The sequence below is a fragment of the Pseudoliparis swirei genome, chromosome 10 (genome assembly GCF_029220125.1).
Source record: "Pseudoliparis swirei isolate HS2019 ecotype Mariana Trench chromosome 10, NWPU_hadal_v1, whole genome shotgun sequence".
Classification (NCBI taxonomy): Eukaryota; Metazoa; Chordata; class Actinopteri; order Perciformes; family Liparidae; genus Pseudoliparis; species Pseudoliparis swirei.
In genome coordinates this window covers 12,499,611-12,643,789 of record NC_079397.1, presented here as the reverse complement: position 1 = coordinate 12,643,789, position 144,179 = coordinate 12,499,611, and the positions used below count along the sequence as shown (strand labels likewise).

Below are 144,179 nucleotides of genomic sequence, written 5' to 3'. Positions count from 1 at the left end.
AGTAAGAGGTGGGTTGACAGAGCAGGATGTGGAGTGAAAGAGGCGTCAAAAGGAACGGAGAGATCGATGGAAGAGAGAACAGACGGGAAAAATAGAAAAAATAAAAACAATGTACATTATGATGTGCAATATAGTTAAGACAGGAAATAGATATCCTTCCTGTGATCACCGTTTTGGTCTTGGACCCAGATTCTCTCCTCCACCGACAAAACTGATGCCTTTAAACGGCATCTCGGAACAGACCTCAGACTACTTACCCCTAAAGGCTTTGGGTGGCGATGGGAGGAGTGAAAGGCCGGTCTGTCAGGGTCCTCTGGAGTCTCTGCGTCTCCCTCGTCACTGGAGAGCCGACCGCCGTCTTCTGCTGCCGCCCCCGCACTGTGGGGAGAAGGCTCCGAGTTGGGGGCAGGTGCTGGTGCTGGAGGCAGAGAACTACGGTAGGTGGAGGTGGAGGTGGTGGAGCCTGGAACCCTGGAGAAGAGAGGCGAGGGGGAAAGAGACAGAAATGGAGGGTGAGATGGTGGGAAATAGAAATGAGGAGAAGGGGGAAAACATTCAATGGGATGGAGAAGCAAAGGGACAGTGTGGAAGAGAGAAGGGACGAAATGGCAAAAGAGAGAGAAGCGGTGGAGGAAAAAAGAAAAGTGATGTGGAAGAAAAATGGGATGGATAGTGAAAGACAAGAAGAATGAAAATGGAACAGTCAAGATTACGGGACAGCGTAGACGAGCAAGGAGAAGGAAGAAAACAAAAGGAAAAGACAGAAAAAAACCCGCATTTTTGCCTCAACACCAATGTCTCCATGTTTGCAGTAACAAAACCCCAAAAGACTTTCTCTTTCAAACAGGCGATCATCTTCTAAATAGAAAGAGGAACTGAGTTTCTGACTTTCATGAGGGCAGACTTGCCATTCTAGCACTGTTGTGTTTAACAGCACCCCCTGGTGGGAAGAACAGACAAGGAGATCCTGTGCATCGGTGCCGGCCCAGAACAATTGGTGATGTGTGGGTATCCAAAATGAACAAGTAAATACAAATAATACATGAGAAATAAATACATTTTTTTAAAAAAGAATAGAGACTTTTGTTCAGGAGAGTGTTTCTTTAAAAGTACAGCTTAAACTTGAAAAGCTTTGCTTTAACCCTCCTGTTATCTTCAAATGTACTAACATATTTTACCCTTGGGGTCAATTTGACCACAGCAATTAAAACCTCCAGAAAATTATTAGAATTAATATTGTTTTCCAAGTTTAAGTGTCAGGTACTTTATGTTGACTACCTAAATAGCCCTTTAAATAAATAAAAAAGTTGATATTTCTAATATGTTTGACACAGTGACATACAGCCTGGGGTCAAATTGACCCCAAAGAAGAATATGTGTTCCCAGTTGTCCCCAAAAAATTAGGAAAAGTCCTGAAATATGAAGCAAAAAAAATGATGTTTTTTTTTTTTAGACGTTAAACATTGAATAGAGTCAAATTGACCCCAAAGGTAATAGGAGGGTTAAATCATAAAAACCCTCAAGTGTGTTTTTTCTTTGCTTCCGTACACACTTGCATAGTGAATTCTGTGTGTGGGGGTTTCTCTGTCCTACCTGGGTCTGTGTGCATTCGCCAGCCTGAGCTTCAGCGTGGACAGAGGGCCTCCATTCGGACAGTGGGGCTTGCTGGGACTCGGGGCCTCTTGTGGCGTGAAACTCGGGCTGCTGCCTTCCTTCCCTCCCAGCGATCCGTCCCCGTCTTTCTCCTTCGCTCCCACGGTGACCTTGGCCCGACCCTTGTGTTCGGCCAGGAGGATGTCGAAGTGCTTCTTTCGTCCGGAGACGGCTCGCCGGTGGGTTAAGGAGTGAGTCTGTGGCGGACAAAAACACAGAAAGGTTATTTCCAGCGAGACTTTGTTGAGGAAAGTATTGACACGTGGATAATTTCAGCAGAGAGGAGCTATTTCCGAAGTGCTGATGGTTGCACTCCCAGGGGGCTTCAATCATGGCTCTCTGCTTTCAGGAACGTTTCCATCACCAGACTAACACGGGTAAGTATTGCCGGTTCACGGTGACCTTGTCAACCCTCCCAACTACCCTGGAGGGGAACCAGCCATCAAACATTTGGTTTTCCAATAGTCCTCTAAAAGATGTCCGTGTGAGGCTGATGGACGACTGGTTTAAAAGCAGGTAGTGTGGCTTTTGGAAGGAAATATGTTTTCTGTACTCAAGTCAAAGAAAGTATGCCGAGAGGCCTCTTAAGAGCGGACAGATGCATCTCATATACTCAGAAATACACCAAACAGTGATTGATTCAGCTCCTGCTCAAGGACAACGTTACATATCAAATGTGAGATCGAGCCGTTACAGTTATGTGATTCATGAATAAGGACGATGAGAACAGAAGCAGGAAGAACAGCTGCACAAAATCATTTTACAATTAATTTGACTATGAATGTTTTCTTTTTCCCCCCCCAAGTTCAGTAAAAAGTGTAGTTTTTTTTGCTTCCTCTTCCAGGTTCAGGATGCTCTCGCTCCTATGAGCACCTCCGATGAGTGCTCCTTGATCTCGAACAAATTCAAAAGCATTATAAGTTACAATATTTCTTAAGGGAACACCTCTGAAACTAAAGACTGTTCATAAATATATGAATAAAACACTCTTGCTGGGCATCTTGTGAATCGTAAATCGTGCTCGTCATTGGGACTGCCGGTATTGATGAAGACAGGAACATGGAAAACCAACAAATATTAAAAACACGATCACCCTCGCGACTTAAACAATATCAAAACGCCAGCCTGATACAGCTGTAATTACTTAATAACCAGTTTGAAGTGATTAGGAACGCTTGACAGAAGTAATTAAAGGGCAGTAAAAAAAAAAAGTGTTTTACAGCCGAGTGATGTTGCAGCCTCATCCAACATCTATAATTACCTCATTAAGGGAACTGTGGGCCCTATGATGCCTCCGCACTGCTACCTCGCATTGACTGAGAAAGGGGCGGGGCAGACGGAGCCCAGCACAAGGCAGCAGGCGGGTCAGAGCAGTAATGACAGGGCACCGTTCGATATCGTTGCTCTAATAAACAAACAGCGCTGCTCTGCTGGTCAGACGGCCTTCGACAGGAAGCAGGAAGAAGGGTCACAAACGTATTATCGTCTCCACAGAAATGACCCACAGTGCATCTGTGTTACCTTGCAGGTGAGAGACCTGGTGCAGGGTCGCTTAGTTTCAGGGTCCTGGACTCCACAGTGCTTGTTAGGATCAAATACCCTCCCTGGAAAACATGTAAACACACACACACACACACACACACACACACACACACACACACACACACACACATTAGACTGGTGCTAAAGAACATCATTCTGTCCTAAGAGTAATGGGATTTAGTCATATCATATTGTTACCATCGCATTGAAAATGCGGAAGGTAATGTTTTGATCGCCGTGTATTTATTTATTTGTATGCGTGTTATTCACATAACACAAAAAGTATTAAACCGAATCGCATGAAATTTGGTGGGATGATTGGTTATTATCCGGGGACCATTTGATTAGATTTTGGGATCAATTGGGTCAAAGGTCAAGGTCATGAAAAGGTAAAAATCTTCTTTTTACCATAGCACAGTCAATTTGTATCCAATTGGCATGCAACTAATGCCAAAATGTTCATAATTCAATGCCCAATCTTGTGATATGCGAAGGTATGCGCTCTACCGAGTGCCCATTCTAGTTCACTTATGTTATAGTTGTTTCACCTGTTCTGTTGCTAACATCAAATAATGCAGAAACAAGGTTGATCATAATGATAAATACTCAGTTTGACCATATTATATGACACAATGCAGCCACTCTGTGGTTTGTAAGGTAGGGCAGAGTGGATTCAGGAAGTAGCTTTGCCAAATGTTTACAAGGGAACGTTTTGGCAATTTCTTTCAAATAAGGGTTTTATAAAATATGGTTAACCAGAACATTGTTTTAGACGTATTGATTAGTATCGTTTGATCGGCCATAATGGACTCAAGTTGGAAGCTGGTTGCCAGGTCCTTACATCTCAGCAATGGCGCTCCTTATGACCAGTAACACGTTTGAAGATGAATAAGAATTATTATTCATAAAAGTTGTTTTTTATACATACATACAAACCTTTTGACTGAACGTCAATGTCATTGCCACTTTGCAGCGACCACTTGCAAATGTTTGGCATCCTGGATCAAAGGGTGAAGGCCTTTCATGCAAAACCTTCGTTAAACGTCTCCGCTGATACGAAGTGCAACAGCATTGCTCAAAACACACGGAGACCGTAGTTGCCGCTCTCAACCTGGCAGGCCAACGACTACCTCCAGGCAGCAGGTTATTTCAAATAGCGTTACGGTCAGAGGGCTGTAATCTTGGCCATAATCCCTGTAATCTTTCTGTGCAGCGTCAGACAGGTAGACCGGCGAACACACAAGTGTACAGCGGCAACCTACGAGCACTCTCGGAAATAAAATAACTCAACAGGGCTCGCTCCGAGTTCACACAACCCTAAAAAGAAGGAAGTTGAGACGGATCGTGTGAGGACGGACTGAAGGAAGATGCTGATGAGAAAAAATGAAGAGAAAGATGGAGAGAGAAACAAGCGGGCGAGGCAAGGAGGCAGAAAATGAGAAGAGGAGAAAATATAGAGAGGCAGGGGGTGTGGGGAAATCTCTCAAGACGACAAGCAGCTTTTTGGCAGCGGGAGCTGGTGATTTAGACGGTGTAAATCAGAGTCGTGGAGCACAGAGAGGCACAGCGCACACGAAGAGAGGAGGGAGTCATGACGACACCCAACACCTTTTAACTTGATTACTGTGCATCTTGTTTACCCCTCTTACTTTGAGATTAACACTTGATCCATTTGTGTGCATGAATGTTTATTTAATTGAAAAGGAGAAGAGAAAAAAAATAAGTTTGGAAGGTAGAATGGGAACGAAAACAGCGGCTGATGAGGGGAGAATAAAAGGAAGAAAGAGAGAGAGAATAGCGAGGCCAAGGAGAAAAAAAGCCTTTCCAAAACACACAGGTTCACAGGAATGTTGGAAGCCTAATAGTTACAGAATTAGTTTTTTAAAGAAATCTTCGAGGCTGACCTGAAAGTCTTTTCTGCGACCTGGAGGGAGTCTTAGTCCCGTTTTGGTTCTTCTTCTCCAATGGCGGCGACGGCGGCAGAGCGCCAGATCGGTGAGAGGGCGAAGGTGACGGGAAGGGTTTACGGTCCAGCGTGGAAGGAGACGGCGTCGACGACAGCCGCCCGTCCCTAACCCTAACCCCGTCCAGAGAGGACGGGGAGGCGGTGGCGCGCGGCGCGCACGGCCCGCCGGCGCCGCGGCCGTTCACGAGCTTCTCGCTGGACCGCTGGGAGGCCGGGGGAGTGAGGGAGGGAGGGAGGAGGGGGGAGGGAGAGGAGATGGTGAGGCGCACGTGTGATGCGGCGTCGGCGCGGCTGAGGCAGGGCATCTTCTCCAGGCTGACGACGGGAAGAGACACGCTGCAGAGGGGAAGAGTGCCGTGAGAACGGTGGGACTCAAAGGCGAGAGGAGCGTTCACGGAACTCCGGCAGCTCCTGAAAGAACGCTGAATGGAAGAACGTCATCATATTCCACAAAAAAAAAGATGCCCACCACGGCATGTTCCGGGCCCCCTTTGGCGGGTAGACCGCGAGAGGTGCCTTACTGAAGCGCGAGTGAGGGTAATCTTTCGGGACCCTGAAGGCCAGCGTGTCCCGAGGGCCGGGAGCCCCAGCGGGGGCCACTGCAGCTGCTTTGGGCTTCATGGGGACCAGGAGGCTCCTGGAGGGAGCAGGGGAGCCGTGGTGCTTCTCTGGAACAGATCAACGGGGTTAGGGTTAGTGTGTACGGTCACATCGAGGCGTCACAGCTGAAGACGCACCCCGACTATCAAGACCACGCTTTACTAGTGGGTGCCTTTTTTGGATCCGGGTACTTTTTTTGGGGGGGGGGATCTGATTTGCATCCAATTATCACCCGTCAAGTTCTGATGGTGCCGTGTCATTTACACCAATGTTTCTTTTTTAGGTGCCAGATGGCCGTGTTGGAACACAGGAGGGACAAATCTGTGCCAGAACCGTTCGACAAGTCAACTTAGTGTACTCTTCTCCAATTAGCAATGTGCCTGACACCGTCTGAAGTGTCCTCGTCTGATTAACTCCACCAGTTTGGTATTATGCGCAGTTCAACAACAAGAGCCAACAATTATAAATACATCTGACCCAGATCTGATCAGAATACACAAGTGACAGGATGCTGAGACAGAAAGAACGGGGAATAGATGAAAAGGCTGTGGGGGGGGGGGGAGGAGGAGCTCACACTTACGGTTTTTGTTATGCATGTCTTTGTGGGAGGAGAGTGGGGAGGGAATGAGGGAGGTGTGGTCCAGGCCTGTTTGTCTCTCTCTGAATGTCTCACAGGGAAACTACGCCCCAGCTACCTGAAAACAGATTGGTGAACATGTCATGAAAAAGCACAGAGGAAGCAGGTGACACACTGTACACACAGTAACACACTGCTTTCAACTGGTGTTATATTTCATATGATACGTACCATTTAGCTCTAACATTAGGTGCATAATTACAAACAACGTTATTCTATCAACCGCTTCAGGAGGTAAATATCCAACATCTGCCAGATGAAGCTGATAGATGGATAGAGACGTTGCATCTAGGAGTTGTTAGCTTTGGGAAGAGACCAGTACCTGTGTTCGGCTGAGTTTTTTGTCTGCTGATAAGATGCAAATCTAAAACTGAAGACAGCAGTGACGTAATAAAATACACAAAAAGAGAGCCGCTGCAGCAGAATATGCACAGCGAAATGACTCACTGGAGCTTTGATAACTGACCATGTGTAACTATGTCAGTTGACAGATAGTAGTGTACGAATACAAAATGGAAGTATTCACAAAAATCTTCTCTCAGGTCTTGCCGTAAAATACTCGACAGAGTAAACGACATATAAGCCAAGGTACTGTATTCGGTCTCAAACACACAGTGAGTGACAGATCAACAGAGTCAGAGACAGAATAGTAGTTGACGGGGTGAAACTCCAGATCTCTGTCAGGCTTCTGTGTAGGTAAACACTGAGGTCAAAGGCCGACAGGGATGGGATGTACTCCCAGCCGGGCCAGAATCTTTGCGAACAGAAAATCGAGCCCAACTGCTGACTGGACAAAGGGCCGTGCTCGTGTGCACTGCACGCCCCCGGGGGGGCCCACGGCCGAAGTGCACGCCTCAAGTGGAACGCCAAGCGTGTAAATCCCAACAAACGTTGCACCAAGCACATTAAACCCCCAGACGTCTCATGCCGCAGGTATGACGGCACAAAAGGTCGAGACGGGAGACTGAAGGAGCCAGGCAATGTCTCGCATTGAATTTTGGAATTGTGCAAATTGCGCCACACAACCGACGGCGAGCCACTGAGGCATTAATTAGATAAGCACTCTCGACGGACGTATTTTTGCCCAAAAACCTGTTGAGTGACTATCATAGCATCACATGTACAGGACACAGAGCAAAGGGACCTCGAACCGCTGGATTTGGTTGATCCAGTGTGATGGGGGGGGGGTGTTAGTGCTCAGCTAAGCTAACCATCTGATCATACTGCACGGACATGAGTCGTGTTAATCTTCTCATCAAACTCTCTGCAAGAAAGCAAATAAATGCCTTTCCTAAAACACCAGTCATGCTATTTGTTTTATGCTTAAGTGCAGAAAGACTTGTGTAAATTCAGAAAGGGTTTCCTTTACTCAATAAGCATCATGAGGTTGTGTGTGTGTGTGTGTGTGTCACAATGTTGTCCAACCGGGTTAATGAGTGTAGTAGTAGTCGACTACCAGCAGCACGGTGGAACAATAAGGGCAGGGCACTGACCCCGTGTGTTTGATCAGAGTGCATGAGTGCACATGAAAGTGTGCTGCAGGTGACGGAGGGAGAGCTGCAGTGCGTTTGCAAAGTGTATCTGTGTGTATTGAAGAGATTAGCCAATGCGTGCATCCATATAACAGGTGTGCGTGTCGGTGTGTGACACCACATTGAGGACATGTATAGCGCCAGCGTACGCGTGTTTCCGTCCATGGTAAAGGCGAGATGTAGTTTCTATGCACAGCGAGCTGCTTGCAATATGTATAAGCATACTTTGCAGAAGCGTATTATCATATGCGAGAGAGTGTGTGCGTGTGTGTGTCTCTGTGGCAGGTGTGTAAATAGGCCAGTGGAAGCACAGGTCCAGGGAGGCAGCTGTATTCAGAGTAGCGCGATCAAAGTCCAGATCCACATTCGCAGGTATGCGGCTACAACAGCAATGATTTGCCACATTTCCCACGACATGTTAGTCAGCTCAACTCAACAGTTCACTGAATGGTTGAGTGAGTTTATTGAACCCCTCCCCCCCGCCAACAATAGATAAAACTAGAATGGGTACTCGGTAGAGCGCATACCTTCGCATTTCACAAGATTGGGCATTGAATTATGAACATTTTGGCATTAGTTGCATGCCAATTGGATAAAAATTGACCGTGCTATGTTAAAAAGAAGATTTTGACCTTTCCATGACCTTGACCTTTGACCCGATCGATCCAAAAATCTAATCAAATGGTCCCCGGATAATAACCAATCATCCCACCAAATTTCATGCGATTCGGTTTAAAACTTTTCTTGTTATGCGAATAACACGCACACAAATAAATAAATAAACTAGAATGGGCACTTGGTAGAGCGCATACCGTCGCATATCACAAGATTGGGCATTGAATTATGAACATTTTGGCATTATTTGCATGCCAATTGGATATAAATTGACCGCGCTATGGTAAAAAGAAGATGTTGACCTTTTTATGACCTTGACCATGACCTTTGACCCGATCGATCCCAAAATCTAATCAAATGGTCCCCGGATAATAACCAATCATCCCACCAAATTTCATGCGATTCGGTTTAATACTTTTGCGAATAACACGCATACAAATAAATAAATGACGATCAAAACATAACCTTCCGCATTTTCAATGCGAAGGTAATAAATAAATAAATAAATACACAGCGATCAAAACATAACCTTCCGCATTTTCAATGCGAAGGTAAAAAGACCGAGTGGTGTTTTGTAACAGAGCTCATCCTGTGAGTAAGGAGCCGGCCGGGAGCCGTGCTGATGTCCAACACGTGGCCGGCTGCCCAGGCAAGGTCACTAAGCCACTCCACCACAAGGGCACCCTCACAACAACACTCTGCTGCCTGCCAGTCGTTATGGCAATGCTGAGAGCCCAGCTGGTTGCCAATTGGCTACGGGCTCATCCTGTGGGTGGAGCCATTGCATGATGAGGAAGCAGAGGTTTTCAGAGATCAGCTGGGTTTGTTTACATTGAGCAACGGGAGAGAGGGAACGAAAGATAATAATAATATAACAACTTTATTTATATCGCACCTTTAAAAACAATGTTTACAAAGTGCTCCACAGAGAGTCAAAGCAAAACAAGTGGCATAGCAAGAAACCAATATTACATTTAAAAGTATATATTAAAATAAAAAATAAAATGGAAAATAATTAATTAATTAAAAATAAAATTAAAATAAAAACAGACAACTAAATTAGGGGAACCAAAGTTCTGCATAAAAAACTAGATCACTTAAAAGCTGTTTTGGGGGTTTTAAGAAGTGATTTAAAAGAAGTTACTGATTCTGCAAGCCTTATCCCCTCCGATAGACATGAGAAACTTCAGAAAAGCATCTATGACGATGCTCAGTGAGTCAGGTTTTCTAGAAATAGAGTCATCGGCACCTAGGTTTATAATAGAAAACAGGATTTTGAGAAAATTAAATCAGACAGTAAGGCAAATAAAGACATTTTGTGAATCATTGAGCTCTTGGATAAATACTATGATTCATTTACTAATTGATGCAATCTTCAAACTAAACTGTCCATCATAGGAGATGACAATGATCTCTGAGCAATGTCTCCCCTGAAATGAGGTGAAACCTTATTTTTGATAGCTGCACTTTGCATTTCTAAACACTGAACACATTTAAGAGCCAAGAAACTACGTCCGATGTAAAGCAGCAGCTGGCATTTAGATTGGCCCGGGCCTTAATGGTTCACACACAGCCGAGCCGCAATAACAGGACCACGACAGCGGAGTGAGCCAGTAAACCAAACTAAGCAGAACGTCTCCAACGACAGACAAACATCAGACTTTAGCCCAACAAACCCAGACACGGGAAGCAGAGCAGCACACACACTTCTTGGGAGTGAAAGGAAATCGAAAGGAAACAGGAAATGCTCTGTAATACCCCAAATCATATCACAATGATCGCAACAACTCAGGGCCTAAATGTACCAGCATGCAAAATACTATTTAAATACACTTAAATATGAGGCAAGTTTAAATAATTATCCCACATTGCTTAAAAGTGTGATGAAATCAAATATTCATGTTGGGGGAAATATTTTTTAGAACATCCCAGCCTGTGCAAAATAAGCTTTAAGTTACAACCACAAGCACTAAAAACAATCTCTTTGCATATTTTCTCTGAAGGCGCTCACAGGCGAGAGAGAGAGAGAGAGAGAGAGAGTACCAACGCTGCCAGTGTGAGGGGTTTCTCCCACTGGGGCCACTTATGCTCAGAATATATACGCTCACCTAACTCTCAGGACATTTAAACAAACTAAATGCAGCACGCGTCTCCAACGTATAAAATAGAATTTGACCTTTATTAAATGGATTAGTTGCACGTATTAAACATCCATCCAGAGCAGTAAGTTGTGACCAACCTCTTCGTCACACAGTGCAACGATTGAGCAGCTAACTGGGCATGTATAACCCAGAGCCACTGACCCCCGAGGCAGCCAACCCCCTCCTCATCTGTGTGTGTGTGTGTGTGTGTGTGTGTATATCCATGCATTTTCTGTACATCTTAAGGCCTCAGTGCTAATTCAACCCACTGGTCAAACATGAAGGCAGATCCCATGATGGATACACACAACTACAAGGCCATCCCAGTGAATCTAATCTTATATTTAGAATCCCCAGCAGGACACTATACTGGTGAGGATATTAAAGGAAGACGAAATGCATAAAACATCAGAAGAAACTCTTGACCGGGCCAGTTCCTAGAGGCAATCTCCTCGGCAGAGGCCAGGAGGAGCGTTCGTCACGTCACGACACGGAGGAGTCATGATGAGTGAATAATGCTTCACATTTAAGAATGAATGAATGATGGACAGTTGGACGGAATTAGAATGAAGATAAGGTTCAAAGTATTTGATGAACTAAGACGAAGATTATTCACTCGTGCTACTTTTCTACCTGTTGGCGTGTGCCTTGGCCTGCTGGTCCACCACAATGCCAGCTTGTTTGAATATTGTGGCCTGAGGACAACTTTGTTTTATGGGGAGCTCTCAGGAGATTCCCACTCATGATGGTGTGCATGTGTGCGTGCGTGTGTGTGCGTATATTTTAAACCCGTTAAGCAACCTTGTGTGCACGTCAGCAAGGAAAGAAAAAAGAAACAGCACCTACCAGAAGACTTTGTGTGTGTCTATGTATGTGTATATATATGTTTTAGACCTGTTAAGGAACCTTGTGTGCAAGTCAGCAAGGAGAAAAACAGCTCCTGCCAGCGGTGAGTGTGAGTGTGTGTGTGTGTGTGTGCGTGTGTCTTGCAATACCACTGACCTCTTTCTGCTGAGAAACAGAATGTGAGATTTGTGAGCATTCAACTCTGCTGGCCTCTTTCCTCTCAGGGAGAAGAGTGTGAGTGTGTGTGTGTGTGTGCGTGTGTGTGCTCATTAAGCGTGACCATATTCCCCCACACACACACTCCTGGTGCACGTGCCGCCAACAGAAGGAAGCAGCAGCTCGCGGGCAGATGCCAGCGTGCTCCGTGGAGCCCCGTCAGAAACAAACAAAAGGTTGACGGACCGGGTGGAGAGCCAATGGGAGCAGGGATCAAGTGCTCCGGCTTAAACAACTAATACTCTTAGAAAGGTGAGGTTTAACAGATGGATGTGTATTTTTTTTGTGTGTATTGTTTTTAATCAACCCATCTGCCCGTCGAATCTTTCTTTTGCTTGAATATTTTTTTCATTCCTCAACATTATCTTAATTATTCTTATATTAGATTATTCTGAATATTAGAAAGTATAACCAAGTGATGTGTATTAGTTTGGACTGGGCCATAAGTTGGAGGTACACTATGTTTCAAATAGCTTTGCAGGGATAAATATCAATTATTGTGTTGATCTGGCTCTGCGTGTGTGTGTGAGTATATATGTGTGTGGTTATACGTGTGTGTGTGTGTCTTACCGTAGTGTGTGAGGATGCCCTGAGGAGTGACCACCTGATTGCAGACATGGCAGACAACAAGACAACAATCCTCCAGAGCTCTGTAGCCAAGCATCTCTAAGAGACATGAAGAGTCCAAATGTCACATTGCAGAAGAAGAAAAAACAGAGTTTAAGGAATAAAGTTTTCCTCAGCATAAACCGTCTGTGGGAAGAAACAGATCTTGTTCATGGCAGCGTTCAACTGTGTATTACCCAACGCTCACTTCATTAACAAATCTCCTTACAGCCTTTTTCGGGCAGCATCTCATGATACATTTCACTATGGATCTGGTGATGATCTAAAATGTTCAAAATCCTCACAACTGTGAACTGTACAGAACAAGAGAAGAGCAAGAAATAAACAACATTCTTTTGGGGTTTTTTTACCTGCCAGGACATTTTCATTGAGTTTTGAAGCTGCTTTTTACGATTATGACAGCTACAGATAATGTGAGTTCCAATCACTGAACAGACATGCATAAAACAGACAAACAGAAATCCTGTCAAAGCAAAAACAAAATAATCTTTTTTTGATCCGAGCTTTAATAACCTAACCTTCCTGTACCCAAACACGCTCCGCTGACTGAAATCGCAGCACTTATCAGCACCGGAACTGCCAAGGTTACTTACGGTCTAAGTCATATCATACAACAATGTAGACAACGAGAGCACGTGTGTGTGCGCTCGTGTGTGTGTATGTGTATGTGTGTGTGTGTGTACATACTGCAAAAAGTCAGTGGGTTTCATGACGCATGCATGGAGTGTTCAAGGACAAACATCGAGGTTGCCGTGATCGCGTAGAGGAATATTTGACTTTAGAGTTATGTGAATACTGAAGACTGCTGCAGGCTTATGAGACGGAATCAGAATGAAGATGTTATGAGCTGCCGAGGAAGCGGATATTATCCTCAGGCCGACCGGTGGAGTCACAGTCGCTGCCCTGACGCAGTGTCGGGCGAGAGGCTTTGCACAAGTTCATCTCGTCGATACAGAAAAGGAGTTTCTCTCACTCTTTTTTTCCGTGCCCATTATTTCTGGACATGCTCCTGGAGTCAAGCCACAAGTCAAACTCTCTAAATCCTGTGTTTACTGACCCGAAAAACTGCTTTCCCTCACAAGCAAATACACTGTGTTTGTGTTTGACTGAAAAGGGGCCTGATCGGAGCGATCGTACACAAATAGAGAATGCTGGCCGCGTGAGGGGAAGCAAATAATAAACACGGTCATGGTTGCGAGGCGATTGGTTGATAACTTTGTAATGTAACTGGATCCTGTACACTTCACTTGTTTTTATGTTGTTTCTATCTTTCATACTTTTTTCCTGTATCCTGTTTGATTTTATTGTAAGGTGACCTTGGGTGACGTGAAAGACGCCTCCAAATAGAATGTATTATTATTAATGTGATCAGTTGAACCCGGAGCCTGGCAACACTGCTCGCTGCTCTCAAACGTGATCGCTTTGTGTCCTTCAAGTGCATTTTGTTGTTCACAAACGACAAGACAGGCCAAGCCAAGTCACAATGTGCAAAAGACTTTAGTGGGAGGAATGAAAGAAAAATGCAAGAATGCAATTTCCTCTGCACCTGCTGAGTCAAATGTAATTTAAGTGCATCGCCTTTTTCTGCCTCTTGAATGCGTGTCTTTCTCAAGCCAACTGTCACACTCCGCCCGACGACGGAAAAGCCTGAAAACGAACTACGGAAAAAAATAATAATAATCAGCCAATGGCGAATAAACACGATTTCACAGAGTAATCGACCAACAGAGGGAACCTCGGGCACAGGAGTCACTTTGGAATGGTTCCGGTTTCAACCGTTCCAGAACACACGGCTTCCACTCAAGTTGTTTTCTGAACAGGCGCACCAGATCATTACTGGACCTACACCAACATGTCTGATAAAGTAAACAAACTCACCAGCTACTGGCTGCGAGCTTTTGTTTCAGGCTACACTATAAACCGTTGTCTCCATTTCTTTTAACCAAACTGCCAATGCCACACAAACGAGCTTGAACAGCATCTTGTTTGAGGGTACTCATCCCGTTTTACTGAAATAAGAGAGCGAGACTTTCAATACACAGAAATAGGTGGAGCATCCGCTTTCTTGGAAGCAAACTGTTTACAATACTGACACGCCTGTAAAAACCACGTCACAAGGAGAAACTGAACAAATGTGCTGGCTTAAAAAAAAAAGTTTAAACCAACTTTACTCAAGTTTTAAGCTTCAAACATCCGTTATCAGAATCAGAATCAGGTTTTATTGGCCAAGTAAGTTTGCACAAACAAGGAATTTGGCTTGGTAAAGTGACTCAGTGTGCTTACACCAAATATACATTACAACACAATACAAAACAAATTAAGAAGTTTAAGAAAGTGACTTAAGAAAGTATATATACAAGGCGGAATGGCTATATACAGTAGCTGTGAAACAGTAGTGCAAGAACAAGTGGAGAGTGCGAGAAGTACAGTGATAAATATATAAATATATGCTACAGTGGATTAGCTGTTTAGTAGTGATCAAGTAGTAGTTATCAAGGTCAGAACATTTTGATCATTCATCAGGTATAAAAGCCAGGCCGAAAAATGAACTCCTGGAAGTAAAAATATGACTAATCGTTATCTCAGGCAATCTTTCAGAAACCGCCAGGGGTCTTGAAAACGCTTTGCGTTATGGATTTTGCAATAAGTACAAGAAATGTGTGCATTAATGGATCATTTTCTGTGCCTGCATTCAAGCGCAAACGGGCCAATTTGACTAATTTCAGCTTGAAATCGCTTAATGCAAACATTAGGAAAATAATGTAAATTTGGAGCCCTCGACTGTGTAACGGACACGCTTTAAAAGCCTCTGTTGAAAGGATTAAAACATCAATGAAAACAACTCATGCTATGCAGGAAGTGTCGTATAATTGCCTGCACAATGTTCTAAATACCCTCCTTATGCACGCTGCAGTTCAGTGCTTTTCGTTTGTCATCGAAAAATAGACATGGATACCAATCATGTCCTGCACCACACACACACACACACACACACCAATTACTGCCAACGCGGCCTCACCATCTACAGATACGTCTACGCTGAAGTGGCGAGTGAGTGAGCATGACTCTACGATGAATCACTCTACTGTCTGCGTGACACACATTTTAAAATAAAGCTTTTGAATTTGCGTTTCGCCGTCTGCCTGTGATGCGTTACGGGTGTTTGTTTGCATATCAGCCTCAGCGGGCCTTTTCAGTGTCATGTTGTGCCAAACGACCAGCAATTCTGGAAACACCGTCCCAGTTTGGCTCAGAGAGAGGAAGATGAGGCGTGTGTGTGTGTGTGTGTGTGTGTGTGTGTGTGTTGGTATTTGACCAGTGAGAGTGAGAAGAGATTACCCACCACTGTGTGTGTCTGTGTGTTTGTACGAGGGCTGCTGCACACTCAAACTTTCAGGGATGACTCAAGTGTGTCAACTTTCGTCTTGCCAAAAAGCAACACAGTTAAGACACTGAATACGACAGACCCAGCCGTACGTACACAAGCACTGCTCTTGATAACATTGCTGATGAAACAATTTGTTTTAGAATACATGTAATACTGAACAACACATGGGAACCCCTGCTCTCCAGATCCTGCATGTTTTTATTTCCACCAGCTCAGCTGAAGCTGCAGAAGCATGCGACACGTATTCCCCTGAACAGTTTCCACGAGCCAGATGTTGAAAGATAAGAACTGCTTAATAGTCAATACCGTCAACATGAATGTCATTGTTAATCGGTTTTGTTGTTATCCGTCACCGATTTGTTTTAAACTCAACTAAATACTATTTAACTTCTTAAATGTAGGGACATTTGTTTACATCACATTCCTCGAGCTCTGGGGGATTGTTACGGGCATTTTATGGACAAAAGGTTATGGAGAAAATAAAGCATTATTTACAGGGTACTTCCTGGAGGACAGCTGTGTTATTATCAGACACACTAATAACGTTTCCCGCTCACATCTCCATCGAAGTAAATATTTTATTAAAGTATATCATGCGCAGTAATGAGGGTTTCTATGAGAAGGGTTAAGAAAAATATATATATATGTGTATACAAAAATATGTTGACATCCTTTACGTTGCAGAGCGCGTAAAACAACAACAACAACAACAACATCGTGCAAGTGACCGCGCTAAAGTACCTGTCAGCGCAACTCCCTCACCTTCTTTGCCGAGGCTCACGGCTTCGTCGCGGCGGTACAGCTCCGTGTCGCTGGTGTCCGAGCACGAGTCTGCGTCAGAAAAAAACACAACATGCGCTCACTTAAAAAAAACTAAAAACACACTCCGGAGCGTTCACAACAAACTTTGGGAGAGGGGAGCGACTGTCCACGCTGGTCCGAGGCTGGCCAGCAGGTCAGCGCTTAGCTTCGCTAGCTCCCTCCAGCCTGTCACGGCTAACTAACTTCCAGCTGGGCAGCCGGGGGAGCGCTGCCGCACGCGCCAGCCGCACGGACTCGGGTTAGATTCGCCTCGCGCGCCCCTTGCGCGGCTCCTCAAAGCAACACATTAAATATTGCATTTGCGTAGTTATCTTCTTTTCTTTGATCTTTCTGTTGACAGTTACTTCGCTGCGCTTTGACAGACGCTTGCTGCTGCTGCCGCTGCATGGTGGAGCGGACTCAACTCAATCACGGACAGTTGGAGCACCCACTTCCCGACAGTTTGTCCGTGGAAAAAAACAACGACGTGCGAACTTACTGTCAACAAAACGTAATTTAGCCGCACTGACGAAGGAAGACCGAGGCTCGCAGAGGAAGGTATCCGGACTTGGTATTTGGCGATTCAGTGTCGCCATTGCTCTTCCTTCTTGTTGCTTTGCGGAGAGACGTTTTTTTCTTCTTCTTTCTTTCTTCTTCTCTTCTGTTTTTTTCTTTTTTCTTCCTGTCTTCTCGTTCGCCTTCGCACGCAGCAGCCGAAAAAACGAAAGAACGAGATATGCCGACGTCGTTGTCGCGGAGCTTCGGCGGGGCTCGGCATTCATCGGAGGGTTACGGGCGAGACGCCGAGAGACAGGCGGGCAGCTGACGTTACGCACGAGGTGAAGAGTTCAGCGGCCTGTGGAGGGAGCAGCCATGACGGCGTACCGCCTGTACGGGGAACATTAGATATGAGCTCTTTCAATTGGGTAATAGAACCGAGGACGTATCAACTACAAATACATGAAATATATTAATACGTTGCAGATTATTGAGGATAATAACACAACTGGGGATGTTTCATTCAGCAATTATTTGCCAGACATTGCAAATAATTGATTTATTTGATCATAACCTCACCTCATCCGGACAATGTTAACCCTTCTGTCGCCTTCGGGTCAATTTGACCCGATTCAATGTTTAATGTCGGTGTTCTTTCGGGAGTCAACAAACAAACATAAAGTACCTCACACTTAAACTTGGAAAACAATATTAATTCTAATAATTTTCTGGAGATTTTAATAGCTGGGGTCATATTGACCTCAAGGGTAAAATATGTTAGTAAATATAAAGGTAACAGGAGGGTTAAACATTGAATCGGGTCATATTGACCCGAAGGCAACACAAGGGTTAAGAGAGTGGTGCTGTCTTTTTAAGAGAGCGTTGTCTCTTTAAGAGAGTGGTGCTGTCTTTTTAAGATAGCGCTGTCTCTTTAAGAGAGTGGTGCTGTCTTTTTAAGAGAGCGTTGTCTCTTTAAGAGAGGGGTGTGTGAAGGGCAAGTGCAGTAAGAAGGCCGAAGACGATACAACCTTGTTTTTACCCGGGAACTTGTTAAATAAAAGTTTAAAAACAGAAAAACGACGTGTTTCTGAACATTCCATTTTAAGGGTGCAACATTAACTAAATAAGTTCATAGACAACATTTCATCACCTCACGTAAGAACGGGTGCCGTGAGAGTTGAGAGGGTCTCGTTGAATACCTGTCTCGAGCTCAAAGCTGCTGCGGTTGCTGCGGCAGTGCTGGTTGACCGCGGTGACGTGGAAGTCGTAACGGGTGCCGCATTCCAGATCTGGGATTTCACAGGGAGAGGAGGTGGTTGTGGAGCTGGAGTTGTGACCTCCGACCTCTAGGGCCATCACGTCGTAGCTGAGGGCTCCGTCTGAGACGTCCCACGTCACCCAGGCGGAGTTTGAGACGCAGTCCAGGCGGCCCGCGGCATTCCTGGGCACACACGGAGCTGTGGAGGGAATTCAGAGTTGGATGTCTTATTTCCTTTCTCCGTTTGAAGACATCCTCCAGGAGCAGAGGGGGTGGTAGGAACTACGCCGTGTCAGACACACGTGGCATTTATCACGTCATCAGCATGGGAAGCATCAGCAACAACATTAGTTTATAAAGACATCCCAATGTGCGCCTTCTTCAAACCATTTACATGTTTATCAATTATTTGGTTTTTTTAATCAGGTTGGAAAATAAATACACATATTAAACATCTTTCTGAGAAAACAGATATAGTTACAGCCTGTAACTCACCCCCAATGTATTTATTTTGTGTATGAATTAACCCTCCTGTTACCTTCACATTTACTAACATATTTTACCCTCGGGGTCAGTTTAACCCCAGCAATTAAAACCTCCAGAAAATTATTAGAATTAATATTGTTTCCCAAGTTTAAGTGTGAGGTACTTTATGTTTGTTTGTTGACTACCTAAATAGCCCTTTAAATATTTAAAAAAGTTGATATTTCTTATATGTTTGACACAGTGAAAAACAGCCTGGGGTCAAATTGACCCCAAAGAACACCGACGTTAAACATTGAATGGGGTCAAATTGACTCTAAAGGTAACAGGAGGGTTAATGAATGCTGATAGTTAGTGTGTGTTTGTAAAACCAAGGAGACATTATAATAACTGGAAGCATCTACCTGTTGTTTACTTTACTCTTACTGTATCCACTGATGTTTCTGTTCATTGGTCAGGCCTATAGGCCTACTGATGACAGGGAAACCTTAACGTGCAAGGGCTCAATGCTACATAGACTATTATGAAAAATGCTGACATTGGGCATTTTGCAAGCTGACATAAGTGTAGGTTATGATATTATCCCTGGCAGGAATGACCATGTGGATGAACCACATACTTTACTGCTTTTATGCTTTACTGTAGGTTGAGGCTGGTGATATACAACATGGACTGTTGTTTTAGTCTAAAAATGTACCAAAGTTATATCTTTAAATATTCTTTCAGCGTCAAAATTAGAATTCGAATAAATGTGAGTACCGTGAGCTCTTTCCAAGGAGTTGCAAAGTCATATGTGTATTGGATTTTGAAAAGGGAAGGTCAGGGCTATAAATAACATGATGGCATTAGTAGATCAGATTATATTGTAAGGTTACAGCTGCAGATTAGTTTTGTGCATGTAATGCGCCTATTAGAATTGGTTTCACAGCAACCGTGTGCAGGTTAGGTCAGAGGTCAGACTCAACTGTAAATAAAACACCACCCTAACATGGCCGGTAGTTCCCCAGCAAAATAATATTTATATATATATATATATATATATATATATATTGCAATTTGTTATATGTGTAAAAGGAAGCACTGTAAATGGGGTCCAGTTATACACTGGTCAAAAGCAGTTCAGAGGAAGTTTCATCTACAGCATGCATTTATATGTGAATTTAATGGGGCGACATCATGAATACAAATATGAATTATCTGTCCATTGAGACAAATGTACTGCACCAGGATGTTTTTCTATTCTCAAAGTGGCTCAGTAGGCCGAGCTCACGGCACTACATTGACCTCCTGTGGCTGAAAATAGAACCTGCATTTCAGGGGCAAACTCAGACGAGATGAAAGCGGAGGACGGCCTCTCCTTTATCCATACCCGCAAACTCATGAGGGGTGAAAAAGGTGGCAAGGGGGTCGATTATTTCTCACATTCGTATTACTTTACGCTGCACAGCAAATTGATTCTCGTTTTAATATGTATGACTTATTTTTAATGGTTTTTATTACTTCCTTTAATAGTACGTATAACTTACATTTAATGGTTTTTATTACTTTATTTTAATATGTATTACTTACTTTGAATGGTTTTTATTACTTCATTTTAATATGTATGACTTATTTTTAATGGTTTTTATTACTTCCTTTAATAGTATGTATGACTTACTTTTAATGGTTTTTATTACTTACTTTTAATGGTTTTTATTACTTAATTTTAATGGTTTTTATTACTTTATTTTAATATGTATGACTTGTTTTTAATGGTTTTTATTACTTCCTTTAATAGTACGTATGACTTACATTTAATGGTTTTTATGACTTAATTTTAATATGTATGACTTTTTTATGTTTTTTTATTACTTCCTTTGGACAGTGTTTGTATGAAGTGTTTGTATGTTGTGACTTTTTAACTGCAGTGATTGAGACAACAACTTCAGTTTCTTCGAGCATTATTGAGTATTTCGGCACAACACACAGAGAACCAAAGTGCACTCAGACAAGATCAACTTGTTAGCTACAGAAGACATGTATCAACAAACAAGTCATTGGAGAAATGCAGCTTTTCGCGTAGAAACCCTGCATCATCCATCAAGAGAACGTTACCACCAGCGAGGACGCTCAGAAGACCCACGCATTGAGAACTGAGACACTGGAGAAAGACCTTTGACGGGCAAAGGCCTCGGTCAGAGCTACGACCGAGATGGTGGCTAACAACAAGATCAAGTTTGATAACACTTTGAATCTCGAGCGGTTGGAGGGGGGAGGGGGGCCTCAAAAAGAAAAATGGCACTGGTAATGGTACTCCTGGTTTACTGGGATGGGGTTCGATACCCTGAAGTGTCGGTAATCGGCTCACTGTTGAGAATGAGAAACTGAGATCTGCCTTGAAGAACACCAACGACCAGGAGACTCAACTTTTATCAACAGAAAACAGAGAAGATCTATTTATTTAATTTATTATTTGTTTTATTTAATTTATTTAATTAATTATATGTATTTTATTTATTATATTCATTTATTTTTACTTAATTAAATTATTTAATTTATTTATTTATCCTAGTTAACTAGAAATTATTATAACCCACAAGCCTCAAAAAGAACAAAGGCACTGGTAATGGTACTCCTGGTTTACTGGGATGGGGTTCGATTCCCTGCAGTGTCCGGCTACTTTTTTGGCATAAACGTGGCATAATATTGTCATTGTCACCATTTCTGAAAATAGTGTTTAACGCTTCCTACATTCACTCATAAGTGAAATCCTCAAAGCAACATAAACAGATTCTGGACCTCTTGGTTATCAAGAAACCGTCAAGGGCATCACAACTCCTCTTCCAAATCGGACGATAGTGAACAAGCTCGTCACTTGAATCCAGCTTTTATGCAACAGATTTAACAAAGCTGTCAGCTGCACGACGTTTACATGTCGTGGTTAAGACACCTGCACAGAGGGAGAAGAAGAAGATGATACACTGTGATCACATGGTGCAACAAGAAGTCATGTCAAACGCACACTTCCGATGATCAGCTGTTGTTGAACGCAATCCTCTCCCTCTCAAATGCGTCAACATCTTCAAAGGCTATCACTCCTTTATTAACCTTCAAGAGCCACACGATTTTTCCCCAACAGTTGAACTCAAACAATGTCTCACTTCTTTCAAGATGTTTACAGCTGCACTGTAAAATGTCCTATTTCAAACATGACATGGGAGGAAATGCAAAGTTGAAGAGACATTTAGTGAAATTGTTTGACTTCCATGTGGAGGCATGACCGCAAAGTGCCAGACAAACACACAGAGATTTATGAAAGAAAAAAACATTTATTTGTATTTAAGAAAACAAAAAGGTACATTGAAATTGTGCATGTCTCTCTTGAAGAAGACAGCTTGGCAGGTTAAATGCATAGGAATCATTGACAAGGCTAGAGTTGGATGATGACTACAAGCGTGCAGAGGCAGAACCAGTACACCACACACACTTTGTCTCGCAGCAGAGTTATATGAACTCATCATCATCATCCCACTTACATTGTTATGACATCAAAAAGGCACAAGATATAAAAGAACATCAGAAATTCCTTCAAATAATCATCTACGTAGAGTGAAAATGAAAAATATAAAAGACAAAAAAGTGGCATTAAAGTTCATTAAGCACAAGACCAGCTCACTGTTTTGTGTCTTATCGATGATTTATAAAAACTAAGCAATAAAAAATGTTTTGACAACAACAAAACTGATTTAACATCATACAGAGATTTGGAATAAGCTGAAACATGAGGAAAACAACGATAGCTTTGGCAGAGCAGTTTCTGTTTGAATAGAAAGTGAAAATGAAAAGGTTTCTTCTATATTCAAAGTAATAACAGATCTTTTTTAACACTATGAAAGGAAACATTTAACCTTCATCTGGTACCGGAGTTGAGACTTTTCAATTTAAAGTCTTCGGACACAGAGGAGTTTAAGGATTACACACTTTGGCTGACTCATGCTGCAACATTTTCCGGAAATAATTAAGTCACCAACTTCCAATCAACTTTTCTTTATGGATTTAAACTCTTATGGTACACCATAACACCACAGTGAGCGCCATACGAGTGCTCTGTGCGTGTGGCGATAAGAGCACCGGATGTGAACTACTCTCCTGCTTTTTGAGTCAGTGGCCGTCGGGTTGATTATACACTACCGTTCAAAAGTTTGGGGTCACTTAGAAATGTCTTTATTTTTCAAAGAAAAGCACTGTTTTTTCAATAAAGATAACATTAATCAAAAATACACACTATACATTGTTAATGTGGTAAATGACTATTCTAGGTGGAAATGTCTGGTTTCTAATGACATATCTCCAGAGGTGTATAGAGGCCCATTTCATCAACGATCACTCCAGTGTTCTAATGGTACATTGTGTTTGCTAATCGCCTTAGAAGACTAATGTCTGATTAGAAAACCCTTGTGCAATTATGTTAGCACAGCTGAAAACAGTTATGCTGGTGATATAAGCTATACAACTGGCCTTCCTTTGAGCTTGAAGTTTGAAGTACAAAATTAATACTTCAAATATTAATCATTATTTCTAACCTTGTCAATGTCTTGACTATATGTTCTATTCAATTTTCAATTCATTTGATAAATAAAAGTGAGTTTTCATGGAAGACACGAAATTGTCTGGATGACCCCAAACTTTTGAACGGTAGTGTATATCCAACCGGTCTCCTTGTCCCTTACTGAAGAAAATCTGTGACGGATAATAACTTTAACGTGGATTCCCCTCATCAGTGTGCATCGTGAAAATAATACTTTTGGGAATGTGTTATCCTAAATGTAGCTTTGTCCAGATATGTAATACTGTCTCGCCGCCACTAGAGGGCGAATGAGCCGACTGTGAGAGAGCCGATGAATGAATATTTGAAAGAGTCATTTTCCAGACTCATTGAATGTCATTTTCTAATGTGGTACTCGTATTATGCTTCATATTGCACCACGGGAAACTGTCTCTTGTGCTCTGCTACCCTGAAGAACTTGATCACATTATCCGCCGTGTGGCAGATATTAAACAAATGAAATCGTGTAACTTACACTCATCAGGGCACGATGAAGCATAATTAAATTCAGTCGTTGTCCAACCGTTACCCAAACATCTTGCCATAAAGTTTGATCCCCGTCTGTGGATGCATCTGCTTAAAAAAACCATCTCGACATAAACATGTTTAATTGCACTATTGCATTGGTGTTGCGATAGTATGTGAAACGGGTAAGAAATAAAAAAAAGTTACAAAGGCTAATCTACACATGGTACTATATAGAACATGCGTTTCCTCCCCCAGCCTCCTACTGCTGCAGAGGAACTCTTTCGGGAAATGAACGCTGCTTTTTGAACTGTTCTCAGTTCAAGTAAATCATGAATGTGCAAGAAATTATGACACGTCGGCTTATAAAAACGCAAATGTGGCTCTGTGTACCTTTACAGCTGCTCGCGTGTTGAAAAGATCCAAATCGAATAGAAATCCATCATTTTTTTAATCTTAAAAAAAAAAAATCCTTCACTTAGTCTCCCTTCGTCACCTTCTCAAAGCTTTCTTGTGTCTGTGTGCGTGTGATTGCGTCTGCACATGTGCTCATACGTGTGCATGTGCTCAAATTGTGTCCGTGTGTGACCGCTCTATGTGTGGTGTGCGTGACAGCGGCTTTGTGTTGCTCTATATTGTGGGTTAGATCGGTGCGGGGACCTGTTGCCTTGCGGAGGAGGGCTGAGAGGAGAATTTCTGGGAGTGCCAGCGGGTCTCCTTATACACGAACCAGGCGTTGCCCGCCCACACAAACATGTTGAGGAAGCCGAACACCTGGAGGAACGCAGACAGAAAACAACCGGCAGATTAATACGACTGGACAGCATATGTAAACAAAAATAACCACACATTTGACTGAGTCAGCGTCGGAAATACACGAGGACAAAGGGCAAAACTGCCCCGAAGAAATATAATTTTGCCCCTGATATCACTAGGAGAGGGGCAACAAATGCCCTCAGAATTTCCTCTAAAAATTTAGATAAATTATTAGCGTTTTGTTTTTGTGTGTCCTATCTGTATTGCCTGTACTAGGTATGTACACACAACAAAAATGAATAAATAACATTTTTAATTATATAAAAACAAAGAAATAAGTTTTAATTGTTCATAGTTGTTTAAAAAATTTAATAACAATGAATGACCACAAAAAAAGAATATAATTGTATATGATCGTCTGATTTATGTTTTCTGTTTGTTTTTTGTAAAAAAAAAATCTTAGAAAACACTTCCGCCTAATAGTCATATTATGTTTTAGGACAATTGCTCATATACTGTAAGCCTAAATAAGTATATTTATTATTTTCGAACAAAGGTTTAATATTATTTCACAAGTTTCAAAAAGTGCACCTAATTTATTTTGAAATGCTCCTGGATTTCAGTCAGTGGGGCAAAAATTGCCCCCTAAGAAATATGTAAATGTCCTACCCTGCTGTGAGTCTACAAGGACTCTGGCTGTTTAATATTTCTGCGCCGCTATTCTTAAGTAATATTATATAAACTGCAGGGATGGGACGCTGCCACAATCAACGACTCTAACTTTCTAGAAATAACCTCTTTATTTCCCAAGAGTTTGGATTTCATGATGGAAATGAATGCAGAGGAAGTGAACGCTGAGATTGGTGCGCTCGCGACCACGATCCGGCCGTCCGTGAAGCCGCTCTGTATTTCTTCTCACCACGGAGATGTTGAGGGTCCTCATGCTGGCGAACTCCGTGACCTCGCAGGTGACGTTGCTCCCTTTGCACAGCGCCAGCGTGTCACCGATGCCTCCCGTGTCCGTGGCGTCCTTCACGTTCTGCAGGCCCTTCGCCCAGGCGGACGAACACACCAGCCACAGGAAGACCAGGACCGCCGTGATCACAAAGTCCTGGAGACGAGGGACACGCCTCTCATTCACAGTCGATTGATGGAGTGATGGAGTGATGGATTGAGTGCGTGTCTGTTCGATCAATACTCACGAAAATGGGTCCAAAGTCAGAGTCCTTGTAGACGTGCATGTAGCCTAAATACACCAGCAGGGCCACCATGCTGTACAGAAAGCAGACGACGGCGATGCCCACGAAGAACTCCGCTGAGGAGGCGGAGTCTCCCACCAAATGCGTCGTCGGCACAGAGTGGTTACAAAGAGTGGCGTTTCCCTCGATGAGCGGGACCTGGTTCAACCTGGCAAGACGGAGGGTTAAATCATGACAGGCATTGTAAAAAGAGCATGTTTTATTCCATCGTTTGATGACACGTTCTCACCTGAACGGGTAGTGAAAGTCGACATCGAGAGTCTCGTTCCTGCCGTCGTCGCAGAAGAGAGATATGATGTTCTTCCCCGAGTATCCACCGCAGCTTCCAAAGGCAAATATGGCCGTGAGCTGTTTGGAGAGACATGAGAGAGATAGAGAGAGAGAGAGAGAGAGAGACAGAGAGAGAGACAGAGAGAGAGAGAGAGACAGAGAGAGAGAGACAGAGATAGAGAGAGAGACAGAGAGACAGAGAGAGAGACAGAGATACAGAGAGAGAGACAGAGACAGAGAGAGAGACAGAGATACAGAGAGAGAGACAGAGAGAGAGAGATAGAGAGACAGAGAGAGAGATTAGGGAGATGGTTGAGACTGATGTTCGGAAAACTCTCCTTTGCTTCGGGGGAACCATCGGAGGATTTGTTGAACGGAAGGGAGGACGTCCTTTCTGATAAACTTACGATGCAAAAAACTGAGAGACATGGGCTAGGGGAAAAGAAACCCATCACGAATCATAATTTGATGGCGCTCCTCCCTGCGGGCGAGCGCTCCTGGGCGGTACAGTTTGGAAGCGCAGTGTAACGTCACCAGAACCACCACACTTGGCTGAAAGCCGGCTCCCTGAAACCTCGTCAGCGGTAAAGAACCCGAGGGAATAACAGATGGCCGGCAGTGTAATCCAACAAACAGCTGAACGTAAAAAAACTCACTCCTCAAACAATTTAAAGTAATTTGCTTCTTTCATTTGCTCTTCTCACATGGAAAATACTTTAAAACAAAGAGCTGATTTTATAGACCTGCCTCTCTCAAATCAAATCAAATGTGACGAATGCTGCCACTCGGCTCTTGAATTCTTTCTCGCCAGGGCAGAAAGCTCCCGATTTAGCGTGTCGGCCGTGTGACGCTAATGCTCTCCTTAAAACCAAACACATACGACATTATTTTAATCCGGCTGGCTGCTCCTCGGCTTAACCCTCAAACTGCAGCAGGCGGATCACATGATTTTCAGGGGCTTGAGCTCCTTGGGACTCTCGCTGATATCCCTTTACTCCGGTGTTGTGGATCTCATTGGTTCTGCTCTAAATGTGTGCTGAACCGTTCTCACACATTCTCTCTGAGCAGCAGACAGCTGTGCCACAATACTACACCAAGTCAAAGATCTAGCGGCACAGATGGGAACCCAACACCTTCAAAAGTGGATTTAGTGAACATGCTTGCAAAAAGCGGCTTATTTTCACATCTCGAAGACACGGAGCAACAATATCATTCATTTAGAGTCGAGTCTCCTTGTATTGAATCTAAGTTTATTCACACACACACACACACTCTGCTTTCATCACTGTTTTGGTCTCCACCGTCTCTTGAGGTAGATATCTGCCTCTTTATCTGATGGTCACGCTTGTAATGATCTCTGATTCACAGCTCAACTTGTGAGGTCCGGACATGCATCGATGTGTTCGTCTATCAGGACATTAATAAACACACTTTTACCTCCACTTAAAAATCCAGTTTCATCAGCACAACTGTATCACACGGATGCACACCCTGGGAAAATCCTCAGGACAGACCCCCTCGACTTTTAGAAAGCCTTGAGCGTCACACCACAACACCCACACACACTGTACTGATCCACACACACACACACACACACACCTCAAGGCCTCTCTCCAGATGTTTCTCCAGATGTCACTGGCGGCCACTTCCTGTTTTTCGGGGCTACACACACACACACACACCACCATAGGCGCCATCTCTCACATTCTTGTTTCACTCTCCCGCCACAGGGTCATGGAGGTGAATGGACCGTATCAACCACTCACACTATGTGATGGAGGACATGGAGGAAGGAGAAAGATTGCTGGACATCTTTGATGAGATGAACATCCCCATAAATCTGAAATATCTCGATCGACATGATCAGCGATGCTCTTACATAAAGGTCGTTGAGGTCTGTCCAAACGAAAACAAACCACTGGCGCGTCACCATTGGGACACTGGGTTTCCTTCAGAAGCCCAAGGAACCGGCTTGTCCCTCTTTTGGCAGAGAAACCTGACATCTTCATCATCATCATTCTTCCACATGTTGAGTGAATGCCTTGTGGCATTCGTTACTCCAACCCCTCCTTCCTGTTTACTACCGCACGGGAGATAACATCGAGGGAGGTACGAGTGTTGAGGCTAAACGACTCTTCTGCAAAGTAAACTTTTTTTATTTTTTAAAGTGGAATATTCAAGAGGATTACAGGGAAAATGGACAGTTGGCAACCTGCTGGAAGCCGTCCAGTTTCATTCACAGCAGTAGTGATAATGAACCGCCTGTCAGAACAAAACAAAAAAGAATATATCATCGCTGCTGTTTTTTAATTTACTGCTGCGTTTAATTTATGTCCAAAACCTGTGGGGCAAAAACACTCACTGCTGCCCGTGTTATTTATTAATGAAAGGTTTGCCGAGCATGCAGAAGCTTTGTGTTAAAACGTTCCCTAAATGACAGATTTGAGTCGTCGCCAACCAGAATTTGTTAGATGTTTCCCAAAAAAAAGGAACTCACAATTGATGTTCTCCATTAATTTTGAAGAACATCAGAATAAAAGTTACACAATTCCTCTCGCAATTCCTTGTTTTGTCAAACCATCTGTCTGAAGTGAAAATATATTAATTTACCATCAATATCAAAGTCACTGCCAGACTGTGTCCAAAGTTTATTGTCAATACATTAGTGTAAATATGATTTGAGAGATGTTTGTAAGTTTACTGTACAAAAGGCTAAAAAAGGGATTAAAAGAAGATGTATTTATGTTGTAGGAGTCCAATTATGGAATAATGTTGAAATTGATGTAAGAATGGTGAACTCCTTTTTGGTTTTCAAGGGAATTATTTATAAAACAATTCTTGAGAGTTATAAATGTGATTAAAAACATATTTATATGGAAGATGTATGTGGTAGTATATATAAATACATATATTTTTATTTTGTTTGTTGTTTTATCTTTATTTTAAATTGTATTTGATTTGATTGACTGAATAAAATACACAAACAATATGAAATCCTCCTGGACCTGCTTAATGACGTGTCCCTGCAGACTATATTGGGTGTTCTGGGATGCTCACAAGACATTCCTCACATTAAAAGGCGGGAAATATGCCCAGACCATTTACCACGCAGACCTTTGTGAGTAACTAAATATGCCGGTTCAGATAAGGCCAACCCAGTGGAACACAGTCACGCAGCAGCCTGGTCCCGGGTCAGATGACTGGGTGTTGCTCCATATGTGTTCAAAAAAAAACTGGAGCAGCTGATCTGCATTAGCCCTGAACTGGATTCCTCTGACCCAGTTATGAAGAGCAGAACTGGTTTCCAGACGTTCACGTAAGGAACTCTATTGCACGTCTCGATTGCATGAGCAGCCAACCGTGTGCACGGTTACTCTGAGGTAAATTATTGCTGAGCGGTGCATTAATCTGTAACCGTGTGGTCTGGAGGCCAGGCCCATGCAACCAGCAACACGAACCCAGTGCACTCATTGGTCCTGACTGAGCTCAACTCCCACTACACACGTTGAATCTTCAAGATCTGGATTGTATTTTGTGAGATATTAATATTAAGCAGAGGCAGACAAAAGTGTCTTGCAACCACAGGCGCATATTAGTGGGTGTTAGTTGCGTTTTAGTTTAGTTTTACATTACTGCAGGCATTTTATTCATCCTCTAAGATTTAAAAACTCAAAGTTCATAAATGCTGAAAAAGTCATGTTCATACGCATCATGTATAAAATACATTTCCATCTGCATTTTTCACAAATTCCCCCTAAAACGGTTTACTTCAGGGTTTTTTTTTCTCGCCGGGAAAAGGATCATCCCAAAAAGGACCTCCCTGCTATCTGGGTATGACACATACACACTCACACACTCTCACACACACTCAGTAGATGCATCTAACTCACCCACTCCACCAGCTTGACGAAGCCCAGCGGCTCTTTCAGCGGCGACGTGTTCAGTCGAAATCCGGTCATCATGCTTTTCGTCTCGGATCCACACTCTTTATCCTGTCGCTCCTAAACTGTGGATGTGGGTCCAACAGGGAGGGAAAAATGGGAGTAGTTTGGCAGAATGACGTAGTCGTACTGCCGACGCTGCAAAAGATGACCAGCCCGAGTTGTTTAAAGTGACTCTTTTACAACCGAATCAAACTTCGTCCACTGAGACGAGACCAGTCTACCCACTGGCACCACAGGGACACGCGTGTTGGGAACGTTCAGCAACACATGTCAATGGAGCGAGCATTCGTGGATGTGGATATTTTTTGCAGTGTAGTTGTAGAAGAAAAAAAAGGAGTGCCTGCCGCTCTCCACTTGGGTGATGCGCACATTACGCAGGCGAAGCGGCACATAACGTGCGTAAAGGGGTGCCAAATTACGCTCTGCTTTTGGCGAGAAAGCGTCGTGTGTATTGAGTTACAGGATACGGATGCTACGGGGGGGGTAAATCAATCTCCCAAACGATCAGTCTATAAAATCCTACAAAGACAACTTCATCACGCGCAGCGAGTACATACGAAATGAATTAGTGTACACAGTCAAACTTAAGTTACCGCCCGAAGACAAAGACATCAAAAGTGTCCTTAAGTTTTCATTGGATACCTCCTCCTTCTCTTCATGTTCCTCCTCCTCCTCGCTGTTGTTTGCCGTTCCTGTGAAACGCCTATTCGGTACCGACTAGGTCATGACTCCCAACATTCTTCAACCAAAGAAGAAAACCTCAGACCAGCGACAACCAACCGGAAGCGTTTCACGAGACGACGTTATGTGAAACACGAGACGGGTTGAACTCGAAGCTCTCCTCACTTGTTAAAGGGGATCTCCACCAACTTAACAGGAGGATGGTTCATCATCAGTAGTGTGACACGTGACCTTCTGCCTCTGATCTAGTGTTATGAGACGGAGACGAGATGTTTTCCCTAAATTATAGCAGCATTTTTATTAGAGGGTAAGGAATATGTGGCCTCTGGTAATGGAGAGAATTCAGGAAGCAACTTCTGGATATACTGATCGAAATGCACTTTTAACTGCAACAGACATAATAACTTTACATTATGACAACCTGCACTATTAATAGGCTTCTAAAGGTTTTCATATATTGTCATTAAACACTGGTTACATTCCCCTTTCCAAGAAACTTCGACTCAAAAGTGTTAAATGTAATTTGTCTTTTACTTTGATGGTTTAGTCCGAGTAGATAGTCGTTTCCAAAGACTGGAATCTGAGAAAAATGTTAATTTATCACAATGGAGGCATTAGTGGATGATGACATATCGAGGTAACCAAACTTTAAAATAATGAGCAAGTGACATTTTTTTTAAATCAACCCAAAGCACAAGTAGGACAAATAAACAACCATTCCAAATTGACAGGGTGGCATCTTTAATCCATGTAATATTGACAATATAGCAAGTTATGCTAGTTAAAATATCAGTTGTGTTGGGAGAGGATTTGGGACAACCAACATATACATAAAACAACAATAACAGGAGAAGAAAAAAAAAATAGTATTCACAAACTGATTTTTATCCATAACAAACGAGACATTCACACACACAGAAGCTGTATGCTGCCAGTTCAGTCAAGCAGGTTTGGATATTCTTCCATTTGTACACTAAACGGTTGTTTTTACAGAAATAAATGAAGACGTTACCATCGCCTGTGGTCGCCCTCCTAACCGGCCTCGCCGCTTCCGTTCAAACTAGTTCTTGTATGTACGAGTGAGAAGGCAGTTTGGCCACATCGGGTGTAAATAAAGAGATTTACTGCAATTTCTGGAATTGTTTTCTCCCGTTATACAAAATAAGAGTTCTCTGAGGTAAGAACCGAGACCGTATCAAAACAGTAAAATCAGAGTTGTACTAAAATGCACCCCGTAATTGGAAATAAAATAACTGTATTGGTTGTGTAGTTTCTCCAGAAGTGGAGAACAAAATGGTATGACGAACGGTGACGGTAAATATAAAGTGGAACGATATAAAGAGTGCGACATTGTTGCGGCACACGATCAGCTGTGTTGTTGACCAGCTCGTCTGGTCGGGCGGGTTGGACCGGGCCAGAGGAGAGAAGCGAGCCGCAAAGCTCCCACGGCCCCTTCACTCCGAGATACTCAACACAGCATCACACCGGAGTGAGACCCCACCGAGATGCTCTGAATGGGAAGCCTCCAAAAAAGGCATCATCAGCAACATCCCCGGGCAAATCGTCATGACTCGAGATCTCCTTTCAAAATAAAAGGCCGGCAAATTAAAGGAAGTGTTCTCTATTCCACCCCATCAACAAGCATATTTGCATAAAGGAATACTACACAATGCTTTAAAACAAAAAGAGGAAAATCTCAGCACACGCACACACAACTACACAGATCCAAGGACACATACAGCAGAACCAACATTGAACATACATTTCAGGAGCCATATAATCTTTCATAAACAGTTAAATCATCTTCATTCCAGTGTTTCTTTAATTATGTATTTTTACATCAACTCTTGGTCTTTCCAGCAAAGACTGGTTTCCAGAGCAGTCGTCATCGTGAAGACCCAATACGATCCACTTTCACAAACGCTGGAGCAATACATGTATGAAAACGTTCTGAAACTCAAAGAAACGTGAAGAACTAAAACCCTTTGAGATAAATCCCTCCACATGGGCAGACTGGACCTTCAGGATGTGAATGCTCTGTGGCCAACATAAAGGCAAGTAGATGATCAGTAATATACCTTCAGAAATGCACCCAGAATATTTTATTTGGCGGGGTAACGGTACAAAATATCCAGGTAGTACTTGGTAGATGTTGGCTGTGTATCATTTGGGCCCAAACATCCGATTAAAAGCCAGAACATTGGGGCAAATTCATTCTTTCATCCTCCACAATTACAGTTTAACCGCTCTGGATCTTCTGTTTCCAAGTGAAAGCAACTTCTTAGCTTCTATAAGTCAGATGTTAGCAGTGCACCGTCATATACTATGATCATCATTTTATCCTTCACATAAGAGCAAGTAGATTCAGAAATGTAGTTTTTGTGTGTGTGTTTTTGTTGTTGAACACAGCTCTGTACATAATACAGGAGGCGTGGCCAGTGGTGTGGGGGTGTGGCTCTCTATCATCCCTCTCACTTCGACTCACCGTGCGTTCACTCCGCATGCGGCCGGCTCATTCACAATCATCTCATTTGCTTCTGTGTCGGCGTGGAAAAGTCTGCCGACGCATCGCCCGTCGGCAGCCAATCACATTCCAACGTTACAATAAGTCCCGCCTGTCAGTGCGACACGGGGCCGCGGCTCATGGGAGTGAACGCGCGGTTTATCTTCATATTCCCAACTCCTATCCCTCTACACGTCTGTCGTTTCTATTTCTTACTGTGTCTTTTGACACACTTTCTTTAGCCCCCCCCCCCTCCCTTCCTCACTCATGGGGCGCTCGCCTTTAAAATCAGTGGTATGAGAGTTTCCAGATTCCCCCCCCCCCTCTGTTGGAGAACCAACAACAGCGATTTGGAATTTGACGCCGATTCATGGATTCTAAGGGATTCTCAGGTTTTTAGGAACACTTTGGGGGATTCTCAAGCTTTGGAAGTGGAAATCTATTAGCGGTGCACGCCACATCCTGTTTTCTGAGGTGTGCGTCGGAGGCTAAAAAGGTGAAGGGTTGAGGGGGAGCGGCTTCGTTTTGGGGTTGGGGGCGGGGGGGGTTTAGTGCTGCTGCAATCAGTGCACTACTTCAATCTCACTCCCTATGAGCTGAGCATTGTCTCTGACTTCGTCGAATGTGTACGTCTTCACAATCTTCCCGTTGTGAAAGACTGTGTGCAGCAGGTCCTGGAGGGGAGGAGTAAAACAAGAGAGGGGGGGGGGGGGGAGAGAAGAAGCAGGTATACAGAATGAAAGGTGACACGTGAGGGAATGAGAGGGAGAGCAAAAGGAGGGGGAAACAGAAGATGTGAAGGTGAGAGGGGAAAAAAACCCCAGTGTTGGCGAGATTTATTTATTTGCGTTAAGACTCGAAAACATTGATGCGCACAAAAGTGTCTGTGTGCAACCGGAGGCATTGAACTCACCACGCCAAACTCCTCCAGGTCGCCCTTGCCCTCCTCCAGGGTGACAAAGTCACCACTCGGCGTCCGGTGCAGAGACAGGCGACCTTTCTTTGACCTCTTGTTGGGGTCGGCCACGGGGTCCTTGAACACATTCAACTGTTCAAGCCGGACAGGAAAGAAAACACGTTAAGTGGAGAGGGAATTTCACATTATAATAATAATAATAATCCATTTCATTCATATAGTGCTTTTTAAGATACTCAAATACACTTTACATGTTACATTAAGACACAGCTACGTGTCATAGGTCTCATTTCAAGGGAAAACAACACTTAACGCCAACAGCCAATGACACGGTACTCCTTGAAGAAAAAAGCAAACGTAAGCTCAATTTGTTTTATCCTTATAATCTTTCTTTTGTTACTCATTCTTACGGTTACACAATAAATGGTCAATGAAACTACAATAACTACACTCTCCCGTCTCAGTACTCACCCCCAGTCCATTGGTGACCACGTAGCTACATTTGAAGGTGCAGTTGAGCAGATCTCTGGTCAGTTTCTGAAGAAGAGCCCCTCCGGACCCGAAAGAAATGTTCTCAATGGACCACTTGTGTTGCTTCATGCCCTCGACTATCTGTGGGAAAGCACGCGCAGCAACATTACGCGAGGGATGCAACTTCCTGCTCTCCAAGCCCGGTGCATCATAACGCGCGTCTCTACCTCTTGCAGCGTGTTGATATCAACTCCGTCTCCTTGTATGACTCGGATGTAAGGAGGGAGAACCTTGAAGCCTTTGGAGTTCTCCACCGGTTGAAACTTCTTACCCAAGATCTCCAAAACCTGACGGAAGGAAAATAAGAGTACAGAGACGGGGGCGTTAGTTTCCCGGCTTGTTTTGAGATTCTAGTCCAGGGGTCAGGAACCTTTTTGACTGGGAGAGCCATAAAAGCCAAATATTTCCAAATATATTCATTGAGAGTCATATAGTATTTTTAACGTATAAAAAATGAAATATGTCATGCTTTTAATGCGACTTCTGGTGCTGCATGATGCTACGGGGGGGGGGGGGGTGCAGCTGCGCCGAGACGGAGAGCCGAGAAGTGTTAACGCGACACGTAGAGACAGAATGACATGCTGCTGTGTAGACGATCAATAACAGACGTTTAGTTTAATAAAAGAACAAAGACGTCTTTAAGAAAAGGACCTTAAATTACTTCTGCTATAGAGAAAATTACAGGGGGGCGGGCGGAGATATATTTTTTTTCAAACTAAAAATTGTCTGGGAGCCATATGCCGTCACCGGAAGAGCCATAGGTTCCCGACCCCTGCTCTAGTCTAAGGGCGAGGCGAGCTGCCCACGGGGCCGCACCTTCAGGACTGTATCAAGAGGGTTCCCCGAGTCTGGCCGGACCAACAGCGGGGCGTTGGCACTGCGCGCCACGATCAGCGACCGAAGGTCTTCTCCCCAGATCTTCTCACAGGCGTTGTAGATGTCGTAGCTGTCGCTGACGATGGATACCGGCACGTTGGGAAACTGCTTGATGATGTGCTCAAAGGCATCTTTTTCATGGTCCTTCCCCCACGCTGTGATCGTGCTGCAGAGAGAACAGCAGATCCAGCCTTATTCTTTGTAATTATTCGTCAAAAACGTTTAAACAAAGATTCACAGACGGCTTCTTCAGCAAGAAGCAATTGTGCAAGAAATTAAAGATAGAAGAAAATGTATCTCTGTTTGGAAGCAAAAATATTAAGAGAAGGAAAAGCACATTAAAAAAAAGGTAAAAATGTCATTATAAAACAAAAACTAAAAGAAACTAAAGACAGTCACTGGGCTCTCTGCAAAGGATAATACCACAGATCAGCCAGAAGAGGGCAGTGCACTCAATGAAGCCAGTGCTGGGCGGTTGTAGCTACCCAAGATACCAGATTTTTTAAAGGAACTATATATTTAAAAAAACTTAACCAGTTAAATCCGGCACTGAAGACAGTTTCTGTAATATGTGTGGAGGTTATGAGGTATCTGGAATTACAACAGAAGGGCCTCAAACTTGTTTGTTGTTATATTTTTTTTAAGTAGCTTCCGTCTTCCATGTAAAACATTTTTTTGGTAAATCTCAGGTGTTAATTTACATTTTTGCAGCCATATTTGTACTTTACTAAGTACTTTACTTCTCTTCACAGGGCATTTCCAACACATTGAGCATTCACACTAAACAATGGAGAACAACGTTTGTAAAGAATCAAAGTGGAATTTCACTGTGACTCCTCCCCCTGGGGCAGCAACCAAGCTGACTTTAGGAGGGGGCCATTACATAACGGTTACCACAGCAACTTCTGCGACCATCACACAATGCACTGGTGCAAGGAAGAATAGTGCACTGAAGCAGCAGTAACTACCCCGGTGGCTAGGAAGAAGCGACTGCGTGCATGGGAGCGAAAGCGCGCGTGTGTGTGTGTGTGTGCGAGTGTGTGTGTGATGGTGTGTGTGATGGTGTGTGTGCAGGATAAATGGATCAGAGCCATAAAACAACACCAGAGACATGTGAGAGGGTAGCAACCAAACAAAACAGTCACCTCCAGCCAAACACAAACCAAGTGAGGATGATGAACCAGATAATGAGTGTGAGGGCGATCAGATTATAATCAGGGAAGCAAATTAACACCAAACTCAGCCAAATGATGAGAACTTTTTCACATTCCATCAACAGCTTTGGCAGATAACCCACAGTTTTTTAAAAAGTGTTTCTAATTCGAAAATAAATGTAGCTCGTGCGTGAAGAGGTTTGCTCCCGGACCTGGCTCTGACTCAGAACGTGGCCTCTCACCAGAGATGTATGGAGCCGAGACGTGCCCACCGTGCCCCTGTGCCTTCTGGGTATATGAGAGTACGCAGCTTGAGCTAAATCATTGGCATTGTTCACAGGAATTTAGCAACCTCCAGAGGCTAGATGTTCTGCATAAAAGAACCTCGCATCACCCATGATAACTTATTTTGTATACACGTTTGGTCATTTAAGTGAGTGTTAAACTATTGCCCTGCACCACAGTGGAAAAGGCAGGAAACACTGAGGACCTCAGAAACACCTGGAATGAAGTGTGTGTGTGTGTGTGTGTGTGTGTGTGTGTGTGTGTGTACCTGTGTTCTGCAGCAGGCACTGAGAAGCCTGGCACAGGGTCTTTGGTGCCGTAGTACTTCTTAATGACTCCGATGCCGGCAACCGTGTCTGTGCCCTTGAAGTTGACCAGATGGGCGGAGGCCCCGATGCCTGCAGTCTGCAAATAGGAGGGGGGGGGGGGGGGTGTAAAAGTAAGCATGTGACTTCACCTTAACACCATCTACTGTATTGGATATATAGGTATACCTCTTGTGAGGAGACGCCCCTGTAGCCAAAGTCATGTAGTTTATATGAGAGTCCCTCCAAGTTCCCGGAGGTCTCCATGAGGTACTTGGCGAGGATCTTCTTCTGCTCCCTGGAGTTGGTTGCCACGGTGATGGGGTACCAGACCTGAACCAGAATGGTCTGATGGAGGGAGGAAAGTGTTTTTTTCTTTTCAGGCTATCACAATATTTTATTTCAACGGTTAATTTCTTCTAATTTCCCACGTGTACCTTGTTTTCAAAGCTTATTAGAACAAGAAAATCAATGATAACATCGAGTCCAAGTCAAACCAGAACATCACTGAACAGACCAAAGAAGTTTCAGTCCAATAATCCTGCTTTCCCAGTATTCAACTGGTATTAAAACCCAAAACCCAACATGTTCATTGCTAAATCAGAAAAGGGAAACATACATTTCTCGATGTCTCATGTCAACTCCGGACCAGAACCACAGATTTTAATATCCAAACAAGTGGCTTATCTGTACTCACCTCCTGGGAAATTTCATGAACACGCACTTTATTCTATCATGAGTGTGCAATATGCGTGTGTGCGTGCGTGTACATATATACAAATAAACCGTATGATAAGGGTAGATTACATGTTACATCACTATCATGCAAAATCAATCCAATACTGTGAACACCGGATCACACGACGACATGAAGCCGATACTCTTACACAATTACATGGAGTGTTTGCGACATTTCATGACTTAGCTGTGACTCTCCAGTTCCGTACACGTGTCAAACCAGAGCGCAAGCACAGCAAACATGTCTGCACACTGGATGTAAAGCCGTCCTTCCTCCTACACTTCCAGTCCCTCACTTGACTTTGCAGTTCTTCTTTTCACCCAATAACCCTGAGCAAGCACACGCAACCTCAGACTAGTCACAATATAAAGCATAATGTGGACTCATGTGACACACACACACACACACACACACACAGAACAAAATGGAGGGAGATAAAGAAGGCAAGGGGGGAGTGTGTGTGTGTGTGTGTGTGTGTGTGTGTGACTGTGCTCTTGGCTGTGTGTGACCTATTCCCCTGTCATTGGTGTCCGTGTCACTATAGTAGAGCGTATGTGTATCAAGTTATAGATCCCAATCTAGTCAACGATCAGGAAACACTGGGCTTGAAAAACCTGCTACAGATTCATACCTCAAGACAAATGTTCCTTTGTACAATATTTCAAAAGCTTATTTTCTTCTCTTTTTTTCATGAATGGATCAAAACCAAAGGCAGCTCGTCGTTTCTGTTTTACGATCTTCCGGGTAATCGCGGCATTGGCCAGAGGTCAAACGCTGTATTTATGACCGGCGCTGACATGATGAAGAAGAGTGAAGAGGAGTGAGGAGAGCAGTTAGCGAGAGGGAGACGGAAAAGAGAGAGCGATTGCTCGCGGTAAACAAATTTAATTCTGCCGAGTCACTGAGGACAGTCTGTTCATGCGGCATTAAGTTCATGTGATCTCCTTCATCTCGGAGAGGGAGGGGAGGGGGGGGGGGCGGCTCACACACTACATTAGCTCATGTCATAAAGGCATAAAGCCGAGCGAGAAACCAGTCCGCCTGCACCAGAGCCCAAAAAAATCCATTTCTCTTCCAGGCTAACCCGTAACGTTTGGCAGTTTTAAACACGCTTTGACACGACAGACAATCACAGGGGATTATGTTCACTGATGTCACCTGATCACTGCACCACCCCCACACGATGAGGAAAGGCGTGGTTTGTCTTATAAGAGGAGAAAATGAAGGCCGCTCTTGTGCCCGTGCAGTTAATATGAAACGTTTGGAAACAAAAATACAAACTGGGACCTGATGCTAAAATATTCTGAAGTGCAAAAGCAGTCAGGCTTTCAACAGTCTCTACATCTTCCGCCAGAGACTGAAAACACACCTTTTCCGACTATATCTGGATTAAAACACAAATTTGCACGTCAGTGGCACTTAAATAGCTCTTATTGTGGTACTTTTGAAGTTCGACTATGTTGAGGAAATGTTACTTCCTGTATTCTTGTTGTTCTTAGTTTATACTCTAGGTTGAAATGCACTTATTCTAAGTCGCTTTGGATAAAAGCGTCTGCTAAATGACATGTAATGTAATGTAACTGCACTGAAGCAGCCACTGTACAAAAAGACAAAGAAAGATGGCTTGAAACTCATCGCCCTTCCTCTCTGACCAGTGTTAAAAAAAATACAATTATTTAGTCGACACCGAACAGGGATTAACTTTTGACCCGACTCTCTCTCTTGTTCTCTTCCGCCAATCCGTACGAATGACTTTTCTACAGTTGAAGTACATCTCTGAGTCGTGATTACGCAATAACCCCCGACAGGGCGGTAACTCTGGGAGATTTAAGGAGATAAGAGGCGTCGTTCGGAGTGCTGCCAAGCCAAACAGTTAATGGCTTTTTATAAAACTGTTTACACTGCATTGTAATAAAAGAGGGCATATATGTTGCCAGTATATTTTGCAATCAGTAATCAACCTAAAGCTAGCCATTAAAACTTTAAAACCGGAAGCCTTATGGGAGGCCATATGGGGGAGACATTTACAATCACTTTCAACTTTACAAAGTTACTCCAGAGATGAAGTACATTTTGAAGCAGCTGAGGCCACAGTATGTTCTCATATTCCTGTGTGGTTCCAGCTAAAAAACACTCACCGCAATTCAACCCAAAGCATTTTTTTAGTTCGACCCCACCCAGGACCCACAATAATTGACCCGCCATCCATTCTGGGCCCAGAGAATAAACAAATCAAACCTACCTCCACCCAGTTGGTGAGCCAGTAGCATTCAGGGTCGGTGCTCTCCACTGTGAACAGAACATTGCCTCGAGGAATGACACTCCCCTCTGGCACCGCCTTGATTTCAATAGGCAGGTGTCCATTGTATTTCTGCAAACACACACACACACACAATATCCCACTCAGAATCAGAGTCACCCTGTGGCAGCTGTTTCTCCTGGGCTTGGACAGACTGCGTGGCCTGAAACATGGAGAGTGACACTGGAGGCGATTGAGTTCCTGGTGAGATTTGACCTTGAAAAAGCAGATTTTACAGACAGAAATCCTGCATTTTCATAACTAGTCTGAGGTAAATAAGTGTCGCCTTTTCATCCTGAATAATGGGCAATGGATGCAAAAAAAAAGTATCTACAAGTAGCCGAGCATAGGTATGGATAAAACTGTCGAGCGTGAACACGTGTATGCTTGGTGTGTGTGCCTTGTGTGTGTGTGTAGTTTATAAAGTGGATGATCAACGTGACACAAGCCATTTGCGAAAAACACGACTTCCAGCTCGAGAGCTCATTCAGCAAAGTGGTAGGAGATGGAGCGGGGAAAACTGATTAAAAAAAAAAGAATAGTTTATTAACACGTCTCCTCGCTTGAGAATACTTCAGTGAAAGGCGCTGTGCTCTCTCCAAGGTGCTGAAACAGCAGCTCTCAATAACCGGAACTAATGTATGCACATTTTCTTGGATATAGAACATGACTGCGATTCATTTTTAGCTGCTGAAACGGTCTATTATCTCATGATAGTTACTAGTTAAGACGCCATCTCCTCCCATTGAAAACCACCGGCACCTGTGAGTATCTAAATACACTCTATGAACATTGTCTCTCTAACCTGAAGGGAGTTTTGTACAACTGCCAAGTATCACCCTGAATATATATATATATATATACATTTCAAAATACCTCCAAAATGTAAGTCCACCCCTTCTCGTTGAAAACGTCATCCTGGAAGTGTTCTCTGTATACCTCCTTCGCCTCCTGGATCTTCTCTGGGGTCACTACCTTTCCTAGAGGGGATAAAGGGAAAAGGAAAGAAGGAGCACACAAAGTCACTACTAGTAAAGTAAAGTGCATAAGCGTCTGTAAAGCCACACATTGCAAGTGTTGTAATGGTTTGTACAGTTCAGATTGTGTGTGATTTAACACAAATGAGATATATACCGTGTTAATATGTGAGATTTAAGCTGTCACCCTTTGATCAGAGCCAGGCTAGCTGTTTCCCTCCGTTTCCAGTCTTTGTGCTAAGCTAAGCTAACTGCCTGCTGGCTCCATCTTTGTTTTCTTTCTTTGTTTATCACTGAAATACTTTCCACTTTGGGAGAATGACTGAAAGACCGTGTCCATGTGAACCAATAAACCTCCTGATAGTGAGGTCTCTTTTTAAACCTCACACGCCGAGTGCCTGCTTTCACGAGGTCTCTTCCTTTATCCAAGACAATTGCGTTCACGTTTCCCGCTGCACCTCTCCCACAACGAAAGTAGAGTCGAGTAGAGAAAGATTTTTTTTTAAAGACTCATGACGCACACTTTTATAAGCTCGGGATCAAGGATGCATCTCTAATAGTCGGGCTAATCATTGAGCGCTGACGGACGCTGGGTGCAGACAGCTGGTCTTTCTCCCTCATACGGAGAAGGAGCAGCTGTGCTTTTGTCTTCTCTCTCCCTCTCTTTTCGCCCTGGCTCCCTCTCTCCCCCGCACCTCTGCGATCGCACCATGAAATCCTCTTAAGAGACGGGAGGGAGGTGCATTCCGTCTTTCTCTCGACTCCCTCTCTTTCCGCCTCTCTCGCTCTCTCCCCCGTGCCCCCCAGGATCACACGGGCGAACTCAAACATTCACCTATACAAACTTGAGTTAATAGGAGCATGGAAGTTGACCGCATTACACTTTGCCTCATCTCGGCCTCTTCTCACTTACTTCTTTTTTCAATCTTCTTAACCTGCTGGCTTTGTGTTATTCTCTGCACACGTCTAATCAATGCGAAGCACATTGTAATCTCCTGTTTTTTTCTTCTTCTTTAAGTCAGTCAAAGGACTGTCGCTTCTGGCCACATTAAAAAAGAAGACGCAGCTGCCCTGCTAAAGCCTCCTTTCATAATTGCAGTGAATCGTGAGCCCGCTCCAAGCATGCAGCGCTGCGGCCGACCCTGCACCACTGTGACCTTGATCTGGAGGGGGGAGGGCAAAAAGATAAAATGCTCCGACGGGGAACAATAACTCGTCACTGGTCAGCTCCCACACAATGTTGGTGAGAGCATCAAGTGTACAGTTCACTTGAATAAATGAAACGCCTGGGTTATGTTACGCATATTTAAATCGGTTACGGTGACTTGGAACATATTCGTAACAGAGGTGGAGGCTTCATAGGATAGAAACCTGCAGTCATCAAGTCCGTTCGTGTTTTAAGCTCCTCCTGGTTTGGAGGCGTCGTGCCGAAGGGAACTTTCGATTCATTGCGCACACAATTCATAACGCGGGTCGCTCGAGTCGGGACTTACCTTTCAGGTACTTGTTGAGGATGTACTGGAGGCCGTAGAAGACGGTCTTGTCATATTTGACTTTTCTGCTTTTGGTGGAATCGGTCCTCCTCTCGCGGCACTCGAAGTACGAGTACACTTTACTCGTGTTGGGGGGGTACTGTTTGTAATGCGTTACCTGCGGAGACGGAGCAAACGCGAGACATGGTGAACATGTAAAAATGATGGAGATGAGTACTGACAGAAGAACATGGGACACACACACACACACACACACGCAGGATAGGCTGCCATGTGAAGATTTAGCAAGACCCTCTTTTAAAATGTCCATGTGTAGAAGTGTTGGCAAGAGGCCAACGCTGCCCTGAAACGACAACAACTAACACCGTACACAACTTTGAGCAGCATCGCAAATGAGCACATTTTATGTCTTACAGGTTGTTGTTATTTTTACCCTTCCTACACACATACGCACGTGCAAGATGAAGTTACTCCCTGGACTAATATGCACGTCAGAGTCAGGTCTTGCGAAATCTCGGCATTGCGAAACCGTAGTTTGGAAGTTTCACAGAGTATTGTGGCGAATACTGGATGGATAATGGAACTGACGAACCCTTTTATTTAAACGCGGAAACGCCTCAAAGATTAAAGTCTAGTTTTGCGTATGCCAGATAAAATGCAAATTGAGTCCACACGTCTGAACACGGGCACAGAATTTGCGGACGAAAATGCAACAAAACATATTCAGGCAAATTAAATTGCAATGCTTGGAAATGGAAAGAGTGCAAATTGACAAGCTCACTTCCCACGGACACTCTTGAGAACTATTCAACAACAACTCAAAGATTACAAAGCTGCCAGTGTGGTGAATATCTTGATTCGAATAAACATTCCAGTTCAACAATAAACCCATTAATAAATCTCGTTAGACCAAATAATACAGTGCTACAATGTCATAATCGGGGTGAACACATAAACGCACGCTCTCCCTTATTCTATATTAATCAGAAAGCAACAATTTCAGTGCGCTTCCACCTTCTAGTGATCTTCTTATCTACGGTAAACGGACTGATCCCTGAAACATGTGATAGCTAAAATCAAATCTGTGGGATCACGACTGCGTCAGACGTGCCCAGGCGTGTTTCTCACACTCACGGACAAAACTGTTTTAGAGGAACTATATCTTTAACCCTTGTGTTGCCTTCGGGTCAATTTGACCCGATTCAATGTTTAACCCTCCTGTTACCTTTATATTTACTAACATATTTTACCCTTGAGGTCAATATGACCCCAGCTATTAAAATCTCCAGAAAATTATTAGAATTAATATTGTTTTCCAAGTTTAAGTGTGAGGTACTTTATGTTTGTTTGTTGACTCCCGAAAGAACACCGACATTAAACATTGAATCGGGTCAAATTGACCCGAAGGCGACAGGAGGGTTAAATATTGAATCGGGTCAAAATGACCCGAAGGCAACACAAGGGTTAAGATAGAAACATGCAACAACAACAACAAAATTATATTTTCTTTGAGCCTGATCTGCTTTCAATATCCAGACACAATGGAGATTTTAATGTTTAATGGCGATACATTTACAACCGCAGGAGTCCAGAGGCGTCAAGGGTTCGACCGTGTTGGTGGAAGCTGCACTCACTGAATATCAGATGGCAGAAGATCGAGCGATTGCCTTCAGGGAATTTCCGCGCCAAAATTTGACCCGGCCAGGTGTAAAGTCTTTTTAAGCTGAAATGACGAAAATGTATCCTTAAAAGGATTTATTCTTCCAAGAAGAGGCTCAGTTGCACAGAGCCACAATGCGCCGAAGATCGAATATCACACGGCGTTATAAAAAAACTTTTACAGAGGTCGGGGCTGATAAGTACTTAGTTACCAGCGTTGTTACAAGACATATAGATACATAAATGTATCCTGCAAGGAGGGCGTGGTTAGCGTCCTCGCACGCTAATCGGTGTGACATTTAAGAACAAGTCCTATATTCATAAAAGTCATTTAAATATTATTTAGGCATTTTGTATGAGGAGAAAAGAAGGTCATCAATTCAATTCAGTTTATTTGTATAGCCCAATTTCAGAGTGCTTTACAATCTGTACATATAGACATCGCCGTCCCAAAACCTCACATCGGATCAGGAAAAACTCCCAACATGTCCTATCTTTTGAATACAACCTAGGTGTAAATAAAATACATAAAGTTTATGTTGGAGCCACAGATATAAACCTGTGTATATGGTCTAGCATTATGCATGAAGGGGTACAAAGCAACCCCTTGCTCTTCAGCTTGGGAAGAAGACATAAATGTCAATGACCTACTCAGTTTCTTTGGCCCTTGTGTCTGACCTTTAGAGGACTCAAAATAGAGTCAAGGACACACACAACTTGACACTCGGCCACGTTTGCGCGTGTACACATTCACTGGTCCACATGCTGAAGTCTACACACAAACAATTTCCCATCGCAAAACACGGAACGGTCTAGTTTGCAAGGCACAGGCACTCGGCAGACCTTGTTGTGTATTATCTAATGCCGTTATTCACATATTCACCAACATATAACGCCATGTAATAATAAAATGGAAACTGAGGGATTATAAATCATACGGATGACGTAGCCAGAGAAATGTCACGTGACATAAATGTGGACTAATGCCAACGAACGTGTGTTGCTGTTTTCTTCCACGGCGATGCAGGAACAACTAGAACGGGCACTCGGTAGAGCGCATACCTTCGCATATCACAAGATTGGGCATTGAATTATGAACATGTTGGCATTAGTTGCATGCCAATTGGATAAAAATTGACCGCGCTATGGTAAAAAGAAGATTTTGACCTTTCCATGACCTTGACCTTTGACCAGATTGATCCCAAAATCTAATCGGATAATAAGCAATCATCCCACCAAATTTCATGCGATTCAAGAAGATTTTTACCTTTTCATGACCGTGACCTTTGACCCGATCGATCCCAAAATCTAATCAAATGGTCCCCGGATAATAACCAATCAACCCACCAAATTTCATGCGATTCGGTTTTAAACTTTTTTTGTTATGCGAATAACACGCATACAAATAAATAAATTAATAAATACACGGCGATCAAAAAATAACCTGCCGCATTTTCAATGCGAAGGTAATGAGACGCTGCACTGTGCGACTCCCCAGTTCCAATATTCACAGCAACAATAAACGTGCGCACGGGTATGCGTGCGTTTCCAAACAATAGGCAAGCTTGGCTTTGTAGCCAAAACACAAAAACGCCTTCTGTCCCTCTCTACAAATGGCATCGCAGTCATGCACAGACAACGTGCTGTATACAATCAGACCCTTTCAGAGGAAACAAGGCGCACCCACGTGGGAAACACAGGTGTTGTCAATTGAGCACATGATGGGAACTCAGGTGCTCAGACAGCTGGCCCGAGATGACTGACTGGTAGAGTACGGTTTAGTTTGACGTCAGCCTGGTATGAACACACAGGCGCTCGGAAACAAACGGAACAGGACATTTGATCAGAACCGCCCGAACCCCCGTTTTGACACTTAATTAATTTGACACGACCAGAAACTAAAGTTTTTTCACCAATGTTCTGCTTTAGATTCGCGTCTCTCCTTAAGTGCTATGAAAGCAATTGATGGATATTTTAAAAAAGCGATGCTGGACCTTCCAAATTCCTTGAAAGGAAAAACATGTTTTGATGAATTATTGTTCTTTAAATTGCTTTTGGTTGTAAGATTGTGACTGACTACTCCAGATGGAGTTAACGGTTAAGTCTCTTCCGAAGCCAACCTCTCAAGACTAATCAGCAACCTTGAAATCATTTCTACAAGTGGAGATAAGCTTTAAATAGATCTGAGAAATCATGAAAATGAAACCAAAACAAGACATTTCCAAGAAATGGAAACAGTATCCCGTTTTGGTTTCGTCCAAGTAAATATCCTGGAATTAAAGTCCAGGTAACACAAATATGTATTACCCTTCTCATCGCAACAATATTCATCGACACTGAATAATTTATTTTATAAATCTAAAAGAGCTACATCTTAGTAAAATAAAGTCAAATGATATCTTAAATGTGCAAGGACATCTAAGGGGAAAGCAATCTCCACTACATGATAAAGCACCAGTCTTAAATGATAGACCTTGGGAAAAGACCTCTGATCAAAACTTCACACATTTTGTGAGCCTGGCTGAGAATCAAAAAGAGTGCATTACAGGTTCATTACAATGTACTTCTTCATTACTCTGAGAGATGTATTAAAGAAAATAAAGCATTCTTCTAAATGTAACCCAGTTTGAGCTTTCGATACAGTAAACAAATACATGTTTGTGTACACTGACCAAGTAATAGTATTACCAGGACATGTAATTAATACAACTATTAGTAGTAATGAGTGTGCTGTTCATGATCACAACAGAAGAGGTGTCAGGCATTTTGGATAGATGCATTTTAAAATGATGTCTGGAAGCACAACCTATTAGCAGGGTTCATACACATTTTGATCGATGGATTTCCATGACTTTAACCCGAATTTCCAACATGAAAAATGTAGAAAATATTGCGTATTGAGAGCGTACGCCGGCTTATATTTTGAGCGTCTTTCTTTAAAAATCATATTAATTATTTCAAACTCGGCGTAAATGAACATGCGATTACAACAGATTTCCATGACTTTTCCAAAACTTTTATTATTTAATTTTTTCCCATGACTTTTCCAGGCCTGGAAGTGACCATTTTAAAATTCCATGACCCTAAGAACCCTGTATTCGTTTTTCTGGACCTTTGAGGACGTGCACAACGATCACACCACTCCTTGTAACAATCATGGTTCATAGATAACAATGTAATTGATCGTTCTGAACCTTCTTTAGTTTTAATATGCGTCTCGTGTTGTGTGTCCTTCAAACTCAACCTCTGCTGGTGTCCCTAACTCCCCTTCAGCGTCCATCAACACCATCGCCGATGGCGATCACATGACTGCTGTGCGTGGCAACTGGCCTGGCAAGGTTCCCCCGGCAACCACTTGCTACGTGCGATTTCTGCAAGTGCATTTGTTCCCGGCTTTCATTGTCGGCGAGCAGGACGTCTCATTGCACTTCGACGCCACCCCGATATGTGCCAGCGATGCTTTGAAAGCAGACTGTTAAAATGTCGCCTCAAAGGCACCAGGCGTCTCAAGTATCACGGCGTTTAACTCCGTTACCCCGGCAAGCTAGCGGTGTCACGGGAGGCTAAATAACCCCGAAGTGACGTGCACGCGGACTCTCTCGACTTTCAGTTTTGATTACCCGAAAGTGAGGCATTGCTAGTCACACGCTGGCTACCATTGCTCCCGGCTGGGCTCTTGAATGATATGCAGGCCAACACTTGCTAGCCAGCCGCTAATATTATTTAATATTAATAATGATATATCTATTTTTTAAATACATATATCAATCCCTTTGCGCTCACTATGAGCTCCGAGGCTAGCTAATACAGCTAACTTCATACCACTACGAGGAGCAAAGCCGATGGCGAACTGCAACAACCAACGATGTTAGAGAGCTAACGCTAAACGTTGAGGGACGTTAGCTTAAAGGGGGAGGGGGCTTTTTTAATGCGGTACCCTCTGCTGAACCGGCCCTCTCCTCCTCTTCCTCCTCTTCCTCCTGGCTATTCGGCCTGCTGTGAGCCGACATAGACCCGCCACAGAGAGCAGTTGGACGGCCTTGGGACTGGTGATGAAACCACCTTGACTTCATACGCTTTCCTCCATCAGCCGCTCCCCCCCCCCGGCCTCCTCCCCCGTCTGAAACCTCCATGAGTGCGGTAACGTTACCTTGTATGAATCGGTCGCGAGCAGTATGTTGAAGTCGCTGTCTCTGTGCTCCATCTTTACCCCCGTTGGTTTTGAGTCGCAGCTGTCAGTGGGTTGCGTGCGTCGCTGCCGAGGACTCCCGCCTGGTAGTGGAGCTGTGCGTTGGGGGAAGGAGGAGAAAGGGAAGGACGACCGGAGGGAAGGGGCGGGCGGGCTGTGACGTCACAAAAGGTCCGGCTTTCCTCGGCTATATTCGGTTTTATTCGGGCAGCCCAGCCAACCCAGTTTAACCAAAGACTGTCTGTAAGTCATGATGACCACTCAACCATGAAAGCGAGACATCCAAGGGTCCACGCGATTATTTTTTATATCATCCAGTCATAAAAAGCACATCATTTGAAACATTATTTCTAACAACTTTCTAATTGTGTGCCACCAGATGGGATTTTGTGGTACAAGTGAGAACATAACATCAGCCAAGTAGCTAATTCAAAGTTAATGCCGTGAGAAAAGTAGAGCGTGAATTTGAGCACTTCTCTTGAGTCATTCTCATGTGCAGTGTTCACACTCAGCAGAAGGGGGCAGTGTTGGTCATCGAATGATGTACAATATGATATAATATAAACCTCTCTGGGATGTAGCTAACTCGAGTCACTTAAGTATATTTCCTGCTCATTTTATTGAGTTTTATAATATCTTTGTGTTTTAATCATTATATTGTCGAGGTGAAAATATACTGAAAGTGACTCCTTTTTTCTAGAGCTGGTCTTACCAATAAAATTCATACTTTTGGCGATAACGAGCTTTGCACCTAAAACCATTCAACTTATCACATACTTTCCAGACTTAGATAGTAATGCTCAAACTGTCAGGCTTCAAGTGAATTACACAGAGCACCAGTGATCCACCCGTCGGGCTGACAGCAACCATTGTGACAGCCGTGTGATGTACGTGCCCAGGCCCAGCCGAGCCCCGCGCTCACTTAGCGGGACGGTGAGAGATTCCATCCCGCTGGACCGACACTTTCCTCGGCCTGTGGCAGCGAATCTCCCGACTGTCTGCTCCCTGTGAAGGGCGGAGCTAACTAAGGGACAACTTCACATTTCCGCATTTCAACCAACAAAAGAAGACTTTTTTTTTTTTTAGACAAGTGGGACACTTGGGTAATTAGTGTGAATATATGCGATAGTGCTGCAGCTGCTTTCAGTCGTACACGTGCCCAAAGTTGAGCACGTGTAGTTTCGGTCACATGATGCCAAGCCTGACAAGACACCGTGCCAGCTGGCAGGTGCCGCCTAGCTCTTCTGAAGGAGAAGAACTCACTCCGGAGCTGACAGAGGTGCAGACATGTTGAAATTAAAGCCGCATTTTGACCTGCAAAGAGATGTGGCGTCTGACCTCTTCCGGAAAGAGGCCTCGGTGTGCAGGGTGGCAGGTGAGGCGTTCAGGGGTCCACGGTCAGCTCGGCGCCTTTTACAGTGTCAAGCTGTACTATTGTCAATATTGTAATGATTGTATTGATTTGACGAATGGGCAGCTAACAGTTCAACCTATCACTGTTGGTTCGGAGTCCAGAGTGAATCTAACTGTGTTGTAAATTAGTGCAAATTGTGCGAAACTGCATAATATGCCATCCAATGTAAATATCTCAATTAAAATCTATAGTTTTAACTCCAAAAAGTAGATACATAATATGATGTAAATACCAGTAGATGGAGCTATTTACTTTCCACATTTCCTTTCTAAATACTGTGTTAAGAGAGCAAGTAAATTAAGTACACATTTCGTCGTGACGTAAAACGTTGCAATGATGGAGCAACATTCAAAATCGAAAAAAGAAAAGCTGTAGAAAATCTAATGTACTTCATGAAGGTCATGAATACACTGAAATATCTGAAGTTGGATCAATCCAGCACCTACCAGCCCATTTTTAATTGGAGAAAGTTTAATACGATTTTAATGGAATACAGATGATTTCATTTCCAGTCACAGTACCGGTTACACATTAACATAAATAAGACGAACATATATATTTATATACACTTATACTACAAACTCCCTCCTGACTTCACAGACACACCATAACAAATGTGTTGAAAGTTATGCAGCATCACATTATCATTACGATATACAGATTTCTGCTATATTATTCATCGACACATTTGGGCACTTGTGTAATAATACGTTATCATACAGTAAAAACCCCTCTAAATATTCAATAGCATAACACTTATGTTCACCATGAGCAGCGGCAGGGATACAAAACAACTATTGAGGGCACACTACGATATGATGAGACGTATGGGTTCATAACACTGATGCTGTGTCTGCAGAATACTCTGGAGCAGTGCACGCGTGTATCCTAAACATTGAGAGGGACGGGGGCATCCTTTACTCATGGAAGGTAAGTCCAACATGTTGGCATTGTTGATCAAGTATTTCCTTTTATTGAATGTATTCGTTAAGTCAGTCATGTTGTGCAGATTGTCTTGTCATTTTTTGTGTGCATAATATACTGTTTTTGTGTTTGTTTGTCTTGCTACAGCATCTGAGTATCGTATGTATGTTAGATATAACATTACATGCGTACTAATTGCTGAGTATTCTATATCTGTTCTCCCAGTCTTTTATTCGAATCATAACAAGTAAAATATTACAATCCCAGAAGCCATTTACTCCAGCATTCATCATCAAATGGAAACCACTAAAAACAACAACAACAACAAGATTCTTTTATGCAGATTCCCATGTAATTCTGCTTGACATTTTTATGAAAACCTTGGGTTTCTTGCTAGAATTTTAAATAAAGTTCAGTGTGCTGAACTTTTTTTATAAGAGCCACCAAAAAGTCTGTGGGTTTAGTAGGTTAAAGACTGTGTACAGCCAGCAAAGAGGAAATAGTCTCTTTTTTTGTGCAAAGTTCAGAAGCTTTGTTCATGCGTGCCTCTGCCTTGGGACTTCTGAATCCCAACAATTGGTGAATTGTCCATTTGAGGTGAAACGGGTCTATTTAGGAGAATTAGCAAGGTCAGCCAAGGTAATGAAGAGGTCAAGCGTGAGGATCCGAACATGTCAATGTGGTGAAAGACAGCAGTGGGAAAGTAGGTGTACCCAGTCTGGACAGATTGGGATTATCCATTTTAGAGTTTGATTGATTTAATGACCTAACTACTCGGACAGGGAGAAACAGGGACCACCAGGATTGGGAAATATGACTCCAACACCAAACAGAACAAGGTACAGTGTGTGTGTGTGTGTGTGTGTCCCACATCGCTTTTACTTTAGTGCTGCACATTTTGCTATTCTGCAAGTATCTTTTCCCATGTGACTGTGTATTCTCTCCAACAGCTCCTGTACACATTTGACAAGCTGGTGTGTATCAGCAGCTGTTCCCTGAACGAGGAGGAGACGCTGTTAGGTAAACCTCTTAGTAGATAATGAATTACCAGCGAATACAACAAATAGGTCTTCTTGACCCCACATTAGGGAATTAAGTGAACAACCCGTTTCTTAATTACCAAAAGAACAAAGCGAGGGACACAGTTTGGGGCACATTATTGACCGTAATGGTGCCAAATCATAGTTAAAGAATTGCTCATTTAAAATCTATATCAATTATGTCACAAGACACCTTGCCTGTGCTTTTTTTTCTTTTCCTCCTCTCAGCTGTCAGCTTGGCACAAGACACCAGAGGAGAGGAGCGCTTCAGACCAAGTAACACCTCTTTCTCTTTATTTTAATCTCAGACCGTGACATCCACCACTCATGTTGCATTTTTAATCTTTCTTCTCGCACTCTTTTCGTTTTAGTCTCCAAGTGTCTAACTCTCCTGATTGAGATCCACCCCATCAACAACACTAAAGTCCTCAAGGCAGTAGACTGCAGGGTCAAAGTGCAGGTAGTGTGTGGAGCTTTTACTGCAGCCACGAGTTGAAGTTGCAATTTTGGCTGCATTAACGATGTATGGGTGCCATAGCCATTTCATTTTACAAGCTCGCTGAAAGGGCTCTGACCTGTAGTTTCCATACTCTCTTTTACTCACTTCATCACATCTTTCTCTTTACCTCAGCTCCGTCTCTTTACTTATTATTTATGTATATTGATCAGCTGCGGCTGTCGTCCTTACTGTTGGTTCCTTGTCATATTGAGAAACCATAAATGTAATTATATGCCGAGATTGTTTCAGGGCTGCATTTAAAATATGAGAATTCAGCAAATAGATTTCTCCATCTGGTAACTGTGAACCACCAGATGCTGACTCAGGTTTCTCTGTGGCTCTCCCTATAGTTCCTCAATTCAGAAACGGACAGGAGATCAGTGCTGGAGAGCCACCTGCTGCTGCTGACTGAGGACGGATGTGAGTCTGCGTGCCCTTATGCAAGTCTGCCAGTTTGATCTTTGCTTCTTTTAATCTGTAAAGAAACGGACCATCAAGTTCATGTATACATAATCTGGCTTTTTACATTGGGAGAAGAACACATTGGACACCGTTTTCTTTATGCATATACGTCTGTGCTTTTCAGATGTGGACCTCTATCACGTTCTGCTGACTAAACAGGAGGGTTATAGAGTGGTACGTTGGACTCTGCATTCACCACATATCTCCCTCTTTCTTTTGCTTGAAGCAAACGGTAAACTGTGGATAGTTCCCACAGTTTAAGTGTAAATTGCATTGCTCTTTGCAGTTTCTTAGAGGTATAATTTCTGCACATATCTCACGATCGATCAGAAAAAGAAGGTTGAAACGTATTAAGATAAGCCAGTGCAGAGAGTATTCATGGTTTTGACCTAATTCTCGAACCATAAACTAGATTATGTCTCGTGCCCTCCTGGGGAGCTTTGCATTATTAAACCCAGTGAGTCTCTAAAGCTGAATATCAATGTGTCTGCGTGAACCAGGTGATGGCGAACCCCGAGCGTTTGTCCAAAACCGCAGTGAGAATAGTGGAGGACTTCTGCTGGGCTCAGTGGGACGGACACACACAGAGAGTCTACTACGTCACTCATGGTCTGACACACACGCAGGCATGTACAACTTTATATGCATACAAATACTCTTATATATAGCACACAAGTCATTTACTTTCAACTTTAGGTGCGCTGAATAACACGGGCTCTGGATCATGTGTGCTTCACAGGACAAGTTCCTGATGCGATGTGTTCAGTTTTACCCCAACCGTAACTGTGAAACTGTGGTAAGTCATATGTCTTTTTGATGTAATTAGTTACTTGTCTTGTGCACACGTTTTTGCCATATATTACTGTTGTAAGATCATTTATTACTGTTGCTTTATGTTACTGTCCCACAGTTGGAACTCCCATTAGATTTGCCTGCTGATTTTCTCCACACAGTCAAGTAAGACCATGAATACAAGTACAGTATAAATATGGAAATATCTTTTCTCAGCAGATACTTTCTTCTATGGTCTGTTTTCTTTTGAATGATTTTGACATGTACCTGCACTCAAAGACACTAAGATGAATGTGTGTACACGTCTTGTGCTGTTCAACTATAAATTTGCTATACACCTTCATCATGTCTGAGGTTGAAAATACCCCAAATATCGTGTGTCTGTATGTGTGTGTGTGTCCAACAGGTTTGTAAATTTGGGTTTTGACCATTTCCACATGGAGAGACCAGAGCAGGAGCCCGTTAGGATAAAAGTGTTCACAAACAGAATAGGTAACGTACACACACGCATCCATCTTTGCATGAATGAGGTGTTCTCACACATAATGTTTATGTCCTCACAGATGTACATAAACTAATTATGTATGCTTGTGTGTGTGTGTTTTTTTATTTCTCTTTGTGAAAACAAGAAAGTAAGTCCCCATCACAACTTTAAGTTACAGGACATAATTATTATCATGTGATGATCAAATGATTGTTGGAAGAGTTTTTTTCCAAAATGAGGTGCTGACCAATGACTCTCAGCTTTATATTTAGTTTTGCAATTGATTACATCTTTGTATTATAATTAGGGCTGTCAGCGTTAACGCGTTAATCTATGCGATTAATTTGGCCGCGTTAACGCACTAAAATATTTTAACGCAATTAATTATTATTATAATATATTTTTTAAATGTACGGTTTTTTGACACGTTTTTTTTTTTAAAACAATTATTTCTCCGCGAAAAATAAGGAGCAGAATCAGTTTTAACTGTGGTTGAATCAGTCGGGTTTCCTCCTGCTCCTCCTTCCTCCCCCCTCTGATACATAGAGACGAAGGGGCGACGTGTGAGGTGACGCGGCGCGGAGCGGAAACTCGTCACACTAAACCTTCAACGTGGATTGTCAATCCGTTTGTCAACACACATTTGGGAAAAAAAACCAATGAACACTCAGTATATACTCACAACCTCTCCCCTCACCACAGGTTAGGCTCATAGCAGCCTGTCAGTCAGAGACAGAGAACACACATGAGCACAATGAGCCTTATTTCAGGAGAGAGATTGTTCTGGATGAATGTATGGGTGTGTGGGTGTGGGTGTCATGTTTAAACTTTAAGCGGTGAATTGAATTATTTTTATTTTGTATAAAAATATAAAGCCTCCCCAGCTCCAGACGTGACATATTTGAATGTTCATCAGTGCCACTGGTTTACTTGTGTTGTTGTTCAGTGTTAAAGATGACGGGACCAATGGTCAATATAATATTTTTTTTTTTTTAATTCTTTTGTTTCACTGAAGAAACAATTTATCATCCATTTATATTAAATACCTCGCTGGCACTGTATATGTAGAGCCTTTTTGAACAGCTCTGTGTGTGTTTCTTTTGTCTTTAAAAAAAAGAACAAACTTTTTTTTAGCGCGATTAATCAAATTAATCCAATTCAAAAATGTGCGTTTAATTTTTAATTTTTAATCGATTGACAGCCCTAATTATAATAGATTGAAAAATAATATAATTCTATTGAGTTCTTTATCAATCCCTCACCCATATTCCTGTCTTCTTGTTGATTGATATTCCTTTTTAAAAAATCTATTAATATTGGGTATGGGAACACATTTTCCATCCCAATGCATCACAACTGATCCAATTTTCTTATTGCTTATCATGAATATTGCCATGTGATGATGGACATGATGCACGTGATCCATTACTGATGTTACTTACTGTGTGACTCATACCTTCTCTGTCCCGGTGTGTTGTAAACAGGAAGCATGTGTGTGTGCTACAGCCAACCTCTCCAGGACAAACAGGAACTAATCTACACTGTGGTTTTAGTCCACAAAGGTGTGTATGCTAACTGTCCCGGGAAATAATGTAGAATACCCATTCTGTATTGCCGCCTCCTTTCCCACGTTACAGTTTTTGTCTGGAGCACAAGGTGACGGTTAGGTGAGGTTTTTCTTTTTCCTCATTTCCTGCAGACTGCAGCAAGACGTTCAGAGTGTCACTGGGCAGCGACCTGTCGCCGCAGAGAGCCACACAGCTCCATCCGCTCTTCATCCCGATAGGTCACTGCACACACACACACACACACACACACACACACAGATGTCAAACGGCCATGCGCACGCCTCAGAATCGCTGTAAATTCAACTCAAGCGTGTGCCTGTGGACGGTTCACTGCCAAACGTGCATCTCTTACCCTTTTATACGGTCAAACCAAACGAATACAAACGAGAGCATGCATCCTCACGCAAATGAATAGAGGTGTCTGTTGTGCATACAGTGTACCGAAAGAAAATCGTAGTAAAGCTGTGTTATTTTTGTATGTAGGTTACCACATCCTGGTGTATCTGCAGGGCTATTTCCTCCATTGTATCAACACCAGGCAGCAGGAGATGCTCTGTCTCTCCCTGTTTCTCTCAGGTAAAACAAACCACGTCCACGCTGAGCGATGGCTGTGGAGCAGTTTGTTTACCTCCGGACTCTACAGCTACAATGCATGCTTCTATTTTGTCCTGAAATATTTGTGCTTTTTAAACATAGAACCTGGACAATCCCAGAGCTCTAAGTGTGTGTTTGTTCACGGACACAGTCGTATTCTCTACCCGTCCCTCTCAACCACATCAAGGTGTAGACGTGGACCTGGGCCTGCAGTGTCAGTCAGCCAACATCACAGTGGTGCATGCAGAGGAAGAGTCCAACGGCAGTCTGCTGGACATGGCCAGCGGGAGGATCTACACTGCTGAGCTAAGCTCCGCCTTCCTGCTGCAGATACTGCGGCCAGACACTACCTCTAGGTGAGCATCATTCATCATTCATAATTTTGGTGGAAATGAAGGATGCATGTATATTGGAGTTGATGTTTAAATGCATAGAGGGATCGTGTGTGTGTGTGTGTGTGTGTGTGTGTGTGTGTGTGTGTGTGTGTGTGTGTGTGTGTGTGTGTGTGTGTGTGTGTGTGTGTGTGTGTGTGTGTGTGTGTGTGTGTGTGTGTGTGTGTGTGTGTGTGTGTGTGTGTGTGTGTGTGTGTGTGTGTGTGTGTGTGTGTGTGTGTGTGTGTGTGTTGGAGAAGAGGGGGATATAGTTAGGCAGGAAGCAGACAGGTGGAAATTGGACATTCATTTTTTTGTGAGTCTTTCTGGAATAAATGGAATAACAGATTTAGCTTGAAGCTTGGCCAACCCATTGGATTCAACCATCCCTGTCAACAACAATTCATCAGTGACCCCTTGCTTTATTTATTTTTCACCATGCATTGACAATATTTCCATCCCATCCATTCATTTATTCACTCCGCTTTAAAATGGCACATACATCAGAGTGAGGCGCCTGACCTTTGGCTGTCCGCCCGCGCGTCTACCTTTGTGTCTCAAAAGTAAATTTGCTGCATGTCACCTGTCAAGGTGTCCCAGCAGTAAGAAGGACCCTCAGCGCCTGGCCGCCCTCCACTGCCTGCTGGTTTCCATGGGAAATGACCCAAAGCTGGAGCAGAAGGTACGACGGAGGCGGGACAAACGTATTGACATGTTTTTGTGTCTATGTTCGCAGCAGGTAAACGTATTCTCTTTCCCATAGCAAATAAAGACATAACACATCATCTGGACTAACAGAACTTGATCCAGAAATGCATTTATATTCAATAAAAGGTCATTATTTATTCGTAACAACATAAAGTCATTAATATCTTTGGTTTTTAATCAATATAATTAGTCACAAACTCAACAATATCTCCTTGTAGAAGGGAACGACTATGTGGATGCAAGAGAAGGAGACAAAAAAGAAAAAGAATCAGACAATGGAAATGTAACAGGGAATGCAGTCATCTCACTTTGAATAATAATCTCCATGGTTATGTCACTGAAAGGTGCTTTCCCTTAAGGGAAATGAACAGCGAAGTAAAAAATAAATGGATAAAGGTGTGTGATTTCAGTAGGCGTCAATCTTGAGTTTAAAGTGAGCAGATGGAGGGAAGATGGAAAAAGAAAGAGAAGACAGGATGCTGTAATGGAACAGGAGAGAAGATAAGTGGACAGAGATCAAACAGAGTCCAACAGAGACAGTGGGAGGCAGACATTGTGTTTGGGCGCTGACCATCACTCAGACTTTATGACCACAACCTAAATTAAGATGTTCCAGCTGCTCTGATAGTTTACAATACATTCTTTCTTTAGAGGTTAAATGAGTCACCAGTTTCATTATTGTGGCTCGGACTGAGGAATAGGACACCTCACGTAGCTTTTGTATTCAAGTGGACTCTGTTAATGGGGCCAGCGGCACAAAACGTAGTGGTTTTAATAAAGGCGAAATTGCTATATTTTAGTTTGTAACTTTAAGAGACTGCTCTGCAAATGAAGTTATTCTACTTCGACTCTTTTTTTCTTAATCTTCACGCAATTGTTAGAAAATAGATATTATTTTAAACGGCACATAAATGGGTAACACACAGTTACGTTTCTCTCTCCTGTGCTGTGGCTGTGAGATTTGCAGGGATTCTTTGAGGAAATCCTTAATTTTTCATGCAAGCCAATCAGAGCCAACTGGACTCTTTTTAGGAGGAGGGGCTTAAAGAGACAGGCGCTAAAAAAGTTGATGACTAACTATATTCCAATGGACAGTATGAGATGAGTATAATGTGTTTTTCGAACATCAAAGATATGTAACCATGTTCTAGTTGATACCCAAAATACAATAGAAAAAGTACAAACTTTAAAACGAGCATGATATGTCCCCTTTTAAAGGATAGAACATAAACTAAGGATACTGAAACATGACCATGTTATACAGCTTTCATGTTGCACTCCCGACACGATGACCCCTGTGTGCTTTGTGTTTCTATCCTGCCTCTAGATCATCGAATGGCTGTGTGGCAACATGAACGCCTTTGAATCCTTCGATCAGATTCAGGAGTTCATTCTAGGTCAGTGGCAGCTGAAGCACAGGGACGCAAGTCTCCTGTGTTCACTTCCTCCTTTTGGAGTCTTGGCTCTCTTGCCTTTTTACAGTATGTCTCCTTCTGCCCGTGGTTATTAGACAGCTAACTTCCTGTCGACACACAACTGGATTCTTTCATTAACTATGTTTGCCTATTAAAACTCTTTTCTCAGACTTTTACCAGGCATCCAAAGCTGTCTGGAGACTCTGAATTAGAGACTGTAGAGACTTGTAGTTTGCTGAGAAAAGTATGAACAATAATATGTCTAAATCCCAGTAGACACACAGCAACACATTTGAATGTCCGCAATGTCTGAAGAAAACAGAACGGTACACCTTATTCATTTCAAGTCATCCCCTAGAAAGTAGATGATCATTGGATTCTGGAGCTCCTTACCAGGCAGAAGTAATAGAGCATAACACACCAGGTGCGATCACACTCCTGTAACCAATCATGCTTTAGACAGAGGTTCGGACAGCCCCAGCTCATTTGCATACAAGGACACATAAATGTCACGCATTAATAAATGAAGAAATACGGATGGACACATAAATAGAGACATAAATAAATGAAGAAACACAGAAATTTAGAAATAGATTTATTTAATGATGTCCTGTTTAGGTATAACTTATATTTACTTATTCCTGTATTTATTTATTAATACATTTATTTAAGTATTTATTTATTTATTAATACATTTATTAAAGCATTTATTTATTCCTGTATTTATTTATTTATAGATTTATTTAAGCATTTATTTATTTAGTTCTGTATTAATTAATTAATTAATTTATACTTAAGACATTTTAAGTCCTCCATAAACGAAGACAATTCCGTTGACCTCATAAATGAAACATGACTAACCTGTGGTCACTCGTATATTGTAGTGATTGTGGAGGGACCAGAAACAGGCCAGCTCAAGGCAAAGAGGGGCAGAGCCTTGTTTGTGGGCCCTCCTCCCCAGTCCCTGAAGAATATGATCAGTTAGAACAATACACAGCAAGTACACTTACTGAAAGTCGCGACGCAAGCCCCGCAATTCATTGTTATAGCCCTGTATAATATTGTTATGGTATTCCTATAATATCTCTGCAGAGACTTCGACCATATGTGGAGTTAACAACTCTAACAGTTCTTGTATCTCTTATTTATCTCTCACATTATCTTATTCATTCATATCATATGAAAACAAATATGTTCTAAATACTATCACTTCTCACGAGTAAGTTTGATATTTTCTCATGTAATATTTGTATTATAGCACATGACAGTGACTTTGTCCTAAAGCTGGATCACCACATTCATCCCAGTGTTCGAGGCTTTTACCTGGAGTTTAGAAACAAAAGATCATGCAAGGCGGTAATCCACACAATAATCCACCAAAGGACAACAACATCAATATCACTTGAGTACAAAGGAGAGCGCACACCACGGATCTGACTCGATCAATATACACGATGTTACTAAAACTACCATCCTCACTGTCAACAGCTTGACTAGTGTGAGCAACATCAGCGGTATTGCCGGCTTATCTCGTACGCTAAAAACAGTTTTGCAGCCAAAAAAACAAAATATATATATATTTTTTTCTTATCTCTGTGTGCTTGTCAAAGATGCCTGTTTCAACAAAAAAAGATAGAAAAACGCACACACATTCGCTGAACCGCAGCACAGCATCCCTGCCGGCGCTAATTCAAAAACCTCAAACGTGGGCAGGATGCAATTTATGTAACCTCCTCATGCGTGTCAAACTACATGCACTACAAAATTAAGCTTATTTGAAAACAAAAGGTCGGAGGGCCTCTTCAAGGGGATGCCAGACAGACGACGCTGCACAACGCCACCACCACAGAGAGGCACAGGAGCACGGCATATGCAAAGCTCACTGCAGCAGCATCGATCTGAGACCTTGATAGGGGGGTTCCCGTAAAACACGCTTTTGGGGCGTGCCTTGTAGTTATTAAAAGATAATCTTATCGCTATCAATAATCCAAAGCTTCTCTGCCTTTTGGCTATAATCAAGTAAAGTACTGTTTCACAGCGGTCCCACTGCTCTTAAATACTTCGGATGGATTAAACGCGGAGATCAATCTTAATGCATACCAGTATGTGTAGAACTATTGAAATAAAGTTTAAGATAAGAATTCTGCATAACTGTTATAAATAAAATAAGAGTCTGACTTCTCTCTCGCTCTTTTTCTCCTACACACACACACACACACACACACACACACACACACACACACACACAAACAGCCTCTTTGTACAGAATAAGCTATGAGAAGTCCCTCTGCCTGGACAAAGTCCTGCCTTACTCCTCTGTACTCGACAAGAAGGTAACACTCACACTCGCATACACACATAAATACACACTTGTACATACAATTCGGCAGGCATAAAGACATAGAAAATAAACTATATATATGTGGATATGAATATGAAATCAGGACACACTTGCACTTCTATTTATTTCTTTTTCCCTTGAGTAGTACACACACACACACACACTCACACTCTAGTCTGTCTTTTGTGTGTATTCTAGGAGATACTAGCGTGTCTGTTGGAGGTCCCTGGTGTGCTGTGCACCAATGAGCTGCATATTGAATCCGTGTTCAAAGGCAAGGTAACAACATAAATTTTTAAACACATTACATTAAAACTGCTTTAAAGTTATTATTGAGCTTCGAGAGTCCGACTGTCGGTTCAGTTTCCAAAACCAGTTCACAAAGCTTGCCCTGCAGGTTGGTGATTAAATGGAGACACTCTGTGTTTGTTACATTACATGTTCCAGATACACTGGTATGATGCAATGCTGGGCAATGAACACAGCTGACTTCATTCAGACGTTTCAAAAAGACGTGGATATGAGAGACTGTGTGATTTTATTATACCGTGTCTACTTGCGTGCAATTCACACGCAATTTTCCTCAATGTGTGTGTGTGTGTGTTGTGTGCAGGCCAGAAGTCTCCAGGGTTTCTGGTCAGAGCTGCAGTGGAACACAGAGAGGACAAAATATCTGGACGCTGTTCCCAACCCCAGATACAGAACCTCACACATACAAGCTGACTGGGAGAAACTGGTGAGTGTGTGTGTTTATGTGTTTGTGTGTCTGTGTTTGTGTCAACAAAAAAACCTCTCATGCATATAAATGAACAGAAATGACAACGCTGGAAGTTAAATGGATTGCTGATAATGGTTTCAAAGTGCTTGTTGTTGTGAAGGATCAGATAATGTGTTTGACCTTCTCTCGGCGTACCTGTGGGTCTGAACAATGCCGTCGTGTTCCCAGCGCTCCCATGATGCTGTTGCTTGTTTCAGAAGTCGGAGAGGAGACCATCCAGCCACAGGAATAACTTGGAGGAGAACACAAAGAAGTAGGTGTGCCATCCACCGGAGCGTTGTTAAGGGAAGCACATCAGCGGGGATGTGATTGTGCCTCTGGATGGTGTTCCCTGCACTGTCTTCTCACAACCGGGTTTGGAAAAGTATTCAATTTGTGCACCTATAAATACCAACAGTTGCTATGAAACTGCTCCTCAAGTTCAGCTATCCTCACACATTACAATGTGTGAGAGGTAGAACACACACTGAGCTGCAGCCATCCTTTATTATTGTCATGTAACCCCATAATAAGATGGAAACCATCAAAGCTTTACTCCACTTCCCAGTACATTCTGACTTCCTCAGGCTCTTCCTCAGATGGGCACTTTAGTTGTTAGCCAATCTTACTCATACAGGGATTTTGTTGGGGACCATTTTACAGCTGTGGATTAATAAACAGTTGCTCCTTTAGAGAATTTTATTACTTATAGCAGCAGGGCGATGTACGTGGGATTTATTTTAAATTCAGAGGCCATGTTTATCATAATGAAGGAACATGTCCCTCGGTGCAGTGGTGTTTGTTTTAATGGCTATTTGTGACGCTCTATGCCACTGAGAGATAACACACATCGAGCTATGACTATAGAGACACTATGTGTGAGTAAAAATCATTTCATTATTGGTTTTAGGCTTTTCATGGTCTTTTTCCTTTCAATAACAAAAATACAGAATATCAACAGCATCACCCTTTAACTATGCTGATATACATTCACACATGTGCTTACATTAATATTCAGTTTGGAAGCACAATCAATTAGTTGAAGAATGAAGCATAATACAATAGAGATGTGAAACAAGTTTTAAAAGTACTTGTGGGTCTTTACGATGAGATTATTTGATTAATCCGGTCTGGATTCTAATTACAATGAATTCCTTAATTTAATGCCCCTTTGGCTGACTTGATAGGTGTGCTGCTCTAAGCCAGGCCGAGTGAATATAAATGTGCACCATAACCCAAGTCACAAAACTGTCTGATGTCTGTCTGCTCACCGTGTGAATGTCACAGCGGAGTCACGTGAGCTCTTATTTCGGCCGGTGACGCTTTGGCTCTTTTTAAAATGGACCGCTGTGACTATCTGCACAAACTCCTTAAACTTTACACAAAGCCCAAGTGCTCTGCCGTGTTATCCGCAGGAGTGACCCGTTTAAACCCTGTTAACAGGCTACTCTCTGACTGAACTATCCCCCTTCATTTGAAATACCTTTAGAAAGGAGAGTACAACTTCAACAGCTTTTAAATAAGTGACTTGATGAAATACCTGCTTTGAATTAAATATAACTCCGTCCTGTTTGTACCGGGGATCAAACCGAAAGCCTTTTTGGTTTATAATTAGTTCATCTTCCTTCCTCCAGGCCAAATTCCAGCACCTGGAGACAGACTTTGTGCTTTTATAGTTTTGATATATATTTTTGACTGCAGCAGTGAAACATAATAGGGCCTCGGCTTACAGCGGGAATTATAAGACTCTTATTATAATGCCAGCTTGAGGGATTGTTTTCACACAAAGCTTTTCTTCTTTTTTTGTAGAGTTCTATCAATGGTGGACACCTGGTGTCTTGGTAAGACTGCTTGAACACACACACACACTTAGAAACTTAAATCCAGAGATGCAACACATGGGCACACACGCACACACACACAATGCAGGGAGTGTGAATATCATAAATAACAACACAAAACCTTGGCTGATAATGGAGCTCAAAAGTGTGTGCGAGTGTGTTTGGGTTTGTGTGTTCTTCAGAGGTCGCATTCTTCATGCCCACTGGAGAATTCAACTAAACAGAAGCGCCACACTAATCTATCTTGGGAGGGAGGTTGGGTACAAAAAGGTGGAAGAGGAGAGGTGAGAGAGTGAAAGGGCATTTTAAAAGAGTGGAGTTGAAGAATGCTTCAATTATATAAAGGTGGGGATTTATCTACCTTCTTCTTCTTCTTCGAGATGATCTCAGACATTCAGAGCCTCCCTCAGATTCACTTGTAAAACACACACACACTCCTCTTCATCACTTTTACACAGATGATGGCGCTCGTGTAAGAAGCTGCCGCACTTATTTCCAACAGTTTATCTGTTTCCAATCCATGCCGAGGCTTTTTGATCGCTCCCATTTGTTCTCATGTTGGCACTGAAGGAGTCACGGATATATATATATATATATATATACTGTAAGTAGATATAAATCTCCCGTGAAATACCGATGTCTGTACCAATCCGTCCAGTATAGATGTTGAGATATTTCACTCTCTACCTCCTGGTGGCGCTAGATGAAAAGTCCGAGGATCACCAGAGTCCTTACGGTTCATCCTCTGAGCTCCAGAGGTATCTGCAACACATTTCTCCGCAATCTCAAAGTTGTGGATATTTATGCACAAAAGTGGTGGACTGACATCCCAAAAGTGCCAACGGCTCTGATGAGTTGGACCAAGTGAGCAGAATCAAAAGAGATCCCATCCACAAGAATATAAAATAAAGACAATCGGCTTATTTTAATTTGCTGGAACTAGCATATAGTTTAGTATTTTACCTAAATAATTAACACACATTTTGAAAATGTGTTTTTTGATCTAGTCATTCATTATTCAACAATGCTTCAAGTCTGATGAATGAGATCACCTCGTATCAGAGGACGAATGGTTAGTGTGTGTGTGTGTGTGTGTACATGTGTGTGTATGTGTGTCCATGTACATTGACATAAAAAGCTCAGAATAAGAACATTTAAAGATATTTCAATTTAAAACTTGAAATAACTATGAACTTCTGACAGGCATACATCACATGTATCACGCCCTGCAAGTGATATTTATATTTGTAACATATTACACTGTAACATCAAAACGCCTGGGGTCAAAAGATGGTGTGTGTGTCTGCAACAATTCATCTAAAGTGACCCAGCTGGAGCATGGTCCACTTTTGTGTGGCTGATAACACACACGCACGCACACACACACACACGGGACTCGGCAGGATTGCAGCCATAACCTCCAGGCATCGAGATGTATTTTTAAAGCGAACAGTCATCCAGAACAGTCCATTAACGTCTACTTCCTTTATTAAGGCCATAACAAGTCAGACTCTGGGTTTCATCCGTTCCTACTAATGGCTTTTTAAAAATAATGTTACTGCGCTGACACACTTGAGGCTACCTGTAGTGTTCAGTCTCGCGTGGCTGCATCATCAAAGGTTTCTTCAAACGTCTCTTTTATGTGCACGTTCCCGCTACTGCCGTGTCTCTCTCCTCCAGATAAGAAGCTGGTGCCACTTTTCCAAGAGGAGGACCATGAACAGAGGGCGCTCATAGGCCTGGTGAGTCAGAGGCTACAACACACGACCATACACACACTCTGCTCAAAGGAGCTTAGGCTAGACGCCGAGTTTCTATAAAGGGAAAATCAAAATGCAAGACAATCGTATAATTCCAATTTTTTTAAGGGAAGATTCGCTCTTTTTCTAACGTGAAGGTGACCTTGTGCACAAAGGCAGGTGGATAAAGGAATTAATTTCTTTATCTTGAGTTTGGTGTGGAGTGGTTGACCTCAGCCACATCCACATTTTTGATAATTTGGGACTGTGGCTCCGAGCGCGTTACTCTACAGAGTTGGTAGTACGAGGGTTGGAAACACCGAGTTGACAAGGTAGCATTGAATTACCCAAAAATGACGGTCTCTGGCTGATGTGAGGAATTAGTGCTTGATTAGCTTTCAGTCTTTCTCCATGTTTTTAAGCTCAAGTCGGATGTAACTAAACTTTCATAAAAAGTGGTCCCAGTCTACCATCTACAATCAGCTCTGCCTTCGCATACCAATATACGGCCGTAATGTAGCACCAGAATCCTCTGGAAGTAAGAAAGCCATTCAACAGATTCCACGAAGGCTTTGAGTCGTAACGCGCTCGCTTTTGAAAAGCATCACTTGTGAGAGATGCTGTAAACCAAATGAATCATTCCGTAAAAAAAAAAGAACCAGTCAAGACGAAACAAGCAGATATTTCAAAAGCAGGAAGCCTCTATTAGCCTTCCGAAAAAAAATAAAGACTGTGGTTAACATCTCGCCACTCCAAAATTTCAAAAAGCAGCAGCGGAATAGAAAATAACGAACCACTCATTGTTGCTTTTGAGATACTACGGCGTCTTTGACGTCCTTTTTAAATGATGTACACCGTGTGTCTTCTCCCTCTCCGCTGACACGCACTGCAGCACACAGTGGAGAAAGTGTCTGCGTGGTGAACTCCTCCGTGGATGCATTGAGCGTCCCAGATTGTTGACATTCACCAGCCAGGGGAATTCTCCCTCCGCCATGTGCTGATGTAGAGACCACTAAAGATCCATAGTGAAACGCTGACAGCCGACCCTTTCCCACCACAGTCATCTTTTAAGGCCAAACCCATGTTACGCTTCAGATGAGTCAGCGCTTTTTGTAAAAAGGTGCATCTTTAAAAAAAAAAAAATTTTGAACTGTACGCTGTTTGATGGACATTTCGATCTCCTCTCGGTTTCCCTGTGCTCAGCATAGTTTGGAAAGAGAAGATGGCTTCAATTTAATGGAGTTCAGGTGAGATGCTAGCAGTCGCTCAGCTATTCTTAGAATGATCCAGTCCTCCTTTCCTTTCTCTCTTTTTTTTCTCCCTCCGTCGCTTCCTCCATCATTACTTTAACCCTTCCTCTCTTTCCTGTCACTCCTTCTCTCTCCTCCCTTCTGTCTCCTCCTCATTCCTCCTTTTCCTCCCTGAAGGATATCAAGTGATTCTGTTAACTGTCTATAGACTCGTCTTGTGTACTTTTCCACCTCTCACATCCACAGGTCTCCCCTCTTCCCTCCTTCCCTCCTTTCCTAGTCCATGGTTAAATCAATTTTGGGACTTATTTCGTATTCAAGGGAAAAGTGAAGCTGCACTCAATTTGACCCTGCTGAGTGCACAGCAAAGTATTCTTTAAACGCACAAACACAACATTTACAGAAGGCTGCATACACACACACACATACACACATACACGCACACACAGAAAATAACTATTTTTTATAAGGGTTATTAAAATAGGTTTATGGTTAATCACATTAATCATGGGATTATATATATAATCATTATTAATATTATATATATTATTTGATTTATATTTTGGCAATATATTCATTAATACAATATACATTTAACATACAGTGGTGCTGCAACTATTGAGTGGTTTTCTTCCATATGGAACAGTTCAACATTTTTCATCCAACATAACATCTTCATCCTAAATCCCTTTAACCCAATGTTCAATTTGTTTCAATTCAATGTTTAATGTTGTTTAATGTTGGTATTTTTTTGTTTGTTTGTCTGCTGTTTTTCACTGTGTCAAATTATTTATTTTTTTTTTTTTTTAAATTTTTTATTTAGTAGGTCAAAAACACAAACATAACCTCACACTTAAGCTAAAGAAAACTAATAATAATTCTATTTAAATATTAATGGAGATAATGATATACGCAATGCAAAGAGAAGAAGAGACAACATGCTGCTGTGGAGATGGAGACGATCAACAACAGTAGTTTAATAAATAAACAAAAAAATGCTCGAGAGAACATGTATGGGCGGGGGGGCCTTTTTAATTAATGTGATCTCTACGATGCCGCGCCCGCGTCGACTGGCAGGTCGCGATCGACGTGTTGAGACCCCTGATGATCAACAGTAAGTAAAAGTGAATAAGGTTTCGGTGGGGTGTGAAAGATCATTACCGGATGAACAGACCGCCTGTATGAGAATGACAGGAGTTCAGTTCAGATGTGTAAGTATTGCTCATTTTTTTGCAAGTTTTTTTTTTTTTCGTCTCGCACCAACAACACACGGATTTGAAGCTCATTCTGCATGTTAAAATAAAAAAAAAAAAAAAAAAGTTAAACCTGTAATTGAATTAACTGAGTTAACGCGTTATTTTTCACACACAGAAAATAACCGGTGTGTTTTTAACATTGCAGACGGTCGACAAGCTCCGAGAGCATCTCAACAGACACCTGCCTCGTATGGGGAAGAAGAAGATCGACTTGCTGGTTGTCAACTACGTAGCCAAACTGGTTGGTACACTGTGTGTGTGTGAGTGCGTGTGTGTGTATGTGTTGCACAGATAAGGAGCGGTTCAGGAGCTGCTTATACTCCTGCAAACCCTTTTTTTTATTTTGAGGTGCATCATTCTTGGGGGTTATGTTTATTTCATGTTTGCCCTTACTCTTTTTGGGCAAGGTTAAGTGCCACTCACAGCGTGGAAAAGGCAGCGAGTTCTCCACTTTAGTTAAATGCTCTGACGGACGGATGGATGGATGTGTGCTCTTCAGATTAGAGAGGGGTTGCTGGAAGCCATCAGGTCGCCGCTTCAGTCCTCTAAAACAAACGTGTCTCTGGTTAAGACATGTTTCCTCAACCACTCAGGGACTTTGTGTGGAGATGGGGTGGAAACACAATGTCCATCTCATATATTTATGCACACGAGTGTCACTGTAGACACCCACCGAGCGGCAGGGATCTGCATAAGCGAGTGGAAAGACGTTACCGTCTTAGCGCCCTATAGAGAGGTACTTGGTTCAGGGAAGTCAGTCTTTAGTATTCCTGGGAAGTAAATCCCTTCACAGCTAGGAGCCGCTGAAAGCAGACATAGAGCATATATCAACACAACGGTATTAAATCAGGCCAAGGGTAAGGCTGGAATTGAATAGAAAGCAGGAAGCACCACGTTCCGGGACTTTATGGAATTGCAAATGACAGAGTAAAAGAGACAAAACAAATCCCGCGTGCTCTCCGCTGGATAGGTCGGCGGCGTACGACGGGCTTATGAGTTTCTACCTGCGCCCGCCAGACTCCAAATGAAAGTAATAGAGAACGGCACGGACGTAATCATTTTTGGCATCGCCCTGCATCCTGGCAAACGCGGTTCTTATTGAATTCATTCAGACGAGTGAAAATGAAAAAGTGTCTCATCAGGGAGAGCAGGGTTTATTAAAACACCGCACACTAAAGGACCCATAAGAAACATCCTTCAGGAACGTTTTCCTCGAGTAACTCAAGATGCCAGATGTGCTTCCACATCAAGCTGACTCATGCTCTAAAAACTCAGGGAGGTACATTTCCAATGAGGGCTGACTTCCCCTCCACAAATAAAGAACATCTACCTCTGTTGTCGGTGCTTATTGAGACTAATGGCCGCGTTGACTCGGGGGAGAAGTTGAGGGTGAAATAGATTACAGCTTTTAAGAGCAAGGGAACTTCTGCTATGATAGATTACAGCTCTGCAGCGCATTATTGTCAGTTATTTATTTCTCATTCCTGTTGCTACAGACACGTGAGATGAATTTGTCTTTATAACGCAGACAATGTCTGAGCAAAGAACAACCCGCTAATAGCTGAATGGGATTACTGTTCAGGAAGACGTATGGAAATAAATTAAACAAATTGAAATAAGCTGCAATAGTCACAATTATGCAGAAAAAGGTCATTCTATACCCAAGGTTGTTCTACTTTTGACCGAGGCTCATTAAGACGCACCGCGTAACGTTACACTGGGGATAGTGTGCATGAGTTTAAATCTTTGACTTTTGTTTATATCTCTACATATTTGTTTCCCTTTTGACTCGTTTTATCTTCAGGATCCTGGATTACATAAGCAATGAGACACCTTCTATTTATAAATTTGTTCTATAGCGTGGGTCCAGAAGGCATGAAAGATTGTTCATTAAAAATGAGCTAATTACACAAACACGTCATTGTAATAAACTTATTGAAGGATGTTAAATATGTGCAGGAGAAGTTTAAAAACAGCAAAAGGGAAAAAGTGATCAGGATTATTTGTCTTTGACGGCACTTTTTTAATTTTTGGCAAGTTCGTTACATAAGTGAAGCTAATTGGATTTCCCTGATGTCGGTGGAGGACATGGGTGGAGGGTTTCCCACCGGTGTGCAGGAAGTGGAGGAGGCACATCGCCTTCCTGTTATTCTACACGTACGTGTGTGTGTGTGTGTGCTGCAGCACGTTTCACATGAGTCAAGTGCATTCACATGATCCTGTGTGCGGAAAGACGTGTTGCGAAACGATGTGGACGAGTGTGAAAGGTCTGATCGCACCGCCCTGTTGACAGTGGAAATATTATGGGAAGTGTAAAAAAAAAAAAAAAAAGAGGGAAGCGAGGAAGCCGGTCATCGAACAAGTGTTCATTTCCACATAGAAAAACATTGTTGTGGCAGAAAGATGTCGCGTTTCATTTGATTCTAATCGAGCATCTCTTTCCCGAAAGCACTAACGTGTGTGTGTGTGTGTGTGTAGCTGGAGCTCATCAGACACATGCTGGAATCCGTCTGGCTGAAGTACAAACTGGGCCCTCGTGTTTTGTGCCTGTGAGTAGCCCTCCTCGTCAGTGTGTGTTTCCTTCAATGTAATATAACGTATAAAGCACCGACTGTGTGTGTGTGTATATTCATCTTCACGCATGCGTACTCCAGACCCTCCATCCCTCCCCACTGTTTGTGTGTCCACATGAGCAAGCAAACTGTTGATTACCCTTCTTCACGTGTGCACTCACGTTACATAAAGTATGTGTGTGTGTGTGTGTGTGTGTGTGTGTGTGTGTGTTTAGCACGCAACGGGGCAGTCCAGCCGAGTGGTCTGTGTTTCACTTCATGTTTCGGATCCTGGAAGCCACGAGGGGCCTCTGCCTGCCCCTCCCTCCAGGTACCACACACACACACACACACACACACACACACACTCGCACAAACACACATATAAACCTTTAGTTACTATAATCCAGTCGGTCTCTGTCTCAGAATAACAATGTGTCTCTGCACTGAGGGACAACAGACCTGCTCCTCTTTAGCACTAATGTAACCAAAAATATGTTAAAACATTAGCATAGCACAACATTAGCATAGCACAACATTAGCATAGCACCACATTAGCATAGCGCAAAGCAGAGTGTGAATTCACTTTCAATAATTTGAATTCATTGTCCAGTGTTGGCCATATCACCAGCCCCTGTTACACACTCCCATGACTTTAGTTGCTCGTCACTTGGCAGCTCTGAGTCCTTGTCTGGCAACAAGAGGAAGAGACTCATGCCCTGGAGCAAGGCAGCAGGTTGACTCTGAGGCTGCGGGTGTTAATGCGAGTACATTGGGAGCGAAGCTGTAGAACAGCAGGCACACTGAGCCCGTGTCGTTTTTTTGTGGGATAAATATAAGATATTTAAAATGAGTGAGGTCGTCTGTGGTTTTAACCACGCGACCAGCACCTGCCGAACATCTTCCTGCTGACGACAGCGTGAAGCTCAAAGCGCCGCCGGTTCTGGGTGCACGGCCGCCGTCGACTCCCCCGTGTAGTTTTACTTCCTCACTTCCTTTGTTTGTTTTCAGAGACATCAACAGTTTCTCGCTCTTCACCTGCCCTCCCCTGCTCTCCCCAGGCTACCACACCCTGTTGGCAGTGTTCGCCGTGCGCTGCCTGCCTCATAACACCTTCCTCCAGTACGTCGATCACGGCTTCCTGCAGCTCACGGAGACCTTCGTGTCTCGGGTCATGACAGGTACAGCACACGCACACACACACACACACACACACACACACACACACACACGCAGTGACTTTCATGCACATGGGAGACGTTTTCAATCATTTCATCATCCCCCTCTCTTCAGTCCAGACTGAATGACGTCCACAACTATTGGATGGATTGCTATATCATTTTGTACAGACGTTTGTGTTCCTCTCAGGATTAGATTAGATTAGATATTCCTATATTAATATAATATAATTTCAGGATCACAGGAGCGGATGCACATTAGAGCATTAATAGAAAATACAAATAAAATACAATAACAATACTAGAATACTAAATATACAGAGAAAACAAAATAAAAAATATATACAAACATATATTTATTGTGTGTGTGTATATATATATATATATATTATTATTATTATATTTCAATATATATTTATTGTATAAATATCTATAATATATATGTATTGTGTTGTACCACCAAAAGGTCAAGATTTAAATTTGTCCCATTAAAAAAAAAAAAAAAAAAAAATCTTTGTTTAAACGTTTTCTGGCATGTTGTAATAATAAATATACAAACGCTTCGAAATCAAAATTGTAAAAGATATGATAGCAAACAACAGAATAACACAAACTTGTGTTTGTGCTCAAGGTGATAAATGCAGACCAAATTGCTCATTAAATCAGAAACCGTCTTCAGTGTTTCCACGCCTCTCGTTATTGTACCATCGGTGTCGATCAAACCGCGTTTAAAACGTGAAATCATTCATGAAGCGGGGAGCTTATTATAGGTTGTCGTTAAGGGGCACGAGGCTCTTTCTCTTTGTGTTGGTTTCTCTCCTTTGACGACGAGAGGCAAATAAATCGAGGAATGGATTCAGAGGGTGATTGAAAAAGTGAAAACATTCCACAAACGTCAAGTCAGCATTTTACTAAAATGAGGTTTGTCTGAAGCTGTGAAAAGTGCAGCCTCTAACCCTTTTTGGGAATGTTAGTTACAAATCTGGCGGCACCTCTGAATACTTATCAGCACCAGAATGTCGGCGGTGGATGAAGGATGAAAGTGATTTGTGCCGAGCTCAAGTTGATCGTCCTGGATGCTGGTTTTGTGAAACCCACTATGGTGGTCTCGGTGTGAGGGGAAGGTCTCCTGCTAACACGTTGTTCAGTGCTGTCAACTCTATCTATTTCTCTTTTTGAGTTGTCCAGTGGAAACCCCGATCCGTTAGTGGCTGGAATACTAAAGTGACCAGAGCTCAACGCACCGCACAGAGCTGCTAATGTGGCTGGTGATTTATAGTCCTTTTTACTTTCCCCTAAAACTTGCAAAACTTGATTTATTTTTTGTTAAGTGGTCAAATTATGTATTTATTATTTCTGATCCTCTCAGCATTCAGTAATATGTGTCAGCATTACCACAGATGGCTGGATGATTTACCCTGAATTACCCCCAAAAAACTCCCAAACCCACACAACCATGAGTCTCTAATGTGGAGCCTCTAATATGATCTATTTGATTAAAACGCAATTTCTTATTTAATCTTTATATTTTTCATTTTCGTTCAGTTTTTTGCATTGAGTTCATTTTTTTTCTCATTTGTTAACATCCATCAAAGAACCAGCTGGCACACTATTTGGTAGCCTCATTAAGTTTAAGAATGATTAAAAATGTCATGAATTAATTCAGAATGATTTATCAGGGTGATGTCGTGACCTCTGCACCTGCAGCAGCAGCACACGCCCCGGAGCTGCGAGCGACGTCGGCGGATGATTACGCGACTTATTATATCACGTGTGAACGTTTACCACGCCGAGTCACGAAATACGCGAGACACGCCCTCTTTTCTTTGTCATCGTTTGTGCAGAGAGGTCAGAGGTTAATGTTCCCGACCAATGGGGATTCAGTAACGTACTCAAAAACATCGACGCTGTTTATTTAGTGTGTCTGAGTGTGTGTCGTTTCTAGTCTCGGGTCTAAATGGTTTCAAACTTCATTGTGAGAGAAAAGGACGTTTCAAGTCTTCGGGTTCCTTCGCCACTTCTTCCAAGGAATTGATCAAATAAGTATTAATCTATTTAGACTTCTAGTATTTAATCCTGGACTGTGCAGATGTTAACGTTCTGCCTCATTACAAACACACACACACCGTCTCATCGAGAATTTCCCAATCTAACCAGTCTTACTTAGCTCGGTCCTTTTCAAACTGCTGGTCCATATCTCTGATTAAACTTCACATTTTGTTGTTGCATATCAACCTGGTGAGGAAAGATCCTCTTAGGAATACGAATGTCTGTACGAAGCTTTATGATAATACGACCAGAGGCTGTTTAGATGTTTCCGTCCGGACCAAAATGGTGTGCTGGCCGACTGAACTGAAAGAAAAGATGAATAATCTGGCAAGAACTCCTAATTTATCATCTGCTCGCCTTGAGAAGTCGGCTTCTGTGTTGTTGTTTATTTGCTTCCTTTATGCCGGCTAAAAGGATGTCAGAGGCCCTCTGCTCGTTTTGAATGGATGGATCTCACTGCAACACTAAACAATAGATTCTGTGAAAATGTCCTAAAGCCAAGATAAGACGGTGTTGCTGACTCAGACGTGGCTTTCCTGAGGGATCATCTGCGAAGCCTCGACTCCACACAACGCTTTCTGTTTTCTATAAAATGGAAATTTCCCTCCTTAATTCTTTGTTTTTCTACCCTGGGTAATCGACATGGGAAAAAAGATTTATAGTCGTTACAGCAAGAGATCTTGGCTTTTGTTGATTGTGTTGATTTTACATGAAGTGTCTCCAGATAAAGGAAATGGAATATTTCATCCAATATTTAATTTCAAAGGATTTTGAGCAAATTATTTCGATATACAAGTATAGAGAGTGATGTCCTCTTTTTACCTCGGTCTGTGTTTAGATTTGGACAACAGCGACGCCAACGAGAGACTGAAGTTCAGCATACTCAAGAGACTCCCTGAGGTACTTCTGTGTGTGTGTGTGTCAAACATTCAGGTTTTTATGTAGGTCCAGGAGTAGTTGAGAGGAGTCTGCCATCCAAATAATGATGATGATGATGATGATACAAAGTTGGAGGACATGGGGAACAGTAGCAGTCGGAGGCCGGAGGGAGTTTCTCGAGGCCGTTGTAATCCCATCTCTTAGTCATGGGGACAGTTTTGATCCTCTTTTCTCCAATGGTTCTCTCCCTGAACGTCCCACTCAGGTCCAACTAGGAGTTTGAAGTTATTCTGGTTCTCATATCCCTGAAGTCCCCCTCAAAGCACGTGTGTAACCGGCTGGTGTGTGTGTGTGTGTCCCTAACCCTTGTGTAACTTCCATTTTCCCATGTGGACAGAGTATATTTCTTCTGGAGTTAGGAATGTGTGTGTGTGTGTGTGTGCGTGTGTGTTCCGTCCGCATCGTGGTCAGAGGAATGTTGAGTGTTTAGTGTCTCTGTTCTGTTTCCTGCCCGTCAGACTTTTGTTGGGTGAGTTTGGCAGGCAGGAAAGATTTAGCAGATGCGCACACACACACACACACACCTATATCCCTAGGCTAAACCCGGCACTCCCATCACTTGTGTTATAGACATCTTTAAAGCCCATGGAGTTCCAGTAAGCCTCATATTATACTTCACACTTCTACAGTAACAAATATATAAGAGGCACACCGACTCTATGCCTTGTGCGTCTATATCGAGGTATTTTAAATCTCATCTCAACCTTATTGTCAGTCACATGCGTCGTCTCTGTTTGCTCAACAACACTGGAGAATATGGTTTCTCTAGAATCCCTCATTAGCGGTCAACTCAACAATGGCTTTGAGATCCAAGTGGAACAATATAAAAGGACAGATGTTCACTTATTCACTAAACTGTGTGTGTGTGTGTGTGTGTGTGTGTGTAGCCTATGGCGCAGAGGATCTACCATATGTGGGACCATCCTGTCAGCTCGGCTTCGATCTCCAGAGATTATGCCAGGACGCTGCTGGAGAAACGCAACAACAAGGTAACGCCGGGTGTCACACAAGCTGCAGAGAGTGACGCACACACTAAACGCACCGGCACACAACATTTGCTAATTAGCAATAAGCACAAAATACAGCTGAGGCTTGTGCGAATGGCAGTAGTTGAGCTTTAAGTACAGGATTGGATGAGCGAAGTTTTCTCATTTTTATATCTTTCATAGATTCAAACTTTGGATATTACACTGTTGGTCGGACAAGAGAAGCTTTTTTTCGTAATCCCCTTGGGCTCTGGAAACTTGTGATGGGCTATTATCACGAGTTTCTGACAGGGAGTCCTTGCAGCTCTAAAATGATTAACTTCAGAAAAAGCGTTTCTTTCTGCAATAATGGAGAAGAAAAAAGAAGAAAAGGTCCTCTTTGGCCTTCTCTATCCAACGTGACCCCCCCCCTCCCGCTTCATGACGCCATTGGCTGCTGCTTTCAGTCAGTCTCGATGGCAGATGCAAACGTATCGCGGCTGCTTAACGAGTTCAACTCCCGCCAACTTCGCGCAGAAGAGAAACCCGAGTGAGTCGACGGGACTCGTTGGGGGATTTGCTGCCGATTTGTCTCGACTGTGTGCGTCCCTGGAAACTGCGGAGCTCACGGTGGTGTTGATGTTTCGTCTTCCTCCTTCAGGGATGTGCGTTCACCAGCAGAGACAAGACCAGCTTCAGACCCGAGTTTCTGCCCCTCACCTACCTGGCAAAAATACTCTCCGACATCGAGGAACAAGGTAGTGCACAGTGTGTGTGTGTGTGTGAGCGTGGGTCTTAGATACCTTCGGAGGATTAAGACGGTTTATGTGCGCTCTCTGGAAGGAAGGAGGTGTGCGCTTGTGTCCTCTCCTCTGTAAGAAGCCGAGTCTCTCCCCAACTCCTTCTTCCTGTGTTGCAGCTCTGAACCCTTTCGAGGAGCAGGAGAACGTGGACGCCAGGTTCGTGGAGGAGACGGCGCTCAAGCAGACGCTCATACTGCTGGGCTTTGACCAAAAATGAAGCGTGTTGAGGAGGAGGAGGAGGGAGAAACGCACGAGGGGGGAAAACATTTAGTTCCAGGGAACAGTCGTCATTGTCTGGGCCTCGAGGATAAATAACGGATGGATGGATGACGGAGGGATGGAGGGCGAGAAGTGAAAGATGAATGGAGAGATTGGAAGGCAGAGCGCTCATAAACAAGCTCTGGGTGCTTGATGAAAGATTAGGACGGGACAGAGGGGCAGATGGATGGAGACGCCTCAGAGGAGGAAAAGATGGAGGTGGGGGGAGGCAGATTGGTAGAAATAGTCCCCGTGTTTTCTCTTCATAACCACGGGGCAATGTGTACAGGACCAAACATTACAGCACACGAGGAAGCGGGTCAGTCTTTGGTCCGGCGGTTTAATTCAATTCAAGAGAAACTCGCCTTTCAAATATTTATTGAAAATCAATGACTGCAGGCGGCTACTTCCACGAACTGTCGCGGCGACAATTCTCCTCCACACAACTTCTCCATTTTCTCTCATACAATTTATGGACACTGACGTCAAATACCGCAAACCGTATTTATAAATCAAAACGCTCGTTTTATCCTCTCTGTGATGCCGCTGCAGCCCATCAACTTGATTACATGCTGACAAAAGCGGTATGGACCGAGTGGCTTGATGCGGTCAGTCGGTTTGATATTCACGCTGAGTTATGCGCAGTCGTTGCTGCTGAAAGGGGCTTCGCATAACTCAGTGAGCCGACCTGGCGGATTTCAAAAGGCAGCCCAGAGGAGACGTTCCGGCGTTGGAAAGTGAATGTATGAATTAGCGTGATCTTGATAGGAACCGCACCGACTTTATGGATTTTGAGACAACCGAGTGACTGAAATATGTCGAGGATTCACCGATGCTGCCTGTCGTACGGACGATAAGGACCTGGCATCGTTTCACATGTTTTTGACACTCGCGATGGTATGATTCTTTATATTTAAGAAATATAGATATGTTTTTCAATAAAAGTCTTTAACTGTCTACATTTTGATTTCAAGTGAGTCTATTAAACCTTTAAAAGACGAAACAACACTTTCTTATTCATATAAAATAAAAATTCCACTGACATTGTCTGGTGCGACCTTTATGAAGAACAATTAGTTTTTGATCCTCTGCTACATTTGATCCTTAAAGAAGTCTAGATACCTACGACTGTAGAGTCAAAACATGAGAGGAAAATAACATCGGTAACTTTAAAGTACCGTGACTCGTACCGCCCAGTGTGGAGTCTGTCTGCCTTTTTCAAGCAAACAAGACAGGACAGGGTGAATCATAAGGCTTTGTCCACACACACACATATACATGCACACACACTCTTAAACATGTGCTTTTAATAAGGTGCCTGCAATCCTCCGTCATAACTGAGCTTGTCCATTGTGTGTGTGTCCATAATCGTCTGTACCGTGTCTGAATGTTGGCTTCCTCTGAGACTCCATGCCAGAGATGACTTGCATATCATGTTGTGCGTTCATTTGATGTACGACAACATTCCCCTGAAAGAAAATGGATTTCAAAAATCAAAAGAAGTTTGTAAGATGGATTGTAAATGATTTTGTTTCTTGGATCACGGCCATACCTTTTTTGTTTTAAAGAATGTGGTGTACAGACAAGCTTTGTGGCAACAGCTGGGCCTCGGCTCTCTGTGCGTCCGCTGAATCTCCTTTTGAACTGTGATGCACCGGAGCGCCGCTTCCATTATTGAGTTTCAGAGGAATGAGGTAATGATCTCGACTCGCTGGCAGGAAGTCAGCTCATAGATTCTCAAGAATGTGAAAGTTTTTTGGACAGACTGGGCCGTCGCACACGCTGCGTCACGTTTCGTGGGGAACACACCCGTCACGCAATAAACCCCGTTACACAATCCTTATTTCCATGTTTACAGTTATCGCAAAACAACTCTCTTCTGGGGGGAGTTTAAAATGTGAATCAAATAAATCCCGTGTGTCCTCTTCTCTCTAATGCCTCCTCCTAACTCTGTTATGCAGTCGGTGTTATGCAGCCGGCTAATAAACACAAACAGTTCGAGGCAACGTTAATCTGACAGCGCTCCTGCAGTGGATTGGACACACACACACACACACACACAAATCCGGTAAACTCTACCTGCTTCCTTCTTGAACCTGCCAAGTGGTTAGCTAAAAAATTGTGTGTATCACAAACTGAAGCTTACAGCCGGGGTTTACCTATTCGGGAGCTTATTATTTGGGAGCTTATTATTTTTTCAACGATGCTCCACTCTGAAGGCTGTTTTTGTAGTTCTCTAACTAGTGCCGATGCACCCGTTACGGCTGATTCATGCAGGTGGGAGGTGTCTCCCGAGGCGTAGCTCACTGATTATCGTGAAACCAGATGGTGTGTTGAAAGAGAAACAGAAATACAAGAGGACTATACAATAGTGCGATCTGGGATTAAAATAAACTAATGATACATTTTCGACCACAAAAACAAATCACACAGATTTGTAACCACACTTGGATGTTTATTTCCCTCCTAAACTCCAGCGTGTGTACATCATGATGCACACTGTGACACGTCGGTGGAGCGGCTCACGGGAACGGGCTTCACGTGAACACGAGCTCTCCCCTCGAGATCGGCCGACGGAACGACTTCGAGTGCATCTGGAGACGTTTCAAAGGCGAATGACTCACCAGTTACCATCTCTAAACTCCCCACCCCATCTTGTTTTTTATTTTATTGGAGGACATGATTTAACAATATGCAGACATCTCATCTGCCACGTGTCCCCTAACTTACTTTCCACTCCGACAGTATTTAGTGTTACTGAAACCACGAGGGTACACAAGCTATTGACGGCAATATCAAAAGGAAACAAAATGACTACCAGATGTAGTCCACAAGTACACTTTTACATGACACAGCAACAGTGGTATGCTGGACACCGAGGACACAAACATGGAGGAGGAGGAGGAGGAGGGAGCGGCACATAGAGTTATGTAAAGAGCAGATGGAAGATTGAGACAGAAATGAGTCAAATCACTGAAATATATTCTTCAAACTTAAATCCTCCACGGGTTTATGAACACACGGCCATTGTTTCTATATCTCCAAGGGTCTGAGCGTCGGCTTGCGGATGTGTCGCATGTTGGCCCCTGGCTGGGAGGGCTTGAAGGGGGCCTGGGCTCCGTAGGGTTTGGGCAGAGGGAGCGCGTCCGACTCGGGGATGTATGCATTCGGACGTCTTTCAGCCGTGGTGTATTCTCCATTCGGCAGCTGGTTCCACTCCTCCTCTTCAGCAAGCTGCACACACACAGTTTTCATATTTGATGAGAGACTGCGTGACCTTGGACCAAATAGTTTGAATTCCTGAAACTCAATTATGAAAATGGAATAAAACATTAATTTTTTTTAAACTTTCAGGATGATTCAAAGACGCGAGAACAGTTGAGTGAACGAGACACGAATCAGAATCAGATTCGTTTTTGTATCCATTTTTGACACGTTATGATGCGCCGATGACTTTGACACACCCACAGGATGAGAAGTGACGAATAACAACAAGCAGCATGCAAATGAACTGAGACTTCAAAGAGATGGCGACTTCCTCATGAATATGAACAGTTTATATCCGCTGGCGTGAGATCTGCACACGACACGAGGAATAATGGAGAGAGAAAAATTGCCGGACCTGGCAATAAATAAACGGGACAAAACATATTCTTCTCATCAGGTTCACGGCATTGGCCCTCACCATCTCAAATCGATTCCCGCTTCGCGTCATGCCCCCACTTCTATTTTATCGTTTGTCATTCTATCTTCTCTTTCCGTGCCCCTCGGTGCTTTAATCAATTCTTGACCAGTGGTCTTTGTGTGTGTGTGTGTTTACCCTCTCTTTCTCCTCTCGGTCTCTCTGTCTCCTCTTCTTGTCTCGGAGCATCCTCCTCCACTCCTTCTCTAACTCGGGGCATGGTGGCAGGCCCTGCTCCAGCTGCCGCTGGCACCTCTCCATCTGGGAACAGGCGGGGGGGGGGGCACAGCGAGAAGCGATCACTTTGTATTCCTCTCACTCTCCTGGCTCCACTCCATTCCGACCGCGCCCCAAAAGCAGGTGATACCATTACTAAAGTTATGCCTCTGCATTTTCTACTTCTACTAGTGGCTGCAGGCACATACTCACACACACACACACACACACACACATCAGCTGCAGGGGGGTTCTTCGGGTTATTATTACGAGGTCTCGTGAAACATTTTCATTTTTAGGGAAACCTCTCATTTTCGTCGTTTAATCTTTAATCGAGACAGACAACAGTGACACGTTCTGTTCAAACAGAACGTGTCACTGTTGTCGGTCTCGGACTGTGTCAGATATTCAAAATGTTTTGCTTAGATGACGATTTAGATGATGGCTCTTTGTCCTAGAGGCAGAATAAGTACGATTTCAAAGCGTTACACATTCCCAGATGGCCCCTCCTCGCTGGGTCGACGGCACCAGAGGCGTAGGACTAAAGAGATGCGAGGCAGCGGCGGCGGCCAGCTAGCTTATTGTAACTTCGGCCTTCTGCCTCGTCCGTTAATCACATTCAACCGGACGCCAGAAGACGGTTTCACACCTGCGTTTCTCCTTTGATAAGCAAAGACCAATCAGAGGCTGACTTACTGTTCTCTGTAGCGCGTGCAGGAGCAGACAGCGAGGGAGGTGCATCAGGTTATGCGGCTTGAATGTGAACAACATTCAAACTTTTCTTGGTTGCCATGGATATGGAATCGGTTTATGGGCTGCAGGTGCCAGCTCTTTCCTCCTCAAGATATTGTACAAATATCGATAGACGGAATTATTTTTGCCGAGCGCTGAAATAACTAGATTTGGTATCCGTGACGATATGCCAATCTGGTATTATATTATCACCATTTTAAAAAATAACAATTCAGTCCATCTTCATCTACGTATTTCAATGATATTTGATACAGGCAAGCCATCGATATAAAATAATGACTCCAGTCACGTCCCCACAGTGAGGCGTACAGCTTATTAATGTCACGCTGGTATCACGTCACTCAGAACCCATGTTTCATAATCAGTATGAGGACGGAACACGTTTATTATTCAGGATATTCATTCAGTTATTTCCACATCTATTTATTTATGTTTTTATTCACAGATCTAATGAGCCCACGCCTCCACACACACACACACACACACACACACAGTCGAAAGCCTGACTGCCAGAAGCTTCACAGACAAGATGGATTGTGGGAAATGTGAAACTGAAGCCTTTCTTTCCAAAGACTTCCCACGAACAATCAGACGATATGACCGGCTACGTCGCCCGCGTGTTGCGTTCAGTGCATTAATCGATTAGTTTATCCTTGCATGTTTGTTTCGTGTACCCCCTTGGAATTATTAACGACTATTATTTTGTCGCAGCGTTTTGCTTCCCGACTCGTTTCATCTGCAAATAAGCAGGACAAACAGGTTTGAGGTGCATGATGGGACACAATGAGAGAAAGACAGTGGGGGGGGGCTGAGGGGTGGTCGGCATCCACGACCCCGCCGTGGTTTGAGCGTCTCTGACCTGGAGCTCTCTCTCTCTGATCTCTTGTCGGAGAGACAACGCCGCGGCTTGCTTCACGGAGAGCTCAGCGGAGGCGGCCATCAGGCGGCGGTTGGTGTCCGCCACGTGAGTCCGGAGCTCGTTGAGCTGCAGACGGACGACACAAACACAGGTCGGCTGGACTCGGTTCAGGATGTGATACGCACGCGATAAAAGCCGCGGAGTTAATTGTTCAATCGACCCGATTTGATTCCGATCCGTCTCGACGCCAGACGATGACGCGGTGCATCGCGAAGCCGCCGCATTCATCCTCGTTCGTTACGTCATTACATTTCCCAAGTTACCACCATTTGGCTGTGTCGGACGCCTCCTGCCAGCTGGGCCGGCCTCCTGCCATGGCCCCCCTCCCCCATCCCCCCATCCCTCTCTCTCTACCTCCTTCTGTTTCCTGGATTGTGGAGGTCCGGATCGTGGTCCATGCCTACTACCAACTATTCATACACTCTGTCATATCCACTGAGTGTGTTTATGTCAGTCACCGGTGAATGATATGACAAGTGTCCTGGCACGCGTGTGTGTGTGTGTGTTAAACTGAGCGTTTATGTTCCGTGTGTGTGTGTGTGTGTGTGTGTGTATTGGGATCTTGCCGTCTACCTGCTTGGCCAGCGAGAGTCGGTCCTGATGGCAGTTCTCCATCTGCTCGCTCAGCGGCTTGGAGAGCCGGGTCACCTGGTCCACCAGCAGCTCATTTTCCAGCGTCTGCCTCTCGCTCTCTGCTAGACTCGCCTCCAGCTGAACGCAGAGGGGGGACACCGTGATTACCTTCGCATTGAAAATGCGGAAGGTTATGTTTTGATCGCCGTGTATTTATTTATTTGTATGTGTGCATGTTTGCGTGTTATTCGCATAAGTCAAAAAGTATTAAACCGAATCGCATGAAATTTGGTGGGATGATTGGTTATTATCCGGGGACCGTTTGATTCGATTTTGGGATGGATCGGGTCAAAGGTCAAGGTCATGAAAAGGTCAAAATATTCTTTGAATCGAATTAAATTTGGTGGGATGATTGGTTATTATCCGGGGACCATTTGATTCGATTTTGGGATCGATCGGGTCAAAGGTCAAGGTCATGAAAAGGTCAACATCTTCTTTTTATCATAGCACGGTCAATTTTTATCTAATTGGCATGCAACTAATGCCAAAATGTTCATAATTCAATGCCCAATCTTGTGATATGCGAAGGTATGCGCTCTACCCAGTGCCCATTCTAGTTATGGCCTTTGTTCATGAATTTGTGTAATAAAAAATAAAAAAAGAGAATGTAAAAATCCTGAAAATAAAACCATAATTCATGAAGTAGATGCCGTGATTGAAGAAGCGTAAATGCTCCTCCGCGACACGTGCACACACACATCAAACACCTCGTCGTGTACCTGCTCCAGCTTCTCGACCAGTTCTCCAGTCGACGGGTCTTTGCCTTCCAGCTCTTTGTAATCAACAGTCCGGTTCACGCCCTCGAGTGTCTTGTCCCTGGCTTCGGACAACTGAGAGACAAAGAAGGGGTTCAGGAGACACGCGACGCGACGGCGTGGCCGACAGAGACCGGCACCATCAGCAGAACTGTCGCCGTCATGTCGCTGTCATTGTTCTCGTGATGAAAATAATACGGTAATTTCCCACAAGAGCACACTTCACACAAACGAGTCAGCAAACAACGTGAAAAGCATCAAAGCGAGAGTCCGTCAGCGTGTTTCTGTGTTGGGAGTTCCTGGTTCTCCAGGCACTTCAGATCCTTATTGCACTGGGGATGTAAAAACAACATGTCTGACTTCTCTCGACTTCAAACAAATTAAAATCTATAACGCCACCGGATCCCTCCGAGGAAATATTCCGACATCCCTTTACGACAGCACGGGTAGACGAGGACTCAAGGATACACGAGCAAACACAAGAGAAGATGAGTTCAAATAGCGTTTAAAGACAAATGGCAGGTAGGAAGATAAGAGATGACATGAAGTGAAATGAGGGGACAGTGACAGCATTTTGCATTCAAGCAATTGTGAAACATCTGTAACTAGTGAGCGAGGGGAGGAGAGTGTGGAATGTAGTGCCGACACGATTTATTGATTTAAAGTAAGGATGAATGACATAAAAATGAACATTAAATATATTTTTCCTGTGGAGTTTTTGATCACTCGTGGCGCTGTGGACCAGTCTGTTCATGATTATGAATCTGGAAGAACAGTTTCCACAAGACATCGTAAAGAACTGGATGTTGTTTGTCCGTGCTTTGCACAAAAGAACCCAGATTTAAAATTCGAGCGTCGGACCCAAAGTTTTGAAAGATACCGAATATGTCAGGCTGAATTTTGGGGAAAAACGTGGTTAAAATGTAGAAGATGTAGAGACTATTTCCATTTGATGGAATGGTGCTGTATTTACAGCCCATACAGCAAGAGTATGAAACATGACAGCTCATTTAAGGATGAATTTTCATCTCTCAATCACACGTTACTAACTCTGCTTTCTCTCTGACTCTTTCCTTTTCTCATGGGTCATCTCATCGCGAGACGACATCATAAATATATCTATCTGCCTGGATCATCATCTCTGTCGTCTGAATTCCTGCTCCTGACTGCCGCCACTGTCCTGTTACTCCGCCCTACTGTTGACTACCCCACCCTCCTCTCCTCCCCTCCCCCATGCCCCCGATGGATCGGGATCGGATCGCGAATAATACTACTATACTACTAACTATTCATCACTCTGTATCATCATATTCATTTTAACTCTAAATCTGTCCCTCTGGTCACATGACATCTATTGTTCTGTCCATCCTGGAGAGGGATCCTCCTCTGTTGCTCTCCCATTGCCCAAAAATGAGATTTAATAATCTGTTCAGAGGATATATGGACACGCTGCGGCTGAATGCACCTGGTCAGTCTGTTTCATGCAGAGCCTTTGTTTCTAATATTTACTATTGAACATAGATTAAAGAGATACAGACTAATAAGGAGCCAAGTGCACACACACACACACACTGCAGATGGAAATGAACAATTATAAAAGTAGCTGCAGTATCTCAACAGGGAAGTTAAAGCCCATGCCCAGCGGCCCCATTGCAGCAAGATAAAGCCTGTCTCTATATAAAAACATATATAGTCGAGATAATCAAGGGAAGATGACAGGGACCATAAAAAGGACGTCAGCAGAAAATAGAAAGATGTAAAAAAAAAAGAAAGAAAGAGAGAGAAGACATGAGGAAACACGAATAGTAGCCTGGAGAGAAAGAGCCACGTTTAAGTGAGTAGAAGAAGAAGTGAGTGGACGGGCAGCGGAGAGTGAAGGGAGGAGTGAAGGAGACGAGGAGCAAACAAGTGTGTACGCGGGGGGCCGACCTGCCATGACCTGGCAGCTCCTCTCCACCCAGCCATGCGGCGCGTGTACGTGCGCGCTCCGGAGTTTATACTTGCGCTCATCCAATGTGAGGAATGATGTGCGAGACTTGAAAGAAGACGCTGCGGAACAAAGTGATGATTCCCCGCCCCCCCTTCATTAGAAGAGATTAATGAAGCCCCTGCAAGCAGACAGTGAGTCTGATTAAAACAGACTCCCGTGTTCAGTGCTCCCTCAATGTCATGTGACCCCCCCTCCCAATTTATTAGGATGACTGTCATGTGATTAACTGAGGTGTTTTGTTCAGGCTAAAGTTGCAGATGCTCCGAGAGGCAGACGAACGCATCCGAGAGCGGCGGAGATGAGAGCGGAGCAGATGTACTCTGAGAGAGACCCCGATAAAAGGCTGACAGAGGGGGGAAGATGAAGTGAAGACGAGCAAAGGAAAGACAGCAGGAAGTCGAGAGTGACGAAAAGGAGGGTAAGATCGAATGTGACAGTCGACAAGAAAGACGGAATCAGAGGGAGACGAGAGATGCGGGGAAACAGGAAGTGGGGCTGACCAGCAGGGACAGAGGTCATCTGCGGAGTTCACAGAGGAAGTGACTTTGACAACAGACGCTCGTTCCCGGGGCAGAGAGTCGAATGCGTGAATTAAACTAAATGTGTGTAGTAACACACGGCACACTGAATGTTTTATTCTCCACACTGTTTTTCTGTCAGGAAATATCTAATAGTGTTTTATCATTTTCCCATTCATTAAAAGAGCCAAAAAGGGCCCAAAGGGCGAAAACAACAGTGTTTGGACATTTGTGTAAATAGTGCAGAAGCCTCGGGCTCACAGTGCCGGAATTTAAATAATATTACAAAATGTTTTCTCAATTCAGATTTTTCCTCAATCAAATTACCAGTGCTAACATTATAAAAAATGATAAAAAAGAAATCTTGTGCCGAGTCAGCTAAAGCCGACCGCTCGGGAAACAATGAACAAGTCAGTGGGAAGAAAAGTTTGCCGATTTTGAGAAGTTCCGATTTATTTCCAGGCTTGAAATGCAGATGAACTTCTCAGACGACGTTGGAATCTGCAACAGCCATCTGTGTGTGCCCCGTCGTCACTTTTTAGTCTGACTGATCTGTGTTCCAACATCATTGGTAAGCACTTGGAGCTCGCTAAACACTCCGTGATGGATGGGATCCAAGCGCGCCTCTGTCACTCTCCTTCCCCTCTCTTCGATCTCTCCTTCGCCCTCCGTGTCGTGCCCTCGCTCTTAGCATTTTAACACCCGTCCTCCTCCCTCAGTGCGTTCGCGCTGATGTTTGTCTTCCTCTTCCTCCTCGTCTGCCTCTGTGTCGGCGCCTCTTTTTACCTGCCCCGCCTCTCTTGTTTTCTTCATCTGACTGTCACAAATAATTGCGGCTTTCTCAGCTCATCTCCGCGCGCGTGACAGCATCCACGCAGAATGCAATTTGCATAGGATTTGCATAATTTACGCTCAGTTTAGGGCTTTAGCATGATGGCTTTCTAAGCCGCATAATTGATAGCACACTGCATGCCTAACAGTATCATAATAACGATACATAATAACCGTATTTACGTGCAATTTTTGAAGAATTAGGCTACAAAGTTGCTCGCAATTAAAAGGGATGAAAGACAAAGGGACAGATCAGTAAAGCAGAAAGGTTAGCGGAGGAAACCCGGGGGTAAAGCATAATAAGGTTATGTAAGGTTAATTGGCAGAACATGTGAGCAGAGGAGCTTTCATAATCCCCCAAATGATAAATAAATTACAATCAGTTTGAAAATGTGCATCTTAAACTTGGCTTCGACATAACTTTTTTGACAGCAGGTCACATAATATCAGAAACACGGGTAACATTAGCGAAGAAAACTCCATCACAACCTTCGTGATGAATAAAAACGTCAAATCAATAAGAGCAAAAAACATACGGTCAGATAAGGCAACTGAGATAAACGGAAGAAATAGATACTGAAAAGTTGAGTTGAAAATGATCTTGTGGTAAAGAAGAGATTTGGATTTGGCCTGAATTCCTTGCACAGTGTTAAAGACCTCTGACAACAAAAGCCCCGACTTCCTCCTCTCTCTCCCCGGGCTGCAGGAAGAGGACCTCAGGCTCTACAGGCGCAGGAGACGTTAGGAGAAAGATACCTCTGGGCCAGACTGCATGACCTGAAATGATTGCATATGATTTGGAGCTCAACTCATGTGTCAAATAATAAAATAAAAGTTTTTACGTCTGAAAAAGCCAGTGCAACGATTCCATATAAACGTGGCGGATTTTCAACTCTCGTGACAAACATGTGGGACGCATCCCGACGGGTCTGAAGACACGGCCGAGCGCGCCGGATCCACGCGAGTCACCGATACACGTTCAAGTGTTGTAGCGTGGAGTTTCACGAAGCCGCCAGTCTAGAAACGGTATTATGAGCCCTTTCTGCATTTATCTCTCACTTACGTCTCTCGCGTGCAACGTACACACATCTATCAAGAAGACCTGGTTTACCGGTGGCATTCCCCACGGTAAAGAGTTCAAGAGAGGTCAGACAAAGATTTAAGAGAGGGGACGGACTAACAGCATCCTCACTGTGCCAGAGGGAGAGTGCAGTCTGACATCAGCCTCCGCCCATTATAAATCCTACTCCATCTGCGTGTTGGAGATGTTGACGTATCGTAAACAAGTAGCACATTCAGAATCCGACATCAACCTCTGTTTACTTGTCCGTCGATTACAATTCCTCACAGCAAATGAAAGCATCAGAGTATATTGAACTTCAATAGTGTCACAGATGGCCCGATCAATCGTTGTCAAAATTCCCCATCAAAGGGAGGGGAGGGGGGTGGGGGGGGGTCCGTCTGCAATGAGCAGATAAACTGGTCACAGATGAATACAAACACACAATATATACATGTATATATACATATATATACATGTATATACATACATATATATACAGGACTGTCTCAGAAAATTAGAATATTGTGATAAAGTTCTTTATTTTCTGTAATGCAATTAAAAAAACAAAAATGTCATGCATTCTGGATTCATTACAAATCAACTGAAATATTGCAAGCCTTTTATTCTTTTAATATTGCTGATTATGGCTTACAGTTTAAGAAAACTCTAAAATCCTATCTCATAAAATTTTAATATTTCCTCAGACCAAGTAAAAAAAAAGATTTATAACAGCTGAGTGTTTGTCAAGGCTCAGGAAACCCTTGCAGGTGTTTCGAGTTAATTAGACAATTCAAGTGATTTGTTTAATACCCTACTAGTATACTTTTTCATGATATTCTAATATTTAGAGATAGGATATTTGAGTTTTCTTAAGCTGTAAGCCATAATCAGCAATAAATCAGAATAAAAGGCTTGCAATATTTCAGTTGATTTGTAATGAATCCAGAATGCATGACATTTTTGTTTTTTTAATTGCATTACAGAAAATAAAGAACTTCATCACAATATTCTAATTTTCTGAGACAGTCCTGTATATATACATGTATATATATACATATATATATATATATATATATATATATATAATAAATTGACAGCAAGGCAGTGGCATGGAAATTGAATTCGCATATAGAATGAATTCACAAGGAGGATGAATTGATTCTCCCGCAATGAGAGATTCTCTTCCTGCACCCAGCGGAGGTAGACCGGCTGCGTGAGGATTTAGAAAATGATTTGCAAAAGGGAGATGGAGCAACGTGGAATGTGCGGATGGCTGATTGGCAGGCGGAGGCGCTGATTCGCTGATCAGGGAAGCAACTGTTGATCGTTAAAGAGACTTCCAGAAGTTGCGCAAGACGAGGAGTCTGCGGCCACGCGAGCATGTTGTCAATTTAATTGGCTACACGCACACAATATTAGTTGAGATACTCAAAACAACTGATGACAAACCTCGTGGTGGAGGTGAAGTGGGGGGGGGGGGGGATCATCAAAGCCAGTAGGATTATGCATTTCTGAGAAAAGGTGTGTGGCAATCTACTCCATAGCGCATGAGAAATCTCAGTCTGGACCACAGTGATAGAGAAGAAATAAGGAATGTTCCGTATTTTCAGCCAAATGCGAGGTCGGTTATCAGTCAGAAAAGAATGTGTGAAAAGGGGAAGGGGAGGTTGGAGGGGACTTTCGAGTGAAATAAATAACCGGTCGGACGAATGGAAAGCGTTGAGAAACTAAAGATGAGTGAAAGGATGTCACGGACGAGGCCCGTCGTCAAGCGATAAACGGCAGAAGGAGCAAACAGATGGAGGGAAGGGGAAGAGCTGCAGATGGTGAGTTCTGTTCCAACACCGCCTTCATCCAAAAGAGCACAAGACTCAGATCAGTCAGGTCCAGCAGCCAGTACAAACCAGTCCCTCTCATCCCGAACAGCAACACACCCAATGTGTGTGTGTGTGTGTGTGTGTGTGTGTGTGTCTCTCTCTCTCCTTCCAGGCGTCTGCCTCTCTTGATATTGCAAAGTTGCTCGTGTTTTTAGGTTATTTATTCACGTGTGTCTGTGAAACGTTTGCAGTGTCGGGTTGTTTGGGTTTTTCCCCTTCTGGTTTAGATCTTCATCTCCTCCCTGCATGTCTGGCCGGAGAGTTTTTATTTGTTTGTTTTTTAAACACACATTACGTAAGAGGCGCCCGGTCATGTTGAGCAAACCCCAAACAACAATGTGATGCTCGCAGTCTGAAGTAAAGTTCATCTGGAGTATGGTCAAAAGAAATACTCCTGCTAGTAATCACTGTAAGCAACGTGGAATATGAACATTGAGTCGGTTCATTATATTAAAATGGAAGCCCTCCATCACAATATATTTACAAGAGTAATATAAAAGTCTCATTACAAGGACCGGCTCAGAAAGTACTTCAAAACAGAGATCAGCTCATTAGTGGAGCTCTAAGGGATTTGTCTGCTGTCTGCGTGTCTTGTGTTGTCTTGATGAGTTCATGCATAGCTGTTCTTTCTGGAGTTCCACTCACTTGACTAGGATACACACACACACACACACACACACACAGTTGAACAAGCGTCTGCAACACCAGAGATGCATACAACTCTCCTCCACACACAACCATCTTCTCCCTAAGATCCTATGAGGACTCCCACTGACATCACATAAATGTCTGTGTGGTTTTTTACACACACACACGTAGCTGGACAATGGCCTGTACAGAATTTGCCAGAAGATTCCAGAGAAACTCTTTGCACACACACACACACACACTCTTTGATCATCTGATTACGCCGGAAGGAACTAATTGCTCCACTGCCTCCAAATAGGATTTTGAATCCCCTGAGCTCTGCCACATGGTGATGAAGTCAAGCTGTGATTGGACACCGGGGAGATCTGCGCAGATGCATGGTTATATGAGCAAATGCACTTTAGACGAGATGAAGGGGACCTGCGATAAAATATGAAGACGAGCTGCAATGTGCAACGCTCGTCCAACACAATGAAAAACCGTCACGCCTGTTCAGGACCACAGAGCAGTGTTTATGTGTGTGTGTGTGTGTACTAGGGTATGCAGGTATGTGCATATACATATGTGTGCAGCTTTTTGCATGTCTACCCGTATTTATATATATATTATTTATTTAAATTTTTTTTGTATTTTTTGTATGGTTTTTGTAGCATTGTACGTCTTTTCTTTTGCATGAGCATATCTCGAAAACCAATAAAAGATTCGATTTTTGTTTTCTTCAATTAAAATGTTTAAAAGCACCTAACAGTGTTTTCACTTCTGGAGAGAAGACAAAGGAGAGGTAGGCGTTGGGCGACTGTCACCGGCACACTGTCGCCACTGTTCGCTCGACAGAAATTATATTATGAATGATTTCTAGGGAACACGTATATTGCTCCTACTCAGCCATTTCTACACGGCATAACTTTCCTCCCCCAACTTTTTCCAAATTAGATTGCAGTTCTGAAGGTTTAGTGGATTAGTTTTATGCTCTTATCTGTATGTAACCTGCAGACTTGATTTAGTTTGGGCTGTGTGTCTGTTAATATCCGTTGATGGATGTGTGTGAATGTGTGGGTTTCATGTCGGTATACATGCATGCTTTATCCCCACCTCTATCTGCAGAGTGGTGATCTCTCCCTCCAGACGTTTCTTGAGTGGCACCTCCTTCTTCTTCAGGTCGGTCTGTCTCCTCTCCTCCTGAACCTCTAACTGTAAGTCCCTCATCTCCTTCTCCAGGGACTCCAGTGTCATGGTTCCTTTGGTGATGGCGGCCTCCTGGACATCCACCTTTTTATAGTAGTTGAATAACACCTCGTCGTGCTCTAGGAGATGGACGCCACTGGAAGCGACACACACACACACACACACACACACACACACACACACACCCATGGGACATAAACATTATTTGATATATTTAGTTTAGATCCCGTAGTTAAATTCAGGCAACATTATGGAAGTTCCAAACCATGAACATACAGAAAGTTGCGCCGCTGTACGGCCGTTTCATGGTTCCTGTTTATTTCCAGAAGGGCCTTCTCCTGGAGGCTGATTGTTTGAGTGAGTTTCATCAGCTCCAGTTGGTTGTCTTCATACTCCTGACTGACCTGACGGGGCTTCCAGGCAAACTGGAAGATGGAAACATAAATAAAGAATAGTGTGACAAGGGCACTTAGCGTGGGATGCTTTCGAATTTCATTTTGATTGGTTGAACTTGCACCGCACACATCTCAAGAAACCGTTATCACCATGGATACAGATGCCCTAACTAAAAAAAGAGACAACTTTTGTTATTCCTGAAAGAACAATCAAGAGTTATGAGGCATGTTAAAACATCAAACTTCAACAGAAGACAACATAAATGTTCACAAACTGTTGTAAACTATAAACTGTTCAAGGCTCACCGTTTAAGACGAGTATAAAAGACAGAGAGATAAATACCAGGGAAACTGGATGGGGCTTTGCCTCCTTAACATTTCTCGAAGGGCTCATTAAATCTTGTTTAAGACCAAAAAGTACAGCTTTGTCTCTTTAGCTCTGTCCAACCCCCCCCCGATAACATTTTTCTTAATAACATATCAATTAACAGAATTAAACTGCCAAATGAATGCAACTATCTTACGCCACAGTGTGTTTTGACTGGTCTCATCTGCGTGAGTGTGTGTGTGTGTGTGTGTGCATGGACCTTGGAGATGTCATTGTGCAGTTTGTCCCTTATTTTGGAGCTATTAGAGTTCTTCATTCGGGCCTTTGTGAGTGATCTGGAATGGACACACGTCAACGCACACACAAATAAAAAAGATCAGAAACAGTACACACAATAAAAAGGATGCAGACAGAGCTTCACTGATGATTACCAACAAATCCACCGGTCAAGAAAAGTTCGAATAACAAGCTGAACCATATAACCTTTACAGACACAGCATTTGTTGCATTGCTATTCGGAGTACATGTGGATTCCTCAGCCCTCGTCTCTGCATTGGTCGGTATTATTTGACTGGACTTCCTCGACACGTACACACCGGTCCTTGTTGATGACAATGCTGCGCTGGATCTCGGTTTCATTTCCCAGCACTTTCACCTGCTCCCTCAGCTCCGCGATGGACTGCGAGGCGATCTGCTTCAGGTTGACGTACTTCTCCTTCTCCTCCGTGATCATGTTGCCCAGCTTACAGTACTGCACAACTCTAAAAGGGAGAAAACACTGATTAGCAATGAGATCATTCTTCATCTGGATTTCAAGACATGGCTCCGATCCAGAGCAGGTGTTGGATCATTTGCATTTACCGAGTCAGCTGTAAAACACTTTGAGTTTATTCTCTTCGTGTAGCATCTCGATACCTACTCCAGAATTTATATAAGATGTAGAGAGTATAGCCCTTGCCAAGTTGTCAAAGGCCAACTCAACTCACTCAGGGCAGCAGTGGCTCAGTCCTTGGGGACCCGAGGGTCACCGGTTCAACCCCGTGTATGGACTGCGGACTGGCAGCTGGAGAGGTGCCAGTGTGTCTCTTGAGCAAAGCACCGAACCCCAAACAGCTCGAGCCTCGCATCGAGAAACTTTAAATCTGTCATAATGTGACTCGCTGATCATTCGTGATGAAGAGAAATGGGACTTTTGTGTATATTCATCATACTTTAGATGAGATGGTATGACGCTAAGTGATATTAAGATGGCGCCAGGATGATTATTATTAAGTCACATTGTTGTCCACATTGACTAACTTTTATTTTTAAGCACGCCGAGACCTGAAGCCCATAAAAACAGAAAAGCAGCAATATCTGTGCAACATGTAACACAACATTGTAACGTAACACAATATTTTATTATCTTCCTGCCTTGTTTTTGCTCGACTAGTTTGAAGGGCGGATCCATATCAGACTGAGAGTCGGCTGTTGTTCTGGGTGGTGCGTAAATGCCTCAGACTGTTTCTGAACACTGAAGGATGACTAATAAGTAGTTAGGTCTTTCTACCATGACAACATGTGCAGATGTTTGAATTAATTGTGATCCCAGCTGTTGCACAGATCAGAGGAGCCAAACAAATAACCAGGGATTACATTTTCAGTCCCATCAATATACTCTAGGAATTGAATTGGTAAACACCATGTAGACATTGTGCAGGTGCTAGTTGGCCCTGGATGCAGGAACACGCTTCATCAAATGAGACACAGACAGGCACCACTGAGACACACACACACACACACACACACACACTTTCTAGTTGTTCAGACACTTTCTGGGGTCATTCTGAGTTGCAATCGTCTTGTAGCTCTGTGTGTCGGACATGGAAACGAGAAGAGAAAACAACAGTGACACCTGCGCTGCAGCATCGTGTTCAGCTTGCCGTGGTCCATGATGATGAGGTCCTTTTCTCGCAGCTCCTGCTGGATGTGCTGGTTCAGCTGCTGTGGATAGAGTTACACAGGTAAAACCACAGTATCATCACTTCTGTGTGGGCGTGTTTACGAGTCTGTGCGTGTGTGTGTGTGTGTGTGTGTTGTGCTCACAAACTTCAACCTTCAAATCAGATTTGTGAGTGTACATTTCTCAGTATAGATCTCATTTTCCCGACACTTTGAAGACATAAACAAAAGCAGCGGGCCGAGCTGTCCTGGTTAAATTGTACCAGGCATACTGTTTTAGAAAAGTAGCTCGTTTTGAATTCAGTAGATGGGAAAAATAGCGCAGCAAGAGTTATTTCCGACAGAAAATGTCCCCCAGTTAGACTCTTCAATTTCGCAGAACTAAAATTGCCTAGTCCCTCTCTCTCTTTTCAAATCATGTTGAAATGATCACATCATAGTGACAGTAATATTGTAAGGAAAGTAGAGACATATTCACTCTTTAAAATTGTGTTTTTGTCATTTTTCGATCACATTCTTTCATAATATATGAACCTGCTTTTAGTTTCCCTTTGATGTGTTGAGGTGAAATACATATGCTGGTGTCTGCGAAGGTTATTTAAGGGCACTAATAATGAAATGAAAACCTGATTGAAATTAAATAGTGTGTGTGTGTTTGTTTGTGTGTGTGTGTGCGCGTGTGTTTGTGTTTGTATTGCACCTCAGCTCGAACCAGTTCCCGGTGCTTCTGGCCCCTCTCTTCCACTTTGATCTGGGTCAGACATCTGAGGTTATGGAGTTCTTGTCGGAGGCAGTTTGACTCCCTCAGCAGCCCTTGAATCATACCGTACTGCTGCATCTTCTGGCTCTCCTCCTCAGCATCTGATAGCTGGGTGAGAACACATTTAACATTGTTTTCCGTGGAAAAATCCATCAATTTGAGTGCAATGGAAGGGTTTCTGACAGCAGAATTGGACCGCAGAGTGGATTAAAAGTCCTTTACTACAAGGAAGAATCAGAAACAGTTTTGATGGATATTGAACTTCTCTGTGTAAAGTTCATACCTTTCCCCAAATGGATCGTTAAAGTTTTTGCCTAACTACGTGACAGGACAAGATAGAAATGCTATGGGAAAAATATGTTTTGCCTTTAAACTCTTAAGATGTATATATACACATAACTGAGTAGAAACAACACTTTGCTATCAGTTTCATTGCAGGCTCGACAAAGATATTTTGGTTATGAGGGCTACTGCAGTAAATTGCATTACATTTTACAGCCGCTGATGATAATGTGTCCTCCCACGCATGCTCGCTGACCCACCTGCTTTTCAAAGCTGACTCTGAGAGCATCCACATCTTTCTGGAGCTCCATCCTCTGATGAATACCGGCATCTTTGGAAACAGCATCGAGCTAGAAATTCAAATCAGTATCAAAAGTCTGTTCAAATAATAGTGTGTGTGCGAGCAGAGCGGACATGTTGTAAATGTCAGACCGTGAATCTGAGTAAAAAGATACACACATGTGTTATCATTCACTTCCCTGGTTGTACATGAGTCCATCAGACTTTGCATACTGAGGAAGAAAAGACCACGGTCCAGTGCGAAATTACAAAACTCAAAATCAAATTCAGTCAGTGCATATTTTATCCCACATTAAACATTGATTGTAAAATAATTAATACCATATATCAGAGGCTGTCTGAGGTCTTTTTGATAGCCGTTGAATGCAATGACACTTGACGAATTAAAAATGAATGTCTCCAGGCGTTGGGATTGCCCCTCTGTGCAGGGTTGCCAGGACTCCTGTTGAGTGTTAAGAGCTACACTACTTCATATTTAAAAGGAGTTCGTCCCTCGGAGAGGAAGAAGCCGACTGAATTAGTAAGTTCAAAGCCGGGGCAGGCAGTGTATTTCTGCCGTCATTGGGGAAAGAATTCCACAATGACCTTTCAGAATATTGTAATTCAAGTGGTCGGAGAAAACAGGAGATTTCAGGGGCTCCTCTTTGCTCTGTGTTCAGGTGCTGGGGAATCTAGTCCTGGACAGGAGATGTGGCTCATGCACATCTCTTTGATGGAAGCCAAATTCAACAGCAGAACATCCTGCAGGCAACATTGCCATTCCAGCATTGGCAACTGACTTCTGTATATTTCAAAGCAACTTACTTATCAAAAAGAGAGACATTATCTTTTTAACGATGGAGACAAAATGTTGCTCAAAGCTTAGCCGCCCCCGTGTGCTAGCCTCACGGCTACATTAGTTCAGGCAGTGACTCAGGGCAAGCATCATTTCTCTCCATCTCTAATAGTAAACTATTAGCCTTCTGCAGGAGGTCTTTTCTCTCCATCTCTAAAATGCTTCGCTGATATCACAGCATGTCATGCCAGAGGGTTATTTATCATAATTGTATAACCATATCAGATATCATGCGTTGTAAACTCTAGATTACAACCTTGTGGAAATATCAAAGCCACCAGTCACATTCTATTTGAGAAAGATTTGTCAAATGTATTGGTCAAACGCCGTCGAATCCAAATCAAATGAAGAGTCATTATTGGCAGGTTTGAAGTACATTAATGCATTGTTGTAAAACTGCTTTGTTTTCAATGTCTCCTCAATGCATTCCCTGAAGTGTCGTTGGGATTTCCTTTCATATTGTTATGTACCCGTGATATTTGCTGACGCATTTCCCATGACTCTCCCTCTCCTCCTCTTCTCTCTTATTTCTCCTTCAAAACTGTGCGCATCAGTAAAATTACAGGACGTTGAAGAAAAAAAAGAAAAGATGCTTCTGGTGTAATGGAGATTTAATGTGCTGATTACTGGCACCGTGACATCTACACTACAATGTTTCCCACACCTGCGTTTCTGCCAAAACCCGTAAAAACATAATGCCTCGAACCAGGAAGAGTGTGTTTTAACATTGTGAGGTTAACTGTTTAACTAAAATGCCAGATTACTCATGAATACTCCAATTGCTTCAAATCTGAGCAGATTATTTCCTCAATAACAATTGAAAGTAACAATGTGCAGGTCACCTGTGCCTGTAAGTCCTTGGAGACCGACTGCGTGTGCTCCAGCTGCTCGCTGGCCATGGTCAACGCCTGCTCCGTCCTCTTGAGGGCTTGAAATTGCCTGATGAGACACACAGGCACATTTGAAATATTTATCATTTCCATAAGGCTTTGACTGAAAAAAGTGAAAATTTGGCTCATTATGTTCATATTAATATGCAGAGAAAAGGTCCGTGAAGAGTACAGCCCCACTGGAAACTAAAAGCACAAGCTCTCCGCCTGAATGTCCAAAACATATGAACGAACACACATATTTACTGTTTATTTTAGGTTTACCGGCGTAGGTGTTATTCATGTTATGCATTGAAAATGCGGAAGGTAATGTTTTGATCGCCGTGTATTTGTATGCGTGCGTGCGTGTTATTCGCATAACTCAAAAAGTATTAAACCGAATCGCATGAAATTTGGTGGGATGATTGGTTATTATCCGGGGACCATTTGCTTAGATTTTGGGATCGATCGGGTCAAAGGTCAAGGTCATGAAAAAGTTCAAAATCTTCTTGAATCGCATGAAATTTGGTGGGATGATTGGTTATTATCCCGGGACCATTTGATTCGATTTTGGGATCGATCGGGTCAAAGGTCAAGGTCATGAAAAGGTAAAAATCTTCTTTTTACCATATCCAATTGGCATGCAACTAATGCCAAAATGTTCATAATTCAATGCCCAATCTTGTGATATGCGACGGTATGCGCTCTACCGAGTGCCCGTTCTAGTTCACGTGTGCGATGGAGCTCAGCTCGACATCGGTCCGTACCTATTCGTCTCCTTGAGCCGCACGGAGTGGCTCTCGTACAGGTGCTTCCTGTCGCACATGACGCTCTGCAACTTCATCTCCAGGATTCCTCTGGCGGTGGAAACACAACGATGTGCGTGAAGAGACACAGCGGAAGCCTCTCTTGCAACACTAAAGCTCCGTGGCTGCACGGTGTGAGGCGTTTGTACCTGTTGCCCACGAGTTCAGCCTCATCCTCTCTGCTGACTTCCTGCTCTTTCAACAGCTGTCGGCATTCCTTCTGACTGGCATCTATTTGGGCCCTGAGACCCTCCAGCTCCCCATTCAGCTCCTTCTTCTTCGACCTCAGAGATCGGTTTCGCTCGTCCACCTCCTTCACGTGCTGCTCCGCTTGTGTTACCTCTGTATTTAGTGCTTCCATCTTCTTCCTGGCAGATCTAGTGTGTTTAGGAGGGCAAGTGTAAGACCAAGAGAAGTTTATTACTCTTCGCTTGCATATCTTATCAATTATTTAATATGCACCCCCAAGTACCCTTCAGCTTTGTGAATTTCAAATTACAAGTCCCAGCTCAAACAGGGAGTTCCAACGCATCACTTGCAAGCCAAATATTAATTTGAAATTAGCATAAAAGAGACTGCAGTGTGCCAGAGGAATCCTTCTCTGGTGATGAAGGGGATTTTGAATGCGCCTGCACTTGAATGAAAAAAAAATAATGATGTCCGATGCTTGTCGGACAAAAATACAAAAATGATTAGAGGGATTGACACTTTTAAATTGTCAAGAAGAATTCGACTAAAATAGTTTTATTTTTTCCAGTTCCTCATGGACTGAAACAAACCTTTTAGCGGAGTTGCAAAGCATCAAAAAGAGTGGCTGTAAAGATATGTTAGAGAGGGGAAACAGAAACAGGACAAACCAGGGAACGTGATGCATCCTGCAGGAAAGTAAATGATATTCAGCTTCAGTTTGTTTCATCTGTTACATTTCTGAAGTTTACACTGGGCAAACACAATTGCCCTCTCCAAGTGGAACATTACAGCTCTTTTGTGTACAGGAGATGAAGGGAAGGAGCTAGATTATAGAAGGATTTGAGTCAACTGACAGGAAGTGACTTACTTTTTTAATTATGACTGCTGTCTCTTCTTCCCAGTGTTGTCTCACTGAAGCACCCTCACTGGCTCATTTGTATTCCTAAACGTATCAAGAATATTAAGGGGCGACATGTACTTACTCCTTCTTAGAGCGTTTCCTTTCCATCTCCTTAAAAATCTGGTTGGGGATGCTGATCAGCCGGGCTTTCTCAGCCTTGTTAGAGACAAACACATTAATGGTATGTTGTAAACTGTGTCCACTAACAAACACACACACACACACACGCACACAGAGTATTAAACACAGACCTCTTTGAGCTCGATGCTCTGCGTCTCGTCTTCCAGCTCTTTCTGCTCTTTCAATATCTCCATTTCATGGGTTTCCACATCTTCTGTCAGACTTCTGTGCGTGGAGTGAGGGACAGATACACACAGAAAGGAACCCGAGTTATCTGAATAATCGTGATTGACACCCACTAAAACATTCAGCTGCACTGCTTCTTGTTATTGAAATGGACAACATGAAAACGCTGAATGAAACTTAAAAGACGGACGCGCAAAAAGACGATGTTGTGAAGAGCGCCACGAACGATGTTAGTGACTATGTACAAATCTGCAGGGCAACGTGAGAAAAATACCTGACTTCCTGTTGTCTCTGGTAAACATCTTTCTTCAGATCCTCATATTTGTCCTGCAGGGTCTTTGTTCTGCTCTCCAGCTCCTGGAGGACCCAGCAGCAAGATGGACATTAGATCACATATCAATAATATCAGGTCTATGATGAGAGTTTAATTGAGCGCAGGCTACAGGCTTGTACATAACATAGATTGCACATAACATAGTCCATTCCAACAGCTTTTGCTCTGAACATGGATTTGTGCTTTCATGTGACGAAAGATATCGCCAAGTCCTTCTGATGTTTCAGCTGTAAATCTCCTTTTCAGTGCTGTGAATAGTTCTAGTTTGATGTCCAAAAGCATGAACGTAAACAACTAACCAGCTGCTTTTTATTCAACTAAATGAATTGAATGCACTTTAAAGCTAGTTTCTAGTTTTTTTCTGCAGTATTCATCTAAATACAGCAAAACAAATAGAAATATATGTGAGGAATCTGTAATGAAACGCATAGCTTATTAATAATGCTTGACACGTTCCTATTTGTCATAGAATTAATATCACACTTAATGTAATCGCCCCAATATAGCGTATTGTTTTAACAACACGAGAATAAATTGCCCAAACGGTGCTAGTAAAGGCAGCAGCTTCTGCTATTAAAATAAACTGAGGAAATCTTTGCATTTACACACTTGGGATTTACATTTTGGGATTTGCTCGTGAGGCCTGGTGCTGTGCGTGTCCACCGTGGTAATGCATTGCTTTTGCTCGCAGAATTCTGCCACTCAATAATTCATTTTGAGCAGTCAAAATGCTGCAACTGGTTTACTGCAATACCGGCTCCCCGGAGAGTAAAAAAAAAAATCTATTTTTCGAAGCTTTAAAATGCAACTCTTACTGCAACCCTCACACAAGGACACACGGGTATGTCTGTCTTCTTTCTTTCTGTTCTGTCCCTTAAAGGTTGCTCAAGGGCATTGTAGTTTTTAATAACAATGGGAAAGATACCATCCAGATGCAGGAAGGCAGACTTGTAGTATATTTCAAAAAGTTGTGTTTTTTTGTTTTCAGTAATTAAACAGTAGTTCCATAACAGAACCCCCAAAAGTATTACAAATCCCAAAGTTAATTAAAGCTGAGGAATTGATTCAACAAGCCAAGGGCGTAGGTTGTGTTTCCACAATTGTGGGGACACAAGTATCACAAATAGTCAGCGGGAGGTCTGGGGGAAGAAAAATCTCAGCATCATGATTTTGCACCTTCTTTTGCCGTAAGCGGCAGAGGGAACACGATTTTGATGATTATATAATTGTAATGTAATGCTCCTCGAGACTCAGAGCCTCATGTTAGGATTCTAAAGACGTTAAGTGGCAGTGAATAAACAGCGACGGTCGCTTTTCTTGCTCAAAGTGCACTGCATTGTGGGAGACTTCTGATACAAGTCATACAGTATTAATAAACTTGACAGCATAATACAGAGTATATGCATCAAGAAGATACTGGGGTTCTAGTATGATATGTAAATTACTCTTTTGTTTATGTGTTGCTTTTAATACAATATGCAGATAATCATGTATATTATAAGACAGTGTTAGGTTTCTGACATGTATATACTGTATCTCTTTGTGTTGGATTGGAGCAACACAAAGATATATATACAGGAAGAGTCCAGACACTAGCCTATTTTTGGGATCTGACATCTGAATATTGTTATGCGTTTTGCTGCATCAGTCGCATTTGTGGATGATTACCAGCAAAAACTAAATTAAAAACCTCTCTTCAGCCATAACAAGCATTAAAGCTCTTAGAAACTTCTATACTGTCATTTTGTCTGATTGGGAGATTGTACAATTAAAAATGTCAGCTTCAAATGGCCTCAAAACAGTCGAATGGCAGGTCCTCCCATCGAGGCACTGAGCCTGGACGGAGGCTGGAAGTAAAACTCATATCTATTCTCTCTGCAGACCGTTGTTGCCGTAGTAATAAACTACACCTGGATGGTGCAATGATGTACTTACTGCAGGTTTCGGCTGAATCTCATTCTCCTTCTCCAGATACTGCTTCTCTTCCCAGAGCCTGCAGAGGGGTGAGGTGGGGTTAGGGGGAGAGGACATAAATTAGAAACAAATGACATGTTTCAGTTCCTGTTTAAACAGAAAAAGGGATGCAATGAGAGAAACGGGTATTAACATTTTTTCTATAAATACACCGGTGTGCAGTTCCCAGTTAACTAAATGTCAAGCTACATTCCTCTTAATTGAAAGAGAAAACTAAAGATGAAGCAGTGGCTGTCAAAACTTTTACGTAAGCTGCAATGAAACATTTTAACCATTAGTGAGTGAATAACGTGTACGTGCCATTCCTTGGACACACATAATGTATAACAGAGTCAGTATATTCACAAGCTTTCTCATACATGAACACAAAAAATCTTAAATAAAGTACCCTGCATAGTATAAATGTTCATATAAAAACACAATTACTGTGAATCTTTCATCACAGTTGATTCAAGTTTAAATGAAATAATCATTGTTATTGTGAAACATCTTACAGCAGCCCATAGTGCACCGCTACATGTTTCACACAGTAAATGATATCAATCTTCCTGACAACTTGATGTATTGGATATGAACTCATCGAGAGAGAGAGAAAGCTGCATGAATGCTGAAATATGTGCCTGGAAAAAAAAAGGTGGTGAATTCCTGTGCGTCTGTTTGGCTAAAGATAAAGGAAGCAAGGATTTAAAAAAAGGCATATTTACATGTTGAGCATCTGCTCGTCATATGCAGACCGCTGGCCATTTGGACAAGACAGGGGGAAAGAAAGAAAGAAAGAAAGAAAAAAAGTCAGGAAGGAAGTTGAAGTGGAGGGAATGAAAGACGGGGCAAAAAGAGAAGAAGACGAAGCAGACGAGGAAGAGGACAAGAGAGCTCACCGCCAGACGCCGCCGCAAATAATATGCACGCTCAGTGTCTAATCATGTCTTTTAAAGCATCCTCTGAGAATGCTCTGGAAGTGGTTTTCATTTAATATTTCAATTACCACTGTGCCTTCAACTCTGTGCCTCAGTGTGTGTGCTCTGCACCGAACGTCGCCGTATCCCACGGATCATATCTTTGCAATACAGTGGTTGAGAATATGAGCCGTGAGCGCTTTATTTAATGCCATCCAGGTTCAAATGCAATGCAGGCGAGATAAAGAAGGATTAGGATTAGAGTTTCACTCACTTATCTATCTCTCTCCCTCTGACATTCCAGGACACATCTGTGAGCCAAATCACTTACTGACACTTCGACTATTTTCCGATCTCACGCGTCAGTCCCTGTATCCCCGGTGCTTAGACTTTAATGCAAATGTCACAAAGCTTACAATGCCACACAAACTGATACTTGAAGGGATTTTATTGCCAATCCTTCAACTGACATTTCAACTGCTTACGTAGTGTACAGTTCGACTACTTTCAATTCATACATTAAAAAACAAGCTATAACTTGCCTGCAGGGCAGAGTGACTCGCCTACTGCCTATTACCCGGAATTTCCGTTGCCTTCATAATTTTTATTTCAACTGAAATGTTATTCCAAGAAGAAAAGTTTCCTCTGTGACGAGGGGTCACATGTAGACATGTTTTTTTAATGTTTTCAGGGATCAAAATATCAAATGTTTGGGAGCCACTCGTGCGTGTTACCGTGTTGCTTAGCAATGTCCCAGTGACTTCCCGTTGGCCCTCGAAAAGTAGAGTTTGTGTACAGATAAGTGGGAGATCCTCGAGTGAGCGTGTTATTTTCCATTTCTGTGGGTGTGTTTGACCCTTCGGAGCCACGAGAGTGGTGTTGAGTGAGAAGGGGTGGGGGGGGGGGGGGGGGGGGAAGAGAAACCTGCGGCAGAAAAAGAGGAAGATCGGTTGCGATGAGAAAAGAGACCCGTGGGAGACGAGGGAGCGGATTAGAGGAGAGAAACAGAAACAGACTCCGGCACTGACGTCAAAGAGCGAATCAGTGCGGAGAACAAAAGGCAAGTAAACCAGTTACATGCACAGCAAACATAAACAAATCCACTTTAACCTCCAATTTGTGTCGTTCACTGTGTACATCACTTTTTCCCCCGTGACGTGAATCTTTAAAACATTTAACAGAAACAACATTGAAGGGAACGGCAATAAGAGGGAGTCCCCCACAGCGACAGAACTTTTTCTTCTTAGAACAATGAAAGCTTTCAGTGGCACAGAAGATATACTCCAGGTTTAGCAAAACACACACGGACATGCACACGCACACGCACACGCACGCACACACACACACACACACACACACACATCCACACTACCTTTATTATTCGTGTGTCTTGTACTCTTTCACCTTCACTTCCCTCTAAAGTCCAGGACAACTTGTGAAGATGTTGCTTCATGTACCTCACCTCAGTGTTTGGTCTCTAGTTACTTACTGTGCGTGTCTGCGGGTGTGTGTGTGTGTGTGTGTGTTTCCATGCATGTATGCGGTGTGTCCTACCATACCGTTTCGCTTCTGCGTTTTATCTCTCCTCTCCTCTGTCTCTTGGGTTTCTAGTCAGTGGTGTGAATCATCTGTGAGCGTGTGTGTGTGTGTGTGTGTGTGTGTGTGGGTGTGAGACCAAGTTGCAGACAAATTTGCGGAGTTTGTAAGATGCGTTTGTCATTAAGTTCAATATCTGACTAAACATTGAACATACGGCATGAGTGATTGCAATAATAACGTGCATATACTGTATTTATAATACACACACAGCTCACCGTTTCAGTTGGTGCCGTGTCTTGTCCTCTCTGTCCTCAGAAGCTTTCAGTTCATTGTACGCCTGGAGGAGTTGTTGCCTCAGTTCATTGACCTCACTTTCAGGCTCCACAGAGGAGCCCTCGTCCTCTGCTCTCTCCACCTCAGCCTGCAGCCTCTCCAGCTCAGCACGGAACCTCTTTGCCTCTCCCAAAAGGTGGATCTCAGACTCCTGAGTGCTACGGGATGAAACAAGGATCGTAGTGGTATCCAGAAACTTTCTCCCGACTTCATTCTGACTAAAATGTCCTTATTAAAATAGTAGACTGACGATTTGATGTCATTATTTCTACACGAGAACACGACAGTACCCCTCTGCTTTTCAAGAACCACTTGTTAGATCTCAGTCTCCAGGAACAAACCAGTAACTATAAATTAAATCCATATTAACCTTAGTTAAATGGCATTCAACAACAAATAATCTAATCATCTTTAATCAGATTATTCACAAAAAGATGTGGTATAATATGCACGTAAAGATATAGAAGCCGCTGACTTCCTCGATATACATCGTAGTCCAGAGTCAATTAAATGTACTGTGCAGATTCACATTGTTACCTCTTATTACACAGAAATTACACAAAGATGTAAGAAATTGGGGTCTCAAAAGTTAATTGGACTCTATTATGTCCCTCGGTGGCAATTTTGAGAATCAGTGTTCCATTAAGGATTTGATGAAGCTCAAAAAGAAGTATGTTTTTGATTGACTCTCAGCCTATTACATTCAGTTGCGGTGCTTGATACTGCTTCAGTTGGCTCATATTAGAAATTTGGCACAAGTAAGTGAGTGAGAAGTGACCCCAATCAAAATGTCTCTTCGAAAGCCAGTGGCTTGTCACAGATGCCACTTCCACACTTTTCCTTAAGATTATGAGTCACAACTAGATCTGATAATGAAGTCATCTTCAAGGAAACTTCATTCGGTTGGCCTTCGACGATTTCCACTTCTCCACTTTTCTGTATCCTCGGCATCTTTGCGGACGCCGGCAAAATATGACATACACAAATATGATCTGTTTTAACATAGAAACATACCTCTCCAGAGTGTCACGGAGGAGCCTGAAGCTGGATTTCAGTTTGGATACTTTGGTCAGGCTCATTTTGCCCGATGACGACATCTAAGGAGTACGAAAACAGAAATATTACAATTTAATTGACATTAAAAAACTTCGGAAAAGGAGAATTTGCAGGTAGTGTGATTGATGGTGTTTAGATTCATGGCTGTTTCTTTATAGACTCCCCCGTGTCGAGCATCCACGTCGGAACAGTCCGCCTATCGCCAGAGATTACAGCACTCCTCAACAGTTTGGCTTCATTCGGCTAAGTTGGCCACACATCTGCCTGCCGGCTCAGGTTGCACTATCCATCTCAAAGGCTTTGATCTCACCCAGAGCCGCCTGTATAAAAGCGAAAATATTAATAGCATATATCACATTCTATGGGCATCTCTCATTGTTTCGGCACATAATATCCAATAGGACGATATTGTTTTGAACCAGATACAATTCTGACCAGCAAGCACTTCTGTAATATTGTTTCGTGACAAAATTAAGTTCCAGAAGTTGAAAACCAAATCTATTGACTCGAAAAAGAGTTTGAAACGTCCTAATAGTCTGAACTTTTTCCACAAACTGCTTTATTTCTGTTGTAATACGCTCAAACTCCAGTTACGTTGTAAAAAAACAAAACTCTTTGATATCTGCCTGTACTCGCCAACACAAAGTGTGATCGACCACAACAGAGCACAACTTCCTGCTGTCTGGAAAGAGGAAATGACCCAAGTTGGGCTGAATAAACCCAAATCCTCACGGCATATATCACAAGAGCAAAACACCAGATCACGAGCTGTGTGAAAAACTAACCCCCAACTATCTGCAATCTCGAAAAAGGAGAAGAGCAATCCTTGAGAAGGGCCCAGACGTAACGATAAGTAACTGCAGTGCTTTAGATTACAGGTACCATTAGCCCTGAATGACTTTTAAAAGGTTGATAGAAAAAGACACACAGCTGTGAAACCTTGGAGAAAGAAAAGTAAACGCAGCGCTGAGAAAGGGTATCCGGTCAACGGCGGTGCAACAACAAAAAAAGGAAAACTACGGTGAAGATTCTCCCTCTGTGTGGCATCGTCGTTCTTTGTGTGTCAACAGGGATGGAAACGATGTTGTTGCCTCTTATCTTCAGAAGCAGGTTGGTAGAGCGAGGACAAATGAGGGATAGCCTCGTCTGTATCAAAGAGCTGCAGAACCCAGGATATCTCGGGTCAGACTGTGTAGCAGGTAATCTAATGGCAATGAACACACACAGACGCTCCAATTACACACACACACACACAGACTGATAACTCACCCAGACTTCAAACATTAGGGATAGCCGATTATGTTTTTCGATTAATTTAATTATTTTGTTTATCTGGCTATTGTCAAATGTTCTAACGAGTGGCCGACCACGTTCCAAGGGCTGAAAGGACAGAGATACGACTGTTGTGAATAATGTAGATCAGGGTCTCTCGTTAATATGATTTACTCGGATGTTTTTTTTTTCCAGGCACTTTGCGGTGGCGGTCGTCCAAGGTCACGCCATGACAAGCGAAAACACCTGACACGTATTCCATGATCTGTGTTCGAAACGTTTGAAGTGTCTTTAAATCTCTCCCTTCTCGCATCTTGAAATGGTAAGTGGGTCGTCGGGTTCGGAGTGAACTCATTCGCCGAAAACCTGTCGTGTAAATCTAAGATTGCACCCTTGAATAAGACAGAATGACACATCAAATATGTTGTTTGCTTTCGCGACGCAGAGGACACAGCAGAGACGCAACAGACGTGCTGGCCGGTGGCCAGACGCTGGGCATTTTTCGGAGGGGGAAGCAGCCTGAAGCGGTTTCAGACAGCCTCTCAAATTACGGTGCCAAGTCTTATCTTTGGAGCGTTGGAGTCCGTTCCTTTACGGCTGCATAAGGCTCGCATGTGTCAAACCACCTTTGAAGTGCAATGCAGACAATCACACATACCTGTCCATCTACTCCCCCCCCCTCCTCATCTCAAGCTTGTGATCTGTACTTCAGAGCAGCAATAAACCTTCCAGTGATACGAGTGTGTGGTGCTGCAGGTATGTGAAGTGTATAACAAAAACAACCTGTGGGCTTCAATACTCTGCAACCTCAGTCAAGGGGGGGGGAAAAAAGAATGACCAGTGAGGAACAGCACTGGGTTCACTGTGTGATGGAGAGGACCGTCATCTCTCTCTGTGTGTCGCTCTACCTTTCTGTCCTTATAGCGGCTGTTTGAACTGTAATCGAGCCTCCGGCCGGATTGAATCACTGTGTTTGAAGAACTTTTGCTCTGCTCTGTTTTCTTTTTCCGGCGACTTCCCCCCCCATCAGGGCCGAGAGCCACTTCGGGAGATGAAATCAATTATCCGAAATTGTGTCACTTCTCTCGAAATGTGACATGTGCATGAGACATCCAAAGCCCCGGAAAGAAAATCCAATTACATGAATCACACAATATGCTGCAACAATTGCCACGTCGCAACAACAGATGATCCGTGCCAAGTTAAGGGTTTTACTACGAGTCCAACATCCAGACTGTACATGTCCCTGGGTGAGGATCCAAAATAAATTCGTCACTATACATTAAAACTATTTGAATAGCTTGTATTGCTGAATCATTTCTTTCTGATGTGCCATGACATTTCCAAAGGTATGAATAATAATGTTTGTGGGAGAGTATAAGTGCGATTTCAATTTCAATCTAAAAACCACAGAGAATGATCTCTCTCTCTCTCTCTCTCTATGTCCTACTTCCCTTCTTTAAAACAAACCAGACCCTATTTCACAATGTGCAAATTTAAGGGAAGCATTAAGCAGAACAATATAAATAAAGAGCAGCCAGCAGTTTCAATAATGATATCCACTGACAGCCTGTGAGGCGAGCAGAGCCATTTGGGGTTTTAAAAAACGAGAGCCTGATTTGCATCTAATTTAAGGGACATGCTGCAGGTGTCCCTTCCTGCATTTTGGGATCAAATTACTTTTGAATTTCCACATGATATCCACAGCGTCTCTTCAGTTCATGAATCATGAGTAATTATTAAATGTTTGTCTCCCACTCGCTACGAGCTCAAAAATACTAAGACGGCAACGGCCAAAAAGCAAGATGGCGACCGTCGAAACTCAAGCCTTCCAAATCGAGTCAAAAACCAAATGTGTGACTTCACGACAGGCACGTGCACAGATAGACCCCTAGTGGTGCTCAAGCACCAGCCCTTTTGCCCTGGATGAGAAAAGTGCCCTTTTTGCTGGAGCCCACTTTTCTTCTTCATTAATAAGTATTTAAGAATAGTCTCTGTCATCAAGTCCTCCCAAATGTGTTTGGATATCTGTCGGGGCATTTATTGGAGTTCTTGTGAGAATTTCGCCCCGACATGCTCCGCGGCGCTCACGCTAGATAGAGAGAGAGAGAGTTTTATAAATGCCATTTAGACAATTTCGATAGTATGTTGAATTTATTAATTCATTTTATAAATGTCACAATAATTCACAGCTTGAACAGAGCAGCTAAACTATGCTAACAACAGCTCTCGGTGTCATGCTATCCATGTGCCACATTGTTTTATGTGGTATGTTTCTCTTTGTTTTGTCTGTTCCAGTTTTACAAAGATCAATCTTGTATGAGTAATTGCAGAGGGTGAAAAGAGTAAACGCAAGAAAAAAACAACACTTGTAATAGCTTCTTACGAACCAAGAGTCATGTCATGCTGGGAAATATCAGATTGAGGCCTAATAACGTTTTTAGTACAGAAGTTTGATATTTCCCGGCATGACCGAACGGTCGAGGTTAGTACGTTGTTTATTATATATCATTTTTGGCTCCTATTATTTTGTAAATGAAAATATATTGTAATTGTTAATAGAAAACATGTCATTTTGTTCAACTCTCATGTCTTCTCACGACACAATGTGTTTCAAGTGTTGCTAGCAACCAACTCCTTAACTTAGAAAAATCATTTTGGCGATGGGTGCCCTTTTTTTTGGTTTGAGCACCTGCCCCCCAAAATGTCTGTGCACGTGCCTGCTTCACGATGACGAAGTTTACTTCTTATCCGTCTGTGCTTATAAATACAGAAAGTCACGTTGTTTGTGCTAATTGAAACACACCTTCTTTACCGCTAGCTGTTGGCAAACATGGATTTGACATTAGTTGGACCCATCTGAGCCGACTTTGGACAATTTTCAACAAGGTTTAGGAATCTCAACCGGGTCACAAGACAAGGACTTTTTTTTGTTGCTACGGACATACAATGTGACAAAACAACATCGCGTGAAAAAAAACATGACCCTAAAAATAAATTGAAGGGAGAGATCCGATGCACTGAGTCATTTCGCTCTTCGGGGAAATGAGCAGCCTCCAGAGTGAGGCGGGACGGCACCATGCGCTGACTGCAGGAAAAGTACCTTCCCTCTCTGTCTCTCTGCGTCTCACCCTGTCTCTCTCTCTCTCTCTCTCTCGATCTCCACAATGCCGCTGATATGGTGTTCTGCATTACGCAATAGTGCTGCCCCTCCCATCCTCTCTAACTCAGCACCCTCCCTCTCTCTCTCTCTCTCTCTCTCTCTCTCCATCCCTCCCTCCCTCGCTCGTCCTGATATTAATGACACAGCTATCTGAGGCAGCGGCAGTTCTCCTGCACACTCCCTCCCGCAGGCTGTGCTCATACACACATACACTCTTCAACCAATACATTCACATACTCTCATACTCACAATCTGCAGCCGCAGACATACACCACGACACACATACAGACACTTTGAGTTCATATCAGAGGCGGCTGCAGACACTTTCACTTTACATGCACTTATTTCTCTTTTAGAAATCCAAAAAAAGGAAAATGAGGACAGTTGTATTTTGCGTTTGTGCCGGTCTCCTGCTCACAGCCACGTTGGTGCCGCACACCATCCGGGCGGCGGACTTCCCCATCAACTCACACCAGAGACGGGACGCGAAAGGACCCTATTCTTCAGGATCTGAATCTGGCACGACTCCCACCTCCTGCCCCATTAAACTGAGACCCTCGGGCCAGTGCGGGAGCTCCGGGGTCGGGGCAGAAGAGGGGGAGGACTGCCCTTACCAGCTCACCCTGCCTCCCCTCACCATCCAGCTGCCCAAGCAGTTCAGGCTGCTGGAGAAGACGATGAAGGAGCTGCAGAGTCTGAAGGAGGTCGTCAACAAGCTGAAAAGCGGGTGCCAGGAGTGCCGCGGGGCGCGGGGCAACGGAGCGTTCGGACATCAGCAAGCTGACCAGGGACACGTCCCCGTTCAGAAGGATGCTGAGGCGGGAGTGAAGCTGGACCTGAAAGGTGGCTCGAGCCAAGAGAGGGGAGATGGGATGGTCCCTGGAGCTACCGTGGACCTTGCTGGAGTGGGGCAGGGTTCTATTTTTGGGAAAATTGCACCGAGCCCGAGCAGTATGCAGGAGATGCAGGTAAGATGCGCAATTCAGTCTCACATAAAAAAATGAGACACTTTTTAACACTTTTAATTGGAATATGCAGCTCTTCACCGAGTAATGAGTTTTTCTTTTCTTTTTTTTTTAACGAATGAAACCTCTAAGTGTATAGCGACAGTATGTATAGTTAGAAAAATATTTCTAGGAATTTCACGTGATTGATACAAAACAATGTCTGTGTACGTTTTGTCAGCCTAGTCTAAATTCACACAATCAATAGTTGAATCGTTGTTCAAACTGTTAAAATCCGGACACATTGAGTTCCAGAAATACATTATTTAGAGCTCTGTACTAAACAAGAGGGGCACTGCACCAATTTCTGTATTTTCAGTGTGACTGTCAGCCTTGTGAAGGTTTTAGTGACACTGACCGGAGCAAATTGAACGACAGTGTTTATCAACACTGTCGGAACAAAGTCACCTAAATGTGCCCACTCAAATGGACCCAGCTGGTACTGGTCAGATGTTAACAGACATGTAAAGTCCCACATGGCACTGATCCACCGGGGGAAATTCCTGTTCCTGTAAACAGGGTGTCAGCGTGAGACACCAGCCAAACGGCCGCAAAGTTTGTTGACCCTCACAGACAATTAAAAAAGCACTTTTCATTTCAACAATAAACGCAGAGTGCCGACTTCAGTAATCCTACCTGCTTTGTATTCTGGGTACGGGAATAATTTCCTTCCTCTGGTTCTTCCCAGGTGAAGCTGAATAAGATGTCAGCCAGCCTGCGCAACGCGAGGAACCAGATCTCGGCCGTGCAGGGGCGTCTCGAGGGGCTCAACCTGCTCAACATGGACAACGTGCAGGCTATGGTTGATAGGCGGGTGGAGAATATCACCGGCGTGGTCAACAAACTCAGCTCCACATGCACCAACCAGTGTGCAGTGCAGAACACCCCTCAGTGTAAGCCTGCTCTCACTCGGAGTACTTTACCAGCATTCCATATACCATTTCTTGGCTATATGAAAAGCTGCAAACCATTTTTTTAAAAGTTCGATACTGCCTCTGAAAGGCTTCTCCATCTCCTCAGCTATTTGATATACATGTATTCTCTCTTGAATGAAACCCCCCCCTCTGCGTTATTTTTCCACTCGGTTCCATCTTTGCTATTTGTCAATCTTTCCGAGCGTGATCAAGAAGACCGCGCTCTCTTTTCTTATCTTCTTTTTTTACTTCCTTGAAATCACCACACATGCACCATACACCTCCATCAGTTTGAGGTTAAAGGGAGGTAAATCTCCTGGCATGGGATCTATCCAATCATGCCCAAGTGGCCACGGCGACTTGTAATCACGATAAACAACCCGGCTCTGGGTGGTCTCCATCACCTATTGAGACCTTGCTTTCTGGGAAATGAGAAATTAAATCTTCCGGGCCACCCAGGACACCGGCAGCTGGTTGCAAAATGCCCTCTCTGATACCGATTTACGGATTACGAAAAACATTCGATGGGAGGAATTTTCCATCAATTTCACACTTTGCTGAGGAAGGGTCAGCAAACACCTCACATGTCCACTGCATCGCGACGACAGAGCCTCCTTCTCACACACAGGGCATCCATAACAAACATCACCACAGCAAAATGACTTGAAGTTGAGGTCAAAGGGATCATTTGAATTACCTCTTATACAACAGACTCCAGTGCCATGACATTCCACTACTATCCATATGCAGAAACTCAGAGAGAAGGGGGGGGGGGGGGGAGTGAAAGAGACAGATACTTGGCGCCTACGCTACTACATCGCGCGAACGTTGAAAAAAAAGGGGCAACAGTTTCCATATTCAGGTTCAGCTCCGTGAAGAAGAAGCCCAGCGATTTAATGGGAGTGGAACGTCACGATGATGGAGACGAGCCCAGCATTCCAAACATTCCCCTTTACATTAACGGAGAAGCTTATCTGGATGAGGGCGCAGTTCAAGTGGAGGCCTCTTTTCGGACTGAAAACTGAATATTATCCCAAGTATCGCACGAGCGAATGTGAATGTGACACCATATTGGGGTTTTTATGTCGAAAACCGATGTGAGGGTAATCCTAAATAATCCCAGCTTTCTCCCTTCTGTGATTTCTTTCCCCCAAATGGGCCACTTTCTCCTTCAAACTCCCTTTCAAGGCTGTCCACCCTCAGTTTATCTGCTCGCCATCTCTCCTCCAATCTTCACTCGTTTTCACTTCTTCTTTTCCTCTCTCTCTCTCTTTTAATCCCCTGTACCGGTGCCTAACCCCTGCCTCTCCCACTACCTCTCTCTTCCTCTGGAGGTCGTGCTCTTTAGTGCTCATTCCGGCATTAAACAACGAGCTCTCGTTATCTCTCGACAACAACACGACGAGTAATGCGAGCGGCTTTTTTCCCAACATTCGTCACGGATGGCGCGCAGGGTCAGTACCACTTGTCTGTGCACATCAATCTGTCATGTTACAACACTCACGCACCGGAAAATTATTCCGCCGCAAGTTATGAAAATCGTGCCTGATGGTGTCTGACAAGAGACAGCTGTTGTTACCATGGAAATACAACGGCCTGTAGTGATAAGACATTTGCGGTTTCGCAAAACACGAGTAAACAGTTGCAGTAATGGATGTTTTACTCGAGTGAAATGTCAAAAAGACATGATTTACAATTCATATGAAATTTGATTCGAGATCTTTTTGACGGGTTTTCCTCTTGCTATCTACTCACGTCACCCCAAGCCTATTATTTACAACGTGAAGTCTCTTATTCCTGGAAATGCAACAGCAGATGCTCAACGCTACGTCCCTCTACAGTTCATGGACGCTGAACGTCATCAGTGCGTCGTGAAGCAAATCATGTGTAAATGGTTTCCCTACCAAGTTGGAGGTGAATCAGTGTAGCATTGCTCAAGATTTGCACAAATCACATTTTAAATACTGTTTTCATCCAAAGCTGGCAGACGTAAGGTGACAGCATCGTCGAAAGAGTATGCCAAGATAATGTTTCCAGGAGATATTATAAGAGACAGATGTGTTTTTTTCATCCAGATAAGAGTTGTCGTGATAGCGCCATGGCAAGAAAATGTGAATAATGGAAACATGGATTTCTAATCCAGCCACACTGGTATACGGCTCATTAGGATATACCACCCAGTTCAAACAACATTCACGCTCAGTGGGTTTAGAAAACCCTCTTTTTCATCCCAAACCTATTTGTTTAAATCTTAAAATGACAGCAGTTGATGAGGAAAGAGCTAATAAAACACCGGCACTCATTACCCAGACATTTCAGGCCAATGTAGAATTGCAATTTCACCATCGAGCAAGACGAACATTCGTCAAGATGCTGGTATCGCTCACCGCTCACCGCTGTGAGCATTAATTCCACCCACTTTGCCCGGCTGCAAGCACTAATCTTCACTCTCACTCCTGTAAGACGCATAAAGGCCTCGAGGTGACTGGAGAGCAATTAATGTTTCTCTTCAGCTACATTAACTCAATTATAAACAAGGAACGGATGCCCAGTCCACTACGCGGGCAGGAACTGCTCGTCTGCAATGGGATGACACGCAACTTCCTCGAAGGAAGGTTGTGCTGCTTTTTGATGAGAATTGCTTTCTGTCAAAAACAGACAGTCGTCTATTTAAGCCGCTACTGTAGGCAGCGATTATACTATCACTTTGGATACACATTTCCTTCCATTACAGGTGCTAATCTAAGTTGACTACTGGCTGTCACACAGTGTGGTTCCTTGAGGACTGGGGTGTCTTCCTCTCATGCCAATCATATGTGTGTGTGTGTGTGTGTGTGTGTGTGTGCAGTCAGCCACACAGACAATGCGGTAGGGTTGGTAGGGTCGTCCATGAAAGCGCGTCAGCTGTCAGCCTTTAGGATAGCGGGCTCGCCGCAGTTGATGGACGTTGTCGAGCCAGAGAGCAGCGGCAGCGTCGGTAAGTGGCTGATATTAGAGTTATTTAGGGCAGGCGCGGTGCCAGAGGAAGTCAAATGAGAGGGCTCTTGTCTGCCTGAGAACACCAGCTGCCCAAACAGATGAGAGGACGAAGAAGGAGAGCTAGATGCAAAGTGAAGGAAACAACGGTCACTTCGAGTGAAGGAGACAGTGAGAGAAATTTACGAGGCAACGCTCGGGAAGTGCAGACAGAGTCGTTGACGTGACAAGGATGAACCTTTTAACGTCACGCTCCGTGTGGACTGAACTACCGTCTGCAGCCATTTTGCACACATTCTGCGGATTTTGACAGGAGCATTTTGGCTGCAAAGTCAAAGCAGCCAAATATCTAAGCGGTGCCTCTATTTGGTGCAAGGAATTCACCAGAGAATCACGAGAGAAGAAAACCCCAAACTAACTTTGTACGAACAGGGACAGTAAGTCGCATTAGTGCACACTAAACACGACTGGGTCTCCCCTCCCCCCCCCCCCCCCCCCCTGTGCTTCCAGACACCTGACGTCTGTTCCTCTGTAATTATGGTTCCCCACCGCCTTTGCCTCTATAATATTCTACCAAGCCACTAAACTGATTTAACAGTAGGACAAAACTGTATCAGCAAAAGACTGCGTCAAACAAACTCAGCAGGGGGCCACATGCTGCCTGCCCAACGACAGGATGATTTAGACCCCAGGTGCCCAACGTGTGGGGAGGGGGTACGCCTCTCTCTAATCCCGTTTTACACGTTCCCACGTTTGTGACTAATCTGTTCCTTTCAAATCCCAAATGCTAACTGACAGCAGCATTTGGACCTTGCTTTGGGTTTGGGGTCAGCAGCTTGCAGCGCGACACAGGGGACTGGAGCAAGAGTTTGGAAAATAAATGGACAGGTATAAGAACACAAGGGGAAGAATTTTTTTTAAAGTAGTGGAGCTGTATGGAACGGGCCTGTGGTGGCGCACAGGGGAAGGTCACTGACTTGTGTCCTTCAACAGTGGCCCTTGCTCTTTCATTTGCTCTCGTTGATGTGAGAGTCCTGCTTGTGAACCTCAGGTTGCGAAGCAGAGGATGGGGTAGAGTGTTCTGCTTCCTGAAAGATAGAAGACCAAACTGGGTTTTATGCTTGATCACTTGGTGAACTTCAACTTGATCCACACGTGGAAATGGGGAATAATCTGGTGACGCGTCGTCCCGGAAATTTAATGAGGACTCAGAACATGGTTCAAGCTGGATTTCTAGCTAATTAAAAAAATGTTGTTCCCTTTCTTCAGTCTGTGTCAGCCTTACAGGCCGTTTCTATTACTGTCCCATGGTAGAGAAGAGAAAAATGTCAAAGCAAAGGGAAAAAACTTTAATATCGCCTTGTAACATCTCATTAAAACTGCTCTCTTTTTCTCTACCCCCTCACTCTCCCTGCATCTCCAAAAGTCATCTTAGCCCCTCGGGATTGTTCCGACTACAATGTGCTGGAGGTGAGGAAGAACGGCGTGTATCGGGTGACCCCTGATCCCCGCAACGGCACATTTGAGGTGTTCTGTGACATGGAGTCCTTTGGAGGTGGATGGACCATGATACAGCAACGGCTCGATGGGTCCGTCAGCTTCAACCGCACCTGGGCCGAGTATAAGAAAGGCTTCGGGAACCTGAGGTAATGGAGCGAGAGAGTCTGTCAAATCTTCACTGGCATTTTTTTTGGGGGGGGGGTCTTATTCTTTCGGAAAAAATGTGACGATGGTTGGAAGTATTTTAGAAATGTTGGTGAAAAAATCTAAACGCTGAATTTCATTCTATTTGTAAAAACAATAGGAGGCAACAATATCACATAGAGTAGGTAGAAGATGGTGGAGTTCACATATGACCACAAAACGGTTATAATGCAGGGTAGTAAACTTTAAGTATGAGAACATGTTATGGTCATGTTTTTAATTGTTTCTTGTACGTTTCCCATATTTATGGAGGTAAAGAAATACAAAATCACCTGAGTACAATAAACCCAACTACACGGAAGCTGCAGATAATACACTTTTTGACTACAATTAATGATTTAAGTTGAAAAAATGTTCAATACAAACTGTTAATGTCAGAAAATTAGTTCAAGAGAAAATGGAGGGAAGCAGCTTAGTCCTATTGACTCATATTTTTGTTGTAATGCAGTTCCTCGACTATACCTGGATTACAATTTCAGCAAATAATTCTCTAGTCTCCTTTCTACTTCAGTAGGAATTACCCAATAATTACCTCTTGATAACCATGCCTCAAGATCTAGTGTAACCTCCCACTGAAATAATAATATCTCCTCTAATCCTTCTTTTACTAACGCAGCACCCTCCCCTTGCATCTCCTCCTCCTCCGCTCATGTGATACATTAATTTCGATGAAGTAAACCGCAACCACTTTCTCACCGAGCACACAAGCACACAGTTATCGAGCTTGTTATGAATCTCTCGTTGCTCCTCCTTCCTCTGCTGTAGAAGTGAGTTCTGGCTGGGCAACGACCACATCCACTTGATGACCAAAGCCAAAGACATGGTGCTGCGCATCGAGCTGGAGGACTTTGAGGGCGTCCGGGAGTATGCAAAGTACGACCAGTTCTACGTGGCCAGTGAATTCCTTCGCTACCGGCTGTCCATCAGTGGATACAGGTATAAGATTAGATTCCGCGCGCGTGCGTGTGAGTGCATGTGTGATAAAATATTCAGAAGCAGGCATACATTTTTTATATCTATATATCCGTGTGTCATTGTAGCGGGACAGCTGGGAACGCGATAAGTTTCAACAAGCACTTCAACCACGACCAGAAGTTTTTCTCCACGCACGACCGAGACAACGACATGTACCCCTCCGGGAACTGCGGCGCCTACTACAGCTCCGGCTGGTGGTTCGACGCCTGCATGTCCGCCAACCTCAACGGGAAGTACTATCACAAGAGGTACAAGGGCGTGAGGAACGGGATCTTCTGGGGAACATGGCACAACATGTCGTCAGAGTACTACCCGACTAACTACAGGCAGGCCTTCAAAACTGTCAAGATAATGATGCGGCCCAAGAACTATGCTCCTTAAGAGGACAGGTGATTATTAATATAGACAGACAGATAGATGGACGAACACACACAAAGTCAGAAAAATGGATGAACAAGTAGACTCAGAAACTCACGCACACGAGAATAGCCGAGCATTCGCACACATTTACACATGCATACGTGTACACCGAAAAATTATTTACGCCCTTTAGACCATTTGAATGCATTCACAATCAAAGTAATTGAGACAAAAAATGTAATCGTGATAGTACTTATTTCCACTGCAGTGAGTGTGGCCTTCCAAATGTTGGATTGCAATGATGATATGAAAGAACAATGGACTATGAATGATGATGGACTAATATTAAAATAAAATAAAACACATGCAGTGTAAAAGCCGGCCTCTCGCAGGGGCTATAATATTATACGGAGGGTTTACGGTGAACTATTTCCCACTGTTTCCCCATTTCTCCACTCGGTGTCCTGCTGCCTTCTGCTATAAACCCCGCTGAGACACAGCACAGCACACAGTCGTAGTAAAAACTAATGAGCTGTCATTTTCTCTGCTCTAAATGGTTTCATAATTTACAGCAGTCACTCAAGTGAGGGATACGAGAGCTGACGATACAGTTTTGAGTGGCTCTGAAATTCATTGTAAAACGACTTCACGCTTTGGTCAGTCACTACAGGAAGTAATATATACGACACACTTTGGGCAGCAGCTCACCAGTAATGGCTTCTCTGACGTTTGTTTAATCACACTTTGGGGCACTTTGCTAAAATACTGTCATCCTGTACATTATAAAACATCTCAGTATGACAATGCAGACTGAGATACATTTCTATTGGATCATTTCCAAGTACATTCTGCATTATTGAGTAGATTCTTCTTGACAGCAGCCGCGAAGCTGGACACTGCTGCAAGAAAAACTGTTCCAATTGTATTTCCATCATTATCTCTAGCAGCACTGAACTACTGCTCATCTCTGGACGTCATGCACCAGTTTTCACATAACAATCACCACTTGTACAATACTGCCACCTAGTGTTAGAAAACTGTATAGCGTCATTTAATCCATTTTCTACACACTGTGAAGGATGGGGAAAGAAATGCTTCACTTTGAGGACATGTACAGTATTTATTTTATTTTGTGAGGTATGATAGCTTTTATATAATACTTAAGTGGCACAGTACAAGGTCTAATGTATTGACATTTGAGCAATGATAAAGTGTGCATTATTGTGACCATTTATAGTAATTATGTGTGTATTTGGAGCTTTGTCTGTACAATATTGATCTTTTCTATCATTCATATTCCACCGTCATGCCAAAAGATATGCACTTTTTATATTAAAAAAGTAATAAAGTTCTAACTACATGGCTGTGTACATTGCAGTGTTTGGTATGTTGAAACCACATCGATGCCCATTCATCTGTATGCACGCGTCGTAATGAATGTATACAAAGATCTATACACGTTTGGCATTAGAATCCATAAGGAGGAATCCCAAAGGTGTGGGCTATTTGGCGTCTGTAACAATTGAGGGATGAGGCCTATTATAAATGGAATAATGAGGTAGTGACTCAATAAAACAGCTCAAAGAATGAGTTCATATGGACTTCACAGAAGATGAATGACCAAACATGACCTTAATGTCTGTTTACTGTATGTGACAATCAAGTTAATAAAAACGTACTGTGCTCATCCACATGATGATTTCAATTTCCAAGTATTCCCTTTTGTTGAAACATTAAGCTTTCAGGTAAACGTTGTAAGGCACACACATCCACGTCTCGTACCAAGAGATATTCTACGCATCAATTTAGCTGGGAAATAAAATGATTGAGTTTTTTACACTGCCAATAAACCTACGAAATGCCATTCACAGGAAATGTGATCCTCTATCAACATGCACGAGTCTTACCTCATCTAGGCACTGGAAAGCAGGGGTAGCAGTGGCATCAGTGCTAGCAGAGGGTTGCTCCTCTGGGAGTGCAGCATCAGGTGCAAGGGCCACTAGAGGGTTGTCTTCCATCCCCCTTTCCGCCTCCTCTTGTTCTTTCACCTCCCCTCCACCATTGGGATTCCTACTATCCTGCTGCTCCTCAATTAGACTCACTAATGCAAAACATAGAGAAAGATACCGTTGATCAACCAATCGTATAGAACCACATGGAGGGGCAGATGATTGGAGGAAGATGGACAGCAAGGGGAGAAAGAGCGATGCAATTATGGAGGATACTAAACAATTATCAGCACTAGGCAATGCATTATGGGTTTCTTGCAACATTTGTACTTTCTCTGTAATTTCCTCAAAGGGTGAGTAAGGCTTTTATAAAAAATCAGGAGAGGGGAAATACCAGCAAACCGGAAATACTATCAAGGACACACTAGTAGGCTACCAACTAGAGAGAAAATGTACATTTAAAGTGGACTTTTAAGGATTGAAGTCTTTGCATTCAACAGAAATACAAAAACAGACGAATAAATAATAATAATAATGATATGACCATAAACTACAGGCAGAGTAAACAAGAGTAGGCTATAACTTAAATACATACGTGTTACTTTTTGGGGCTTTTATTGAGAAGGATTCGAGTTGGAAATCAGTTTCCGGGTGAATATCAGACTAAAGACACATTTTAGTTTTTTTGATTAGAAACAACAGCATTTTGGGGCATTTAAATAATAAAAAGTATACAATGTGTCGTTTGTAATTGTACACGCGGTAACGTAGCTCGTTAAAAGTCTTTTACCCCGGGCCCAACCGACACGAGCTTACCTGCTCGGTGTCTTTGAAGCACCGACACGCAACGATACATGGCGTGCACTTGCACACACAAAAAACTAAAAAGGCACCTGTAAAATGTTGTGTGACATTCTTCTTGGCCGGTGTGTGGCCCACGGTTAAAACCGTGTGCACGTGAGCTGAAACCTGTAGCCTACGCGCGAGCTCACGACTTTAAGTTGCAAGTAGCGTCACTGAGTTTGTGTCGGTGTTCGTCTGCTTAGACACATAAATAGTAAAAGTCTTACTTTTGAATGTCTTGAATCCTCGCACGCGTTTTAACGACTCCGTCCCTCGGTCGCGTGACACTTGAAGACTTTACATCAGTGTTTGCAGAAACTCAATCACAGACTTCTCTCTGCAGGCTGGACGACTTGTTGTGTTTACCTTAGCAACTGAGTCATAGGTCCCTAATAACGTCATAGAGAGTACATTATTTTTCACATTGCTTATCTATAAATAAATAAAGATTTAGCTTTTGTTCCTTACATTTACAAGTTGATAATATACACATATGAAAGAGTTTAAAACAACCCACACAAATAATCCCGAACCTTAATTGTACACTTACAATGAATGTCCAGCAGGTGGCGTGAACTAGTATTGCACTGTGAGTTTGCACACGATCAACATGTGTCCTGCGTCGCCAACAGAGACCAGCATCAAAGGTCAGCTGACCCTGAACACGCTGAATGGAAGCACTCACATTTAATTGGATTTATCTGACCTGAATCCAAGGTGAAAGGGGTGGTGATGATGTAATGCTGCTGTTCTTTCCCACAGTGCACTCTGGGAGCTGGCGAGAACCATTACTCACTCCCTGCAACAGCAACAGCTGCAGAGTTGTGTTATCTCGGTGATGTATGTGTGTGCACCCCAATATGTGTGTGTATGAACGAGCTAGAAATCAATTTACGTTTTTCAGTCAACATTATAATAAGTAAAAGCAGACCTGGACATATTACAAATGAAAAAGAAAAAGAGAGCTGGATGCTGAAACGCAAGAAGCACCTTCTCCTTAATGGTATGTTCAGCCTTGAATCTCTGTTGGTGATGAATTATGGGAGATAAACTGTTTCTTATTTCGTATATGTTCCTGATTTACATTGGGTTTCCTGTCTGGTGCACACGTTACCCTCCACAAAACCATCTGGCTTCACATTGGGTCCAGACTGTATTCACAATGCTTTGAGGATGAGTGGATCATTGTGTGCAGGTAGAAAGGCGAGCACATAAATATGCAGAATCTCTTACAACACATGCATTTATTGAGTATTAATGTTTTTTAGGACTTACATATGATCTTGCTGAGTTCAATTGGCATCATTACAGTAATGACTTTTGCTATTATGCAACTTTAATTCCCCTTGACCTGGACCAACTGATGGTAACAATTTGGTGGTTTTGGCAGACAAGATATGCGATTTCTTGGTGCATGAAGTCAACAAATGACTAACACTCCAATAACTGATTTTCCAGTGATTGCAATTTAGTTTGAAACTCTATTCATAGATTGCCGTCCGTTATAATGACACATCTTGTTTTTTAATGTTGGGCACAAACTCCATCTGCTGTTTTTCCATCTTAAGCAAATATGAATGAAGGCAGGAAATGCAGGATAGTGCCATCCTCCTTGTACATTTAAGTCTTTTATTAAACCTATTAATTATGCAGACCTAAAATTGTTAAAGCTGAACAAATCACCCCAGCCTTTAGGCTGAAGATTATTTTGCAGAGGTTTCTAAAATTAACATTGAATCCGTTGCAAAAGTCAATATGCTAACTTCTGATTCCTGGCAGACTCCTGCTTACCTTGTGTTAACAATGTGCTCCTTCTTGTGCCTCTAGGGTTAACACTTTGGACCAAATAAAGCATAAAACCCAGTTTTATAGCTATTTCGGATGAGAAAAACATAGAATTGCAAACGTGGGAATAATAGAAAGACCCTGAAAGTTTAAGAGTTTTTGCTTCAGGTTACCATTTGTTGCTCATTTAAATACATAAACTGTACGATTATAATCCCTAAACACACATTTTCTGAATCACTTTACCTTTTTACCTCATTCAAACTGATTAAATATGCTGACTGTGTGTTTTATAAAACTCAGTTTCACCGTGCCAGGCGAAATTGCTGACATGAGATTATTGCGGTGCTGTGAAGTTTAACGATCTGCGGCAGATGTTGGTGTTGCTTGTTGAATCTGCCTCCTGTTTTTTTCTGATTGGCTATTGTGTAGCCCATTTCTTTTTTTTTATTGGCTGATAAGTGGCACCTCACAGCAGAACTCCAGGGGAGCGCTTGATTCCTCCACGGTGAGGGCAGCGCGGCCAGCTCATGTTGGCGCGCTGCGGCACATTAAAACATTAACTAGCCGAAAGTTTTTTCAGCGTGAGAAATACGATGTGTGGCGGGAGTGCGTGACGTAAGACCGAAATGCGTGACTGGCCCAAAATCAGAATTTCTTTTGCCGTGAGAAATTGGTTGTGTGGCGTGAGAGCGTGTGAAAACATGCAAAAGCGTGTGTCACACGGCGAAACCGTGAGAGTTGGTAGCTCTGCTTAAATGGTGATTGGGGGGTATTTTTTTTTTACGACTCCGACCACCTCCAGGTTCCTCTTTCATGTGTGGTTGGTTGTTGTGATTTAACTATTTGAAATGTCTTAATTACCCCCCCACACGTACACGTGCGCACGAACACAATGTGCAATGTTCTTTTCCCATGCACACAATGAATCTGCTGTTACAACGTCTCTTGTCAAAGACTTTGTACCTCAAGACAAGCCGTCTGGAGGGAGTTTATAAACAGATGTTTAAAGTCTCTTAAAACTCTGAAACCAGTTTCTTTTATTGAATCCCGGTCTGAATCTTTTGTGTACTTCTCTAATAGTCTCTTTGTGCCCGTGAGAAAGCCTTCCCCTCAGTATTTAACGGTACAATAGAAGACAAGAGATGAAAGTGTACGAGATGTTATGATTACCGTTAAGTCATTCCACCAGAGGGTTGGAAACATGAAACTTAACACAACTCATCATAATTGGATCAGACTGCATATTGCTGAGTTGACATGCTGTATAAATATTGTTGCACCATCAAATCTGAATCTATTGCACGATCTACAACATACATCACTGGGAAACTGAGAAGTGCTTTTGGCCAACTGTGAGTATGATGTCATTCTTTAGAGCTCTGTGGAGAATCCAGGGCAGTGTTCCTCAGTGTGTCAGTGGGCAGGCCAGAGGCATCAGACCCCCTCCAGCTTGAACTCCTCCGACTCACCACTGTCTATAGTTCTCCCAGACAAAAAAACATAGATACTTGACAGCTGTATCTGGGTTCTCATTATCCTCGTGTTCAAGAATGACCAACTCAAGCCATATGTGTGAGCAACATCTGTGCCCATTTTATAAATAATATCTTCACTCATTTGGAACAAATCTTCAACTTTGAAGGGTGTTTAAGTCTCCAACGACTTCAAGCCTGAACCCGATGAATGATGTGAACACAAACAATGGACACACTGTGTTGTTTTGTAACGTGTCAGATTCGACTGGACTAAATTATGTTCTTCTTTTGTTTCGCATATTTGAAAAATATCTCTGCATTTTGGACTATTTTGCATTATATCATGTCACCTTTCGCCATGTTATGTTGGATTTAAATATTAACACATTGTTTTTTCCTCATATCAAACAGATACACAATATGCCTTTGCACTATATACAACTGTATTATGTGATACAATATGCCTTGAAGGATGTACTCCATCCGTACAGTTATTTTCTTGGTAATTACATGTACATCCTGTTAGAGTCCTTCGTTTGTTTTGATAGGATGTTATTCCTGTCCGCACGAGAGCAACACCTGGTCTGGATATGGTGTGTGTGTGTCTTCTATAACACCTGTGTATGCAGGGACAAATTGTTTGGACGTTCGATTTTTGAAGCCTTTGATTGTTGAGATAAGGAATGTTTTCATAACTTTCCTCAATCAGGAAATCAGGAAGAAAATATATTCATTTTATAGCCATTTTTATGGTATTCCTGCAGTTCCAAAAGAAGAAGGAGAAGTTCACGGACAATGAAGTTCAAGAAGTATACGTTCCTGATGGTCAATATGAGAACCAAATGATTGAAGAGGCCTCTTCTCTTCTTCTACCTTTGATGTGAGTTTATACATATCCGTGCTGCTCATGCAACAAGTAACTAATAAATCTTTGCTTTATCTCATGCATGCACTTTGTTTCGGGCCAATAAAATTAATCAAATTGCCAACTGCTGCACATGTACCTGGACTGTATAAGCTAAGAGGAAGTGGAGGCTTACTTCTGTTTTTCTTCATCTACAATGAGTTTTTTTATTATGAACTTTCAGCCCAAGAGCCACTTTACTGAACTAGATTGTTCTCATTTTCTTTCGTCTGTTTTTTCACATCAGTATTGTTGTGTCTCCAAAACAAATTTGGGGTTGTGATGACTTTTGACCCTTTGAAACAATGACTTCATTTATTGTCAGTGTACATAAATCCCAATTCCTGGAGATATTCTATGGAAAAAAACATTGTGTAAAAGATAATTGCAAATCATTTGGTGAGTCTAGCTCCATGATAAAAGAACAGCTGAATCAATTAAAGCTAATGCTGTTCACCTTTAATGCCCAGTCCAATTATAGTTTCCTGGAACTGACTGAATCACTGTCTTTATTCACATGGATGATTTATGATCGTAACCAGCTGAAAAAAGTGGCAAAGAAAGAGACTACTGTCACAAACACTAAAAAGAGAAACACTGTATTATTATATTCAGTTACTATCAGATAAAACATTGCTAGTATCTTGAAAGTCTGACAACTTTTGGCAACGCTTGCACTGGTTAAATGATTCCAGGTATGTGACCCTCCAGGACCTTTGAGGTGGAATTAATCCAAGGACACCCAACAAAAGTCCAGCGGGGTTAGAGTAAAATTACCACCACCTTCTTGTTTCCCTTGAGGAAAAGAATATAGTCCTGTATCAATTTTACTGTGATCCACAAACCTGTATGGGTTTTATGGTCATGGATTAGGGGGGTATATTGGAGTACCTTAAAAGGGTCACACGGGTCACACCGAAAAGAGTTTTAATAGTGAATAGAAATAAACACAGCGGGTCATGTTTTCTTACTGCACAAGCAGATCAATCTGTCCCAAGAGTTGAGTCACTCTGACATGATTCGAACGACGATGCACTAAAGTTACATCAACATCGTTTTATTTGGTTTTGAGCGTAAAGTTGATCCAGGTGGCACCGTGGCTATTTATGCAGCTGTGCCAAGACTGTTTTCCCTCTCGACCTTCATTTATAGAAAGAGGATTTACATCCCGGATGCACGTTCTCCATTCCTTCGAAACCAGCATCCCACCAGACTCCTGCTGTGCAATCATGGGCGGATTATGTATCAGACTACAGGCCCCTGGGCACAGACATGCAACTGGTCCCATAAACTCTTTTACATAGGCGCAAGACACATTCTTGTTGTTTTCGCCTCTTTTTGTTTTGGTGTTGTGTCTCTTTATGGCCGCTGTGTCTCTCGTTGTTGTTGTGTTTGTCCTTTCTGCAGTTTTCATGCATCTCTTTTTGGAAAAGTTGTGTTTCTTTAAGTGATATTATGCAGGTGAAGGCCAGGGGGTTCCCTGCCATTTACCCTAGATAAACACAAGAACAACAATACAACATTTTAATAACAACAACAACACCATTATGTACAGATGTACAGTATAATATAAGACATAGGAGAAAACACAACAGATAGAAAACGAGCTATTGTAAAAGTGAGACATGCATGCATGTTACATCCCGTCAAAGGAGATTTAATCACCTACAAAACATCTGTAGCTGACCTATGCTTCGGGGTATTAACCTGGTTTATGGGTAACTCTGGAATGTCTGCTCAGAGCAGAAGGAAGGAAAGAAAACAAAAGCTCTCTAATGTGTGTCTGTGTACTGTAAGTTGATTTCTCCGAGAGTTGCTCAAAGCCTGTTGAGAGGGATGGAAATAATTAACTCCATCTGCTCACCAGATCTAGATAATAACGTCTCACTTACATACATGTTGACTTTGTGCACATGTGTGTGCGTGTTCCACACAGATCCAGAGAGAAGTCCTTCAGGGCCACTTGGCTTCCTTCCCTTTCATCCTAACCACCATCAGCAGGCTGCCACATCCTTAGACACACAGTCCTCCACGGTTAAGAGTGAACGTCTACGAATCGAATCATCGACCCCTTTTCTTTCTATTTGTGTCTGTTTCTATGAAATGCTCTGTCTTTTTTAATGTTTTATCTTCCATTTCTCTCGTTTACTAATGATTCTGTGTTTTTATCATCATGAATCACTGTCACCCCCACACCAACACCCACACACACCACATCGCCAACGTGTCACTCATCACCACTAATAAATAAGAACAGCAAAGTGTCTGAGGTAAAAACAGACATTTCAAATTCTCAAGTTTAACAATATTAGGCTTTTTTTTAAACCTGTATTGGCTGAGGTTTCCCCATTGTAAAATTAATGTTTAGTATTATAGAAATGTGTATGTGTGTCTTCAGCACAGTGGTTTCATGATTTCACTATTTGCTTTTATTGTTGTTGTTTTTTAACAACTCCACCAGGCCTGTGAGAATGAGCGCAAACAGAACATTTGTTCGTCAGAAAAACCCAAACAATGAGCTATAAAGCTGTGTAGATCTTTACCAACTGTACAAACCACAGAGACCGACTACCATTTTCCATGGATTTTGCTGCCATCTTGAAGAAGGCACAGTTAATTGTTATTGCGTGATATGCTATATCCACAACTGGATTCTGTGTTTTTTCCCCTGTCTGTGGTTGGAGACAGTTTCTATGTAATACGGAGGGTTTTCTGTTTAGTCCTCCAGAAGAAGCCTACACCCCAAAACCACAATTACAGAGTAGAGAGAGCGCACACTGAGGAAGAGGTAGTCGGGTATAGGCAACGACAATGATGCAAACTTCTTCAAACTTTCAAGCAACAATTAAGCTCCTTTAAACATCTATTTTATGAAAAACAATTAATCTGTCTCTCTTGGAAAGAGTCCCCGTTGAAAGAAACGTGTGTGTGTCTACATATTTCTGTTCAGAGTTCAGGGGTTTGTTGAAAAGAGGTCATGACTCACTCTGTCTCTGTCTGCCGGGTCTCAGCAAAACCATTACAGCTTAGACCCCCCCCCCCTCCCCCCCCCCCACACACACACACACACACACACACACACACACACACACACACACACACACACACACACACACACACACACACACACACACACATTCTGAAATCCTCCAGACTCCACTATTAATGGCCAGGTCTTTAAACCTTGCCACAGAGAAATGAAGTGATAACAGGGGAACCAGAACAGGGGCACCGGCCCTCCCCTGAACCTGATGACTCAGAACCAGTGAGCGTTAAAAGAGTGAAAAAAACATAAAAAATGGTAAGAAACATAAAAAAATAATTCTTTAAAAGCTGCTAATGGCACATTAATTTCATGAGCAAGTCAACGAGTTAACCCATGTGCTCGGTTGGTGATTGAAGGTGAGTAAGGCTGAGCAGATGCCGCAAATCATGGTGAAGATATGCAGCTCTGGGGTCAGCGACAGGCTTTCTCTGTGACCTTTGAACCCTCTTTCAACTGTGTGGGACGTCAGCCAGAGTTTGAGCATGTGTGTCGTGGCTGTGCAATTCACCATGCATGGCATATTCAGACACAAAATGCAAGCCTGTCTGCAGGGTGCGTAGATAAAACATCAGATAGTTAAAACTTCATTTGGATCAGTATTTAATGAAACAAGCAGTCATGTGACCATGCAGTCTGCTGTAATTGTGCCTCAAAAACAAATGCTACATTGCTTTCTCGTCAATTGTAATCTCAGTTCATACTATAAATTTGCTGTCAGACAAAAACTCTATGAAATTCCTGACTTACAGAGGTTGTAATATTTTACTGTGTGCACATGTCTGTGTGTGAGCCTTTCTGTGTGTTCATAAACTCAATTAAAGATAGCAATAAAAACATTGCCAAAAGCGATTCTGTGATCTGTGTAAAACTGGTTTAATTTGTAATGCTGAGTCCACGTTTTTCACTCACAGGAGGTTTTTATAGAGGATTTCTTTCGTTTTTTTTAGGCTTTTATGTTCAAATAATGGACTTTATAGAATTGGCAATTCACTCAGACTTTTTGGGCTGTAACCTGAGGAAGGGTAGAGCTGCAGACATATGACTTACACTCGTTATGATTTAGTGCAAATGCTGCGACACATTTGAACTGCAATTTAAATATCCTTTGCCCCCTTTTACTTTTCTGAGGTTGATTTATATATTTACGATGCTTGCAAAACAAGAGCAAGGGGAGTTTCCTTCACTTCGATCCTCTAGGTCTGCCTCTCTCCCTCTGCTTCTCCTTCTCCTGCTTTCCATCAACAAGCATGGAAACTTTGCAACCTTTGACCAATCAGCTGCTCTCCTGTGGTGTCATTGGTGGACTACAAATATGCAGGCATGTTACAGTACATTTCTGTAAAGGGAGCCAAATGGCTCTTTCCTGTCTTACTGCTGTTTTGGCTTCCCACCAGGAGCTGAACACAGAGGCGTATAGTTCCAGTAAACTATGTCTTGTGGGACTTTGGTCAACCTGAACAAATAAATTGGAGACAAAATGCCTCCCCCCCCCCAAAAGTTAACCTGTTGCATCTTCACATATGTATGACCAAATGCCAGGAAGTGGTTCAAATTGTAATAAACCATATACGGCCAGTGAGTTGGAGGTGCTGAGTGCAGGGTGTTTGAGCCAAAACATTGAGGACAGAAAAAAGGAATGTTTCTGAAAAGTGAACAGCCAGGCGAGCTCTGAAGAAGCTGGCACTTCTTTAAGGTTTGCCAACACACACTCACACACACACGCACGCCCGCACACAAACGCACACGCATACACATATAAACACAGACAGTAGACACACATACATATCATTATCACACTGCAGCTTGTCTGTACTGGAAAGCAGATGTTCCAATGAGAACCTACCCTGCACGGTAAATCAACTGAGACACACAATCAACATATTTCCTTCAGACGCACATACACACACACACACACACACGCACACACACACACACACACGCACTATAAAGTGAACTATAATGAACTACCATTAACTATTAAGGACCTCTCCGTCATAGATGACTGTGTGTATTTATGTATGTGTGACCAGTAATGCCGCCACCTGTTCTAAACATCTGGCGACATTCCTGGCATCAGAGCATTGTGACACCCCACCCCTGTTTAGCAGCTGAGGTTGATGATGCTGTCGTCCTCTTTAATCACAGCTCAAGAGTCAAAGTTAGAACCTCTAGGAAAGATCCAATGAAATTAACTTTACTTTAACATCTGTTGTTTAGCGGTTCTGCGTGTCTACGCAAAAAGTGTTTCAGCTGCGCTTTTCAGTGGTCCGGAACGCAGGTGCATTCAAACATTAAATAGCCGAGAACCTCCTCACAGAACATGCTCACACAGAACCTCCTCACACAGAACCTCCTCACACAGAACCTACTCACACATAACCTCCTCACATAGAACCTCACAGAACATGCTCACACAGAACCTCCTCACACAGAACCTCCTCACAGAACATGCTCACACAGAACCTCCTCATACAGAACCTCCTCACACAGAACCTACTCACACATAACCTCCTCACATAGAACCTCACAGAACATGATCACACAGAACATCCTCACACAGAACCTCCTCACAGAACATGCTCACACATAACCTCCTCACACAGAACCTCTTCACACAGAACCTCCTCACAGAACATGCTCACACAGAACCTCCTCACAGAACATGCTCACACAGAACCTCCTCACACAGAACCTCCTCACACAGAACCTCCTCACACAGAACATGCTCACACAGAACCTCCTCACACAGAACCTCCTCACACAGAACCTCCTCACACAGAACCTCCTCACACAGAACCTCCTCATACAGAACCTCCTCACACAGAACCTCCTCACACAGAACCTCCTCAGACAGAACCTCCTCATACAGAACCTCCTCACACAGAACCTCCTCACAGAACCTCCTCACAGAACTCACACAGAACCTCCTCACACAGAACCTCCTCACACAGAACCTCTCACACAGAACCTCCTCACACAGAACCTCTCACACAGAACCTCCTCCCACAGAACCTACTCACACAGAACCTACTCCCACAGAACCTCCTCACAGAACCTCCTCACACAGAACCTCCTCACACAGAACCTCCTCACACAGAACCTCCTCACAGAACCTCCTCACACAGAACCTCCTCACACAGAACCTCTCACACAGAACCTACTCACAGAACCCCCTCACACAGAACCTCCTCACACAGAACCTCCTCACACAGAACCTCCTCACACAGAACCTCCTCACAGAACCTCCTCACACAGAACCTCTTCACACAGAACCTCCTCACACAGAACCTCCTCACACAGAACCTCTTCACACAGAACCTCCTCACAGAACATGCTCACACAGAACCTCCTCACACAGAACCTCCTCACACAGAACCTCCTCACACAGAACCTCCTCACACAGAACCTCCTCACACAGAACCTCCTCACACAGAACCTCCTCACACAGAACCTCCTCACACAGAACCTCTTCAGAAGCTCCTCACAGAACCTCCTCACATAGAACCTCCTCCTCACACAGAACCTCCTCAAACAGAACCTCTTCAGGTTCTATATGGTTCTATGCTACATTTGTTAAACTTTTGTTAAACTTCTTGCCATGACATATTGTTAAACTTGATCCATCACATTCCAGTCCTGATTTCAAACTACTCTTTAATATCTAGATTAGAGAAACAGTTGGCTGTTTTTCGCCAGTCCTGATATGCAAGTCAAATTTAACAACTTTTTGGATATGATAAAGCCCCCAAAAGGGCAACATTCCTAAAATAGAATAATAAGAACTCATTGAAATACAATAAGTTCTTCTCCGACACTTCAGGGTATCGAACCCCATCCCAGTAAACCAGGAGTACCGTTACCAGTGCCTTTTGTCTTTTTGGGGCTACATGGGAAGTCGAGCCCCAGTTTCAGGCGCCTGGCTCCTCGTCCTTCTACCAGCCAGAGCTACAACAGATAAACATTGTCATATGATATGATATGGTTAAATTGGTTAAAATATGGTTAATATGGTTAATAGTTTTTTAGTATAAGTATTTAGTATTGGTATTGTGTTTTGTTTTATTTTTTATTAATGCTCTAATCCTAATCTAATCTAACCCGCTGCTGTGATCCTGCGATTTCCCCACTGTGGCATTAATAAAGGATTATTTTATCTAAACTAATCTAATCTAAAGTCATTCATAAACCAATTTCCTTTTTTGGGCCTGAACAAGTCCTTCAAGAACTTGTGTGCTCTGCTTAGCCATGAATCTGTTCTTTATTGCCGAATAATTTCTGATGATCTCAGTGGCATATTTGGAAAGCTGCTTGAATTAATATATATATATATAAAAAGGGCAAGGCAACAAAAATAATAGAATAATAAAGAACTCAATGAAATAGTTCTTTCTCTTCTACTCAGGGTATCGAACCCCATCCAAACCAGAGTACCACCAGGAGCAGTGCCTTTTCTCTCCCCCCAGGGAGGAATGCCCGGCCGACTTCAGTTTCAGTTGTGTAACTGCCTGCGAGGGAGTTGCCTGCCTGCCCCTTGTTTCTGCTTGTGGCCTGGTGGGGCTATCGAAATCCTCCTCTTATACAATAAGAAAAATAGATAATCATTGAAATACAATAAGTTCTTCTCTAACACTTTCAGGGTATCGAACCCCATCCCAGTAAACCAGGAGTACCAGTACAGTGCCTTTTTTTCTTCCCCCAAAAACATGCCCCCGACCGACGACTTCAGTTCCTGCCGCCCGCCGTCTTGTGCCAGCCCCGTTCCTGTTTCTGTTTTGGCCTGGGCCTGCATTCTCCATCTCCTCCTCCTCTCCTCCTCCTCCTTTCCTCCTCCTCCTCTCCTCTCCTCCTCTCCTCCTCCTCTTATTATTAATAAACCCTTGTTTTGTTTAAGGCTTTAACCGTGGTTGTGAGTTCTGCTTTTGGGTCCATGTTGTGTTACCAGAACACTCGGTGTTTGTGTGGTCTCGGTCCCATCTCCCCGACCTCAGTTTCCAGTGTACCTACTAGCTTCCAATGCATTAGATTGTGTCTTTAAGTTAACTTTTCAAACTTTTTAGGTTGGCAAAACTCGGTGTTCGTGTCGGTCGGTCGGTCTCTCCCCCCCCACCCCACCCCAGGGGAAACCCGCCCCGGCCGACCTCAGTTTCCAGTGTACCTTCGCCGCCCCCGCCGCACTAGCTTCCAATGCATGAAATTGTCGAGCGTCTTTAAAAGTTAACTTTTACAACATTTTTTTAGGTTGGCAAAAGCACTCGGTGTTCGTGTCAGTCGGTCTCCCCCCCCCACCCCAGGGGAAACCCGCCCCGGCCGACTTCAGTTTCCAGTGTACCTTCGCCGCCCCCGCCGCACTAGCTTCCAATGCATTAGATTGTCGAGCGTCTTTAAAAGTTAACTTTTCAAACTTTTTTTAGGTTGGCAAAAACACCAACTCGGTGTTCGTGTCGCCCCCCCTCTGAAGTCTTTCTGTCTCCTCACTGGATGTTTTTTTTATTTTGCATGTGTCATGTCCCACCTTTCATCTAAGCACTTAATACCTTGAAATGGTGAGCTGCTTCTTTTTTTTTTATACTGCTTTTTATATCTATATATTTTTTAATGAATTGTTTTTACCCCCATGTAGACATCGATTTGTTGAAAGCATGCCTTTTTCTTTCGGCGTCCCAAAATGCTAATTGGCTATTTTAATGACCATTTGTACAGTTTAAAATGCCGCTTTTTCGTTTGTAACTTTTTTTTCTTTTTCTTTCTCACTCCGAAGATGCCAAAGCAAAAACCTACTACCTGTTAACTTTGCAGTGAGATTTTTTTTCTTTTCTGATGCTGCAGGTCGGCCAGTGTGAGGGGCGTTTCTATCGGTTTGCTTTGATTCTTTATTTTTATTTCCAGACCTAAGGATGTCGGTTCCCCGTGTACCGTCGCCGCCCCGGCCGACTTCAGTTCCCCGTGTACCGTCGCCGCCCCGGAGTCTTGTGCCCCGTTCCCTGCACTGCCGTGGCCTGGTGGGGCTATCTCCTCCTCTCCATCTCCTCCTCTCCTCCTCCTCCTCTCCCTCTCCTCCTCTCCTCCTCCTCTTATTATTAATGTTAGTTAGTTAGGCCTTTGTATTCCTCTCGGAACATAGGCCATTGATGAATTGTTTCCACCCTCGTCTGTCCTGAGCCATCCTCTCCAGCTGTTTCCACGTCAGCCCCTTCTTCTTGAATTCCTGCTCTGTGCTCCTTCTCCAGGTGTTTTTGGGTCGTCCTCGACCCCGTTTGCCTTGTGGTTTCCATGTCAGTGCCTGTTTTGTTATTGCTGTTGTGTTTCTTCGTAGTGTGTGTCCAATCCAGCTCCATTTTCTCCTTAACAGCTGTATATTTTTCTTAATAAACCCTTGTTTTGTTTAAGGCTTTAACCGTGGTTGTGAGTTCTGCTTTTGGGTCCATGTTGTGTTACCAGAACACTCGGTGTTCGTGTCGGTCGGTCGGTCTCCCCCCCCCCCCCCCCCCCCGGCCGACTTCAGCTCCCCGTGTCCCGTCACCCCCCCAGAGTCCTGTGCCCCGTCCCCTGGCCATTTAGTTTGGCCTCCATTTCTAAAACCTCCATTCTCAGCCGCGTGAGCCGGCATCTAGCCGGTTCACGCGGCTTGTCGAAAGCTTTAGTCGTGGTTGTGCGTTCTGCTTCTGGGCCCACGTAGTGTTACCTGAACACTACGTGTGTGAGCCGGCATCTAGCCGGTTCACGCGACCCCCGTGCGCCTGTGAAATGTTTCCATTGAAATATTTTATGTTGGGAGAACCGGATCAACCGGAGTAAAAAACCCAACTTAAATATGGAATGTGCAAACTCCACACGTCACAGGAAGGCGAGCGTGTTTATTGTCCTCTAGCTCGCCTGAAGAACTGAACGATTCTTTTCCGCAAAGAGAGTTTTTTGGGCTTTTGGACCACTCTTATCTCCTCCAGGCTGCTTTTGATTTCGCTCATGGCCTGGAGAAGATGGCCCTTTTCTTCTTGCCACTGGAGCTGTCGACTGTTGGATTGAGTCAATGACTCGGTCAGTGCAGCCTGCAGCTGATTGCTCGTCTCTCTTTGATGAGCCAAGTTCATTTCTGCGTCTTCCTGGCTCTTCTTCAGTAACAGAAGGGTCTGGGCCAGGTTGATTTCGAGCTCCCACTGGCTCTCCTTTTGCAGCTGAAGGGCCTCCTCCAACTGCTTTAATTTGTGGTCGGTCTCAGCTTCAGTGACCTTTTTCAATTCGAGTTGAAGCTCTAGGTCACTGATCTCTTCAACTTTCTTGAGGCGAGACTCCTTCTGGAGAGCCTCATTTAGTTTGGCATCCGTTTCTAAAAGCTCCACTTGACCTCTCAGAATCGCATTCTCTTTGGAGAGGAGCTGGCTGGTGCCCTCGTCTACCTCCTCTTCGACGTCCTTTATGGGTTCTGGGGCCTCAGTGGGGATGGTTCTTCCTTTGCACTGGTGAGGTATCCTTTGTGGTTTAGTGGGCTCAATTCTCGGCCGGGTAGCCTGTCTACCAGCTTGTTCACCCCCACGAGCTCCCTGAGCTACTTGTGGTGGGCGCTCTCCCTGCACCAGGCACTGTTTCCTCCAGGAGGTTTGGTTATTTTGTGTCCGGGGAGAATTGACCTCTGCAGACTGATGAACCCTGTTCTTGCTGCAGAGAGTGGAAATTCTGTTTTCCTTGATCTTTTCAACATTCTTGAGACAAGACTCCTTCTGGAGAGCCTCATTTTGTTTGGCCTCCTTTTCTAAAAGCTCCACTCTACCTCTTTGAAGTGCATTCTCTTTCATCAAGAGGAGCTGGCTGGTGCCCTCGTCTACCTCCTCTTCAACGTCCTTTATGGGTTCTGGGACCTGACTGGGGGTTTCTGAGTCTTTCAACACCCCACAGGGTTTGTTACCCTCAAGAGCTTTCTTTGCCGCATCTTCTGCTTGAGCCTTCCTATCCCTGATAACTGCCCTTTGTGCTTGATCGGGTCTAAAGGGACCCCCTCTGTAGGGATTATAGTTCTGGGGCCCAGAATTGACACTCATATGCCAAAACGTCCTGCTATCGTCAGGGTTTGGGGCGTTGTAGGTGACGCTTATGTCCCCCTTAAACCTCCTCCGTCTTTGGTTGCAGTGGCTGTAATTCATTGTCTCCATTTGAAAATTATAACTTTCTGTGTTCTCAAGATTCAAGATTCAAGATGTTTTATTTGTCACATACACACACAGGGTGTGCAGTGAAATGAAAGTGTTCTTCTCTGTGTTTTCAAAGGGCCTTTGTAGAGATGGTGTAGAGATGGTGTGAAGATTGTGTTCTCAGTGATGCAGAAAAAGAAGTGACTTTTTCTTTGCTCCGGAAACCGTAGAGGTTACAAAATACCTCATATACAGCTTCACGAGCATTAAAGCATTCAAACATTAAATAGCCGAGTTTTTTCACGTAAGCCTGCTGTGTGTCGGATGCGTGAGTTAAGACCGAAATGACACTTGAGAGCCCTGAGAATGTTTAATTCTATTTGCTCACCATTAGACCACCATTAATTTTCGCGCGCTCTCTTGCTAGAGGCAGCTCATGAATCCCTGGCATAGAGGACTGAAGCAACAAGCTCCTCCTCCTGTATTTATGTATGTTCTATGTTTACAACAGGGCATAAATAGATTTCTTCTAGCGATAAAAGTTAAAAGTAGAACTTGCCTGAGTCAAGGTGAGTTTTCAGAAGACAAATGAAATGACGCTAATAGATGGATAAGATGACAACTATCGCTTTGAGTCCTGCAAACTTCACATTCACACACTCCTTCATGCCGTATATGTGTATCATGTCGAGACAGTGATCCCTGATCCGATGTTAATCTTTGGCCTTTATGTATCTTCATCACCTTGTTGCAAACTTTTCAAAATGCACAAGAATATTTCAGGTCTCGAATGTTATAACACTTGAAATCATGTGGCTCCTAAACAACATCCTCCTCTGCAAACTGAAACTACATGTTAAATAAAGCTTACTGTGTGTAGGTGTGTGTGTGTGTGTATGTGGGTGTGTGTGTGTGTGTGTGTGTGTACACATGCAATACAGGTCACTGATCTCTAAAAAAAAAGAGTAGCATGATGTCTGTAGCTCATGGTTAGTGGTCATCCAAAACCACAAGGCGTCCAGTTCAATTCCCGCTCTCCCCTTAGTTGCATGTCGAAGTGCCCTTGAGCAAGACATTGAACCCCCAGTTGCTCCTCGGCTGCTTCACTGCTCCTTACCAAGGAAAGGTCAAATGCAGAGAAGAATTGACCAACTCTGGGATCAATAAAGAATACATTATGATTATTATTATAAATCATTTCAAGTAATCCTCTTTGTTCTCCAGGGCAGTGACTTGCCGCAAAATATAAGCCAGAAAGAGAGAGAGAGACTTTGGTCTGTTATTAGCAACGTGACTATGGTGACACCTGGTTGATTTGATGTACTCTTTTATTTCAGTCGAGCAGCATGGACGAATCATAAGCAACGTGTTGAGGCAACAGATATGTATCAACACTTAGAGCAAGCAGCATGGCTTTGAAAAGAGTTTGGGTTTGAAAATGGAGCAAAAACTAAAGCATACAGGATGAAAGTACAATGGAAAAGTACTGGTAATGGTCACAGTTGGTAATAAGGCCTCCAATTACATTACTGCCAACAGGCAGCTATTCTAATGAAAACATTTGCACAACCGGAAATATAATAAAGTTAACATTTGGAGAATACAGCTAGATGGTGGATGTAATAATAATGTAATTACTATGGGCCTGAGTTTATTAGTTCATAAAATCTTAAATTAAAAACTAAAAAGAGCGCCATGAATTCATATTGAGCTTCACATAAAGGCAAAAACTAAGTAATACATAACTGGGAGAGCTAAGTCGGCCATGCAACAATAAAAGCATGATTGATGCTTTGCAGGGCTCTGAATAATAATAATGATGATAAGATCTTGCATATAATACACCTCGAATAATAAGCAAGAATAGACAAGTGTTTCTAAACGCACTAGCATGTGTGAAACATACAATACAGGAACCGACTCATGAGGTTTTTGTTTCCCAAAGGTAGCACATACTAAAACCAAAAGAACCAATTAGAGACACATGAGTGAACCCTGAGGAACACCATGCAATGACTGTATTTGTCCAACTTAACAGTTTTATAAATGAGTCCATAAAGCGCAGGCCTGTGTATCATTTGGGTCGTTGACAGCTTTCCCCAATGCTCTTATAATGGGCTCACACAGGAGGCTCATCACAAGCAGCACCAAGGCAGAGCAGCAGCAGCCGTCCTCCGTCTGTGTCTACAGGATGTGTTCAGGGACATAATTGAGCGTAGGTCAACCGGTTTTCTTGCAGTGCTCGCAGCCCAACGCTCCCATGTGTCAATCACTGACAGTGGGGTTTGATAAGTCTTGTGATGTGGAGAGACAGATCAGCAGCTGTGGTATGCACTGGCACAAGAACATGTTTGGTTGTTGTTGTTGGTCTTCTCATCACAGTCTCCTTGGTAACAACCACATGTGCAAGAGGTCTCAGTCCTGTCAGTGAGTCTTGGCTAACAACAAGAATGATGCTGAATTAGAGTCACACTGGAGTGATTATCTAGTCATGACTTCAATAAAGCTGCGAGAAGTCTTCTGGTGTATTGGTTTAGTAAATTTGATATTTTTCCTGTGAAAAAGATGCTAATATGCTATATATCGGGGGGAGTGCGATAGGCTTTCTACTGTCAGTAGACTAAGAGAAGTAATAGGTGTCCTGAGACTGCAGTGGCTCTTATCTAAGTTCTTTCTCGATATCCGAGTCCAGAAACGCTGTGAAAGAAGCATATTTCAGCTGCTTGGATTTATAATGTTTACCATCATAGAGCCCATGACCGTAGACGAGTGTTTGAACATAAATCAAAATGATGAATCACAAGCCATGCCTGTTTCCTACAAAATGACTTTCCCATAAAACTAAACTGCATTCTCAAAGACTTTTTTGAGGGAATTTTTTTTTTCTGAACTGAACTGAAACCCCCAAAAAATCCACTTGGAAGGTGTTTAATTCTGTTCAGGCAACCAAATAACTTATATTGCCCCTTCAAGCACCCTAACCGTGTCCCTACTTGGACTTTAGACTCAATTGAAACACATTTGTTTTATGTCTAAAGTAAATGTAATCCACCACAAAGTATGTTTCCCATGAAACTTAATTCACAACGCAGTCCAGTTGGAACGGCTTCTTCTTCACTACAACAACCCAGTAAAACTACATCATCCAGTGTGGATAATTGAAATTTAACAGTGTGACATTTATATTTTTACAAGCTCCTGACAAGTTTATGCGTCGCAGTAAAAAAATACTTGATTTACAGTATCCCCTCCATATCCTGATACCGTTCGGCAGCTGATTTATTGAAAGACAAATCAAATCCCTTGTTAGCTTCCTACACCTAATACCACGAGACGTGTTTGGTTGTGTTTGGGATCAGAATTCTTCTAAACAGGCTTTTAGAGGAGTTTGGATTTCTCTTTACTCCAAACACAAGTAGTTAAGGTTTGAGTCTTTTCTTAAGGATCACATGGTTTCTCATGCTTGATTTTCACTGGAATACATCTGATGTTTTGTCATGACATAAATCAGTTAAAGATGTCAATTGCGTCGTGGATTTCTGTTATGGACCAGTCCATTAAATCAGAAAAAAAGGTTGTAACACTGGAACCAGATATTTGGCACACTGGAATATGTATTACGGATCTTGACCAGAAGCTAGTTTAGGATCCTTAAGGTGACTGAAACATTTTCAAGTTAAACGTAAGACGACTCAGAGCCAGAGAACACATCTGTTCATCCTCAGCTCATTGCAGATCAAACAAATCGTGCATAATTCCCCCGGCATTGACAACCTTGGCAACACATACATAGGTGACAAATACATTCCAAAAAAAACCCTGAAATTGATTTATTTGCAGGTTCAAAATGCGTGAGGTATTGGGCTCTTTTTTCAGTTCTATTTTAAACCCATCCACCCGTGTATTTCTCCAAACAGCCAATACCCAAAGAACAAATCATCGTTCTGCAGTGGAGCGAAGGGGATAAAGATTCCTCAGTCAAAGTAATTTTGCTCGCAAGATGCCAAGATGTTAGTTTCACTCTTTCCAGGATGCTGTCATGTGGGTTTACTCTTCATGCAGCAATGGAATAAAGTAATACGGGGGTGATAGGACATTAGGGTTCACGCATTCTTTAAGACAGAGCTGCAGAAATAATGACCAGCTCATGGATGGAGACAGGGAAACCTCTGATAGCTTTGCAAATCAGGAAACTGGCAACGATAAAGTTGGGGTAAGCTCCAAATGAACTTGTTCAGAGAGGTCATTTATTACTATACCTGGCCCTGGACGTTGCAAAGGTGCTCTGAGGACGCACTGTGACGCTGCTTTACAACCCGATGAACACTTCTCTTGAAGCACACAAGCACCTTTAAGTCTCGCTCACTATCTTCAGCACTTGTGCAATGAAATGTATGCATGAGCTCGGGTCCACCACTGACCCTCATGAACAGAGCCCCGGTCCCGCACTGACCCTCATGAACAGAGCCCCGGTCCCGCACTGACCCTCATGAACAGAGCCCGGTCCCCCACTGACCCTCATGAACAGAGCCCGGTCCCCCACTGACCCTCATGAACAGAGCCCAGGTCCCCCACTGACCCTCATGAACAGAGCCCGGGTCCCCCACTGACCCTCATGAACAGAGCCCGGGTCCCCCACTGACCCTCATGAACAGAGCCCCGGTCCCCCACTGACCCTCATGAACAGAGCCCAGGTCCCCCACTGACCTCATGAACAGAGCCCGGGTCCCCCACTGACCTCATGAACAGAGCCCGGTCCCCACTGACCCTCATGAACAGAGCCCGGGTCCCCACTGACCCTCATGAACAGAGCCCGGTCCCCACTGACCCTCATGAACAGAGCCCCGGTCCCCCACTGACCCTCATGAACAGAGTCCGGATCCCCCACTGACCTTCATGAACAGAGCCCGGTCCCCCACTGACCCTCATGAACAGAGCCCGGGTCCCCCACTGACCCTCATGAACAGAGCCCTGGTCCCCCACTGACCCTCATGAACAGAGCCCGGGTCCCCCACTCACCCTCATGAACAGAGCCCGGTCCCCACTGACCCTCATGAACAGAGCCCCAGTCCCCCACTGACCCTCATGAACAGAGCCCCAGTCCCCCACTGACCCTCATGAACAGATCTTGGGTCCCACACTGACCCTCATGAACAGAGCCCGGTCCCCCACTGACCCTCATGAACAGAGTCCGGTCCCCCACTGACCCTCATGAACAGAGCCCGGTCCCCCACTGACCCGTATGAACAAATTTATTTGATTTATTTTATCTTATATGTTGACTGTTTATTTTTTTTGATTGTTGTTGTTTTGTTTGTCTGTCTAATGTGTACACACCAGCCACCAAGTGAAATTCTTCGCGTGTCTAAGACACGTAGAAAATACATGTTTCTGATTCAGATGAGCATAACATCAAACATGTGTCTGCAAGGTGTGAGTAACGTGCATTACATGCATTACGAAATGTGACACTGCTACCATTTGCAATCTATGTGTAGTCATTGCACAGAGTATCCATTTGTGACAGAGAAATAAAACATGCTGAACAACCGTGACTATCTGAAGGGATTCCTCTGTTGTTGTGTTTTTATTTTGACAAGATAGATGGAAGGGAGTGAAGGGACAATGCAGCAGCCCAGAACAGGATGGAGAAATGTGTTTGTGTTGGATTCAACTTGCAGGATTTCTCTGATGTAAAACATCATTCTGTGTCTCACAATTCTTTATCTTTCTTCTGTTCATTTAGAAATGTTCCATTTTCTAGACTTCTTGCTGACACAATGCATTTTCTGTTCTTTTGATAGTATAGATATTTAAAAAACGGATATAATATTTTTATATTTCTGAGCATTTGAATCCTTGATCGTTTACATTCTTACTGATCAAAACTAGGAAGTTTAGTGATGTATTCACATAAATTAAAAAAACACTGACATTTCTTTCCGCATCTTAAAGCACTTCTTATTGATGTGTTAGGTTTTTAAAACAAAGGAACAATAAATCCAGTGTTTACTTTTAGACATTTACACATTTGGTAAACAAGTCATAAATCCTGTTAACTGGTCACCTCATCCTTAAAATGATTACACACCCCTCTGCTGCAAACTCCTTTTAGCTGGAGGCTCCCATAAAGTGAAAGCTTCCTCAGCTTGTAAAGTCCCAGAAGCATCACAATTTTCTATGCAAATGAGTTTTTGGCATGAATACATCTCTATTTCTTTCCAGCCACATGTTGCTTCCTTGGATTATTGTTTGCTTGGCCGGGGACATTTCCGGTGCTTGATAACTTGTCTTGATGACTCACTCTGCACTCACACCTCAGGGAGAACTATCGCTTCGCCTTGGAGAAAATATGACTTTAATGTAGGCGTTTGTCTGGTCTGCTAAGGGTGAGACACATGCATGTTTTTTGACCAGTAGGCTGTTGTCTAAGGTATGGAGGTCAATTTTGAGAAGCAAGCTTGGTGACAGTGTGGTGAGATTGTAGGTACTGCTCAGCAGCAGTGAGGTTCACAGGGGAGAGCCCAAATACTCCCTCAAGTTGGAGCAATTAAAACGAGCCTGTTCATGGTCACCCTCCTTTTATCACTTTGGGTCCTCAAAGAGAAGAATATTCCTCCACAGGGAGAGAGATACATGTATCCTCAGCCTTGCTGTCTTATCACAACAGGGAGAAGAGCTATGCAGTCTGCTGATAACTCAGAAATGTGATGCAGTCATTAGGGGCAAGAAAAAGCATGATGCATTGTTGACTTTAGACAGTTTTTAGCCATTATTACAGCCGTTATTTTCTCTCTGGTGCTGGGCTGAGTCAGTCTGATCAAGAGGAGTGAGGGGTTTCATCACTGGCTCGTGATGTTAAACAGTCACCGGACATACGGTAGCCATTGTAAAGTAGTTCTGAAACTGGGCACTTCGCAAATGATGGAAAACAGGCTTCCGGACGCACGTGAATTAAGTTATCAACATTTAATGGCAGGAAGTGTAAAATAAACATTCAAGGCTCACGATCGTGCTCTTCTTCGGCTCCTCCGCCCTCCTTCCGGCGTCGAGAATACCTGTGGAAGAGACCCGATTTCTCTAATCCACGGAGTTTTATACTCAATGTCCCTGGCCCCGGTCAAAACGTCACTTCCGGTCAAGTCGCTAAACAAGTATTTTCACAATAAGAGTCCCGTCTTGTTATTGTCCGTATTAAAGTCACTTTCACAATAAAAGTCCCTTGTTATTGAAAGTCACTTGACGGAATTCAACCGGCCTCGTCAATCTATAATACTAACATACAGTCACTCTCATGCAAAATACATTAATTCTTGCCATTTACATTTGCATAGAGTAAACATTACCCCTATGCTTCATAATACATTAATAACAATATCAATATTCTCCCTAATATTTTCGATTATAATATCTTTCTATATGTATTAATTTAAAACATAAGACCTCTGCAGATGTTATCAAAATAAACTATTACATCCTAACACCATATATATGCATTTTCATAATATAGCAATGTTTGTGTGTTACATTTAAAGACCAATTTTTAAACCCTCTTCCCATTTGTGTGGCAAAATAAAACTACACATTCCAGTGTGTTGAATGAAGTGGACAGAGCCCATCAGTCGTGGCACATTATACAATTAGATTATAACAATGTATACAAACTGTCCCCCATCCACCC

The 144,179-nt window shown here is 43.2% G+C and overlaps 6 protein-coding genes and 2 long non-coding RNA genes across 13 annotated transcripts in view; 4 read left to right on the top strand and 4 right to left on the bottom strand.

The window, feature by feature from the left end:
• The window catches only part of atxn7l1 (ataxin 7-like 1), a 23,667-nt gene extending 5,740 nt beyond the window's left edge, over window positions 1–17,927 (bottom strand). The window contains exons 1-8 of one of the 2 annotated variants that reach the window (XM_056424574.1): window positions 17,064–17,927; window positions 16,505–16,594; window positions 12,319–12,414; window positions 5,631–5,829; window positions 5,100–5,497; window positions 3,175–3,257; window positions 1,594–1,850; window positions 258–471 (exon numbers count right to left, since the gene is read on the bottom strand). In XM_056424574.1, the coding sequence (XP_056280549.1) occupies window positions 258–471; window positions 1,594–1,850; window positions 3,175–3,257; window positions 5,100–5,497; window positions 5,631–5,829; window positions 12,319–12,414; window positions 16,505–16,594; window positions 17,064–17,346 (1,620 nt within the window). In that variant the 5' untranslated portion in view covers window positions 17,347–17,927. Of the gene's footprint in view, window positions 1–257; window positions 472–1,593; window positions 1,851–3,174; window positions 3,258–5,099; window positions 5,498–5,630; window positions 5,830–6,341; window positions 6,451–12,318; window positions 12,415–16,504; window positions 16,595–17,063 lie in introns of those variants that run through there. The other variant, XM_056424573.1, reaches the window with a different exon arrangement.
• Window positions 17,928–20,726: 2,799 nt separating this feature from the next.
• Window positions 20,727–30,216, bottom strand: sypl1 (synaptophysin-like 1). Its single transcript, XM_056424576.1, has 5 exons — window positions 30,029–30,216; window positions 26,098–26,216; window positions 25,812–26,016; window positions 25,529–25,720; window positions 20,727–24,627 (listed from the first exon to the last, which is right to left on the bottom strand). The coding sequence occupies exons 1-5, from the start codon at window positions 30,098–30,100 to the stop codon at window positions 24,496–24,498; spliced, it is 720 nt and encodes a 239-aa protein (XP_056280551.1). The 5' UTR covers window positions 30,101–30,216; the 3' UTR covers window positions 20,727–24,495.
• Window positions 30,217–31,480: 1,264 nt separating this feature from the next.
• On the bottom strand, window positions 31,481–48,789 carry nampt1 (nicotinamide phosphoribosyltransferase 1). Its single transcript, XM_056425067.1, has 11 exons — window positions 48,651–48,789; window positions 42,842–42,998; window positions 41,248–41,351; window positions 40,315–40,443; window positions 37,523–37,681; window positions 37,297–37,433; window positions 35,530–35,755; window positions 34,881–35,000; window positions 34,654–34,794; window positions 34,180–34,314; window positions 31,481–33,940 (listed from the first exon to the last, which is right to left on the bottom strand). The coding sequence occupies exons 1-11, from the start codon at window positions 48,702–48,704 to the stop codon at window positions 33,830–33,832; spliced, it is 1,473 nt and encodes a 490-aa protein (XP_056281042.1). The 5' UTR covers window positions 48,705–48,789; the 3' UTR covers window positions 31,481–33,829.
• A 1,054-nt stretch (window positions 48,790–49,843) lies between these two features.
• gsap (gamma-secretase activating protein) lies at window positions 49,844–78,823 on the top strand. 3 transcript variants are annotated; one of them, XM_056424676.1, is made up of 32 exons: window positions 49,844–50,064; window positions 50,963–51,033; window positions 51,810–51,866; window positions 51,978–52,047; window positions 52,296–52,343; window positions 52,439–52,527; window positions 52,917–52,986; window positions 53,153–53,202; window positions 53,529–53,654; window positions 53,768–53,824; window positions 53,939–53,985; window positions 54,227–54,312; window positions 55,789–55,866; window positions 56,004–56,090; window positions 56,356–56,448; window positions 56,654–56,822; window positions 57,429–57,519; window positions 58,873–58,942; window positions 61,214–61,293; window positions 61,500–61,580; window positions 61,915–62,037; window positions 62,277–62,332; window positions 63,868–63,899; window positions 65,580–65,641; window positions 68,290–68,385; window positions 70,623–70,693; window positions 70,933–71,027; window positions 71,758–71,877; window positions 74,762–74,823; window positions 75,750–75,851; window positions 76,489–76,585; window positions 76,747–78,823. In XM_056424676.1, the coding sequence occupies exons 1-32, from the start codon at window positions 49,977–49,979 to the stop codon at window positions 76,845–76,847; spliced, it is 2,625 nt and encodes an 874-aa protein (XP_056280651.1). In that variant the 5' UTR covers window positions 49,844–49,976; the 3' UTR covers window positions 76,848–78,823. The 3 variants fall into 3 exon arrangements, 2 of the variants coding, with proteins under 2 accessions (XP_056280651.1, XP_056280652.1); XM_056424677.1 differs by lacking the exon at window positions 51,810–51,866; XR_008833008.1 differs by lacking the exons at window positions 76,489–76,585; window positions 76,747–78,823 and having other exon boundaries at window positions 71,708–71,877; window positions 75,750–75,776.
• Window positions 78,824–79,303: 480 nt separating this feature from the next.
• ccdc146 (coiled-coil domain containing 146) lies at window positions 79,304–121,470 on the bottom strand. 3 transcript variants are annotated; one of them, XM_056424672.1, is made up of 23 exons: window positions 121,390–121,470; window positions 120,278–120,471; window positions 105,961–106,043; window positions 104,889–105,104; window positions 102,140–102,197; window positions 100,145–100,227; window positions 99,816–99,909; window positions 99,647–99,720; window positions 98,624–98,851; window positions 98,436–98,525; window positions 97,642–97,738; window positions 95,925–96,014; window positions 95,323–95,490; window positions 94,576–94,664; window positions 93,278–93,442; window positions 92,941–93,016; window positions 92,235–92,383; window positions 91,866–92,094; window positions 83,811–83,921; window positions 83,032–83,169; window positions 82,399–82,524; window positions 80,709–80,831; window positions 79,304–80,122 (listed from the first exon to the last, which is right to left on the bottom strand). In XM_056424672.1, coding segments are annotated over exons 1-23 (2,883 nt in total). In that variant the 5' UTR covers window positions 121,391–121,470; the 3' UTR covers window positions 79,304–79,921. The 3 variants fall into 3 exon arrangements, with proteins under 3 accessions (XP_056280647.1, XP_056280649.1, XP_056280650.1); XM_056424674.1 differs by lacking the exon at window positions 121,390–121,470 and having other exon boundaries at window positions 82,399–82,554; window positions 83,032–83,199; window positions 105,961–106,322; window positions 120,278–120,364; XM_056424675.1 differs by lacking the exons at window positions 82,399–82,524; window positions 121,390–121,470 and having other exon boundaries at window positions 83,032–83,199; window positions 105,961–106,322; window positions 120,278–120,364.
• On the top strand, window positions 85,473–88,026 carry LOC130200414 (uncharacterized). The gene is made up of 3 exons (XR_008833010.1): window positions 85,473–86,254; window positions 86,817–86,925; window positions 87,892–88,026. It is a non-coding gene; the product is annotated as an uncharacterized LOC130200414 (long non-coding RNA).
• Window positions 106,783–108,537, top strand: LOC130200413 (uncharacterized). Its single transcript, XR_008833009.1, has 3 exons — window positions 106,783–107,201; window positions 107,470–107,596; window positions 107,720–108,537. It is a non-coding gene; the product is annotated as an uncharacterized LOC130200413 (long non-coding RNA).
• Window positions 110,628–119,730, top strand: fgl2a (fibrinogen-like 2a). The gene is made up of 5 exons (XM_056424678.1): window positions 110,628–111,405; window positions 112,130–112,334; window positions 116,758–116,977; window positions 117,801–117,971; window positions 118,076–119,730. Exons 1-5 carry the CDS (start codon window positions 110,812–110,814, stop codon window positions 118,389–118,391), a joined length of 1,506 nt encoding a protein of 501 aa, XP_056280653.1. The 5' UTR covers window positions 110,628–110,811; the 3' UTR covers window positions 118,392–119,730.
• Window positions 121,471–144,179: the final 22,709 nt, after the last annotated feature.

Bases quoted from the DNA above. Each gene is read 5' to 3' on its own strand.
- sypl1 (XM_056424576.1), bottom strand. From the start codon at position 30,100: ATGATGACCGGATTTCGACTGAACACGTCGCCGCTGAAAGAGCCGCTG. The intron at 26,017-26,097 runs GTGAGAACGTGT...CCGTCTTGCCAG, and splicing joins GACTTTCACTACCCGTTCAG to GTTGAACCAGGTCCCGCTCA. The intron at 24,628-25,528 runs GTGAGAAGAAAT...GCGTTCCTCCAG, and splicing joins GGACCCTCAACATCTCCGTG to GTGTTCGGCTTCCTCAACAT.
- nampt1 (XM_056425067.1), bottom strand. From the start codon at position 48,704: ATGGAGCACAGAGACAGCGACTTCAACATACTGCTCGCGACCGATTCA. The intron at 42,999-48,650 runs GTAACGTTACCG...CCGTCTCCGCAG, and splicing joins TCGCGACCGATTCATACAAG to GTAACGCATTACAAACAGTA. The intron at 37,682-40,314 runs GTAGGTTTGATT...TCCCTCCATCAG, and splicing joins GGCTCACCAACTGGGTGGAG to ACCATTCTGGTTCAGGTCTG.
- gsap (XM_056424676.1), top strand. From the start codon at position 49,977: ATGTTGAAATTAAAGCCGCATTTTGACCTGCAAAGAGATGTGGCGTCT. The intron at 53,825-53,938 runs GTAAGTCATATG...ACTGTCCCACAG, and splicing joins ACCGTAACTGTGAAACTGTG to TTGGAACTCCCATTAGATTT. The intron at 76,586-76,746 runs GTAGTGCACAGT...CCTGTGTTGCAG, and splicing joins CTCCGACATCGAGGAACAAG to CTCTGAACCCTTTCGAGGAG.
- fgl2a (XM_056424678.1), top strand. From the start codon at position 110,812: ATGAGGACAGTTGTATTTTGCGTTTGTGCCGGTCTCCTGCTCACAGCC. The intron at 112,335-116,757 runs GTAAGCCTGCTC...CATCTCCAAAAG, and splicing joins AGTGCAGAACACCCCTCAGT to TCATCTTAGCCCCTCGGGAT. The intron at 116,978-117,800 runs GTAATGGAGCGA...CCTCTGCTGTAG, and splicing joins AAAGGCTTCGGGAACCTGAG to AAGTGAGTTCTGGCTGGGCA.
- ccdc146 (XM_056424672.1), bottom strand. The intron at 99,721-99,815 runs GTCTGTGTTTAA...GTCTCTAACAAG, and splicing joins AGAGCATCGAGCTCAAAGAG to GCTGAGAAAGCCCGGCTGAT. The intron at 80,832-82,398 runs GTCAGAGACGCT...GCCTGTTCCCAG, and splicing joins TCAGAGAGAGAGAGCTCCAG to ATGGAGAGGTGCCAGCGGCA.